Consider the following 144179-nt stretch of genomic DNA (forward strand, 5'->3'; position numbering starts at 1 on the left):
CAGGTATTAGATCCAGATAAACTTAAACCTATATCAAAATCCTATGACATGACACTCATATTTTTGTTGAGATATTCACATACCTTTTAGTTCTCTATTTTACTGATGGGGTAGCAGTGTTTTACATATTATTCTTAGTTTGGAAATACAGAACAAGTGAGACCAGTTTGGTATTATTCAACAAATTTTAACTTTAAATCAAATAAAAAACATTGCCACACTATCATTTATGGGTTACACTGTGGGTTCTTCAGATGTTGGTGTGGATTTTTTTGATAATGTTTTCAGGTATCTTATAAGAATTAATTAACCATTTACTATGGGCCAGGAGATTTAAATTAGGCTTTTTTTTTTCTTTTGTAATTGTACAATGATCTTATAGCAGAAATGCTACTGTTGAAGTATAAGGAGGAAAGATCTGGGGACAAGAAAATCCTCATGCACAGCTACATGTATCAGTTAAGCCTTTCCCAACAACAGGGATATTTAACATATGAGACCACTACTGCAGGTAGAAATTCTGTGAAATAAGGTGAAAATGAATTCACTGTCATTTATCAAAACGTTTCCATACACATTTTGTGAAATCTTAAAAAAATAAATTTTAATATTTGATGTTTTGAGGATAAGACACTTTGTCATTCCTAATCATCTAAATAAATAAATTTACTTGTGCCCAAATAAAAGCATTCTTCATTTTCCCTTTCCTTTTATATAATTTATAAGAAAAAGGAAATGTGAGAACTCTGAGATTAGTTATGAACTGATCTATTCTTAGAATACTTACTATTTATACTTCTGATAATTCCTTTATTAAGTTTGGATTAGAAGTTTGTCTACCCTAGGCTTTCCAGTATCTCTAATCCAAAGTTATGTTCAAGATTTCCAGGTACTAAAAACACAAATATAATTTATTATATTCCTCTCTTTTAGTTGCAAAATCAGCAAATCTATGAATTTCTACTTAAAGAACACAGTATAAAACCAACTGTCTAATGCTTGATTGTTTTCTATGATATTATCAATTAGTGGTTGAAATGCTTATAGTTGGATAACTACAAATGTAGGACAAATCAACTTACATGGTCAGATTCTTTTCAATGAGCTCTTACAAAATATCCTTTGTTATTGAATAAAAAAGATTGGACATAATCTGAGGAATTTCTGATTTTTGTATTCCAGGGAATGATGCTTGTCATTTAATTACAGTATTTTTTACCTTTAATTCAAAGTTTAGTTTTTGCCTTGTCAGGAAATGTTTCTGGTCATGTAAACACACCTAGTTCCTCACAAATTTCCCAACTGTTTCTAAAATACTTTACATTCCTTCTTACTTAGGGTATTGGTTGTTTTACTTATTTGGGTGGGACACTGATACAATAAAGTGGGTGGTTTGTTGGGGAATTCCAGTTCTAGTTATGAGACAGCTTTTGAATTATGAGATAGCTTATCTTTTGAATAAAGCTTTCTACCATAAAACAAAATAAAACCTAAAAATTAAAAAATGCAGTAATGAGCAGCAACTGAAGGATATATGATTCTTGAAACAATAGGTACTTTTGTGTGAAGGTATGATTCAGTCAGTTCATAGGAACATCAGAGAATAAAGCTCTAAAAAGAATACATGGACCTATTGGAATGAGGAATAAGAGGAGAAAGCTGATGTGTAGGGTGAAGTTTTGAAGGAGGAATCCCATGGTGGGAGACTCAAAGTCTGCATAGAAGTCATTTTCTACATCTGAAAATCTCCAAACTCCTCATATGTTCGGAGAGAAACTGCAAAGAACCTCCTTTATAATATAAAGGAGGTGGACAGCTAAAGTATAAGGCAGACAGAGTTTAGAATTCAAGTCCCAGATACTAAAATAGTATAATTTAAAATTAGGGTTTTCACATCCCCAAGGCAAATCATTCAATATCAGAGTAATCCAAGTCTATGTTCCAACCAGTAATGCTGAAGAAGCTGAAGTTGAACAGTTCTATGAAGACCTATAAGACCTCTTAGAATTAACACCCAAAAAAGATGTCCTTTTCATTATAGGGGACTGGAATGCAGAAGTAGGACATCAAGAAACACCTGGAGTAACAGACAAATTTGGTCTTGGAGCAAAGAATGAAGCAGGGCAAAGAGAAGAGAGAATGCACTGGTCAAAGCAAACACCCTCTTGCAAAAACATGAGAAGACTCTACACATGAACACACCAGATGACCAACACTGAAATCAGATTGATTTTATTTTTTGCAGCCAAAATGGAGAAGCTCTATACAGTCAGCAAAAACAAGACAGGGAGCTGACTGTGGCTCAGATCATGAACTCCTTACTGCCAAATTCAGACTTAAATTGAAGAAACTGGGGAAAACAACTTCACCATTCAGGTATGACCTAAATCAAATCCCTTATGATTATACAGTGGAAGTGAGAAATAGATGTAAGGGACTAGATCTGATAGACAGAGTGCCTGAAGAACTAAGGATGGAGTTTGTGACATTGTACACTAGACAGGAATCAAGACTATCTCAAAAAAAAAAGAAATGCAAAAAAGCAAAATGGCTGTCTGAGGAGGCCTTACAAATAGCTGTGAGACGAAGAGAAGTGAAAAGCCAAGGAGAAAAGGAAAGATATATCCATTTGAATGCAGAGTTCCAAGGTACAGCAAGGAGAGATATGAAAGCTTTCCTTAATATCATTGCAAAGAAATAGCGGAAAACAATAGAATGCGAAAGACTAGTGATCTCTTGAAGAAAATTAGAGATACCAAGGGAACTTTTCATGCAAAGATGGACTTAATAAAGGACAGAAACGGTATGGATGTGACAGAAGCAGAAGATATTAAGAAGAGGTGGCAAGAATATACAGAAGAATTGGGCAAAAAAGATCTTCACAACCCAGATATCCACAATGGTGTGGTCACTCGCCTAGAGCCAGACATTCTGGAATGTTCACTCAAGTGGTCATTAGGAAGCATCACTATGAAGAAAGCTAGTGGAGGTGATGGAATTCCAGTTGAGCTATTTCAAATCCCAAAAGATGATGCTGTGAAACTGCTGCACTCAATATGTCAGCAAATTTGGAAAACTCAGCAGTGGCCACAGGACTGGAAAAGGTCAGTTTTCATTCCAATCCCAAAGAAAGGCAATGCCATAGAACACTCAAGCTACCACACAATTGCACTCATCTCACACACTAGTAACGTAATGCTCAAAATTCTCCAAGCCAGGCTTCAGCAGTACGTGAACCATGAACTATCAGATGTTCAAGCTAGTTTTAGAAAAGGCAGAGGAACCAGAGATCAAATTGCCAACATCCGCTGGATCATCGATAAAGCAATAGAGTTTCAGAAAAACATCTATTTCTGCTTTATTGACTATGCCAAAGCCTTTGACTGTGTGGATCACAATAAACTGTGGAAAATTCTGAAAGAGATGAGAATACCAGACCACCCGACCTGACTCTTGAGAAACCTGTATTCAGGTCAGGAAGCAACAGTCAGAACTGGACATGTTACAACAGAAGGTTCCAAACAGTAAAAGGAGTATGTCAAGGCTGTATATTGTCACTCTGCTTATTTAACTTACATGCAGAGTACATCATGAAAAATGCCGGGCTGGAGGAAAGACAAGCTGGAATTAAGACTGCCAGGAGAAATATCAATAAATTCAGATATGCAGTTGACACCACCCTTATGGCAGAAAGTGAAGAAGAACTAAAGAGCCTCTTGATGAAAGTGAAAGAGGAGAGTGAAAAAGTTGGCTTAAAGCTTAACATTCAGAAAACTAAGATCATGGCATCTGGTTTCATTACTTCATGGCAAACAGATGGGGAAACAGTGGAAACCATCAGGGAATATTTTGGGGGGCTCCAAAATCACTGCAGATGGTGATTGCAGTCATGAAATTAAGATGCTTACTCCTTGGAATGAAAGTTATGACCAACCTAGACAGTATATTAAAAAGCAGAGACATTACTTTGCCACCAAAGGTCCATTTAGTCAAGGCTATGGTTTTCCCAGTAGTCATGTATGGATGTGAGAGTTGGACTATAAAGAAAGCTGAGTCCCGAAGAATTGATGCTTTTGAACTGTGTTGTTGGAGAAGACTCTTGAGAGTCCCTTGGACTGCAAGGAAATCCAACCAGTCCATCCTAAAGGAGATCAGTCCCGGGTGTTCATTGGAAGGACTGACGTTGAAGCTTAATCTCCAATATTTTGGCCACCTGATGCAAAGAGCTGACTCATTTGAAGACACTGATGTTGGGAAAGATTGAAGGCATGAGGAGAAGGGGATGACAGAGGATGAGATGGTTGGATGACATCATGGACTTAATGGACATGGGTTTGGGTAAACTCCAGGAGTTGGTGATGGACAGGGAGTCCTGGCGTGCTGCGGTTAATGGGGTTGCAAAGAGTCAGACACAATTGAGTAACTGAACTGAATAAAATATAGGAAGGTTGAATTGTTAAAATGAATAATTTTGGTAAGAAAGTAGAATAAAAAATAAGCTCGACATTCCTGAGTTACAAAACAGTATTTAAGACCACCATTTTATTGAGTCATTTTAATTAAATCTCAGATATTGCAAAAATAGGATTAAATAGATTAATATAATTGAAATTTAAGCACAAAGATTTAATAATAAAAAAACTTAGCAAAGATTGAAAGACACTTGGCATACTGTCAAAGTTTGTAATATGTGTAAAGAAAGAATATACAGAATAAAGCAAAACAGTTGCTTGAAAAGAGTACAAGAAAATTTTATAAAACTTATAGAAGAGGGAAATCCACAGGTTTCATAAATTCAATAAACTTTGAACAAATCAATCTCACACACACATCCCCATGATTAAACTGTAGTAAATGGTGTGTTAAATAAATTAATGATATGTAGTGTCAGAATAACATAATGTTTAGTATTATATATCTGAAGTAATTAATTATAGAAGTTGTAAAATTCATATGCATAGAAAGAAATACATTAATGCTTGGCACAAATAGAATGTGGTCCAATGTTTATAATACTAACATGGTGGCATTTACTATAATTATATACTTATATACAAAAAGTTTACTAAATATCTTTTTTGTTGTTGTTTTCAGTTGGAAATCTTTTATTAACTAATTTCTAAAGTTCAGCCAGAAGACGAATTTTATGGATGAGGTCAGCAAGTGACACATTCTGCCTTTATAGGTGCACCTGACCTAATTAGCAACAATTTTTTCCCCCAGCTGTGTTCTGCTCTTCACTTCCAAGAAAGGGAGAGCCCAATGCCATCACTTAGTTTAAATCTTGCCTGCAACAAGTGACTCCTACAAAAGTACCTGAAATATGGAGAGACACCATTAGATAAAGAGTAGAAAAAGGAGTCCAAGAAGGCAGAAACATGTGACCAACAAAAGCCTCAGAAAGACGCTGTGGAGGACCAGAGTGAGAACCTCTGGCAGGAAAACATGCCCCAATCTTTCTAAATCCCATATATATGCGTTAGTATACTGTAATGGTGTTTTTCTTTCTGGCTTACTTCACTCTGTATAATGGGCTCCAGTTTCATCCACCTCATTAGAACTGATTCAAATGTATTCTTTTTAATGACTGAGTAATATTCCATGATGTATAGGTACCACAGCTATCTTTTAAGTAATCAGAGAAGGTAGGTGGAAAAGACACCACCAGGAGTGTAGATTCTGGTATTCCTGTGAGAAGTTATCAACAAACCCAGATATGTGTATGACACTACTCTAATGGCAGAAAGCAAAAGGAAACTAAAGAAGCTCCTGATGGGGGTGAAGGAGGGGAGTGAAAAAGCTGGATTAAAACTAAATATTAAAAAAAAAAAAAAAAAAAAAAAAAAAAAAAAAAAAAAAAAACTAAAATCATGGCATCCAGCCTCATCATTTGACAGCAAATAGAAGGGGAAAAGATGGAAGTAGAGACAGATTTCCTCTTCTTGCGCTCTTAAAATCACTGCAGATGGTGACTGCAGCCTTGAAATTAGAAGACAATTGCTTCTTGGCAGGAAATCAATGACAAACCTAGACAGTGTATTAAAAAGCAAAGACATCACTTTGCCAACAAAGTGATATAGTCAAAATCATGGTCTTTCCAGTAGTCATGTACAGTTGTGAGAGCTGGACCATGAAGAAGGAGAGTGCTGAAGAATTGATGCTTTCAAACTGTAGTGCTGGAGAGGACTCTTGTGAGTCCCTTGGACAGTGAGGAAATCAAACCAGTCAATCTTAAAGGAGAGCAACCCTGAATATTCATTGGAAGGATTGATGCTGAGCTGAAGCTCCAACACTATGGCCACCTGAGGCAAAGAGCCAACTCAATGGAAAAGACCTTGATGCTATGAAAGTTTGAGGGCAGAAGAAGAGGATGAAAGAGGATGAGATGGTTGCATGGTGTCACTGATGCAATGGACATGAACTTGGGCTAACTATGGTAGATGATGAGGGACAGGGAATCCTGGCATGTTGCAGTCCATGGGATCACAAAGTGTTGGACACGACTTGGCAACTGAACAACAAAGATATATTCTTTTCATATTAACAATAATAGAATTGATGGCTGAGTTTTCAACAAAAATATGGAAGCCAAAAAAACCAGAGAAGTTCAAGAGGAAATTCTTTAAGTCTCAAGATTGTACTGTGGGTGTAATAAAATGATTAAATGCACAAAACTTAAAATAGAAATTAGAAAAAAAGCAGAATCACATTTTAATTTCCAAGCTTTTAAAACATGCAAACACTTTTATATTAAATAATTTCTTTTTCATAAATGAAAACACTCACAACAAAGTCACGTGGGGAAGATTTTTAAAAACAGATTATTTGGTCAATATCAATAAATGAAACTGCTAAAAACACCCACCGAAAGTAATAAAGAAAAAGGAGATATGTAAGATATTTCAAACATCACAAGATACGAAAGCTTTATGGCCATGAAGTTGGCCATCTAGATTTTAAACACCTGAAAAATAAAACACATCACAAATAACACAGTAAAGTATTTAAGGTGCCCTGAATCAGGTAAAGTAGTATTTGAATTTTTTAATTTTCTCCCCAAGAAAACATCCATTATTACACCTACTTTGTCAAAGCCTATCAAGATATTTTCCAAACCTTATTTTGGTATTCATACGCACCATTTGTCTATTAAAACAAAATAATTTTTTCACTCTATCTATCGCCATGATTTAATAAAGCTTACTAAAGAAAATCTTACTAAATATAAAGAAATGTAACTTTAAAATGCATATCATAGGAGATTTAGTCAATGAAAATTACCTTCCATGCAATTTGTGAGCACTATATAAAATGATTTGGCTTACCCACCAAGAAACCTGTATTCCAGTATTAGAATCCCACTGTCTAGTCATGTTACAGAGGAAAGATCATAACTTTTCTGGGTTTCAGCTCACTAACTTTTATAGTGTAGTGATTTGACTAAATGTATATATTTTCAAATGCTATTATGAATTCATGTTCTATTACATACAGATGGAAGGCAATGAAGTTAAAGTATTTATAAGATTATCATATTTATTACCCATTGATTGTCCACATTAAAATACATGCTTTATCAGATATACTGGGTATGTTTCACTATCTGCTCAAAATACTGTAAGTCTATTTTTAAGAAAAACATTACAGTTGGGAAGTGCATGAGCTCATGATGTTAATTTTGGTTGTTACATATCACACAAATTAAACAAGAGAATTTGTCTTGCTTATGGAATTAGTTCTGACTCATTATATCATGTTAAGTTTCTTCAAGAAACCTACCTAAGAGAGATACAAGCACTAAAGGCACAGTTGCATAAAATATTTGTTTCTATGAGCATCCCAATCAAATTTGAAATCTGGGATTAAGACATTAAAACAGAAATCACTTTGTAAAAATTATACCACTTAATCTAAATGCTTTCTACTTTGAAAACTACTCCAAACTTTCCCAAACTCAAAGAAGTTAGAATTATTACCAAAAAGATAGATGAAATATTACCTATGATGGTTCTCATATAGCAAGCATTTGCCTTCCTTTAGGAGCAATGTATCTAGTTTTAAGACAGAAATTGGTCAGTTGAACTGCTAGACAGTACCTTGAACTATGCACATCCCTTTTCCATCTCAGTTTTGTTGATGACATTCTGAATCATGTCACCAGTCTCTCTGTGGATTAGGAAAAAATATCCCACAAGACAGACTGAGTCCTGGCTGCAGTTGTTATGTATTCTCATACAACCCTCTCTAATATTTGTAGAGTAGTATCTACAGTGTAACACTGGCAACTCTTAGTTATATAGATAGGAAAGAACAGGACTCCCCAAATGTAGATGTGCAAATATAGAATGCATTCAAAGTTTTTGTATTTCAATAATCATTTGGGTATAAATTGAGCACAATATATCTCCTACTGTGAGATATAGTACTGAATAATGAGTAAAATAACAATTTTGTAGAAATACACAGAATTTTCACAGGATGCCTAACACAGACAAAAAATCATTATATGATTTACATGTATTTGTATTAAATGTCATACTTTTTGTAATTGTTTGTATTCAATATTCAATTGAATAGTCAATATTCAATTTTAAATGAAACATTTAAAAATCACTAATTCCATATTATGTTCACTTTCTTCAAATGATGGTTCATTTCTCATAAATTTTGAAATTTTTGAATCATTGATTCCACAAATAAGTTGGTAATTGGGAGAAGTAAATTTTAGGTTTAGTGTTAGGTGGATAAATGTCAAAATTTATATTTTAATAAATTTGTTAAGGCGTTTTTGTGACTTAACATGTGACCTAGCCTTGAGACCATTCCATGTGTGACTGAAGAGAATAGGTATCACTCCGTTGTTGGGTACAAAGTTCTGCTTTGCTTGTTAGGTGTACGTAGTGCTACTCACGTTTGCTTGGATGTTCTATTTATTATTGAACATAGGGGTATATCAATTTAGTCTTTTAGATTTGTTAATATGTGCTTTGTATATCTAGGTGATCTCCTATTGGGTGCATTTATTAATTAAAAATGATTTTTTAACTTCTTTAATTTCTTAAAATTTGCCTAGAAGTGTAGGAGATATGTTGTTCAACTAAAGATACTTGATATTTTTAGATAATTATGTTTCCACACACATCCCAATTAATTTCAAAATATATGCTTGAGACATGAAACATAAAGAAAATCCTTTTATACATAAAACGTTATTTTGCTTTCCTAGTTTTAAAATGATTCCCTTATTTTGCCCAATTTTGAAGAACTGTAAACTTAGCAACAGTAACAGGAAAACTTGTGAAGCATCCAAACACTTTGTAATTCAACTGGTTAGGATGAAACATTAAGTAGATTCAAGAAGTAAATGATTCTGATGAATCATGAGGCCAGAAATGTCTTATTTTATACAACACTGCTCCAAATTTTTTGGATTCCTGATGGTTCCCTTTTAGAAATGAACCTTGCTTTTTCAAAGTGTTTGTACTTACATATAATGAAATATATTTAACAGATATAATGAAAGAATATTTAAAAGGAAGTAAAAACAAGCTACTTCTAACACATTTAAAATTTTACCATCAGCATCTTTTGGCAATACCAACTTAGGTTATGGTAATGTGACATGGGAGAGATATTTTTAATGTCAACAATTCATTCCTATAGTAAACGGTAATAAGATGGACAACTTTTTATTTTCCTTTACCCCATCAGAATGACACTTCCTATTGAAGACTAATTGTGAACAAATGCTATAAATAATTCCCAAAACTCTAAATGACATTATATTCTTAAACTTCAAGTTTTCAAAAGTAAATAGACTGCTTATCTTTTGCATTTCATAGAATCATATCACAAACATATTGACAATAACTTGACAGGCAGAGCAAATTCTCAGGCTAATTGAATGAAAACATCATTATGTTTGTTATCATTACAACAGTCCTAGGTAAATATCTCTTTCTTTCTTCCATCTTCTTTTTCCCCCCCTCAACAACTATATTATTACTATATTCTAGCAATATTTCCATTAAAAATATTGAGAAAACACATAAGCAGCAAGTCTAGGAAATATCAAATCACAAATTTTAAAATATTTTCTTTCTTCTTTACCACCCTCTCCATGGATATTGTACTTCATTTATTAAGGACATACATCTTTTAACAACACATTTAAATTGTGTAATGGGATGTTTGGTTTAGTGCATAAATATACTCTCAAAAAACATGTCAATTAGAATGGTGGGAAATGGTGTTTCCCTAAGGCTACTGAAAACATGACTTTAAATAAAGTGTGACAATAGCTCAAACACTGAAAGCTCTCAAAAAATACACAATTTAAAAATGAATATGCCATAGAAAAATAGTGTTACTTAAATAGGGGTATTCCATTAGAAAGCAAAGGCTTAGGTATCAAGGTGAAGGACTAATTTCCCAGAGCAATATTTTTTTCCCCCCTCCAATGCAATTTCCAGATACAATCATACAGGTTTTAGTGTTAAGCTTTAAAGATCTTATTGGATAATAAAATTTAGCTGAAATATGTTCAGAAAACACTACTGAAGATTTCATATTCAAAGTAGGATTGATATGGTAACATGTGTAAAAGTGTGATCTGAGACAGAAACAATACTATTAGGAGATATATGTTGCCCAGTGAGGTGAGAGTAAGTACTGGGTGGCTTTTATATACAATTCACAGGTTTGTAAGGTTTCCAGCTGAACTGTGGTCAAGTAAAGCAAATTGATAAAAAGAAGAAGGAAGGTTTAAAGACAAAAAGAGTAAAACTATCTATATGCAAAATAATTTGTTAAGGGATACACAGAAAGATGTAAAATATGAAGTAAAAACAGTAACTTCAGGGGGAGGAGTAAAAATGCAAGGTTGTTAAAATGTATCTGAACTTAAGAGGTCAATATTCCAAAATAATTATATATGTATATGTATATTAATATATATATAGAGAGATCACTATATATAAACCTCATGGTAATAAAAAATAATACATGCACACAAAAAAGAGGAATTGGAACATAACATTAAAGATAGTGAAATAAGGGAAAAGAGCAAAGAAAAACAAAGGAACAAAAGTTACTATAAAAGCAATCCCAAAACAATTATCAAAATGATAATAAGTACATACCCATCAATAATTACTTTAGAAGTAAATGGACAAAGTGTTCCAATCAAAAAAACAGAGTGGCTGAATGATATAAAAATAAGACACATATATATGTGTGTGTGTGTGTGTGTGTGTGTGTGTGTGTGTGTATATATATATATATATATATTCTATACAATAGAGTCACTTCAGATCTAAAGACACCGAGAGGGTGAAAAAAGTGTATTTCATGCACATGGAAATGAAAATAAAGTCAGGGCAGCAATACTTATATCAAACAAAATAGACTTTAAAACAAAGAGTGTAACAAGATAATAAAAGATTTTACATAATGATAAAGGAATCAATCTAAGAATATATAACCATTATAAATATATATGCAACCAATATAGCAAGCAACTAAATACAGACATAAAGGGGAAAAAAATTGGCAGTAACCCAATAGTAGGAGAATTTAGCACCCCAATCCCCTTACATCAGTGGATAGATTATCCAGAAAAAACAAAAAACAAACAAAAATCAATAAGAAAACACTGGCCTTACATGACAAGTTAGACAAGATAAATTATATAAATCAGACAAAAAAAAATATATATATATATATAGAAAGACTATACTATTTTTCACTAGTGCACATCAACATTCTCCAGGATAGAACACATACAGGGCCACAAAACAAAGCTCAGTATGTTTAAAACAATTGAAATCAATCATCTATTCTGATCACAGAACTATGAGACTAGAAACCAACTACAACCTTTAAAAATACCTGCAAAAACCACAAACATTTGGAGACTAACTAATATGCTACTTAAATTGAAGAAATCAAAGAAGAAAAACACAAAACCTAGAGACAAAAATGAAAACAGGTGATGGAACAAGATGGCAGAGTAGGTAAACGTGGAGTACATCTCTCTCCATAGATACATCAGGAATGCACCTTCAGAAAAAGAAGTGCATGCAAAACACCAGTTGAGAGCATACACGAGTACCTGACCAGTGGAAAATAATATATAGATCCATGAAAAACTCGGTAGGATGAAGGAACTGGGGGAAAAACAGGAGCGTTAGTAGGACTGGACCTGCCCTTAGTGGGTGTGGGAACTGAAGCAGGGGTCCAAACCCCACATTGGGCAATTGTCTGAGTCAGAGGAGAAACATTTAAGGCTGAGAGTGAAACAGCTGATCTGTGGCAGCCTAAATGGAATGAGAATCAGACAGTCCTTGTTGCAGCCATACGTGTCCTGGACAGGAAGGCTGGTCCCTTGGAAGGCACAGTAGCTGGGAGCTGGAGTTTAGGAATTGTGGAGCAATTCCAGGGTGAGGGCTGCTGTTGACTGCAGAGAGACAGATTGAGGGGATGTGAGGGAGGAGATCATGGTGGGAAATGCCTGTGGAGGAAAGTTGGCCTGCCACGGAAGCAAGTCAATATTGCTGAGTCATGTGTAGGGGGTGGAGCCATCACCATATCCGTCTCCCTCCCTATCTGCCAGTATCTACAGTTGAACAATAGAGAGGCTGGCCCATCAAACACCTAATGCACTGAACTACAGAGTAGGACCCTACCTAGGGTGCCCCTTAAATGACTGATGCACCAGTCTACAGAGCAGGACCCCAGCCAGGGGCTCCCCCTCTATGTGCCTGACATGTTGAACAACAGAGAAGGACCCCAGGCAAGGGAGCCCTCTAAGTGCCTGAATGGGCGGAACTATGGATGACCCAAAACTTCCCACCAGCTGTACAAGCTGCAGATGAAATCCACACAATCAATCAACTAGGCTGGCCAAAGAGGCCTTCTGATTGCCAGCTACAAGAGGCTTGGAAAAAAGACGCTGATAGGGCCATAACTCCTGTGGCTGGGGCAGTCCATGTCCCTGCACACTTGATGCTGCCAGTGTCCCCATAAGCCAAGAAGTTGTGCCACCTTCACGCTCAATTCTCAACTCTCACTGGGTCAGAGCTGCCAAAAGGGAAGAAAAAAAAAAAAAAAAAAACAGCAACAACTTTTGCATCTATGCACACAGGGTTGCTTCGGTCATGTCCAACTCTTTGTGACCCCATAGACTGTGACCTGCCAGGCTTCTCTGTCAGGGACGGGGGTTCTCCAGGCAAGAATACTGGAGCATATTGGCAAATAATGTTTGCCATACCCTTCTAGAGCACTTTATTTTCTGCTACCCTAGCCACCAACTCCCTTGCGTGCCTGGCACTGTCAGAACCCCTGCAACCCAAGCAGCTGCACCACCTCCACACCTGGCCCTCACAGGCGTAAACCCAAGTCCTCGAGGGCAGCCTCAGGATCAAACCCCAGTGGATGACCCACATGTAGAGGTGGAAATAAAACCACAATTGAAACCGAGGCAGTGTTTCTATGAAAAAGACCCAAAACCTTCCCACCAGCTGTACAAACTGCAGATTAAATCCACACAATCAACTAGGCAGACTCTGTTGTCTACGGAATACAAAAAAGGTCATTGAAAGCTCCCACAAAAGAAAACGCACTAGTTCTGATAGCTGTGGTCATTGGAGGCAAGAACATATAGAAGTAGGACCAGATTAGAATTTGAGTTGCCCCCATAGCAGGTCCAGAGATCAACACAGTGTTGGAGGGCATCCTAGGGAAGTAAGGTGGACTGTGGCTCCCAGTGAGGGAAAGGACTCAGCACTGACTCAAGAAAAACATTTATTATTCTTATGTTTTGACTAGTTCTGTAGGTTCTTTTGGATTTTTCCCCTCACCCCCCATCCCCCTGTTGTAGTTGTTGATTTTATTGGCACTATGAAATCCAATTAAGCTTTTGAGGTTTTTTTCTTCTTCCCTCAGTCATTTTTTACTGTTGTTATAAACCTCTGCCTCAATGTTGGGCTTCTGAAGTTCTGTGGAGTTTTCCTTTTTTCCTTTTCTATTTTTTTAATTTTAATTTTTAATTTTTTAAACCTATTATTATTTTTTCTACATTTATTCCTTTGCTTGCTTTTCCTACTGTTCTTTTTCTCCTTGCAGTTAATCTTTAACATATATAAATCTTCTTTATTTACCTCTATTCAACATTGCATATCTATGCTTTCGTTCTTCCTTTCTCTTCTTTCCTCTCAACATATTTGCTAGTTTTATTTCCATTGCTTTATTCTCCAGTTGGCACCTTGCTCTAGTTTTGTTTTCCAGTTTGTGCTTTAGTCAGTTTTGTTCTGGTAGATATAATTTTTGGTTCCCTTTTTCCACTGGTCAATTTATTGTACATTACATTTGTTGGACTGTTTTGATTTTGCTTATGGGTGTGTATGTATATATTCAGTAACTTTTTATTGTTGTTATAAACATCTGCCTCTACTTTGGGCTTTTGCAGTTCTATGGAGATTTCCTCTTTTTTTTCTTCTTATTTCTTTCTTCTGTTTTTTCTTTTTTTTTCACTTTTTTATAATTTTAATTTTTAATTATTTAAATTTATTATATTTTTTCTACATTTCTTCCTTTGTTTCCCTTTCCTGATGTTCCTTCCCCTTGCAGTTAATCTTTAATGTATATAAATCTTCTTTATCTACCTCTCTTTAACTTAACTTAGCATATCTATTCTTTCTCTTTTTTCCTTCTTTCCTTCCCTCTCAACATATTTGTTAGTTTCATTGCTTTATTCCCTACTTGGTACCTTGCTTTAGTTTTGTGTTCCAGTTTGTGCTTTAGTTGGTTTTGTTCTTAACTGGTAAGTATAATTGTAGATTTCCTTGTTCACCGTGTCAACATATTGTACTTTATTTTTGTTGGACTATTTTGACATTGTTCATGAGTGTATATGTATATGTGTATATTCCATTATTTTAATTATTGTTTGTCTGATTTTTTAACTGCCATTTGTCTGGGGTTCATCTTTGGTTTCTCATTTTTGTATATTTGTTTTAATCTCACTTAATGCCATAACAGACCACTTGTGAAATCTTCTTACCTGACCAGAGATCAAGCCCTAAGCCTCTGTAGTCAGAGCACTGACTCAAAGACTCCAGACTACCAGAGAACTAACCCTAGGGAGTATCAAATAGTCAGAGCTCACACAAAAGAAACCACTTGAATACAAGACACAGCATCAACCAACCACCAGTAGCACCCTATGCAGGACACCTCATCTAAACAACAAACAAAAACAAAAATAGAAACAAGCAGACAGGATTATCACCTCACTCAGCCTTGCCCATCAGAAGAAAAACAAACAAAAGAAGCTCAGCACAAATCTCACCCTAGACAAAGCTTACCGAAACCACTGGAGCAACCTTCAGAGGGAAGAAACCAAAAGGAAGAATTCAACCTTCTTCAAGGAAAGAATTCAACTTTCCTGGAAGCGTGTGAAAAGGAGATGTCAAACACAATAAGTTAAAAAAAAAAAAAAATAACAAAAAGGCAGAGAAACACTACACAAATGAAGGAACAAACTAGAAAGACAGAAGTTCAAATAAATGAAGAGGAAATAGGCAAACTACTTGAAAAAGATTTCAGAACAATGATAGTAAAAATGATCAAAAGTCTTGAAAAGAAAATGGAGAAGATGCAAGAATCAATAAACAAAGACCTAGAAGAATTAAACAATAAACATATAGAGACAAACAATTACTGAAATTAAAAATACTCTAGAAGGAATCAATAGCAGAATAACTGAAGCATAAGAACAAATCAGTGAACTGGAAGATAAAATGGTGAACATAACTTCTGAAGAGCAGAATAAAGTAAAAAGAATGAAAATAATTGAGGACAGTCTCAGAGAACTCTGGGTCAATATCAAATGCACCAACATTAGAATTTTAGGGGTCCCAGAAGAAGAGTAAAGAAAGGGTATGAAAAATTTTTTGAAGAAATTATAGTTGAAAATTTCACCAAAATGGAAAAGGAAATAGTCAACCAAGTCCAAGAGTTACAAAGAGTTCCATACAGGATGAACCCAAGGAGAAACATGCCAAGACACAAACTAATCAAACTAGCAAAGATTAAACACAAAGAAAACATTAAAATCAGCAAGGGAGAAGCAACAAGTATCATAAAAGGAAACCCCATATGTTTAACAGTTGATCTTTCAGCAGAAAATCTGTAGACCAGAAGGGAAAGGCAGGATATATTTAAAGTACTGAAAAGGAAAAATCTACAACCAAGATTACTGTACCTGGCAAAGATCTCATTGAAAGTTGATGAAAAAATAAAAAGTTTTTCAGACAAGCAAAAGTTAAGAGAATTTAGTACCACCAAACCAGCTTTACAACAAATATATTTCTTAACTATATAAGTCCATTTAACCAGAGAAGGAAAAGATCTACAAAATCAACCCCAAACAATTAAGAAAATGGCAATAGGAACATATATATTAATAATTACTTTAAATGTAAATGGATTAAATGCTACAACCAGAAAGTACAGACTGGTTGAATGGATAAGAAAGACCAGACCCATATATATGCTGTCAAAAAGAAACACACTTCAGACCTAAAGTCATATAAAGATTGAAACTGAGAGGATGGAAAAATATGTCCCATGCAAACAGGAAGCAAAAGAAAGCTCGAGTAGGAACACTCATATCAGACAAAATAGACCTTAACAAAGAATATTACAAGAGATAAGGAAGGATATTACATAATGATCAAGGGATCAGTCCAAGAGGAAGACGTAACAATTGTGAATACCTATGCACCCAACATAGGAGCACCTCAATACATAAGACAAACACTAACAGACATAAAAGGAGACATTGACAGTAACACAATAATAGTAGGAGACTTTAATACCCCACTCACACCAATGGACAGATCATCAAAACAGAAAATTTATGAGGAAACACAAGTATTAAATGATATATTAGATGAGATGGATTTCATTGATATCTTCAGGACACTCCATTCAAATGCAGAAGAATACACGTTCTTCTCAAGTGGACATGGAACATTCACCAGGATAGATCACATCTTGGGTCAAAAATCAAACCTCAGTAAATTAAAAAAAAATAAAATCGTATCAAGCACTTTCTCTGACCACAATGCTGAGAGATTATATATCAATTATTAAAAAAAAAAAAAATAAAAAGTAAGAAACACAAACACATGGAGATAAAACAACACATTTCTAAATAGCCAAAAGGATAGTGAAGAAATCAAAAGGGAAATAAAAAAAATTTTTCTAAAAACAAATGACAATGAAAACTCAAAACATGGGATGCAGCAAAAGCAGTTGAAAGGGGGAAGTTTATAGTAATACAATCCTCCTTCAGGAAATAAGAAAAACATCAAATTGACAACCTAATTTTACACCTAAAAAAACTGGAAAAGGAACAAAAAAGCCCCAAGTTAATAGAATACAATAAATCATAAAGATCCAAACAGAAATAAATGAAAAAGAAATGAAAAACAATAGTAAAGATTAATAAAACTAAAAGCTGGTTCTTTGAGAAGATAAGCAAAACTGACAAACCTTTAGCCAGACTCATCAAGAAAAAAAATAAAAGAATCAAATGAACAAAATTAGAAATGAAACAGGAGAGGTTACAGCAGACAATGCATAAATACAATGGATTATAAGAGACTACTGTGAACACCTATATGGCAATAAAATAAATAACCTGGAAGAAATGGACAGATTCTTAGAAAAGTTCAATCTTCCAAGACTGAACCAGGAAGAAATAGAAGTTACGAACAACCCAATTACAAGCACTGCAATTGAAGCTGTGATCAAAAATCTCCCAAAAAATAAATGTCCAGGACCAGATAGCCTCACAGGAGAATTCTATCAAATTTTAGAAAAGAGTTAATGCCTATCCTTCTAAAAGTCTTTTAAAAGTGTGAAGGAAGAACACTTTCAAACTCATTCTACAAGCCACCATCATCCTGATATCAAATCCAGACAAAGACAACTCAAAAAAGGAAAACCACAGGCCAGTATCACTGATGAACATAGATGCAAAAATCCTCAACAAATTTTTAGCAAACAGAATTCAACAACACATCAAAAAGTTCATACACCATGATCAAGTTGGGTTTATACCAGGGATGGAAGGATTCTTCAATATATGAAAATCAATCAATGTGATACACCATATTAACAAATTGAATGATAAAAACCATATGATAATCTCAATAGATGCAGAAAAAGCCTTTGACAAAATTCAGCACCCATTTATGATTAAAACTCTTCAAAAATGGGCATAGAAGGAACCTACCTCAACATAGTGAAGGCCATTTATGATAAACCTGCAGCAAACATTATTCTCAATGGTGAAAAACTGAAAGGATTCCCCCTAAGATCAGGAACAAGACAAGGATGTTCAATTTCTACACTGTTATTCAACACAGTTCTGGAAGTCCTAGCTACAGCAATCAGAGAAGAAAAAGTAATACAAGGAATCCAGATCAGAAGAGACTTAAGGCTTTCACTGTTTGCAGATGACATAATACTGTATATAGAAAACCCTAAAGATAGTATCAGAAAATTACTAGAGCTAATCAGTGAATTTAGCAAAGTAGCAGGATACAAAAATCATTACACAGAAATCACTTACATTTCTATATGCTAACAATGAAAAATCAGAGAAATTAAGGAATCAATCACATTCACCACTGCAACAATAGGAATTAAATATCTAGGAATAAACTTACCTAAGTAGACAAAAGAACTGTACACAGAAATTTCTAAGACACTAATGAAAGAGATCAAAGACGACATAAACAGATGGAGAGAGATTCCATGGTCCTGGGTAGGAAGAATCAATATTTATTGTGAAAATGACTATACTACCAAATGCAATCTACAGATTCAATGCAATCTCTATCAAATTACCAATGGCTTTCATGGAACCAGAACAAAAAATTTCACAATTCATATGGAAACACAAAAGACCCCGAATAGCCAAAACAGTTTTGGGAAAGAAGAATGGAGCTGGAGGAATCAACCTTCCTGACTTCAGATTATCTACAAAGCTACAGTCATCAAGACAGTATGGTACTGGAACAAAAACAGATATATAGATCAATGAAATAAAATAGAAAGCCCAGAAATAAATCCATGCACCTATGGGTACCTCATTTTTTACAAAGGAGGCAAGAATATACAGTGCTATAAAGATAGCCTCTTCAATAAGTGGTGCTGGGAAACTGGAATGCTACATGTAAAAGAATGAAATTAGAACAGTTCCTAACACCATACACAAAGATAAACTCAAAATGGATTAAAGATGTAAATGTGAGACCAGAAACTATAAAACTCTTAGAGGAAAATATAGGCAGAACACTCGATGACATAAATCAAAACAAGATCCTCTATGACCCATCTCCTAGGATAACAGAAATAAAAACAAAAGTAAACAAGTGGGAGGGACCTGATCAAACTTAAAAGCTTTTGCACAGCAAAGGAAAACTATAAGCATGGTGAAAAGACAACTCTCAGAATTGGAGAAAATAATAGCAAATGAAACAACTGACAAAGGATTAATTTCCAAAATATACAAGCAGCTCATACAACTCAATACCAGAAAACAACCCAATCAAAAAGTGGGAAAAAGACCTAAACAGACATTTCTCCAAAGAAGACATACTGATGGCTAACAAACGTATGAAAAGATGGTCAACATCGCTCATTATTAGAGAAATGCAAATTAAAACCACAATGATATATCACCTCACACTAGTTAGAATGGCCATCATCAAAAAGTCTACAGACAAGAAATCCTGGAGAGGGTGTGGAGAAAAGGGAATTCTTTTGCACTGTTGGTGGAATGTAAATTGATACAGCCACTATGAAGACATTATGGAGATTCCTTAAAAAAAACTAGGAATAAAACCACCATATGACCCACCAATCCCACTCCTAGGCATATCCCCTGAGGAAACCAAAATTGAAAAAGACACATGTATCCCATTGCTCACTGTAGCACTATTGACAGTAGCTAGAACATGGAAGCAACCTAGATGTCTATCAACAGATGAATGGATAAAGTGGTGGTGGTACTTATACACAATGGAATACTACTCAGCCATAAAAAGGAACTCGTTTCAGTCAGTTCTAATGAGGTGGATGAATCTAGAACCAATTATACAGAGCGAAGTAAGTCAGAAAAATAAATATTGTATTCTAATGCATATATATGGAATATAGAAAAATGGTACCGCAGAATTTATATACAGGGCAACGGTGGAGAAACAAACATAGAGGTTAGACTTATGGACATAGGGAGAAGGGAGGAGAGGGTGAGATGTATGGAAAGAGTATCATGAAAACTTACATTACCATATGTAAAATAGATAACCAATGGGAATTTGCTGTATGGCTCAGGAAACTCAAAACAGGGGCTCTGTATCAACCTAGAGGGGTGGGATGAGGAGGGAGATGGGAGGGAGGTTCAAAATGGAGGGGGTATATGTATACCTATTCCTGATTCATGCTGAGCTTTGACAGAAAATAAAATTCTGTAAAGCAATTATCCTTCAAAATTAATTTAAAAAATGAAAACAAAATGATTAAAAAATACATGGACCAGCAGTTCTAACAGGGAAGTTTATAAAGATATGCCTACCTCAAGAAACAAACAAACAAACAAAAAAACAAAAAATATCACCCCAATACAAAACCTGACCTTATACCTAAAGTAATCAGAAAAAGTACAACAACATCACACCGAGTAGAAATAAAATAGACACTTAAAGTCATAGAGAGAAAAAACATCCAATTAACAGTTGATTCTACGTAAACACAAAATCACTAAACCTTTAGCCAGAATCAAGACAAAGAGACAATCAATAAATGGAGAGATGACAACTATACCATAAAAATATAAAGAGTCATAAATGATTACTATGAAAAATAAGTCAATAAAATGGATAACCTAAAAGAAAGAGATAAATCCCTAGAATATGCAATCTCCCAAGACTGAACCAAGGCAAAATAGAAAATAGAAATAACAATTGCCAACAAAGAAATTGAATCAGTAACAACAACAAAAAAAATCTCCCAAAGAAAAAAGTCCAAAACAAGACAGCTTCACAGGTTAATTCTACCAAACATTTAGAGAAGAATTAACATTTATTTTTTTCAAACTATTCCAAATATTGCAAAGGAAGGACCACTTTTGAACTCATTCTGCAAGGCAACATCACGCTGATTTCAAAGTCACCCAAAGAAAAATGTTACAGGCCAATATCACTGATGAACATAAGGGTAAAAGCCCTCAAAGAAGTATTGACATACCAAATTCAGCAATACATTAGATCATACATCATAATCAACTGGGATTTAGCCCAAGGATGCAAGAAAATGTATGTATGGAACATATTTCAACATAAAAAAGGTCATATATGACAAGCCCACAGCTAACATCATACTCAACAGTGAAAAATTGAAAGCATTTCCTCTAAGAGCAGGAACAAGAGTGCCATTCTCACTACCTATATTCAACATAATTTTGAAATCCTAGTCACAGCAATCAGAAGAAATAAAAGAGGTCCAAATTTGAAAGGGAGAAGTAAAATTTTCACTGTGCTGATAACATATCATTTAGAAAATCCTAAAGATGTTACCAGAAAACTACTAGAACTCATCAATAAATTTGGTAAAGTTGCAAGATACAAATCTAATACACTTAATTAATACATTTAATATAGAAATGTCTTATATTTCTATACATTAACAGCAAACCATCAAAAAGAAAATTTAAGAAAATAATTCCATTTAGAATTACATCAAAAAGAGTAAAATACTTAGGAATAAATCTAAGAGGGTAAAATACCTCTACTTCAAAACTGTAAGCCACTGATGCAAAAAACTGAAAAAGACACAGATGGAAAGATACTGTGTTCAAAGATTAGAATAATTTATATTGTTTAAAGACAGTACAGATTCAGTATAATCCTTATCAAAATACCAACAGTATTCTTCACAGAAGTAGAACTAATAATTCTAAAATGTATGTGGAAAAATGAAAGATTGCCACAAAATTTCTCAGGGGTGGGTGCGGGGGTGGGAGCAAAGCTGGAGATAACATACACATACATGCATGAGTGCATGCAATGGAATACTACTTATCTAAAAGAAAAAAAAAATTTCCAACAGCAAGGATGAACTGGGAAGGTACTATGCTTAATGAAATAATTCAAACAGAGAAACATAAATACTGTATATTTTTGTTTTTGTGTGAACTCCAAAAAATTTTTTAAAAAATGACTATGACAAAACAGAATCAGACTCACAGACAGATACAGAGAACAAACCAGTAGTTAAGAGAGGAAGAGGAGGAGAGGGAGGAGCAAGATAGAGAAAGGGAATCTAGGTTAGTAAGATTCAAGGATATAATGCAGTGCACAAGGAATATACTCAATATTTTATAATAACTTTAAATGGAGTATAATATGAAATATTAAAATCACTGTGCTGTATATTTTAAAACTAAAAAACATTGTAAATCAACTTTACTTCGGTTTAAAAGAAAATACAAAACTGAAACATACCTCATAAAAACATGTCAAGATCTGTATGCTAAACTTAAACAGAGTGATTGCTGAAATAGAAGACTTCTATTAGATTCAGAGACTCCTAACATACTGATAAAATACCCAGGAAAACAATTTTAAAATATCTGTCATTCCAAGAAACACAAAATCACAACTGGAATGAGAAAAGACAGCTGATATCAACGCCAAGAGAAATCAGATGGTGGAATTATACAACAAGGATTTTAAAACAGCAATGATAACAAAATTTAAACAAGAAACTGCTAATCTTCTGTAACAAATAAAAATAAATATCCAAAACAAGAATTTTAAGGATGAAAAGGAAATTATAAAACTGAAAAACACTTACACTTAAAAAAGAAAAATAATTGGGTCTAAGCATAGAGATGACATAATCAGTGGACCTGTCATCAGATCAATAAAATATACCCAACTGGAACATTAAAGAGTGGGTAAAATTTAAAAAATACATCCTCTACGATTTATAGGACAGTAAAAAACAGCATTCACACCATTAGAGTCTCAGAAGGTGAGTAAATACAAAGTTGCTGATATAATGACTGAGCTCAAATTTAGTGAAATTTATAAACCTACAGATTACAGGAACCAAGAAATACCACAAATAGGACAAACTGAAATAAATCCATACTGAGATACAGCAAAATTAAACTTCTGAAAACTAAATAAAAGTAATCTTGAAAACAGTCAAATAAGACATTACCTATAGGAGAACCCTAGTTCAGGTTACATTAAATTTCTCATTTGAAATCAGAGAGTAAGTGGCACAACACTTTTTAATCACTGAAAAGTAAGAAATAAGAACTGCCAATTTCATCTTTCAAGAATATTCTTCAGGAATGAAGGTGTCTAAATAAAGACCATCCAAATGAGAATGAGCAAAGCTATTTGTTCAGAGCTTGTTATATAGCAAGTGAGTCTGACAACATTGGTTACATTTGGCAGAGACTCCAAGAAATTAAAAACTTCATAATGGCAAAAAGAGAAGCCTTCAGGTAGTCCCTAATTGAAAACTGTTGACATGGGGAAACTAGAGGCAGGTTAACTAGTAGCAGGGGATCCTAAATGATTAGTTAGAAAAACACACTTGGTTTTTTCCACTTGGTCCTACATTGGAATCAGGGACAAAAAAAAGCTGTCAGTTATTGATCAAGTCTTGACTGGGGCTGTCTGCTACAGATGTTGTGGTATGGATTCCTAGACTCATCACTACATATTATCGGTAGAGTTCTATCTTAAAATACTGCATGCCTGTTGTCTAGATATTCAATCTCTCAAAGGAAAAACAAAGCCATTCTTAGATGAAGGAAATTAAAAAACCTACTGTTGAAGAAAGACTAAGGAAATTCTTCAGAAACAAAATGATAGAAGATGAACTCTCAAAGGATCAGAAAGAAAAAAACAATGGAAAGAGTATAAATATAAGTACATGTAATAGACATGTAGTAGACTATTTCCATCAGGTTTCTGAATATACTTATACAAATAAAATTCAAAATAACAACTGATATCAAAGCAAAGATATTTAAAAAGTGGCAAATATAAAGGAACCAAAACGGAAATAAAGTTTTTACCCTTCATTGGAAGTGGTAAATTTATAGCAGTAGACTGGCTCTGTGTGTATGTGTGTGTGTGTGTGTGTGTGTGTGTGTGTATCTTCATACTAGGAAAACTATATAAGCAATATAATTAAAACATACCACAAATTCATAATCATGAATCCTAGAAAATGTTTTATAATTCACAATAAAGGAGAATCAGAAACACAGGAAACAAATATGAAATGAATAATAAAATAATTGAGAAAATTAGTAAAAGTCATGAACCAATATTTCCCATAAATGAGTACACATGGCAAATATGTGAAAAAAAGGCTCAACATCAGTAGCCATCAGAGATATGAATGGCTATGTGACTTTTTAAGCACAATGAGGCAGCAGTTTACACCTATCAGAATGGCTAAAATAAAAACTAGTGACAATACTAAATGCTGGCAAGTACACAAGGAAACTGAATCACTCATACATTGCTGGTGGAAAGATAAAAATGGCACAGACATTTTAGAAGACAGTTAGGCAGTTTCTTCTAAAACCAGGCACATGATCAATCTAAGTCTAGCAATTTTGTCTTGAATATTATCTCAGATAAATGAAAACTCATTTTCATACAAAAACCTATACACAAATGTTCATAGACATTTTACTCAGAACAGCCACACACTGTCAACACTTTATACATTATTGAGTGAGTGAGTGGCTAAACAAGCTGTAGGACATCTGTATTATTCAGCAATAGAAAGGAACAAACTCCTGATGTGCTCAACAACTTGGATGGATTTCAAAGGAATTATGCTGAATGAAAAAAATCTCAAAATATTACATCCCAAATGATTTCATTTGTGACATTTTTGAAGTGACAAAATTATAGAGATTGAGAACAAGTTAGTGATTTCAAGATTTAGGAAGGATTGTGAATGGGAGGAAGGTGATTATAAAAAGGAAAGGAAGAGTCCCATTATTAAGATAGCGGAATGGTAGAGTCTGGCCTCCATTCCCCACACAGATATCAACAATTAGACAGCTAACCATGACCATAAAACAGTTCTTTGAGAATTTGGGAATCTGCTTAGGAAACTTCAGCAATGCTGTGGAACAAAAATCTTGAGAACCACCACCTAAAAATATGAAGAATACCTTATTTTCCTGCAGCATCTCATCACCCATGCCAGCATTACCCAATGCCAAGAAGAGACTCCTTAACTAGGCAAAGCTCCCCTCATCTTACGACTTTTAATTTAGCTACAAAACAGCAAAACTGAGACATAAGTGAGATGGCTAGGAGTAAGGAAGAAAAACAGGGATTACCAATATTAGCCAAACAATGGGAATGATCACAGTTCTCAGGCATCTACTCTGTAGACAACTCTCGAGTTTCTGTCACTGAAGACAGGCAAGAGTCATCACTGGCATCCCAGACTCCCTGCAGATTTCACCACTTATCACCCCACAGGTATTTGTGTATACTTCTGCCAGCAATCTAAGTCCCTCCCTGCTCCCTCCCAACTTCCTTACTAGAAACCAGGACCCATATAGGCAGCCATCCCATACCTCTGCATCTATGAGTATGAGATGCCAATCTAGACCACCACAGCTGATTGCGATCTATAGCTAGAATGAACCACTGAAAAAGGAAAAGATGAAATAAAGATGATTTCACACATATACAAGCTATAATACATCACTAGTAAGACTTCAGTACAAGAGAATTCAAAGGCCTAAGACTTCAGGTCTAAGTACTATAATACCAGATAAAAAAGCTACACAGATGGAAATGCAGAGCACCAGAAATGACAAGTATGTGTGTACATTTTCTCTATCTCTCTTCTTTAACCTATCTGAAGTTTAAATTATCTTCATGGTACAAGGTCATAAATTTGGAGTTAGAATGAAAAACCTGAATTAAAATTATGGCTCTACCACACACTAGCCATGTGATCTTTAGCAAGTCTCAAATATCGTTTTACCATCTAGAATTAAGGTGTCAATACTGTTCTGAAATTATCAGGTACACAGATGAGGAAATATATGTAGAAGCAGGTGGCATATTATCATATCAATAATAGTTAATCCTTAAATATAGCTATATTTTCTTTCTTAGTCCAAGATTTTGTCTTCATAGTCTTTCTCCCATATAACCATGTGATTACTGAGATGCTGAGTATTTTACTTAAACTCATTTCAATGTCATCCAACTTTCTAGTATTAAACTTTAGATTATTATCTTATTTCATGTAGTTTCAAATAAGATTTCTCTGAATTTATGGATTATATTTAGCAACAACAAATAAATTATTTTCTTGAAGCATCTCTGAAACATTTGTGTTGACTTGTGTGTTCATTCCTGTGCTATCACCATTTTAGGTCAACTAATTGATGCACTGAAAGACTAGGTATACTGCTAGATGTGGTAGTATATATAATAGAATATTACTCAGCCATAATAAAGAATGAAATAATGCCATTTATACCAATATGTCATTGTCATATTGCTAGAGATTGTCATACTGAGTGAAGTCAGACAGAGAAAGACCATATGATATTGTTTATATGTGGAATCAAAAAAAAAAAAAGAAAAAAGTATAAATGAACTTATCTACAGAACAGGCACAGAATCACAGATGTAGAAAACAAACTATGGTCACCAGAGGGTGAGGGAGAGGGATAAATTGGGAGATTAGGATTGACATACCACACACTACTATATATAAAATAGATAATAAATAAGGATCTACTATATAGCACAGGGAACTCTACCTAACATGCTGTAATGGCATTTCTGGGAAAAGAATCTTAAAAGTGTGAATAAATGCACAACTGATTCACTTTGCTATACACCTGAAACTAGGGGCTTCCCTAATAGCTCAGTTGGTAAAGAATCTGCCTGCAATGCAGGAGACCTCAGTTCGATTCCTGGGTCAGGAAGATCCCCTGGAGAAGGGAAAGGCTACCCACTCCAGTATTCTGGCCTGGAAAATTCCATGGATACAGTCCATGGGATCTCAAAGTATCGGACATGATTGAGCGACTTTCACTTCATACACCTGAAACTAACACAACATTGTATTAACATATCAACTATATTCTAATAATTTTTTAAAGTGCTAGTCTTACCATGAAAAAAATAAAATCATAAATAGAAGGATTATGATAATCTTATCTATCTGCATAGGTTACAAGGGACAGTTTGCTGTTACTGATGGCTATATCAGTCATTGCATTAAAGAATTTGAGTTAGGTAGAAAATACACCATCAAGATTATAGATTGTCCTTTGATGGCAGCGTTTTTGTTTGGGCCAAATTATGGTATAAACAAATGTCAATTTCACAATTCGGTTTACTGAACACTTAAAATTCAATTATATAAATATTAATTAATCAACTTTATGTTATGTACCATGATTAATATAAATTACCATGTAACTACATAAAGTATGTAAGTTTTCAGGCCTTAAGAAGCCCAATGTCTCAGGCTTGAAAGAAAGCAACCTTTTTTGCTTCCTCTAGCAAATATATTTCCATTTTAGATTCTATTAAATTTAATTTTCATTAAGTTATTTGAGTACTCATACCTTCCTTCTTCAACCTCCCTCAAACAAACAAAAAACAATGAAAGAGAATTGACTGGTACCATTAATAGTGAAAAGGAAAACATAGCTTCCAGTATTATATATTCATATAGGTCTCATAAGAATTAAATTATAATCAATGCTCTACTATTTATTGAAGCATTTCTATATCTGTCAAAACACACTGATATGAATTCAGAATTCAAGTAGTTAAACAAATTTAATTTGTGCTCAGTTTTACATTTTTTTTTTCCTGACAGCTTTTAACTACTCAGTTAATCAGCAAGAGTAGGTGAATACATAAATTAAACAAAAACCAAATAATATCATGATTTAATAGTATTCCTTTTTCTCAGTTGAGGTTATTGAAATTAAAATTCAAACTTTATCCAAATGAATAGTGAATTTCATAGCATTTTCAGATCCACTTTTAAGCTTCTGCCCAGCAGTAGCTAATGCATTTACTCTTTTACAAAAATCAGTAGGACAAGAGATGCAGATGTATTAAATTGTTTTTTAAAGAGAGCATTTTAACTCCGTATGTGAGTTAAAACTTAGCAAATGTTTTATCAGCATTATGCAAATAATTTAATAGTAAATAAGGTCATTCTTCAGGTCTGTATTATATTTCCATGTTTTTAAGAATTGTATTTATAGTCTTTTTATAACTCAGTAATGTCAAGATTGCTTTTCCTTTTGAATCGTATGGTTTTCCCCATGAATTTTAAATTAAATCTATATTTATATCTTATATAATCTCCTCTATAAGCAACACATAATTGCTAACAACAAATAAACAAGTATAATGTCAATAATGCAGAAAAACACAGTTCATATATTTAGTTCTTATGAGGCTGTAGTTCTGCGTAATATTTTAATTCACTGACATATAACAGAGCCTAAATATATGGAGATTTTGAAGACATGAATGGTAACCAAAATTCTCTCCAAATTTGTATAAATCTAATCATCCATTTATTAAAGAATTTTACAAACTACATTAAATAACATCCTATTAGATATATTCAGCAATATGCAAAGTTATAAAAATGGGAACAAAGGTTCTGCACAATCTCTTTATGGTGATATATCCAGATACGGTATGAAAATTCTCAACACATGCAGTGCTTTTTGATTTCTCACGATGACATTGATCTATACCGGTCTGAAAAGAAAGTTAAAATAATAACATCTTGAATGTTTTTGTTTTCCTTCTCATCTCAAAGATACAAGAAACTATTACTATGTCAAAATTATATTTGAAATATTGGACACAAAATACTCTAAATATTTTCCAAATGTATCAACTAAAGAGAATTTTAGATCAGTTGCAGTTAAGGATTTTATTTTTAAAAATTTAACCTACTCATGAATTAAGAACTTACATTAATGTTATAATCTATGGCAATTCTATAGTACATCTAATTTTTTACTTCTGAAAACCCTCACTAGAAACAGTATTATTATTTTCTACTTCTTGCTTTATGAGTTTAGAAGGCAAGCAAGATATGCACAGAAGTGTATTTGATTTTCACTTATGGTTTAGAAAACAGTAAGATGGTGAAATGTATTGATATAAGTCTCTAAGTACAATCAAATTTGATAATCAAATTCCTTTATGCTGACTTTAAATATAGCCTCATTTTTGTCTAAGAATCTTGTTTGTCCAAGGAATTAAGTACAGGAAAAAATACTAGTCATATATGAAAAAAGAAAGGAAAATATACTATGTGAAACATATGGAATATTTTGACCTTTAAGGTAGTTGACTAGAATCTAAATAATGAGTTTCAGCATGTGTCCTATTAGAGCATTAGTTCTTGAGATCTATGTCCTCATGTATATTTTGCGTACTCAGCAGAAAATTATATATTATACTGACACATAAACATTGACTTTCACATGAAATAGAAGAAATAGCTTACTGAAGTTTGTGTGTCTATGTGCATACGAATGCACATATGTGGTGTCTATACAAACACATACACACACATAAACATGGTATGTTTATTTCTGTCCTTCAAAATTTGTAGTGAAAACTGTGTCCTGAGAAAATTAAACAAGTCAGATTCCTCTTTGAACCATCTAGAATGGATTTACACATGTTCCTCATCTGAACAGTGATATAAGATTTGGAAAACTAAAATATCAGAGCATCTTTACCTACCAGCAATTACTAACATAAAAGTTAGAATGATACTAAAATATAGGCATTAGGTGTAACTACCTTCTTTCTTTAAAATAATACATATTTTGCATAGATGCATCATAAAAAGCTGAAGCCAATCATCCTGGAATAATATCTCTATGTATCATAAACTAAAAAGTTCCCTTTATCCTGGGTATGTCCTCTATAAATTACTTTTTATAATCCTAAGTGAAAGTAAAAGTCATTTATCAGTGTCCAACTCTTGCAACCCCTATACAGTCCATGGAATTTTCCAGGCTAGAATAATGGTGTGGGTAGCATTTCCCTTCTCCAGGGGATCTTAGCAACCCAGGGAACAAACCCAGATCTCCCGCATTGCAGGCAGATTCTTCACCAGCTGAGCCACAAGGGAAGCCCAAAAGAATACTGGAATGGGTAGTCTATCCCTTCTCCAGTGATTCTTCCCGACACAGGAGTGGAACCGCCGTCTCCTGCATTGCAGGTAGATCCTTACCAACTGAGCTACCAGGGAATTACATCAAATTTACATGGAGTTTGTTTTTTCTTCAAAAAAAAGCATTTCAATTGAATTTCAAAGGTCAGAATACAAATTCCATTTACATATACTTGTAAAAACATAGTGACATGTTAAAAACATTGTAAAATTGTACAGAACTAAATGCATGCATGCACAAGCACTCTCACACACACACAAGTAGTACTGGTGAAATCTGAATCAGGTGAGTGGGTTGTATTGCTGTCAATTTCCTAATTGTGATATTTACTACAGCTATGTATATCTTACAATTGAGAAATATTGGATAGCAAGTATAGCTGATCTCTCTATATTTTATACAACTGCAAGTTAAACTATAATTATCTCAAAATGAAAAGTTAAAAATCTGATCTATATATAAAATATATAAATATATATCACAATTAAAAGTTAAAAATTCTTTCTATAAGATATTATATATATGATGTGATACATAGAGTTCAAATAATGCCAAAAACCCTCTACATTGCCCATCAAACCTATCCTGTCCTCCTGGTAAACATATCCCTCCCTTAATTCTAAAAGTAGCTACATTAGGTTGTGAAATAAGAATCCATTCATTTGTTTTAAAGTATAATTTGAAGGAGCACCAACAGAGATTCTAGTTCTTTCTGAACTCCCTAACACCTGAATCCATTTGTTCTAAATATACTGGGAAAAGACTCAAAATGAGTTTGTCAGGGTTGTAGTCATACATAATTTTAAGAACATATATTTCAAGCAACAATACAATCCATTTGATACTAATATTAATTCTTTTTTTGTTGTTACCTTTCTTACCTATTCAGATTAAGATCTCCCAGACTCAGCCGCTGAAAGGCACTAGACTTATCCTCTATTTATATGATCATTTCACCTTTAAACTTATTCATGTTCTTTAAAATGAAACCTCATTTCCACCTGAGGTAAATATAGCATTTCTTATTTAATTTTTCTGTTCCTGACGCTCTCTGAACTCCAAATTATTAAGTGCCCACCCACATGATTCAAGAACAAAAATAGTATGCCCTCCTTGATTTGTTGCGATTCCAAGTCCTAGTCTGAGACCCTTTCTTTCTCAGAGTATCTCCCTTCTCCCTTTGGGAAGAGAGATAACCAGATCATGGCTTTACTGATCATATGTACACAGAAAATTCACTTACACTGACCTCCAGCACAGATCATCCTGCTGATATTCCAAACCCAAACAGCCAGTCATCCTGTCCCTCTTGGCTTAGCAGTTAGAAAGAACACTCTGATGCTCTGTGAGACACCTCGTCAAGGAGATACTGAGGCTCTGCCAAATACTTCATTAGATGTATTTATTTAGTTCCCAGGAAGCCTAGCGGCAAACAACCCTCAGCTGTCAGGCCTTTTAAGAACCGATTCATCTGAAACGAGTCAGCACTCCCAGGACCTTTCCCTCCACCCAGCGTAGCTCACATGAAATCACATGTATGAGGGCCTAGCACCCTCACCCTATATGGGGATAACTGTGGAAGTCTATCCAGCATCAGAGAAGTTAGCTGAGATTTTCTGCTGAGATTATATCCCATGGCAACTTTTCTCTTCACCCAGTACTGCTTCTTTATCTTCCAGAGATGGCTCTAAGCTCAGTGAAGCACAATCTGTGGCAATTGGCACCAGGTGTGGCCCAATTTCAGGAAAAAAAATAAAGCTGATTTCTGAAAACGTTTTTGACCAGAATGTGTGGGTTGATAGCCCTAGATGTGTGGGCTGATGGCCAAGAAATGAAGTAATTGACTTGTCCATAGCATGATGAAAGTGAAGGTCACTCAGTTGTGTCCAACTCTTTGCAATCCTAAGGACTATACAGTCCGTGGAATTCTCCAGATCAGAACACTGGAGTGGGTAGCCTTTCCCTTCTCCAGGGGATCTTTCCAACCCAGGGATTTAACCCAGGTCTCCCACATTGCAGATGGATCTTTTAGCTATTCTCAGGCTTCCTATCCAGAAATGGAACCAGGGTCTCCTGCATTGCAGGCAGATTCTTTACTAACTGAGCTATGAGGGAAGCCCATAATAAGATAGCATTGCAGCTTATTTTTCAGTTCTTGTTTAATATCTAACATCCCACACACTTTAAATTCTGGACTATGCTTCTCTCTTACATTGCAGTGCTTTGCACATTCTAGATTCTTATCTGTTGAATGAATTAAAATGTCTTTTGCCATTGCCCCCCCCCCCAAATCTCAATATTGATATCTGCTTAACATGAATTTGAGAGAGCATCTTGAAAAGGCAAAGTATGATGTAACAAACATCTCAGAGATGTATGAGGAAGATAAGATGGGGAAAATTTTGGCAGCCTTCTATGGCACAATTCCTTATGATAGGAGTATTTGGCAGTAGAAGAAAAGAGTTAGCTAATAGCTATTCAACCTCTTTCTAATTGGCTCTTTTGCCCATATCTCCTCCTAACTCCCAGTTGCTTACTTTATGGCCATTTGGGACCATCCCAAAATGTGGAATCTACATGTTAGCAAGTGTTTGAGAGTCAACCAATGGCAGAATTGTCATTAGTGTTTTGAGTAGCATAGTAGAAAAAGTCAAAGACATTTGAGTCAGATTAAAATTAGTTCAACCACTGGGTCTGCAATTTACTAAATGTGTACTGGGTGGTCTTAATTAAACTTCTTAACTTCTCTGAGACTTAGTATGTTATTATCTACTGACTTTCCATGCATAAAAAATACGCACATGCCAAACAACAGGAATGGAGTAAAAGTGTCCTATAGCTGTATACTGGGCTTCCCAGGTGGCCCTAGTGATAAAGAACCCGCCTGTCAATGCAGGAGACATAAGAGGCATGGGTTCCATTCCTGGAGGAGAACATGGCAATCCACTCCAATATTCTTGCTTGGAGAATCCTGTGGACAGAAGAACCTGGAGGGCTATAGTCCATAGGGTCGCAGAGTCAGACATGACTGAAGTGACTTAGCACAGTACACAACATATCTATATACAACGTGTATACACATATGTGTATACATACATACATACTCACACATATTCACTCCACATCTAAGACCAGTATTTCTTCTGCTACCTCTGAATCACTGTAAGACTTGATGAGTAAATTAATTTTTTAAATCACAACTGCCTTTTAACTGCTCATTTTTAACAGAGTGCTAACTGATGTGTCGCAGTGTACTATAATCTACCTTTGACTCTGTGCAAGTGTTTGATGTCTAGGATGTGTGAAATCCTTTTCTGAAGCATTATTTTTACTTGTAAAGTTTTGTACATGTCAATAGACTATAGTTGTGTTGTGTTCAACTTTGTATTGATATTTAACAGCTTCACTCTACATTATCTGTGTTATCACACATAAATAATAGAGGGTACTTTCATTTTATCTTTCTTTTAAAATTACCTTTTGGATTCTATTGAATATTTCACTATTCTAATACCACAGGTGCTGTACTATTTTCCCTCTGATATTGATATAAAAATTTGTAGTTCTCCTTTTTAAAAGTGAATTTCATTTGGGTAGGATGGCATATATTATTAAATTCTCTACAACATATACTTCAAATAGTTTTAAATATCAATATATCATGACCCTTTTAGGTAAATTTTTGGTAATGTGGCTTACCACAATAATATATATACAGATAATTTATTTAACATATTCAATACCTTAGACTATAGCCAATTAAAAAATTAGTTACTCCAGTATATGCTTTCATAAATTTTATTATGATCAGAAACAACTAGATTGAGGCACTTTTACCAGGCATATATGTCAATAGAAAATTAGTATTTTGTTAGATTATATTATGCAAGTATATGACATATCCAAACATATTAGAGGGTAGTAGGGATATAAACAGTTTTGGAATATTTAAAAATACCTCATGTTGGAGAGGTTATTGAGAAAAATCAGAATATATGAAATTCTGTTTTTATTAGCTAATAGTATCAAATAATTTCATCCTTATAGTCTCAGATTAGGCTCTGATAAAGTCATTAATGCCAAAGTAGTAATTTTCTTATAATACTTTTCAGACAAGTTAATATTAATAATTTTTCTTATATCTCTCATTTCTTTGCTAGCTAATCATTATAACTATTTAGTACCTTAACTCAATAAATCTTGAGTTTTTTAATACTGTCTTTGGGTTTAGGGCAAATCACATAGATTATATTATGTATAAAAAAGTGAACCTCAATATAGGAAGAAAAGGCACTTGTACCTTTTTCAATTTTATTTCAATTCACACTGTTCCAATTCTTAGATAGAAAAATCAGAAATTGGAAAGAAGTGAAGAATTGCTGGACAAATTTCTCATTCTATGTGATACATGAAATGAAAGACCTATCTTTAATGCTTTAACTTCTTTAGATTTGGAAGCATGGTTATCTCCAAGGCAAAGAGATAAACCACTATCTCTTTTCATAAACAGAATCTGTCATACTAACTATTTTTTAAAAACTTATTCTTCATTATCATATGTACATAATTGCTAGGGATTAGAATTAACAAAGTATAGTCTATTATAACAAAACACTGCAAATATGAGTTGTTACTAGAGATTCTACTGATAGAAGCAAGAGGAGCTTTACCTGAAAGAAGGAGAATTACCATTCAGCCACATTGTTCCCTCAGTCTAGTAGGCCATATTCAGTGTTTTGGCCCACCATTAAGCAGACATTTTTTTCATACAAATTTTGAGTTTCTTAAATGAAAGGTGTTAAGCAACTAGAGATGTATTATAAAATTGACTCCGTATCACTCAGAAATGTGGAAAACTTTAGAATCAGGTCAAAGTAGAAAGTCCCTCTCCAATTACAATTTAATAATTTAAAACTTTGACTTTGTACATACAATATTGTGGTGGGGGGAGTTTGAGGATAATAATTGGTCATAAATTGCACCTATTTCTAATCAAAATGAAAAAATATACTTAAATTAGCTATATTACCTTTAAAGCTAGGTCAGAGAATATTGTTTGAATCCAAAGAAAAAATACGTTTTCTATTATTTCTTCTTAATGCTCCCAGGATAGGCAGAAGAGTATTTTATAATTTCTTTCTGAAACTTTGCTAGTACTTACTGCATGGAAAAATAAGGGAAGAAAGAAAACTATCACTTGCAGAGACATTTCTCAGTCAGTATTGAAACATGGTTGAGGTGAGCAAGCTGGACCTTATCTTAGATTCAACAATTATGAATCAATCCTTCTGTGGCAAAGAGCAAGCCGTGAGAAGAGAAGGCTAGACTAGAGTTATCCTTCCAGTGCTATTCTATTCTTCCAATAGTATTCCAATATAATACTATATTATTCTTCCAATAATCCCTTCTTGAGAGAGGGTGCAATACCCCTCTTCTCTATAAAAATGAGAGGGAATAAATGCTTCCCACATAATCCATGTATATGTTTTTCCTTGCACATGTAGCTTTAAGGCTACTGAATTTATATTTGCATTTTTTAATCTATGATATTAGCTCTCCTTGAAAATCTTCTATTTTGAATCTCAGTGAATTTTTATGAGTTTCCAATGGGCAATGCACTAGAATTCAACTACACTGAGGTCTAAACGAAAAAAGTTTACGAATCCATTCCCTGGTAATCCATGGATAAGAGTCTGCTTTGCAGTGCAGGGGACACTGGTTTTGTCCCTAGTACAAGAGTTGGATGCGACAGCAGCAAAGCAGCGCGCACACACACACATACACAAAGACTTCAGGAAGAGTCCACATGCTGCAGAGTAACTAAGCCTGTGCACCACAACTACTGAACCTGAACTCTAAAGCCAGGGAGCCCCAGCTACTGAAGTCCATGTGCCTTAGAACCTGTGATCTGCAACCAGAGAAGCCATTGCAATAAGAAGCTCACGCACCACAATTGGAGAGTAGCCCCTGCTCGCCGAAACTAGAGAAGGCCTGGGTATAGAAACAAAGACCTAGCACAGCCAAAAAATAGCAAACTAAATGAATAAATAAAATGTTAAAAAGCTATTCATTTAAAAATGAAATCATGACCTATGTAGATCAGTTGCACAGTGGTTTCCTGTTCAAGGAGCATATTAATATTAATTCTGATATTTATTTCCCTTCCCACCCCTGAAGGAATGTGAAAGGCAGCAAGAACAAAGGCAGCAACAATCTCTTCTAACACCAAATCACTTTACAGTTTCTCATGCCACATGCCTTTGGTTCACAATTGTCATCTCTCCAACACATCTTCCCTACTTTTCCAAATTTGTTGTCATTACATGGTACCTTTTTTATCTATCATCTACTAGTAATTGGGTAATGAAAATACTTTTTTTTCTCAATTATTCTTGAGAGAATATGCCTAATTGTTGTCTTTTCCAATTTTTGATTTTACTCTCAAAAGTCTTTAGGTACCTTCTTGATTGGTGAAATTCTATCTCAAAGAAGAGAAAGGGAAAGTAAGTGAACACATAAACCCAGAATCTTCTTTTGTTGTTGTTAAGTCACTCAGTCATGTCTGACTCTGTGTGATCCCATGGACTACGGAATGCCAGGCTTCCCTATTCTTCACCATCTCCTGGAGCATGCTCAAACTCAGGTTCATTGAGTCAATGATGCCATCCAACCTCTGTCAGCCCCTTCTCCTCCTACCTTCAATCTTTTCCAGCATCTGGGTCTTTTCTAATGAGCCAGTTCTTCTCATTAGGTGACCAAAATATTGGAGCTTCAGTATCAGTCCTCCCAGTGAATATTCAGGATTGTTTTGCTTTGGAATTGACTGGTTTGATCTCCTTGCAATCCAATGTACTCTCAAAGCTTTGTCCAACACCACAGTTCAAAAGCTTTCTTCCAAGGAGCAAGCATCTTTTAATTTCATGGCTGTAGTCACCATCTACAGTGATTTTGGAACCTAAGAAAATAAAGTCTGTCACTGTTTCCATTGTTTCCCCATCTGTTTGCCATGAAGTGATGGGAACAGATACTATAATCTTCATTTTTTTTTTTAATGTTGAGTTTTAAGCCAACTTTTTCACTCTTCTTTTACCTTCATCAAGAGGCTCTTTAGTTCTTCTTTGCTTTCTGCCATAAAAGTAGTGTCATCTGCACATCTGAGGTTACTGATATTTCTCCCAGCTTAATTCCAGCTTGTGCTTCATCCAGTCTGGTATTTGGTATGATATACTCTGCATATAAATTAAATAAGCAGGGTGACAGTATACAGTCTTGACATACTCCTTTCCCAATTTGGAACCGGTCTGTTGTTCCATGTCCGCTTCTAACTTTTGTTTCTTGACCTGCATACAGGTTTCTCAGGAAGCAGATAAGGTGGTCTGGTATTCCCATCTCTTTAAGTTTTCCACGGTTTGTTATGATCCACACAGTCAAAGACTTTAGCATAGTCAACAAAGCAGAAATAGATGATTTTCTTGAATTTTCTTGCCTTTTCTATGATCCAATGGATGTTGGCAATTTGACCTCTGGTTCCTCTGACATTTCCAAATCGATCCTAAACATCTGGAAGTTCTCAGTTCATGTACCTTTGAAGCCTAACTTGGAGAATTTTAAGCATTACTTTGCTAGCATGTGAAATGAGTGCAATTGTGCACTAGTTTCAACATTCTTTGGCATTGCTCTTCTTGGGATTTAAATAAAAACTGACCTTTTCCAGTCTTGTGGCCACTGCTGAGTTTTCCAAATTTGCTGGCATATTGAGTGCAGCACTTTCACATTTCACATTGAGTGCATCATCTTTTAGGATTTGAAATAGCTCAGCTGGAATTCCATCACCTCCACTAGCTTTGTTCATAGTAATGCTTTCCAATGCCCACTTGAATTCGTTCTCCAAGATGTCTTGCTCTAGGTGAGTGGTCATACATTGTGGTTATTTCATTAAGTTCTTTCCTGTATAGTGCTTCTGTCTATTCTTGTCACCTCTTCTTAGTATCTTCTGCTTCTGTTAGGTCCATACCATTTCTGTCCTTTATTGAGCCCATCTTTGCATGAAATGTTCCCTTGATATCTCTAATTTTCTTGAAGAAATTTCTAGTCTTTCCCATTCTATTGTTTTCTTCTATTTCTTTGCATTGGTCACTTAGGAAGGTTTTCTTATCTCCTTGCTATTCTTTGGAACTCTCCATTCATATGGATATATCTTCCCCTTTTCTCCTTTGACTTTTGCGTCTCTTCTTTTCTCAGCTATTTGTAAGACTTCCTCAGACAACCATTTTGCCATTTTGCATTTCATATTCTGGGGATGATTTTGATCACTGCCTCTTGTACAATGTTACCAATCTCTGTCCATAGTTCTCAGGCACTTTGTCTATCAGATTTAATCCCTTTAATCTATTTGTCACTTCCACTGTATAATCATAAGGGATTTGATTTAGGTCATACCTGAGTAGCATAGTGGTTTTCCCTTCTTTCTTCAATTTAAGTATGAATTTTGCAATAAGGAGTTCATGACCTGATTCTGGGGCAGCTAGCTCCCGGTCTTGTTTTTGTTGACTGTATAGAGCTTCTCCATCTTCAGCTGCAAGGAATGTAATCAATCTGATTCCAGTATTGACCCTCCGGTGACGTCCACGTGTAGAGTTCTCTCTGTGTCGTTGAAGAGGCGTTTGCCGTGACCAGTGTGTCTCTTGGCAAAACTCTGTTAGCCTTTGCCCCGCTTCATTTGTACTCCAAGGCTGAACTTGCCAATTACTCCAGGTACCTTCTGACTTCCTACTTTTGCATTTTTTGCATTCCTGTCTCCTATGATGAAAAGTACATCCTTTTTTTTTTTTTTTTTTGGTGTTAGTTCTAAAAGGTCTTGTAGGGCTTCATAGAACCATTCAGCTTCTTCAGCATTAGTGGTTGGATTTCTGTAATGCTGATGGTTTGACTTGGAAACAAACAGAGATCACTCTGTTTTTGAGACTGTACCCAAGACATTTTGGACTCTTCTGTTGACTGTGAGGACTACTCCATTTCTTCTAAGGGATTCTTGCCCACAGTAGTAGACATAATGGTCATGTGAATTAAATTCACCCATTCCAGTCCATTTTAGTTCAGTGATTCCTAAAATGCCAATATTTACATTTTAGTGGGTAGGAATCTTCTTTAGTGTACAAGAAGAAAAGAGATCTGGGGTACACTCAAAAGTAACTATTAATATTTCTGTTTCATTACACAGGAAGTTGCATGAAACAATGTAAATGCAAACCGTATGGAAGCACATAGGAAAGGAATGTAATCTATACATGTTTGCTATATTATGATTCTGAACTAACAGATGAAGAAAAAATAGGAGTTAGTAAGGTGAGGTAGAGGGTAAAGGGCACTGCAGATAGAACTAATAGTATCTGCAAGAGGCTACATGTGAGGATATAGACTGCAAATTTATGTATTTATTTATTTATTTGTTTTGTAAAACTGGAGTTTGGTATGCAGAAAAAATGAGGTTAAAGAGCTTAGAAGATTCTTGACCTTAGTGGGCTTCCTCAATACTGTTACTGAGTTTAGACTTTATGTGGAAGACAATGGACTGACATCAAAGATTTTAAGTTCAGAGAGTTGCATGTGCAGATTTCCATTTTTAGGATGTTTATTCTGACTGTAGGGTAAATAACTGATTGAATAGAATTACCATGTGATATATGAAGTGAATGAGTGAGTGAGTAAAGTTGCTCAATCTTGTCCGACTCTTTGCAACCCCGTGGACCTACCTGGCTCCTCCGTCCATGGGATTCTTCAGGCAAGAATACTGGAGTGGGTTGCCATTTCCTTCTCCAGGGGATCTTCCTGACCCAGGGATCGAACCCAGGTCTCCTGCACTGCAGGCAGATGCTTTAACCTCTGAGCCATACTGGTAGGCTCTTCATCAAACCAATTTTCCCTTCTTTCTGGGAACACAAATGAACTATACTTCCCAGCTTGTGTGCAGTTAGATATGATCATATGACTAAAATCTGGCTAGTGAACTATGAATCTGTGCTATTTCCAGGTCTGAGTATAAAAGCTTTTCACATGCAGGAATTTATAATTCTTTTCTCCTTCTCCTAGATGAGTGTCAAAAGAGAGAGAGCTCCAAGAAGAAAGAGTCCGGGTCCTCAATTATTTTTTGGAGGGTTTCAGGAACATAACATCTTAGTTTTTATATGTGTGAAACCTTAACTTCTATCATGTTTGAGCCATATTAAATTGTGTTTCTTACAATAGCTAGCATTATCTTAACATATAATTTAAATTTACTACTTGATATAACAAATAACTAAAAATAAGATAATCAAGCTAGAGTCTAACTGAGGAGTTAAAGATTTTTCAGTCTTTGTATTGGAGTTAAACAGTCTCTCTGTGTTAAAACAACTGGATGTTACTTAGTGTATAATGATAGCTGTGATATAGTAACTATACACTATAGTTATATAAATATAACTATAGATATATAGTTTTATATAGATATAAAACTATACACTTTTTATAAACTAGTTATCAGAGATTTTTGTAGACCAATTTGGTGAGTTCAAGGAATTGTGCTTGTGTGAAATTCAGACATTTTCTTTTATGTTCTTCTGAATTATTTTTTGTTTTACACAGCTCTAGCATTAGTTTTTCTTAAACATGCACTATACTGTTTGAATTTCTTAGCTGTCAGCAAAAGGAGTGATTGGTTAACTGGATTGGGCCCCACTCCTGAGGAGAAACCAAAGGAGGATACACAGCAAAAAAAGTTCGGACAGGACCTGACCATTATTATCTGATGATAATACCATCAATGAGAATCTAATACACTATTTCCAACATTTTTTATAATCATTTTGCCTCACTTGCTTAAGAGAATCCTAGTAGGGGATCTGCTTAGGAAAGTCTAAATAATATTCCCATGCTCCAATACCCAGACATTGTAGAGAAAAGACCCACACCTTGTCTCCTTTTCTGCAGTTTTCCAAGATATATGATTTTTAATGAAATGGCGCATTCCTATAAAACAAAAACAAAATTGGACACAGGCAGCAATGATAAAATTAATAATTATTGAGAATAATATTAAGAATCATTAACGAGACAGTTAATTTATAAAATTAATAATTGTAATCACTTATATTAGCAATCTGTCAACCTACTGAATTGGAGACATATCTTCTCAGTCGTGTCTGTATTCCGGTAACCAAGGCTACTGGCAATACCTCTAAATCTCTTTACATGTATCACTATCCATGAAGGCTTTCGCTAGTCTTGTTAAGTCGCTAAGTCGTGTCCAACTCTTTTTTGCAACCCCAAGAAGTGAAGCCCTACCCGCCCTGGATTGTTGTTCAGCTGCTAAGTAGCCTCTGACTCTTTTGCGACCCCATGGACTGCAGCCCGCATACTCCTCTGTCCATAAGATTTCCCAGGCAAGAATACTGAAATGAATTGCCATTTGCTTCTCCAGGTGATCTTCCCACCCAGGGATCAAGCCTGTATTCTGCATCGGCAGGCAGATTCTTTAACGCTGAGCCTCCAGGAAAGTGCTACCCCTCCGGGGTTCCCCTCTCATAATTCGAGAAGCACCGGAATGAAGAGAGCCTTCAGATCAATGTTCTCACACCTACCATCAAGTCCGAGAACTCCCAAGAGCTCTGCCCAAACTTTCCACAGGGTTTCCACAAACATAGCCACTCCCAACAGAAACCTGTCGGTCCGCCTTGTCACGAATTCCAGAGCTGCGCGCACGTGGCACTTGGAACAGGTTGCCGAGGTTCTGCCAGACGCCGCTGAGCTTGTGGCGGAGGCTGTTCTTGACAGGCCCTGTTCTGCCGGGGCCGCGCCTCTTGAGCGCCCAGAACCACCAGCCCGAGCAACTGCAGCAGGCACCCGGTCTCACCCGGGTCCGCCGGACGCGCGCGCACCCATCCTGGAGCCGGGGAATGAGGGTCGGTGAGAAGGGGCCCCGGGGACGCGCCGGCTCGGGCCGGGCTCGCTTCAGCGCGCTCGGGGCCGCGCGCAGCCCCTCTGCGGAGCCGCCGCTGCTACGTTAGTTTAGCTAGCCTGTAACATCCCAGGGTTCTCTTAGGTACACTTGCAATTTAATTTTTTAAATTAAAATTTTAACCTCCAAGAATGTATTGGGTAGGTACAGATAAATGAGAAAAAAGCCACATTAAAAAAAAAAAAAAGCGGTATGTTGTATTTGAGAATTTACGAAGTTTTACTAAGCATAATGGCTTTGTGAAACTAATCACGACAAGGTGATACTTCATTTTTGAAAGTTACATATTTAATCAAGCAGACCAGTTTGAATGTAACCACACCTCTGTAATTTGACTTTTTCTGTTTTGATCTATGGCTCAATATTCCGTTTATGCATGACTATGAATTTCAATAAAGAGAAGTGTAGGTTTCAACTTGGAGGAACAATTTCTAAAACAGCAGTTGTGCTAGGTGATAGCAGTCTACTTCTTTTTGTTTCTAAATATATGTTTATCTGAAGTTGCTGCTGTTGCTTGAAATGTGCCATATATGCTGTAATTCGTTGCATTTTTCTTTTGTTTCTGTTGTTACGTTTCCTAAAAATAAACTTGACAACTTTAGGTGTCACTACTTATAAAGGCCCTGCTTTTACTTAAACATTTTTGTCATTCCTCTACTTAAAATAAGATGCTATCCTATGTTTGAAAGAATATTCTGTTGGGTTAGTATGCTGGGAAAATAACCTGATCATATTTGTAATTCTTATCTTTCTTATATCGTGTTTAGATACATGTGAACTAAATTATGCTGTTGTAATGAATAACCTTCCAGTTTCACTAGCTTAGACTAGAAGGGATTCATTTCTTATTTGTGCTACCTTTACATTTGTGCCTATCATTTCCTTAAAAGTACTCCCATAATCATTTTTCCCTAAAATATACTCTTTGAGAATTTTTCCTGTAAAGCCACAGGATTTTTCAATGTACTATGAAATTCATTTTTTTTTTAATCCTGGCTTTTGCACAAAATTTTAAATAGTTTCAAATAAACAGATCTTGGTTTAATAAAGATGACCATTTCTGTAGCAACTTCCAGAATATTTTCATTCTATCTCTAAGAATTTATGCCGCAATGCTTTTCTGTGAAGAAAACAGTTTGTTTGAAATTCATGAGAATTTCAGAATTTTTTTTAATATTATAATAGAGGCAACAACTCTCATAGAAAACCACTGATGGGCAACCTCAGTATAAATGTCAACATAGTTTCTCTTAGAACATTTCTTTTCTGATATAAAGAGAAAACTTTAAATATATCTTGCCCTTTGCTTATTTCTGTCAGCTCTTTATAACAGAAAACATTTTCTTTAATTTCACAATCACTTACAGATTTTATTAATGTTACAGCATAAAATATATTGGTGAAATTTGTTGACTAATCAGCCAAGATAAAGGACCTGTTGTTTTTCAGTTTAATATACAAAACATTTCCAGCATATGTGACATATTATTCACGCACTGATTCATTTTATTGTTTGAAAAAGGAAAGCTTTCAATTTATCACTCTGCACTGTTCCTAGTATTTCACTCTTCCTAATTTTACACACTAGTAAGTACGTTTTAATTCTTCATTATAGACCTATCACTCACCTCACTAGAATTGTCCTTGTCCTAGGATTAGAATTCTCCTCTTCCATCTCTTCAGTTTACTTCAGAAAATGTGCGAAATGGATTTTGTTTACTTTCCTGCTGTTTACATTTGAATGGTTAGATACTTCATAAAACATAAACTTCAATATCATATAAAATATAATACAAATGAAAAGTTAATGAAAAATTACAAAAAAACATAACAACATTACACTATAGCTTCTAACCTACCCATTCTATGCTTCACCATACCTGCAAAAAAGCATTGTTACAGGGAAGGAGCTGAGTTGCAATAGATAAACATTCCTTCTTTATAATAAAAGTTTCCTCCAGTTTTCTATTACACTAGTAGAGACTGCTTACTGAAGTGTGTCTCTCAGTTGGATATAAGAGGCTAGTGAAGGAGGCAATTTAGGAGGCAGCAGCTATGTTATAAGCCTACCATTTTTCCCTCTGTGAAATTCAGCACTTACCCATTATTTGTGGTCTCCCCTTTTTCATGTCAAAAATAAAAATAGATTCAAATACAAGAACATGGTCTGACTGCGCACAACCATATGAGTATGAAACATAAAATTTTAAGTAGGGCTGCGTAGTTACTATATTAGCATCATATAAGCACTTGAAGTCCAAATATCAGGTTTTTTTCATATCAGGATCACCCATGTCACCTAAGGACATCTAGAATCCTAACATTAGGCAGAACTCTCCTTGAAAAATCCTGTTTTAGAATAAATTAATAAATTGCAAGATGGAGTTTGATACTTTCCTGTTGCTTACATTTGTAAATGTCACAGGACTATGAGACATGTCTATTTCTAAAAGAAAGCTTTTTATCATGGTGCAAATGCATTTGATAATTATTGGTATAACTGACCATGCACAAGTCACAATTTTGGTTAAGCCAGAAACATCCAAATAGTTGCTTGGCTACTGTAGTTTCTGTAATATCACTTTTCTCTGAAGATTGATGCTACAAGTCAAGTTAAATAGATTTAGTGCCCATTAATTCTTCTACATAAGTTCTGAAGTGTTCTCTGACATCTTTTTCATTATTCAGATTTTACCTTCCATCTCGTATTTATCAGATTCTTTTCTTCAGTCATTTTGTATAGCTGTCAAGGAAAAAATGTGCCAGGCAGGTTAACAGGCAATGAAGTCTTCATTCTATATTATTACAAGAATGAAGAGAGATTAAACTCCAGCAGGAGAGTTTTCAAGCACTGAGTTGAGTTAGTAAAAAAATGTTCTGGAAGATTTTAGCAGGGAAATTTGTCAATGTGATTAGGCCACCTGCCTTTGCTAATTGGTGGTTACCAAAGTGAGGCTTCTATTGTCCCACAAATACTAAAAGATAGGGGCCATATATTTCTTTCTTAATTTTTCCCAACTTTGAGGTATAATCAAATAACAAATAAAAATTGTAAATGACTTAAGAGGATGAAGACATTTCAAAAGGATGGCTCCAAGTTATTTGAGAAAGACATTCCTGGGTTCTAAAACTAGCAAGGTGCTGAGAAAAGATGCAAATCTCCAAAAAGTAGAGAATTAATTTTTGATGGCAAGTTTTCTAAAGTAAGGACTCTTACCAAAAAAAAAAAAAAAGAAAAAGAAAGAAAAATATATGGAATCTAGAATAAGGAAGAAACCTGTCTATAGTTTAACCAATCTGAAGAGAATGTTAAGGCCATCTTAGTCATATTTGTCATACATAGTTCTCTTTTATACATGCTGAGATTTCAACAATCTAAGTGACCGTTACCTCCTTGATTTGATGTTTGTCAAAGGTTTTACAAATTGTAAGCTATTGTGTCTTCCCCATTTAAAATGTCCCATAATGTCTAGATCTCTTCTATTTTCTCTACATTTCTTAAACTGAAACATCTTCACTGAATTCTGGAGAATTCCTCTAAAGCTTGCAATTGTTTTTTCAGGTGTAGCCTATAGGAATCAATGCATCCAGTTACCTTGTCTTCTAGTCTCTGCCCTTGAAGGTAGAAGTTCATTGGCTATATTAAATGGCTTCCACATTATCATGTGTAATTCAATATTCTGACTCAAAAGTTTTTATAACTGCATAACACAGATAACTATCTTTCTGTTTTGCAACAAAAATATCCTTTATTGCTCATTGTCACTCTCCAAGCCAATTCTATAGATTGTAGACTGTGTTTGTTATGGCAGTGCAACAATTCTAATAATTAATCAGCTGAGATAGGGTAGGTTTTGTTGAGATAATAAACAACACCAACATCTTACTGACTTAAAGCAGAGTTTTCTTTCTTGGTTATACTACATGCTTTTTTGTGTCTTCTGGGTACTATGATACACATTTCCTTAATAGAGAAAGTACAGTACAAAAATAAAGTTCTGGACTGCCTCACACTGATAATTATAGTATCCAGGCTGAAAATTACATGTACCACTCTATACTCACAAACCATAGGCCAGAACAAATCTTGTAACGACATCCAAATATAAGGGAGCTGATGAAACAATTCTGCACTAGGTCCAGGAACAAGGAAGTAATAAAAATACCTGGAAAACAATATTTAGGATTACCGATATAACTATTTTTGCCTCCTGCCACTTTCTCTTCCCCAAATGAGTTAAATATGATAAATATATTTTTATCCAAATTTGTCATCCAACATTTCAAAAAACAATAAAATAGAAAAACTTCATTAATCCCAAAATCAGTATTACTTGAAAACTATAGCCATTATAACCTGATCTTTAGCAATCTAAAAAACAACCATTACAATAGACAACAGTTATTAAAACATTTGTGTGCTAGTTTCTCATATCGAAAACTGTAAATTAGTTTTAAATTACAGAGGTGTGGTGCTGGACCATAATGCACAATGAAATTGTTTTGTATAAAAGAAGTAAAGTTGAGTACAATGTATTAGTGCTACTGTTAACCCTGGAATATTAATGAAACTTCTGAATCTCAATGTAGAGGCATTTTCAATTAAGAGTGAACCTGTTAGTGAGATGGATTTAAGAGTCTTCTGCTTGCATTCTTAAAGCCATACCTGAAAAATGTGACTCTATATATCTGCCATCAGACTGAAAGCCAGAGGAGAATGGGCTTCTAAAATCAGATGCAAGTCTTAAAACATGATCTCCATCTTGCTAGCTCAGGATAAATTTTATGAGAGATTTTAGGGCTATGACAAGTCATATCTGTTATAGTTGACTCAGTGAAAGTTCCATAATTTTCATTTTTTGAGTTTGTGTATGAGACAATACAAGGTCTATTTTACTGTCCTTTAAAAAAAAAACATTAAAGATAACCTCAATAACTAAAGCGTGACTAAAATAAAATATAGGAATGCCTTTTCATCTCTTTAAAAAACTTTCATATGTATGTGGTTAGGTGATTCGATTTTAAATAGTCAGTATTCATTTAGTCAGAGAACATCTCATGATTGAGAATTATTGAGATTAATATAAAAATAAAAATAGAAGATCTGATTTTTTTTCAAGTTATATTTTTTTGTATGCAACTCTGCCTAACACAGTGCTAAGATGTTAACTTTCTAATATTTGACTTTTGAGGGGTTCAAATTCCTAGAAATATGCAAGATACATGCAATAGTTCTTATGTCATCCAACAAGACCCTTGTTAGATAATGCATGGTTTATTTTCTAAATTGACTAAAATTCAGTCTTCATCTCTGGTGTGCACTATGCTCAAGACAAAAAGAGGTTGTATCAGTTACACAGAAAAACAAGTTTACATCTCATGTGTGACTGAAAGTGTATCATCATTATACTAGTTAACGTGCTACACTTATCTAATATTTTCCAACAAGCAACATACTTCTACTCACTTCATTTTATTGCCATGGAAATTATGTAAGTTTCAGGAATGACTTCGTCGATATTAAAGAAACAGAAGCTCCAAGAAGTTAAAAGACTTTTGCAGATTTGGAAATCTTGTGTCACAAAATTAATTCCATTTGTCTGACTTTAGATTCAGAATTCTTTCAGTTATACACCATAAGCATATTACATTCATTAAGGCATCCACTTATAAGTGATTGGTTTGAGTTATGTGGTAAAACATTAATTCAAGGAATCCAATCCAGGGATTAGGAGGTTCAGAAATGCAAATATATTTGACTACATCAGCTATTTAAGTAACCGTTTTTCACCTGTTCATTATTAGCATGTAAGAATGACTAATACTTCTGGGCAACGATGGTGAAATAAATTATAATCATAAAATCACTTTCCCAAAACACATACACATCTTGCTATTGAAATTCTCAATATCAAAATAAATTCTTTTTTTTTTTTTTTTTTTCAAAAATTCAATGTGTAAAAGAAAACTCAGCTGTAATCAACCTGCATGCATGCCAGGAAGTAAACATTTTGTGTAAGCCCACAAAAAGAGCATGTACAGTGCACTGTAGTTACATATCAGCTTTTCTCCCAGTAGGCATCTATTTGTTGTTCATGCCATTTAAATACATTTTGTGCTATTATCTTCTTCTCCATCTTTTCCCTGAGGTTTAGTCTTTGATCGATTTCAGAGTGTGCTTCTGGTAGGCACTGAGAATAACATCAATCTGTACCCAGTGAAGACACTATCTTTAGGATCATTAATTTTTTTTTCATTTTTATTACAATGCATGATGATGTGCAAAGAGAAATCACAATTTGTATTTGATAATGTACAGGATTCTTGTATACTACAAACACAGTGACTAATGAGTTCATTAAGTGTTAAGTAATTGGATTATTGCTGTTTTAAACGTTTAATGTTATGCTGAAATAGGGCAACCTTTATCTTTAAATGTTCTGTTCTGTTAAGTTACCCCTTTTTTCATCTTTAGCTACAGAGCACACATTTGTTGGGGACTTTTTTGTCTGCAATAAATGTTTCAGAATTGCCATTTTCTTTATCTTCAACTCTGGGGTATATGAGACAGAAAGAAATACAAGGGAAATCACCACTTATTTTTCCTTGGATCCTGAGAACATTAACCTGTCTTCCCCTCCTCACCTTTCAGAGTTCAGAGTCTTCTATTTGTTTTATATAATGTCCAGGGATTTCAGTTGTACTTAGTAGGAAGCATTGAGAAAAATATGCTCTCTTCATCTCAGAATTGGCAATCCTATGGCAGCATTTTATTTTGTTCTTGTAGCATCAAACAGAAAACAATCTAAATGACAATTACAATCAGCAGTGGAATGGATAAAATATGATCTATTCATATTATATAAATATTCCATCTTAGTATAGTTTCAAATCAATAGTAAGGTGGAAGAGAATAAAATATGAGTTATACATTAACATGGGTCACTCAGGCAGATGTAATATTAAGGACTATTAAGGAAACTAGCCAAAATAAATGAATATTTAGTGGATGATTTTATATATATAAATTTATTGAAGCTAAAACTAAATATTTTATGGTAAAACTAAAAAAAAATTTCTTCCATTTAGGGAGATATAAAGATTGAAAAGTAGTAGCATGAATTAAGTTTTGGGGGTTTTAGAAATGTTCTATATCTTGAATGATTAGGTTGCTGTACAAATGTTCACTTTATAAAATTTTCACTAATATTTGTACACTCTACCATATGTATCTTATAGTTACATAGAGTTATAATAAAAAATTTCAAAAAAATCTACCAGACATTATACTTAATTTTCACTAATTGAATCTTTTCACCAAGAGACTTGAAACAAGAGAATGGAACCTGCCATTTATACTTCTACTAATAATTACAATGGACTTCCCTGGTGGCTCAGATGGTAAAGCGTCTGCCTACTATTTGGGAGACTCAGGTTCAATCCCTGGGTTGGGAAGATCTCCTGGAGAAGGAAATGGCAATCCACTCCAGGATTCTTGCCTGGAAAATCCCATGGATGGAGAAACCTGGTAGGCTACAGTCCATGGGGTTGCAAAGAGTTGGACATGACTGAGTAACTTCACTAATAATTACAATAGAGACTCTAGCCAATGTAAAACAAGAAAATAAAAGCAAGAGGGAAAATAAAAGATAAAATAAATGGAGAAAAGTAAATTAAAAGGTAACTACTAGAAGATATATTTGTTTTAAAAAAAATCAAAAAGAATATACACTCTAAAAATTAGTTCAAAAATAGAGAAATCACTTTTATACACTATTAACAAAATGTTAGAAATATTGAATAAGTGTTCAATATCCTAAAACTAGTAAGTATTACTTACAGAAATTAATAAAGACATTAGGGAAAAAATATACTATTGAATATCTCAATATTCATATATACAGCCAATAAAATTTAAATAAATCAAAGCATGAGACCTTTGGACATGAACTAGCTGATTTCTAAGTTTATACTGAGAAAAAGGTGAAGAATAGTCAAGCCAACCTTGAAAAAAATGAACAACTTTAATGACCTGTGCTTAGTTGCTCAGTTGTGTCTGAATCTTTGTGACCCCACGAACTGTAGCCCGTCTGGTTCCTCTGTGCATGGGGATACTCCAAGCAAGAATACTGGAGTGGGTTGTCATGCCCTCCTCCAGAGTATCTTCCCAACTCAGGGATCCAACCCAGTTTTCCCACATTGCAGGCAGATTCTTTACCATCTGAGCTACCAGGGAAGCCCATTAAATACCACATTCTATGCCAATTCAATGAGAAGTACATGCACAGACTAGCCCAATGGTTGGTTTAAAGAATAGGGATGAGAGACACGTGGAGCAGGAGCCCCTTTATCTGAGCCCAGCTAGGTCTGGTGACCTCTAGTCCTCGGGCACAAAAGTGAGAATAGACCAAGCATAGATTACCTGATTAGTAAACTGAGCCAACTATAAACTCATCTACAAGTACATGATTTAATATTAATATATGGCACATCAGTGAGATTTTATCATTGTTTGATACATAATCATATTGTGGCCTGTATATATATATATATGTATATATATATATATATATAGAGAGAGAGAGAGAGAGAGAGACCCATATACTTATATACATATATCTACAATAAAGAATAAAGTACTTTATTCCATAAAGATACTATATAGTTACATTCTTAGATTTAAAGTAAGCAGACCAAATATGAACTTGCTAATAAAGTCAGCAATTGTTAATGATTCATTTCCAAACATAAATTTAGAGCTTACAAAATGAGTTACAGAGTAGTCAGATCATCCAGTTCACACTTCAAGGCTGCCAACCACTTCCAACCTCCCAACTTGCTATTATTCCACTAAAATAAGTCTTAGCTCCTTAGTCTTGTATCCCAGGAGATCTAGAACATCTACAGCAGTAATATTCCTAATCTCATGCACAAATTATAAGACTTTGCCAGCAGCACTTGGAGATTATACAGTGACTAGGTCACATGGTCAAGTGTGAATGTTACTTTGAACTTAAATTTCCTTTCCTATCCTCTAGCTTTAAATCTCTGGATATCCCCATTGTTCTCCTTCATACCATGAGCAGAATCCCTTGAATTTAGAGCTAAGATGAGTACTTTTCTAAGATAAACTTCATTGTACAGTTGTAGCAGAACAGACTACAGAACAGTTCTGGAAGAACAGTCTGTTTCTCTAAGAAACAGACTCAAAGTGACGTCTCTAAGAGCATTATGTTGGCTAGACACAGAGCTAATGTTAATAATCACAATATTCTTATTCATAGCTGTAGGTCTTTTAGGATTCCCTAATACATTGATCTAATATCTTGGATTCCCTAATATTTGAAATAAGTCAACTCATTAGAAAAGACACTGATTCTGGGAAAGATTAAAGGCAGGAGAAGGGGACGACAGAAGACGAGATGGTTGGATGGTATCACCGACTCAACGGACATGAGTTTGAGCATGCTCTGGGAGTTGGTGAAGGCCAGAGAAGCCTGGTGTGCTGCAGTCCATGGGGTCACAAAGAGTCAGACATGACTGAGCGACTGAGCAATAACAATATCTTGGTCTACCGTAAACTACTCCTGACATTTATTCTGAATTCCTGGCCAGAAATTTGGAAACCAGTGCTGATATCTTTGATGCTTAGCGACAGACAAAGAAAAAAATTTTTAAGATCATTGCTAATTTAGCTAATCCATAAACATAAGTTCAAAAGTAGACTGTACCCAGGTATCAAATATAAATTTAAGAATATTAAATCTTACAGATCTTAACTAAATGCTAGACTCTCTAACAGTTTAATATACTTTACATTAATTCCTGTCAGGCAGCAAAGTGAGATTTCATTTAAGTTTCAAACACATTGTTCTTTACTATATGACTTAGCAATGTCATCAGTAATTTATAAAGAGAATTTGCTTTTTCTAGGATAAAGAACTGCACTTATATATTAAATCAAAACTGTAATGTTTTATGACAAGTGCTACATCTTATATATCGCTCTTTTAAAGTGGACTAAGCCCCCATACTTTTCAAAGGAGTATTCTCATTTTTTTCCTGATAAAGAAAAGCTGGGGATAAAAAGGTATTGAAAGCAAAGTTGAAATAAGTAAAGAACTAGAAACTGCAGAGCTCTTCTTTTTGAAGATGCTTACTTAAAAGGAAGGCCAAAAAAGCAGATGTATCAAAGATATTATGTTTTAAATGATTCTGTGGGGTATATAAAATGTTGTCACAAAGTAATTTTTTTAAGTTACACTGAGAAAATATATATTAATACTTAGGTATTACATTGCACTTTAAAATTGACAGTGCTTTACAAAAATTAATAAATTTTATTGCATCTCTCTGAGGTAACTGAGTGTTATTAAACCCTATAGGTCAGAAATGCATTAGCTCTTGTGATAATAGCTATTGCCTTATTAACATGGACACCACAGGCCTGGTACCAAATTCCTTATTCATGCAAAATGTTTAATGATTTTAATGAGTGTTTTCTGTGAATCCAGATCCAAATTCTGCCCCATGTGTTCACTTCTTTGGAAAACGTTGGAATTCAGTATTGCTTTACTATTAACTGTGTATCATACAGCATATGCGAGTCAACCACAGCAGTACAGGGCAATTTAGGCTGATACTGCAATTACATTTAGACTTTATCATTTGGGTCAAGCAAATGAATTATGTACAAATAAGCCCAGTCCCTTATGAGGGCTGGTTCTGTCTAACAAAGAATAAAGGCAAAGAAAGTCACTTTTTGAACATGTGTTTTTGATGGCTACAATTCAGTGAGTACACCAGTGGTGTGTGTTCAAAATTAGAAAACACTCTCCTGTTATAGCTGGATGAGAGCTTTATTTCAGTTAGAACTACCACTGGGGAAATCTTGGGTATTTTCAAAGGAGTATACTTAAGCCATCTTCCTTACTAAATTCAAATACAGAACAACTGAATTTAGAAACTCTGCAATAATAATCATGAGAAATGCAACAATGATAATCTGAATAACAATACAGGATGTTTTATATATATGTATATATTAAATTTTGCACACTTTTTGTTGTTACACATTATCTAATTGCTATGCTGAACCGTCAAGCAGAAGGTGTAGAAATTGTTTACAGCATCAATCTTTAAAGTACAGTTCAAGTCTAATGTCAGGGAAGTAAAACAAACCAACAAAATAAACACACACACATATGCAGAGGAAAAAGCATAAGTGCTTTAAAACTGGGACCATGACCTCAAACCCTAACTTCATCATTTATAAATTGTATGCAGGCCAGGGAAACTCTTTCAAACTCAGTGTCTTTATCTGGAAAATATGGATGAAAAAAGCTATTTCTATTATTCTGTGTACTTTATAATGAAAAGAAAAGGTATATAAATTAATTTCAATTAAAGTATTCTTAGGTTGGACTTCCCTGGTGGCTCTGCAATAATCTGCCTGAAATGCAGGAGCTGCAGGAGCCGCGGGTTCAGATCCCTGGGTCAAGAAGATCCCTCAAGGAGGGATGGCCACCCACTCCAGCATTCTTGACTGGAGAAGCCCACGGACGGGGGAGCCTGGCAGTTTATAGCCCACAGGGTGGCAGAGAGTCGGACATGATTGAAGCGACTTAGCACAGCTCAGCCCAGCATTCTTAGGTTAACTTTTTTAAAGATAAAAACTCACAGAATATTTAACTTTCAGATCAGCAACAAGATATAGAATTTTTTTTAATTTAATCAATACAAAATATGAGATGAAATGAAAGAGAAGTACATATACCAAAGAGCTTTCCAGGTATGTCTAGTGGAAAAGAAGCTGCCTGCTGATGTAGGAGATGCAAGAAACACGGGTTCGATTCCTGTGTCAGGAAGATACTCTGGAGGAGGGCACGGCCACCCACTCCAGTATTCTTGCCTGGAGAATCCCATAGACAGAGGAGCCTGACAGGCTATAGTCCATGGTGTTGCAAAGAGTCAGACACGACTCAAGCGACTTAGCAGGCATGCACAAATAACAAAATTATGGCAGAGACAACACAAAAGAGAATGACACAAATATTCCAAATATATAAATATACATTTAAATATTGAAATATTTAAAAATAAATATAAGTTGACCAATTTGATTAACTTGGATAAAAAAGTCATCTATATGCCACTTATGAGACACACTGTGATGGTTACTTTTGTCAACATGGCTGGACTACAGGGTACTCATATATTTCATAATATTATCCTAAGTGTTTCTGTTAGGGATCTGTTTTGGATGAGAGATATAGCATCTAAACTGGTGAACTGATTAAAGAAAATTACCCTGCTTAATATGGGATTGCCTAGCCTTCATAATTGTGTGAGTCAGTTGCTTAGAATTGAACAGCTAGGTAGACAGATACATACATACATACATACATAAACATCCTGCTGAACCAATTTTTCAGGACACACATGCAGACATAAGAATTTGAGAGTGTATATATATGGAAAATACATAAAATCAAAAGAAGCTATTAATATTTAACAATAATTTATTTAATAATAATATTTATAATAATAATAATTAATAGTTTTATTATCCATTATTATTAATCTTATTAAAATTAAGTTAATGGTTAATATGTAAGTTAGTCAGATTAACTTTATGGCAAAAATTTTTATTCAAGTTAGAGAAAATCAAATATCCAGTGAAATTCTAATCTGTATAAAGCTTATATTATCAACTCAAATTATATGAAGCAAAAGTGACATATTAACAAAAGCTATTGACAAAGCAATAATATAATTGAATAATTTAACACTCATTTCTCTTTATAATAATAGACTTCAAACATAAAGTATTGCTAATGGTATATAAAATGTAAATAGTCTAATTAATGATTATAACCAAATTAACATGTACAGTCTTCTCCTTCAACAATTAGGTAGAAAACTCATACTTGCTTTTCTCAAGTACTGCTGCTGGTGCTGTCACGTCAGTCGTGTCAGATTCTGTGCGACCCCATAGACGGCAGCCCACCAGGCTCCCCCGTCCCTGGGATTCTCCAGGCAAGAACGCTGGAGTGGGCTGCCATTTCCTTCTCCAATGCATGAAAGTGAAAAGTGAAAGTGAAGTCGCTCAGTCATGTCCGACTCTTCGCGACTCCATGGACTGCAGCCCACCAGGCTCCTCCGTCCATGGAATTTTCTAGGCAAGAACACTGGAGGGGGTTGCCATTGCCTTCTCTGTTCTCAAGTACACACAACGTTACAAAAATTTACCACATTACAGGCAGTAAAGCAAACAAGAACGCATTTCCAACAATGGATAACATATAGGATACTCTATCAGGTAAATAGCAAAATTTTTGAAAAATTATTTAATGAACACAGCCAGAAAACTGGAAGCTAGGAACATATGGGTCAAAGAACCAACACAACATTGTAGAGCAATTTTCCTCCAATTAGAAAATGAATTTTAAAAAAAGAACATGTGGGCCAAAGAAAAAGTAACAGATGTTAGAGAATTATCTGAACTTTAAAATAAGTTTAATACATCATAATATTTGTGGGACACAGGTAAAACAATATATGTAAAACAATATATTAAGAAAATATATATCCCAAAATGCTTATATTAGAAAAGAAGCAAAATTAAGCACTTATGTGTTATTTTATTCAACATAAATTCACAATTTAAATAACTGTCCTGTATTTAGGAGAATATTTCTGACTGTAGGACACTATATAAACATATTTAAAAATATTTACAACCAGTGAATCACATCATTGAGAAAGTAACCTCTCAGCTGGTCAGGATGATAGTATAGACATTTGTGATCTTAGTATAAGAACTTTTGGGGGGTTCCCTTGTGGCTCAGCTGGTAAAGAATCTGTCTACAATGTGAGAGACCTGGGCTCGATCCCAGGGTGGGAAGGTCCCCTGGAGAAGGGAAAGGCTACCCACTCCAGTATTCTAGCCTAAAGAATTCCTTGGACTGTATAGTCCATGGGGTCAAAAAGAGTCAGACATGACTGACTTTCACTTTCACTACACTGAAGGAAAATGACTGAACTAAGAACTTACACCAATGTTTGATTTCATAATTTTGCCCAGCCCTTTTTAAGAAAAGAGACTTCCTGTATAGGTTTTTCATGGAAGGGATTTTTATACCTGTACTATGCAACTTGAACTTTGTTTCATTTGCTTCTGAAGAAAGAAAGACCATTCTTGAGTGATAACAGCAGCCTTGGGAAGGAGGACTCAAACTATTGAGCCATGGCTAGGACAAACAGTGCATTATTTTCTGAATGCCATCCATATCAAATGCTAAAGCCTTTAGGAACATGCATAGAATGAGTTCCAAGAAAAGATGATTTATGTGAGAATTAAACACACAAAGGAAATTTTTAAAAAATGGAACATGTCAGAAATTGGAAAAATATATATAATTTCAAAGCTCTGCCTCATTATAATATAGGACATATATTTTGGTTTTTACATGTACTCGTGGAATTTCTCTTTTCAGCCTTTGCACATTTATGACCACATTGCTCAAATAGTAATGCAAACAAAAAATATTTGAGATGTATTCATTAAATAATACATATCTAAGGGAATAGAGCTAAACACTACATTAAAATAAATCTGTTGCATTTTCTGTTAGTGTTTTACTTTTATGAGGTATTTTCAACTAACTTTTCCAATGCACATTAAGAACATCCTGGGCTTGCACTATTAAAATAGCCAAGGCATGGAAACAATCAAAATGTTCATTGACAGATGAATGGATAAATTCTTCTCAAGTGATAACAGCAGCCCTGGGAAGGAGGAATCAAACTATTGAGCCATGGCTAGGATAAACAATGCGCGCGCGTGTGCGCGCGCACACACACACACACACACACACACACACACTGGAATACTACTCAATCATAAAATGAATGTGTGCATGCATAGCTTCTCAGCAGTGTCTGACTCTTTGTGACCCCATGGACTGTAGCCCTCAAGGCTCCTCTGCCTATGAGATTCTCCAGGCAAGAATACTGGAGTGGGTTGCCATGCCCTCCTCCAGGGGATCCTCTCAACTCAGGAACTGAACCCAGGTCTCCTGCATTACAGGCAGATTCTTTACTGTCTGAGCCACCAGGCAAGCCCATAAAAAGAATATAGCAGTGCCAATTGCAGCAACATGGATGGACCTGGGGTTTGTCATTCTAAGCGAAGTTAGAAAGAGAGAGACAAATACCATGTTAAACTTACATATGAAATCTAAAATATCATACAAATGAACTTATCTACAAGACAGAAACAGACTCACAGACCTAGAAAACAAATATATCATTGCCAAAGGGGAAAGGGGGGATAAATTCGGAGTTTGGGATTAGCAGATACAAGCTACTTATATATAAAATAGACAAATGAGGTCCTACTGTGTAACATATGGAACTATATTCAATATCCTATAATGCTCATAATAACTGAATCACTTTGCTGTACACCAGAATCTAACAATTTATAAATCAACTATACCCGAATAAAAAAGAACACACTATGTTTCATTTGATTTATTTATGGTATCAGCCATTTTATAGTTAATATTGTTGTCGTTTGGTCACTAAGTCATGCCCAACTCTTTTGTGACCCCGTGGCCCGTAGCCCGCCAGGCTCCTCTGACTGTGGGATTTCCCAGGCAAGAATACTGGAGCAGGTTGACATTTCCTTCTGCAGGAGATCTTCCCAACCCAGGGATTGAACCCGGGTCTCCTGCTTTGACAGTGGATTCTTTACCACTGAGCCACCAGGGAAACTCTTTATAGTTAATACTTATGGTATTAGCCCATTATAACACCTCACATAAAATCCTTAAAATATTTCTACACCTCCATAGTTTTCTATTGCTGCCATAACAAGTTGTCACAAACTTAGAGGCTTAAAAAAATACCCATCTAGTATCTCAGTTTTTGTGGGCTATAACTGCTAGCACAGTGGGACTCAGCTGTTTCCTTTGCTCTCTCACAAGACCAAAATCAAGAGTTTGTTGGCTACATTCCTTTCTTTAAGATCTAGAGAAGAATATGCTTCCAATTAGTTCACATTGTTGGCAACAGTTCCTTAAGTCAAAGACAGATCCTCATTTCCTTTCTAGCTATCAGCTAGCAACTGACTGTGTCCAGAGGAGTCCCCAGTCCATGCCTGCAGCCCTGTCCATCTCAGAACAAGCAACAACATTTGGAACCCACCTCCTTGACCTTCCTGCCTACTGCATCTCACCAGACTTCTGCTTCACTTCACTGATTTCCTTCTTTCCCGGATGCTTTCAAGGGCTCATCAGATTAGACTGGGCCTACCTGAATAATCCAGGCCACTCTGCTTATTGTAAGGTCCTTACCTTTTATTATGCTTGTAAATTTCCTTTGCCGTATAAAGCATTATACTCATAGCTTCCTTGAATCAAGCCATGGGCATTTCTGGCAGTTTATTAAGTCATCTATTTTTAAGTAACCAAATCTACAAACATCTTTAAGCTATTTACTTGAAGATTAATGAAAGACTTTGAGGTATCTAGGTTATTTTTGTTGTTTTCCTGAGACAAAAATCCTATAAAATAATAGATATCATATCACTACTAAATTTGTTTAGCAAAATGTTATAGGCAAATCCAAGCATGTACAAAACTATACTAATTTCTTGGTCATTCATTACATGGATGATATTATGAGTTGACACTCAGTATTGTTTCTCAGAGAAGAAATATGAGAAAGATGTGCTATTCCTGTTTTCTGCTTAGTCAGAAATTCCAAACACATGAAAGTTATAAATTCACACATTATCTTGCCCCAAGGCCTGCAAATTTTGATCTTTAGCTATACTACTTACAGACACTAACTTAAAGTAAGTTATTTATCAATTTGCCTGTATTCAAATTCTTAGTACCTGGTTGCTTTGTAGGTAATTCCAGTAAAGCTAGCTTCTGTAACTAAAATAAAAAATCTTGCAATTCATATAGAACAGAGCTAAACAAAATTTCAAAATAGTGTACAAAAGATCATATATTTTAATATCAATAATAAAATTCTTTAGTGAAATAATAATCAGATAATAAATGTTATTTTGATGGTATGTAATAAATAGAATGTATGGATGTGAGTGTTGGACTGTGAAGAAAGCTTAGCACTGAAGAATTGATGCTTTTGAACTGTGGTGTTGGAGAAGACTCTTGAGAGTCCCTTGGACTTCAAGGAGATCCAACTAGTCCATCCTAAAGTAGATCAGTCCTGGGTGTTCATTGGAAGGACTGATGCTGAAGCTGAAACTCCAATACTTTGGCCACCTCATGCAAAAAGTTGACTCATTTGAAAAAACCCTGATGCTGGGAGGGATTGGGGGCAGGAGGAGAAGGGCACAACAGAGGATGAGATGGCTGTATGGCATCACCGACTCGATGGGCATGAGTTTGAGTAAACTCCGGGAGTTGGAGATGGACAGGGAGACCTGGCGTGCTGAGTTTCATGGGGTCACAGAGTCGGACATGACTGAGCAACTGAACTGGACTGAATAAATAGAAAGAACAATGGAGACTTTGCTTTGCTGTTTTATTTGTTGTTTCATTATTACTCCTTATGGAAGTAAGTAAACTGAGACAGTCTAAGAGAAACAGCCCGTACATTATGACTGAGGAAAAGATTAAGTTCACATTAATGGAAAGCTGGAATACACAGAACCACTGACAAGTAAAAAAAATCAATAACAAGGGACCATTTCTGAGAGAATGTAAAATTTATCACAGATTAAAAATATTTTGCTTTAGTCATCTAAATTCTCAGAATTTTGAGTAAGTTGAGCCCCAAGGGAAATCCTGAAGGTTTTAAGCTTTAACATTTATCACCGTGACAGCCCTTAAGTGGGTTTCCAGTGTGGAATTTGCAATACTCTTTTCCTAATCAGTTTCACCCACTGGCCAAAATGGAGTTTGCTACACTACAGTCTATTTCAGTCACTGGCCAGTAAGAAAAATAATATTAAAGCTTATCTAAGAAGAAAGAAAATAATGATTCCCCAAACATTTTGATTTTCTTAATGGGAAAAATTTCAAATTTTTTACCTTAGAACATTAGAGGACCAAAAGTACCACATTTAAATTTATCTGATTATGTATCAAGACTAATAAATAATAAGTATGATATTGCTTTGTATGATATATTTATCTTAATACTATGACAAATGCATAAGTTTTCTTTTTACATTTTAAAAAAATGTTTTTATTTTTATTTGGAGGATAATAATCACAGTGTTGTGTTGGTTTCTGCCATACATCAACATGAATCAACCATAGGGTGTACACATAGAGTATACACAAGTTCCCTCCTTGTTGAACTTTCCTCCCACCTCCGACCCCATCCAACCCCTCTAGGTTGTCACAGAGCACAAGGCTGAGCTCCCTGTGCTATCCAGGAACTTTCCATTAGCTATCTGCTTTACACATGGTAATGTACACATTTCAATGCTACTCTCTCAATTCATCCCACCCTCTCTGACCCCTGAGACCTTTGTTAGAGAACCAGGTGGCGCTAGTGGTAAAGAACGTGCCTGCCAATGCAGGAGATGTAAGAGACATGAGTTTGATCCCTGGGTCAGGAAGGTCTTCTGGAGTAGGAAATGGCAATCTGTTCCAATATTCTTGCCTGGGAAGTTCCATGGACAGAGAAGCCTGATGGGCTATAGTCCATGGGGCCACAAAGAGTCAGGCACGATTGAGCAGTTGCATTTTCTCTCCTTCCCTTGCTATGTCCATAAATCTGTTCTGTATGTCTGAGTCTATTCCTGCCCTGCAAATAGGTTCATCAATACCATTTTTCCAGATTCCATATACATGCATTAATATATCATGTTTTTCTCTTTCTGACTTTCTTCACTCTAGGCTCTAGGTTTACCCACCTTACTGGAACTGACTCAAGTTCATTCATCTTTATGGCTGAGTAATATTCTACTATGGACATGTACCACAACTTCTTTATCCATTCATCTGTTGATGGGCATCTAGGTTGCTTCCATGTCCTGGCTACTGTAAACAGCGCTGCAATGAACATTGGATATGGTGTCTTTTTCAGTTATGGTTTTCGGTATATGCCCAGCAGTGGGATTGCTGGCTCATATGTTAGTTGTATTCCTCGTTTTTAAAGAAATCTCCATACTTTCCCCACAGTGGCTGTATCAATTTATGTGCCCACCAACAGTGCTTAAGAGGGTTCACTTTTCTCCATAACTTCTTCAGCATGTATGTTTTTTGTAGTTTTTGATGATGGCCATTTTGACCATGTGATGTAATACCTCATTGCAGTCTTCATTTGCATAGAAGTGCATATAATTTCTTAAGTATATCATTTCTATTATAACATTGAAACCTTAGTTCAAGCCATGAGGGAATTAATGAAGAAATATAGGGAGCAAATGCTTCCCTAAACCAGACTAAGTTATTCCATTATATAATTCAGTTGCTGCTGCCCTCTAATCCCAATTACTAATCAACGTATTGTGTTATGACTAAGGTTTAAATGAAGATTTATTTGTATCTATTTAAGGGAAACTTTTCAAAATAATAGCAACAATCAATACAAAAGTTCATTTTTATGTAGTTTAAATACGTCATTATTTTTTTAATCTCTTAAAGAAAGGATGCCCTGTTAAAGATTAGATTTTATTTTTTAAACAAGTTTTTGTTAGAAGATCAAATTAAATTTTCTCTTAAAAACAGAAATGGAAAGTACTTCCCTGGTGGTCATGTAGTTAAGAATCTGCCTTCCAGTGCAGGGGATACATGTTTGATCCCTGATGGGGGAACTAAGATCCCACATGCTACAGAGCTACTACTGAGCCTATGCTCTCTACAGCCTTTATGCCACAGCTAGACAGAAACCTTTGTGCCACACCAGAAAATACTGCATGCCACAACTAGGACCCAATGCATCCAAATAAGTAAGTAAATAAATATATAATTTTAATAGGAGGTAGGAAATCTAATTGTTTTTAATATTTAGTTTATCTTAGAATGATCATCTTGGAGTGACAGGTTTAAAAATTTCTTTGGAAAGCTATTGATGTTGAAATTAACTCAGGCTGTTCTATGTAAAGATTATATAATCAAATGTCTTGTTTTAAGGAGGATGAAGCAAACCAAGCTAAATTGACCAGCCAAGGAAATACACACACACACACACACACACACAAGAAAACCAAAGAACAAAAATAAGCAAAGAGATTACAAATCTCATGCTACAATATTATTTGATGGCGAGGAGAAAGAGAGTGTAATACTGGTATATCAGTACCAGTGCCTAAGAAGGCCTTGTTCTACATTCTGGGCTCAGATTTCATCTCAACAGGTAGTTCACAGATTAAAAAAAGGGAAAGAGATGATCTCTAAAAAAAAAAAAAAAAAAAAGTTGAGTTAAATATTAATGAAAGTGAGACTTAGACTGAGCAAGATATGGGGAAGAAAGTTGTCCCCTAGAGAACCTTAATAATAAGTTTCTATTTCAACTTATATGGGAGAGGAACTATACTTCCACTTTCAACCACTTTGATACCAACATCTCAACATAAGCAACAAATCTTCCTGTAGTCTGAGTCTTCAGTTAAGAGAAAACCAAAACAGAGCCAAATACTGAGAATTCCTTTAGAGCCTGTTGGAAAGAGTCAATAATCACATCTTCCATTTGTATGTTTTTCTCAATCCTCATCATTCATAGATCCCTAATTTGCAATTTCACCTACTTGCTAAAATTTATTCGTAAGGTTCAAATTAATACTTACAGGCAGTTTTGCAATCATTCATGGATATGCACAGAGTGGCAAAAAATTAAAGGTCCCTAGTTTGTGTGTTTCAGCTGAGGACAAACAAAAGCCTTCTTGTTTCAGTTTTCATGATCTAAGCAAGTGTCCTTTTCATGGTCTATTTAGTGCTATGTTCCCCACATTTTTGGGCTTTAGGTTGGTGATTTTGCTCTTGAAAATACGCCCTCCCCACTGTGCTGAGGTGCTGGTTAGTGTCCTAGCTGTAAGTCAGAATGAATCAACAACGTATGTTAAATTACCTTTAACAGAAACACATATAAAATGAGGTTGTGCATTGATCAGTTGACAAAAAGGTTATGACCAGAGTTCACAGGAACCTAGTCCTTCATTCTCTTAAGATCAATAGTTTAGTATTTGCTAATTCAGTATATAAGGCAACTTAATAGAATATAACTACTGCAGACAAGATTTGATTGTGTGTGTATGTGTGTTCATGTATGTATTTAGATAGATAGCTAGCTAGATAAGATAGATACCGGGTTTTGTAATTACTTGAGGCATAATTTTCATAGAGGTAAATCATCTGATTGTAAATATTTAGTTCAGTAAGTTTTGACAGCTGTATACTATTTGTCCATTATACAAAAACTAAACATAGAGGATCCTCCTGTGTTTCTTTTCGGTAAATTTTTTGAGAGATAGGTCTGTCATTGAAGATTACTTTTGCCAATTCTAGGACTTCAAAAATGAAAACATACATTCTGTATTTTTCTATATCTGGTTTGTTTTACAAATCGTGATTTCTATGATTCATCTATGTTATTGCATGTATAAATAGTTCAGTCCTTTTTAATGAGTGGAAGTCTATTATATTACTGTTCCACAATATCTTTATCCATTGTCCTATTAATGACTTCTAGTTTTGTACCCAATTATTTACTATTTTAGCTTGCCATTCTTGTAGACTAATTGTGTTGCATAATTTTCATGGATCTATTACTCAATTTATGTCTTCTTTTGTGAAGTGTCAATTCAAATATTTTTGCACATATTTTATTTTTGCTACTGATTCTTAATTCTTTATATACTAATATATTCTCTAAGAAATACTTGTGTTGTGAATTTCTTGCCCCAAGTTGTTACACGCAACATCATTTTTTTGGGTGGGTCTTTTGATAAGAAATTGCCAATATTCATTAAGTTAAGTTTAGCAATTTTTTATGGTCAATTTCTTCCATGTTCCAAATAATAAATCTTTTTTCTACTTCAAAAGTCTTAAGACAATTCATATTTCCTTTTACAAACTTTATGACGTTGCCTGTTATGATTAGGGCCACAATACATATTCAGTTCATTCTTGTGTGTGGAGTGAGTGATGAGTAATTTTTTTCCCATTGGCTATCCATTTTTAAACATCATAAATTAAAAAAATAAAATAAAACTTTGTTTTCTCTATTGAACTGAACTATCTCTTTTAAAAATATCAGTAGATTATCTATTTCTAGCCTTTCTTCTGTTCCATTGATCTGATTGCTTATGCTCTGTTTTCCAGAAAGATTCATTATATAATTAACAACTGTTTTAATTGATACATTAATCTATGCCACATGCATGGGATAAGTTTCAAATAAAAAAAATTTGGATGTGGTATCAATTGTGTCCTCTTTGAGACACCTATAAGACATATAATCTAGTGGTGATACTTTCACTTCTTTCTCAAATATTATGTTTGTTATTTCATATCTTTGCCCTCATACACTGGTTAGGACTTCAGTACAACGTTGTATAGAAAGGATTATAGTGGTCACCTTTGTGTTATTTGCAATCTTAAGAGAAATTGTTCAGTATTCCCCTACTACATATGAAGTTATCTGAGAACTTTTAAAAATAGATGCCCTTTATAAAATTGATAAAATGCCATTCTATTCCACAATTGCTAAGATACTTTATCTTAAGTAGATGTTAAAATTGGTTAAATACATTTTGACAATTATTATAATTGTAAAATTTCAGATTCTACTTTATGAATGACTTTTTACCATTTATTCTTTGTGTTATTTATAATTGCTCTAGAGATTATACCATGTAACAGTTACTTTTCACAGCTTATATTCAAATAATAATATATTACTTTACACAAAAGCAAGAATCTTATGGTAGATACTATATAACTGCTATATGTCTGCAATGACACTACTTCATAGTAAGTGCACATTTTGAGATTCTAGGGGTGATGACTTTAAGATGTGAATTTGGTGTGTGTGTGCATAGTCACTTCAGTTATGTCTGATTCTTTGTGACCCTATGGACTGTAGCCTGCCATGCTTCTCCATCCATGAGATTCTCCAGGCAAGAATACTGGAGTGAGTTGCCATGCCCTCCTCCAGGGGATCTTTCTGACCCAGGGATCGAACCTGAGTTTCTTATGTCTCCTGCATTGGCAGGTGGGTTGTCTACAACTAGTGCCACCCAGGAAGCCCAAAACTTTAAGACATGACACTCTGCTTTCCTGCCACACACCTGCCCTTCAGAGAAATGATACAATACACTCATTGCAGTCCTGCAGAGATTTGGAGGACTGCATTTCTTTCAGGACTCTTGTTCTGTCCCCATCTTTGGTCAGGTCATTGCCTTTTAATTGGAGGATCATTTCTTTAACTACTGGGGAGATATTCCTAAGATAAGGATACCTCACTTATCCTTCTCCAGCATCTAATGGGCAGCTGCCTTGCACTCAAAAGAGCTCTCTGTCTTCAGTTTAAGGGGGATAGTCATGAACTTGGAGTGATATCTTGTCCGGTTCCCATGCCTTCCCCATGCCTGTCCACCAAAGATGTTGCCTTTCACTTGATTAGAATCTTGTCAGTCACTTGGGTATGGCAACAAGATACAGTGTTTTTTTATTTTTTTTTTTAATCATTTTGACACTCTACTAGAAACAGAATCAGTCATGGGTATCTCTTGTCTCTTAGGAAGGGCATGCCACTTTCTGGAATTCAGTTCACTTAGGTTTTTTTGCCTTTTTTTTTTTTTTTCATCTTAACCTCCGATTGTCATAAAGCTGATTTTTTTTTGCTCATATATCTTGTTATTAGGTTGGTAAAAACATTCTGTTGTGATTTTTACATTCTAATTAGTATGGAGTCCCTCCATCATGTCTTTCTTGACAAGTCTCACATAGAAAATGTGAGGTGGCATTAAATAACTCCAGTGATGCCATTCCCATCATAGTCTATGTAAATACTGTCCCCTGGAGCCCTAGGGTTCTCAAAATACATGGCTAACATAGTATCTCAGTATTAACAGGTCTGAATCAAGAAAGCCTGAGTCAGTTCATAGTGACTATGAACTTAGAGAGAATTGAAGCAATTTATTTGAATGATTCAAGCCTTGGGTATTCTCACTGGGAACTTTTCTTCCGTGAGTGAAGAAATAAAAAGTACATTAATCTGATGGGCTCTAGTGTATTTTCTCGGGAGAAGTTGACATGGTTTAACATGGAGTGATGAGAAGTCCACCACCTAATACTTAGCTTTGAAGTGAGCAATGCATTCCTAATATCCCAAGGCAATTATGGTAGTTGACAACTTTACCTCAACATTCAAAGAATCAAAAACCAAACTTTGTGTACAATAACTAGCTTTCCTTAGTTTGACAGAGATAAAGTAAAATGGATATGAATCCTATTTTAAGTTTATTTTAAAAAATATTTTTCTGTAGGGTATATTAGATGGTGGTTTAAAGACTTGAAAAAGAGTAATTTGAAATTCTATACTTCTATGCTTTTCAATACTTTAAGATCCAAACACTTTACTTTTTAAGTTGGACCAGGATATATTATTTGAACTGTCAAACTTTATGTAAGAATACCCTAGGTTTATAACTAATTTAGAAAATTTAAAGAAAATTAAATCATGTAACTCTTGTATTTTAACTTTAATAGCCAATGAAATTATTTTTGTATTTTTAAAAGCCAGAAGAGTCCATTTTTAGTAGATCTACAAGCAGATTTATGAAATCAAATGCAAACTATTGTTCTAATATCTGAATACTATAGGAAGAAAACAATATAACTTCATATTTTCACATTTTTAAATATGCAGGAAACAAACACATATAGATATACACATACATACATAAAAACACACAAAGACCTAGTACCAGAATTTATGGCCAGTTAATTAAAACTGAAAATAAGACAAAGGACATAAGCTAAAGTGATGATCTATTTAAACTGCATTAATTGTTATGAATTATTTTCCAGTAACATTGTCATTATTTTTGATACTTTGGGTTCAGCTAAATGAATTTACTTGTATTCTAAAGATTCTGTATTTTGGTAGAGATGATTCATTAATAACAGTGAAATAAACAATATATATTACATAGAGAAATCAAACTCACAATATTTAAAGTACACAAAGTTTTCTGTTGTTTTTGAATGGGATATGGTTTACCACTTTCTTTCTTTGCATGGAGCTGAACTCTTATTTTTTCTGGCTTTCATATCTTAAAAAATTATTAATTAATACATAACAAAGTATTCTCATGTTGGCATTCCACACCAACTGAGTATTATTACAAATAATTGATAAATTTGTAGGATATTACACTCTATAGCACACCAATCAGTATGTGAAACTGTGCTATAATTCAATCAACAGAAAACAGCACTTAAATTTTTATATTCTATCTTTACTTTTAAGCATAAATAAAATATATTACATCTCAAATTTTTGAAGTAATGTAAATCACCTTAAAACATGCCATAAGCATTACTATGGGATAGTCAGTTTCTAAATTGTTTTCCAGGGGAATATAGAAGTTTCTGTTTATTTTATGATGTGAATATATATATTAATATTGATCTGAATCTACTTTCAGGAGTACACCAAGTCTCTAGTTTCCTGAAGTATCATCAATGTATTACTCCTATCTATGATGTCTGTGATTTTTATACATTGTAATGTGCATTCTTTTTACAAGCGATGGAGAATAAATCCTTATACTGCTTGCATTTAAATTCTAAGTAATCCATTTGTTCACTCTATTCAAGTTTAATATACTTTCTTGAACACTCGAGTTTTGATTATGCAAACAACAAAATGCAATAAAGAAAATTTGACTGGGATGTATCCCTTTTTAAAAAAAATGCATAGATTTAATTCATTTTCAAAAGAAAATTAAATTATTCTTTTATTTAACTTCATCATATGTGTGTTGAGAGCTACTGTGTGTATGTGTGAAAGTTACTCAGTTGTGTCTGACTCTGCAACGTCATGGACTGTATGGAATTCTCCAGGCCAGAATACTGGAGTGGGTAGCCTTTCCCTTCTCCAGGGGAATCTTCCCAATCCGGGGATTGAACCTAGGTCTCCGGCATTGCAAGTGGGATTCTTTACCAGCTGAGCCACAAGGGAAGCCCTTTCAATACATATTCCAATAGGTTATTCAGTGAAAGTTTAACTGAAGCTAGCATAATTATATCAAAGCTTCTGTGTACTTTGTTTCCTCCTTTTCTGTAGCCCAAAGGTCAGAATTATTTTAATTAATTTGCAGTCATTGGCATCAGCTAAGAGCTATACAGTAAGACTTAAGAGTGCCTAAGGACCATTGACTGATAAAATTGTGACTAAAATTCATTTTCCAGAGAGGTCAAAACACTTCAAAACCTACTCTAGCAGAGGCTGTCTCTTATTTTCTTTCAGAAAATAAGTAAAATCTGTCCATTCATTTTTCATTTTTTTGTTGTTGCTACATTCTCTTGCAAATGTCCATGTTTGTTTTCATATTTGAGGTTTCTTATCTAATTTTGTGACATCCTTCTTCAATATAATGCAAAGGTTTTCCATAACACCTTCTTTTCCAACAACTAAGAATTCATTTACCTCCACAATTGGTTTTTATGTCTTATTATACACCTGGAAGTAGAAAATATTCTAAATGTAATAATGTACTTGGAATTTCATAAGACTGTGATGAATATCTTTGGCTTTGGTAACAATTCTTTAAATTTCATCCTAAGAAATTTATTTTCTAAATAATATGTTTTTTCTTAGAAACTGCAAATATTTTGTGATTGGAAGTATTTTAATTGGAAAGTATTGGAAAGTAATTGGGAAGTATTTTAATTGGATTGGAAGTAGTTGACCTGCTAATAGTAATGCAAATATTTTTAGACCTTTAAGCACAAAGTTGAATTTACTATTTTTAACACATAGTTTTGAAACTATCAAAATTAGAGAAATAAATTATGCTATAAATAGAAAATCATGGAAAACTCAAAATTGAGTAGCAAAGAGTTAACATGTCATAAGTCTATGTTATACATTGATAAGTCTATTCCAAACATACTACTTAGTTTGTATTCACTAATCTGTTAAGTGGGCTTCAGTTAATTCTTACATGAATAAACCAAGCCAAGCACCCTGTTTAAAACTTCAGAGACAAAGGTAGTAAAGTGATGCTACAATATTAATGTACCCTAATTTAAGCCTCTCAAAAATCCTGTTAGGTGTGTGTGCATTATTTTGTATTAATATGCTGTGACTGCTGTAACAAACTACCACAACCTGGGTGCATAAACAACAGACACACACACACACACACACACACACACACACACACACACACACACACACACACACACATATATATAAATTTTTTTTCTTTTTTTTGCTTCACAGTTCTAGAAGCTAGCAATCTGAAATCAAGGTGTCAGCAGGATGAATTATTTCTGGGCACTGTAAGTAATTCTTGGTTCTGTGTCTCTCCCAAGGTTTCTGGTAGGTTTTCTGAGCTTAATGAGGAGTTCTTAGGGCATCTGTGTTTGCTAATTGGCTTTACACAAAGGGAAAGTGAACATTCTCGTATATTCATGACCCAGGTTAGGTTGACAGCTTGGAGAAGAGGTGGCCAGAGAAGTCAGCCTCCTATTCTTCTAGAGACTTGGAGATATGTGTGCTAATTTCCATAGCGCTTACATTTCAAAGGGATGGTTCCCAGGTCCTTGAGAAAAACCCCTCTGGATTGTAAAATTAGCAGGAGACTTTTTAAAGATTTTTACATCTCAAAAGGTAGAGGAAGGATTTAAACTTGTGAGTTTTCCACAGTAAATGCTCTAAAGAAAGAGAGATCTGGGCCTTAAGGCAGAAAGCTGGCTGCCAAAATTTAATCAACCAGAGAGGCTGTCTTGGCCTTCTGTTTGGTATGATTAGTAACCTCCAAGATAAAACTAAGTTCCTTGAAGGAAATAGTTTATCTGTCTTGTACAATATTTCAATCAGTAGATATAGGACAGTATCTGGCTAAAGAAAAAAAAAAAAAGGAACACTGTTGGAAGGATGAAAGGAATGTATTTAATAATGCTTTCCTGGAATAAGCTTTCAGTTCATATTCACAAATGGAATTGTCTAGAGTAAGAGAGCAGACATGATTCTTGTTTATTTGAATTTCTCTGATTTCAGTACTACTGAGGTTCTACTATATCTCCATGAGGTCTTTTCTGCAATGAGGCTTACTTACTGCCAAAGACTTAACCTTTGCATTTAAACAGAGGGATTTAAGTACTCTTTCTAAATCGATCCTCTTTGTTATGCATTACAGAGTATTTTACACTAAATCATTGCCTGGGGGCATTTTCTTATTTGTTTCATTCTGTTTGCTGAATATCACAACTAATGTCTATAAATTAAGCATTTCATGCTCTTTATGATCATTGTTTTGCTCACTTTGCATTCTTGGTATGCAGTTAAGAAAGAAGTCTTTTTCTATTTCGTTGAGGTCTAAACTTGAAAATGTATTTTCTCACTTGAAAGAAAACACACAGTCAAAATTTGCCATTTTGGCACCCAGATATGCTCCCAGCAGTGTTTTCTCTATGGTCACTTAGGATTTTTTTCTCTCCTATGAAGTGACTGTGATACTATATGTATGATTTACAAAATACCATGTTCTTTAAAAAAACTTCCAAATAAATTAAATCAGTTATTTTTGGTCATTTTTCCCCCCTTCAGTAATTGTGCCATGTTATTCAACTTAACTTCTTTCCCTCTTCCACCCATCACATTCCCCACACAGGGACAGACAAGGCCCAAGCAATGAGTGCCAAATATCTGTCTAGGAATAAAATTTGCAAGACAGGAAATAAGAATTTAATTTTCCTGATTGACAGGAGTATCTGTTGGCTGCTTTCTTTAAATTTTTGTTTTGCATCCTTTTGATCTCAATATTCGGTTAACATTTGAAACCAAGTCTTAGTATTACTCTCTTTGTTATACTGTCAGACATATGGTTTCAGTATGTATAATTAGGGGAGATGTTTTTGAGGAGTGGGAAAGCAATGATTCTGTTTTGGTAAAACAGCAGTTATGGGCCAACTACAAAAAGAGAAAAAGAAGATAGCTGCTTACAATTCCAATCTCTGCTGTTCACCCAAGCAGACCGAAGTATCCGCTGGCTGTTAAAGCAACCACTAGCTCTATCACTTTGAGTCACCAAGTGGGAATCATCCTTTAAAAAAAATAGGAAATAAGAAAAATTGCTTTGAGGGCTTGGAAAGGAGAAATAACATAAGAATCAGCTGCTATATATATATATCTGCTATATATATATATATATATATATATATATATAAAGAAATCTACAATAAAATTTACTTTTAAGGAGACCTTAGGTGGTCATGATGCTTTTTGAAATTCACTTTGTATTTCTTAAAAGAAAATATAACAGTAAAATTGTTAGGGGAAGCACACTGACTGAAACCGCCCACCCTGGCCAGGCACCATAGTAACCATTTGCATGAGTTGTTTTATGACAGGAGATCCTGATAAGGAATACGGAACTAATAAGCCACCACCAGCCGGAAGAGTTCAGGAAAGATTGAAAGGAGACACTACCTGTCCGTCCACTTCCCAGAATCCCTCTTGCTAGCATCCACCTTGGCTGAGCGATGCGTGCGCCACCAGGAAAGACTCTGAACTAAAATGATTGGCCAAAGACTACCCGGAAACGAATCCCATCACCATAAAACCCAAGACTGCGAGCCACGCGGCAGAGCAGTTCTCCTGGGTTCCCTTACCCTCCTGCTCTCCACCCGGGTGCCCTTTCCCAATAAAATCTCTTGCTTTGTCAACATGTGTCTCCTCGGACAATTCATTTCCGAGTGTTAGACAAGAGCCCAGTTTCGGGCCCTGGAAGGGGTCCCCCTTCCTGCAACAAATGGCGACCACGAAGGGACATCTTCTTCGCTGAGACTGACATCCTGACCACTCGGGGTACTCAGGGGCCAGCTTGCCTGCCAATGGACCAGACCCAGCGGCCGCGACTGGGACCCTTTTGTCCCTGGTCTCCTCCTGACGCGGACAACTGGCCAGAGTGCCCCGACCGGTAAGGAACAAGAGATTTTATTGACCTCCCTCCCCTTCCCTCTCTCTTTCCTCTCCTTAGCCCTTCCTATCCTTCCCGTTTTTCTAGTCCCCCGGTCCTGGACGCAGGAATCTGGTCGAAGGGCCTCAGCCTGAGCTGTGGATTGGAGACTGATCACCTCCTCTTGGCAGAGAACTCGAATTCTGGTCTTGTTTCTGGTAGGGCCGAGTTCCAGTCCTCCCTTCTCTGGAAGCCCAGGGAAAAGTCCCGTAACGCCTGGGTGTCTGCAGGTGGCAGGAGACGTCTGTAAGGCCACCCCTTTTGCCCCCCTTTCCCGCCTCCTCCTCCTCCTTCTTTCAACCTGGCTTCCTTTCCTCCTTTTGAAATCTTTAAAGACATCTCAAGTTCTGTGTCTCTATAGAAGGTTTTCTGAGAGACTGCATTCTTGTATTTAAGGGAGTGTCTGATGAGGACTGCCAGGTTTATATGTGTGCGTTTTAACTCTGTTCTGTGTCGTGATTTGTGACGGCCGTTTTGCTTTGTCTAGCCACCATTTAGACCTGCCGCCATTTTGTTAAAACTTGATTTTCTTTCCCTGTGCCTTGAGACCAGGGCTCTCAGGAACACTTATCTAGACCATCTCTAACTCCTGAGACTGAGAGAAAAAAGAAAAAGCCTTTTAAAATGTTATTTAAATTTTATATTGTAATATCTAATTCATGACCAAACTTAGAAAATGAAGCTAGATCTTGCAGTGTGTCTGTCTAAATATGTCTTGGTATGTTTTTGTCTCTGGGTAATATTTTTTAGGTTAATTTGTAAATGAGCTCTATTTAATTGGCTTAAAAAAAAAAAGGTAAGCGCTTACAAATCAAATAATTCTAAATTAAACAATAAATTCCAGGTTCAGGTGAACTGGGAAATATTCAGTATTAAATATCTGATATTAATGTTTGTTTGTTGACCTATCTAATATAGACATGTCTTAGAGTAATTAACATCAAGAAAAAGATTAAACCTAGGTTTAATATAAGTTAAATATTATATCTGTTACAAGTTTGTCAACAAGGAAATTACCTCGAGTGAAGAAACTTCTAAAAAATGTAAATGAGATATGAGTTTGTATTCTTTAAGAATATCTGTCTACAATAGTCTCCCCAGATTGGCGTAACTTAAATTTCTAAGGGTTGTGCTAAACTAAGTATTAGAAGTCTATTAAATAATTAGGTCATTTCCAAATGAAATAAGATTTTAAAACATTTACTACTAAACACTGACTTCCTTTTACAGAAAAACTAAAGAGATTTGGGACCATAAATGAATAATGTTTGATGCCATCCTAAAATGTTTTAAGAAAGCAAGGGTTTTAGAATTTATCACTGGTATTTATGTTCATCAATCTATAAAATGCTAATATAAAAGTTAGCTCTTGGTTGCTAAAGGAAAGCAGGAAGAGTGATTTCAGTAAAAAAGTATGAAAAAAATACTAAAAAGAGTTATGCATAATCAGGATTTTCTAAAATTGGATTACAATTAGTTAGATAAGTAGATTTTGTTAGGAATGACATGGGTGTAAGAAAACTGCTTAGAGCCAATTAGGTCCAAGATGGCAGAGCTGACTTTCACTAGACCTTGAGCCTTGGTATTTACGCCCATTGTGACATATCAACAAGTTAAATGATACAGCCATCAACATTGACTAAATCTGACCAAATGTTCTAAACGCTTTTAATTGATCTTTTCGATAAAAATTCCTAAATCGAATTCTTTTAAAGTTCCTTTGACCTCTAGCTAACTTTGGGGTGCTTCAGAGGGCCCCTGAAACATCCCAAAGAGAGATATTAAACTGTGTTTATTTGGTTGGTTAAATTACATGAAAAAGATTATCGAATGAGCAAAAAAATCTGCTCATGTTATAATGTATGGTAAAATTACTAATACAGATATCCTAAAAATTATATGGAGTTCTTAACATTTTGATATGTCTTGGTGTTCTAATGAGAAACCTGATGACTTCACAAAAGTTAACAAAGGACTGAATGAACCAGCGAATATGCTTATAATTTTTATGGTTTCTATCTGAAAAATTACAGGTTTAAATCTTGTGTTTTCCGGGAGTAAGGAAAACATTCCTCTCAAACTAATTATAAAAATAATTTGGTAAAATTACGTTATAAACAAAACAATTATATTTTCTCTCTATCTGACTCCTCCAGAAATTTGAAACTCTTAAGTTTCCAGTAAGTTTATCAAATGAGCTAAAAAGGTTATCTCACTAACAGGTACAAAAATCTCAAGGAATTTTTGAGACCTTAAAAAGAAAAGAGTTCACCTAGATTTGTTATTCAAAATCTGTGATAAGCCTTTGGTGTGAGTTTCCCAGCCCTGTTTTATATTAAAAGTTCAGTCTGAGATTCTATAGGTGTTTCAGCAAAATAAAAAGTCTATAATCAATTATGGTTATATAAATCATCAGACCAAAATTAGTGAGAACAGACCTATTTTGCAAACAAAATAGCCTTAATTTGGTTATATTTGATAAAAATGAGGGTAACTTTGGAAAAAAAAAATATTTCAAAAAATGTTAAATCCCAGTTTGTTCATGGAGGTCTGCATGTAGTAAGACTCATTTCTTAGATAGTCCTTTGCTGTTATGTGATATTAATGCAAAATTTAATTAAATTCTTAAAGAACACCCTAAGTTTGTTTCTGAAGCTTACCTCAATAATCTATCTTTGGATGAAAATTGGATGCCTCATGACCTGCAACCAGGACTGGAAAAAGACATAATTTAAGGGACTGTCTCCAACGTAGATGGAAGGACTTTTTATCAGGTACTCTTAACTAACTCTTGCACAATGAAACTGAAGAAAATTAACTCTTAGATTAATTCCCACTTCCAAAGGCCCCTACACTGGATTAATCTATAGAGAAGACAGCTGACCTGATCTCACCTTAAAATGATGTTCAAACAAGAGAAACTACAGTACACCAGGATGAGAAGACAACAACATCAGAGGTAGACAGCTTGTCCAAGATGCTGGACCTGATTCATATGATCATTTATAATGTTTTCTTGACTTCTTAGACTTTTGCATATAAATCAAATGCTTTTCTATCACAGGCCTGATACTATGCTAGTTTTAAAAATCAATCCGATTGTTGGGTTTGTGACCAATTATCTGTGTCTAGCTCCGGGTTACCTTGATAAATTTCTCTACTACAAGACTCTAACTGATTGGCCCTGAGGAAATTTACTTAAAAAAATTATAGTCATATTCAGGTTACTATGATACTACCAGACGGGATCCCTTCACTGGGCCAATTAATAATGCCTACTCTGACTCTGGCCATAAATTTGAGCCTTTTTCTATTCCTCAAGCTCAATCAGAGCAACACAAGAAGTTTTAGCAAAAGAAAAAAGTCTCCCACAATTATGAGATAGATTTATGTAGATAACACTAAGCTATGGTAATTTAGGTTTAAAGTCTCTGTGTTAAAAACAATTAAATCATACTAAAGATAACCAGTCTAGTAACACTAAAAAACTGGGCTGTGTGCCTTATAGATGGTGGTGCCAATGTATAATTTCCCTGAAAGATAAAGATTCGTACAGAGTAGACTAAGTCAGACGACCTGGGATATACTGGGCTACATCTAATAGAAGCTCTTAAGTCTTACTCGTGACTTTACTAATACTGCTGGCTATGTTCTTTGTATTTCACCTGTTTTACAAAATTGCTGTTTCTTACACTGCCAAATGTGTGACTGAGGCCTCTGATAAAATAATATATAGTTCCTTATGAAATCGATGATGATGACAGTGTAACTCTAGATATGAGAAAAAGCAACAAGAGGGAATGTTTTCCTGGACCAGAGGCTAGTAAGACAGGTGGTCCAGAAAATTTTAGATACTGTTTTATGGCCTAATCCAGTAACAGCACATTGAGAGGCTGGTCGACAAAATCTTTGCCAAACCTGAGAATGGACATTCTGAGCACCATGGGATAAAATGGTCATAAAATGCCCCCCTCAAAGTCATTGTCAAGTTTGTGAGCAAAAAGGGGCTTTGCCAACTGAAGATTGACACTTGCCATCTACATCTACAGTGATTATATCATGGCCACTGCAACTGCTGACTTTCAACGGCCCTGAAAGGAGTTCAGGGTAAAGATCAGGAATGAGGCGCTCCGTGCTCTGGGAAAAACTGGCAGAACAGGCCTTCAGATAGTTAGATCTTTTCAAGAGATTTTATGAGTCCCAATTCTTGCATCTTCTCATACCTAGAGAAACACTGACATCATTAATGGTGCCATCTGCTTTGGCTATTAAAAAAAAAATTTTTAAATTAAAAGTCAAAATAGAGTACTCAGCTATGGTTCAGACATCCTGAAAAATAACCAGGTGTTACTATGGGTGTAATTTCAGATTAGACATTGTATTGCTAAACACTGGAGTTTTCTGAGTCGTGTCAGGCTTAGATGCTACCATTCTCAAAAGTGTCTGCTGGAAGCTAGTAACTTCTACCTTACTTTTTATAAAACTAGGCAACTGGCCACCTGGCTACAAGTCTCCCTGAAGTGCCAGGTCCAGACTGGATTTCAGGCCTATTCTCCTAAAAGAAAAAAATTTACTTTGTCTATTAAAACTCCAGTTATCCCTTCTCCAGCTACTACTAACTGGGTATGTTACAACAAAATGGCAGACCAAGAGATTGAGATTTTAATCATACAAGGCTCAAATCTAGGACTTGGAACTCAGGAATACTTCCAATTCAGTGTCTCTTCTCCAAGCTGAGGCGGTCCTGTGCCCCATTTTGACAAAAAGTTATCACAGTCATAGTTGCCCTGTTCCCTAAATAAAACTAAACAGGACTCCGCGGGGTGGCGACTCTGGAGTACAGATCTACTGAACTGTAAAATATAGGCTTTATTCAGCCTCCTTGACCTTCCCTGAGTTCCAAAGGGTAGATTCAAACAATTACCAATCAGAGAAGAAAAAAAAAAATACAGAAACAGAGGGGAAACAATCAAACGGTGGTACAGCCTTGAGACGGGTCCTGGTTCCGACTCAAAAAAAATATATGCATAACAATGTCTTTTGAGTTCTTCTACAGAACTAGAGCCCCCACCCAGGTGAAAGATGGTAACTTCAGACTAAACATAAGATTCTTAGAACACAGCTCTGTTGCTTGACCACCCGCCAATCATCCCAGCGGTGCCTCCTGTTTCTGGGGACCAGTGATGACCATCCTGTTAGGTCTCCTGTTTGGCCCCTGTCTATTTTACCTCTGAGAGGCACTGACAGTTTCAAACTCAGTCACTGTTATTACAAGAGTGAAAGCTGGTTTCAGATATAAAACACCCCAACTTAGATCAGGTAGAGAGAGACTTCCACTCTACTAGGCAGGCCTACGCCCAGGCACAGCAGGAAGAAGTTACAGAAGAAAGAGACCTTCGCCCCAATTCCCAAGAAGCATCTTGAGTGTGAAGTCTCTCAGGGGGGAGTTGTTAGGGGAAGCACACTGACTGAAACCGCCCACCCTGGCCAGGCACCATAGTAACCATTTGCATGAGTTGTTTTATGACAGGAGATCCTGATAAGGAATACGGAACTAATAAGCCACCACCAGCCGGAAGAGTTCAGGAAAGATTGAAAGGAGACACTACCTGTCCGTCCACTTCCCAGAATCCCTCTTGCTAGCATCCACCTTGGCTGAGCGATGCGTGCGCCACCAGGAAAGACTCTGAACTAAAATGATTGGCCAAAGACTACCCGGAAACGAATCCCATCACCATAAAACCCAAGACTGCGAGCCACGCGGCAGAGCAGTTCTCCTGGGTTCCCTTACCCTCCTGCTCTCCACCCGGGTGCCCTTTCCCAATAAAATCTCTTGCTTTGTCAACATGTGTCTCCTCGGACAATTCATTTCCGAGTGTTAGACAAGAGCCCAGTTTCGGGCCCTGGAAGGGGTCCCCCTTCAAGTGAAATATTTATAAAATACCCAATTAATGTCTACATGGTAAATATATAGAACTTAAATGGAATAATGTATAAAATAATAAAAGCTCTAATAAATACAATGGTTTCTCTCTCTTTTTCTGTCTCTCTCCACATGAGTTCTAGCAAATCTCTTGCTATGCATTTTCATTTCTAATATTATTCATTACCTTTCCTAGATTGGCTTTTCTAACCCTAAAAGGCAAATTTCCAACAGACCTTGACATATTTTCACTTTCATTTAAGAGGGATAAATGCTCCAGCATACACACTGATGGAAATTAATTTCATCTAAAAGCTGTTAGGCTAGTTATCTGGAAATGTAAATATTCCTACTGTAAATTTTATTGCCAAAGGTTTTCTGTTACTAGTGGGATCTCTGACTAGATTGTAAGAAAGCAGCAAAGTCCTAACTAAAAAACAAAAACAAAAACAAAAAAACAGGAATCTGCTTTTTTATCAAATTATCCATGAGCATTAACAGAAAAATCTATCCATCTTCCACAAAGGTTTCCTTTGTAGCTTTCTACTAACATCAAGTGATAGAACAATGATCACATTTGGTGAGTAAGATTAAGCCCTAGAATGAGGTCTATGAATGATGATGAGTATTGTGCATCCAGCAGGGAATTCACAACTGTAAAATTAAGCTTCAAGCAGCTTTTTGGTCCCACAGAAAAACAAAACAAAAGCTACAGGCTTTAGTAGGTGAACTTTCATTACTGTCCATCAGTTCAGTTCAGTTTCTCAGTTGTGTCCGACTCTTTGTAACCCCATCGACTACAGCACTGATTCCATATGACCTATATATTTTGAACTGTAGTCTATATCATGATATGTAACACTAACCTTTTTCTTTTCCTGTCTATTTATTGACATATAAGCTATATAAAACAAAATATACATTTCCCTCTGTATCTTGATGAGTTTGGGCAAATATAAACACTTACATAGCCACCCCCTCAATCATTTTAGGTATGTCCATAGGTTATGCTCAGAGGTTAGGTATGCTCAGAGGTTAAAGCATCTGCCTCCAATGCGGGAGACCTGGGTTCGATCCCTGGGTTGGGAAGATCCCCTGGAGAAGGAAATGGCAACCCACTCCAGTACTCTTGCCTGGAGAATGCTATGTCGGAGGAGCCTGGTAGGCTACAGTCCACGGGGTTGCAAAGAGTTGGACACGACTGAGCGACTCCCCCCCCCCCAAAAAAAAACTTCAAAAGTTTCAACCCCACCGGAAAAACACAAATCTGTGTTGTGCCATTATTTATTTGCTTTCCTTCTTTTTAGACCTTTATGTAAAGAAAAGCATGCAATAAAAGCTCTTTCATTCCTGGATTCTTATACCAAGCACGGTATTTTGGGGAATCGTCAAAAATAATTCTATGAAATAAATAATGTGCATTTTTATTCCTACCTCATATTTTATCATATTAATACACCAAGATATGTTTATTCACTTACCTGATGTGAACATTTGCACTCTTTTCAATTTGGATTAATATGGATAAAGCTGTTATGAATATTTGCATATGCATTGTAAAGTGAATGTACATTTTCATTATCTTTGTAAATGTTAATATTTAAGAATAAAATCAATGGGTCAGATAGCAAATGTAAGTTTAACTTTATAAAACACCATAAAGTTATTTCCAAAGTGGAAACCAGCAGAACAGGAGAGTAACAGTTGCTTCACACCCACTCAAATACCTAGAATTGTCAGACATTTAAGAAACGTTAGCCATTTGTGGCTATGGACAGTGTCTAGTGGTAGTTCACTATATTTGCATTTCCTTGTGACTAATGATACTCAGCACCCTTTCATGTGGTTATTTGACTTTTAAAATATTTTCATTGTGAAGTGCCTGCTATAATCTTTTTGAAATTTTAAAGACTGGATTGTTTACCACCTTATTCTGGATTTGTATGACTTCTTTAGGTATTCTGAATATAAATTTTCTCATATATATATGTATATAGTAAATATAATTTCATACTCAGTGGCTTTCCATTTGATTATATTTTTAAAGATAACAAATAAATTTTAATTGTTTAAGCAGTCTCAAACTTACAGCAATATTGCAAGTAGAATTTTAAAATATTTTATTTTATTTAGAGCAATTCGCTGACTTAATGTACCACTACAACTGAACCTGTTTGTGTTTATTTCCTAAAATAAGAACACACTCCTAAATAACCAAAATAGGACCATCAAAATAAGGATAGAATATCATACACTACTACTACTAATATATATAATATATATATATATAATCTTGTCAGGTAGGTAGAATAGGAAAAAGGATTCCAAAATGGTGGTGGCTAAAAGACAAAGAAAGGAAAACCTCATGAAAATGGAAAAAAATAAAATCCAAGGATCAGAGTGAGAACCTCAGGTGAAACAAATAGCCCTCCTGGCTAGTCCAATTTACATAGGGCAGGCTCGGGGGGAGGAGAAAAAACATAAAAAGAAGAGCCAAAATTGAGCTGCTCACCTCTTTTGGATTGGTCTGTCCTCACTCCTCAAGGATGTATTTTCCTTTGCTTGCCAAATAAAACTGAGCTGTAACCCTGCTCAGAGAAGGCAATGGCACCCCACTCCAGTACTCTTGCCTGGAAAATCCCATGGACGGAGGAGCCTGTAGGCTGGAGTCCATGGGGTCGGGAAGAGTCAGACACAACTGAGCGACTTCACTTTCACTTTTCACTTTCATCCATTGGAGAAGGAAATGGCAACCCACTCCAGTGTTCTTGCCTGGAGAATCCCAGGGATGGCGGAGCCTGGTGGGCTGCCATCTATGGGGTCGCACAGAGTCGGACACGACTGAAGCGACTTAGCAGCAGCAGCAGTAGTAACCGTGCTATAACACTGGTCCACAGTTTCAAATTCCTGTTGCAGCGAGATAGAACCAAGGAGATTATACACTCCCCCCAACAATCCTAAGACCCCCTTCAAGTTTTTTCAGGTATTCTCCACAGTTCTTTACAGTAAAATAATCCAGAGAAGAGTCATCACAGCATTCAATTGTCTTTTACACCTAATCTACTTCCATCTGGACACATTCCTCAGACTTTACTTGACTTTTATGACTTTTAATATTTTTTGAAGCTTAAATGCCAGTGATTTATAGAATACCAATTTTTAAATATCTTCCCAATTAGATCCAGGTTTTTCATGAATCTTTGAATGAGGCATAGAAGAGTAACCCTGTGTTCTTCTAATTGCATCCTATCAAGTGGCATATGATTCCAGTTAGTCCTAATACAGAAAGCATTCACACCAATCGCTTGATTAAGGTAGTGTCTGCTAGGATTCTCCATTGCAAAGCTCCTCTTTTACTCTTTGTAAGCAATATGTATTTTGGGAGAGAGCTATTTGAAAAATCAGCTCCCTGGTGGTAAGGAACCCACCTGCCAAAGCAGAAGATGTGGGTTCAGTCCCTGGGTCAGGAAGACCACCTGGAGAAGGAAATCACAACCCACTCCAGTATTCTTGCCTAGGCAATCCCATGACACAGGAGCCTGGGGGCTACAGTCTATGGGATTGTAAAAGAGTCAGAAACAACTTAGTGAGTAAACAATAGCATCTGAAAATTATGTGTATATTCCATACCTCATCAATCTTTCAATTTATTGATTGATTGAGTTATATAAATATGGGGATTTCCCTGATGGTTCAGTGGTAAAGTACATGCCTGTCAATATAGGAGACACAGGTTCAATCCCTGAGTCTAGAAGATCCCCTGGAGAAGAAAATGGCAACACACTCCAGTATTCTTTCCTGGGAAATTCCATGGACAGAGGAGCCTGGGGGCTATAGTCCATGGGATGATGAAACAGTCAGACATGAATTACCAACTGAAAAACACCAATGTAAATATGGACTAATTATTTTCTACTTTATTTACTGGGTAATAATATCATACAGTATTTCTTCTGATCCTGAAATTATCTGTTTTTTTGCTGTAAGAATCTCCTTGTAAAGACTGTGTCTGTGTGATTTCGACATAGTCCAATCATTTTTTAAATACATCCTTGCTTCTAACACAACACAATGGCCTAAACCCTCTCCAAAGTTCCTGAACCAGTTTAGAGACTCGCCAAGAGTGTTTGAGAATTCTGGTTGTTCCACATCCTCACCAACATTTGATAATGTCATTCCTTTGAATTTTAACCATACTAAAACTTCTTGGGAGGTTGCTTCAAGTTTGTTTTTTTTTTTTTAAAGGATCTTGTTGTTGTTGTTCCTTTTAATGTTATCCCATAGGTTTTATTTCTCCTTCAATTTTTCCTTTAATTATGTTCATGCTTTCTTTAAATTCTTGAGCATATTGTTAATAGCTATTTTAAATTCATATGTACAATGTTATTATTTCTGTCATTCTGTCTCTGTTTCTGTTGACTAATTTATCTCCTGGCTATGAGACATAATTACTATCTACCTATCTAGTAATATTTGACTGGATGATGATCATTAGACACTGTATATTTTTTTAGTATCTGGATTGTGTTACTTACCTTTAAAGAGTCATGGCATTTTCTACAACAGGCATTTAAATTACTTATGGATCATCTTGATTCTTCTCTTTTATGCTATGCTAAGGCAGGGCTAGAGTATTATTCACCCAAACACTAAATACTAATAAATGACCCTTTTGTCATCCCCACTGAATATGTGAGGTGTTCAATACAGTCTCTCAACTTTGGCTGGTTGGAAATTGAACTCTCTCAGTTCTGTGTAAACACTGAGAATGAGAAAAACTTGGTTTATTCTTAGCCACTGCACCTTGCCAGACTTATGAAACTGCACTGAGTATGTACAGCTTGATATTGAGCAAACGACACAAAGTAACTTATACAGACTTCAGGAGGTATTTTCCTGTGTAGCTTCCTCTGTTCTTCTATACTGCCCTGTGAATTTCAGATCCCTTAACTTCCTTTAACTTCTACTTAAGTGTCTCTAACTCAAAAACCCATCCCCTCTGCTTGGGTTCACCTCTCAGCATCATAATCTAGAAAGTACCTCCAGAGAGAAAACCAAGGAAATTATAGAACTTACCCAGAACTCTCCAGATCAAAGTTCTTTGCTGTCTGTTGTTCATAGTCTAAAATCCATTGTTTCATATATATTTACTAGTTTTCTAGCTTTTGACTGAGGAGAGCAATTCCAGTAACAGAAGCTCTGCCATAGCTATAAGAGAAAAACAACAGTATTTTTTTTAAGTAAGAAAGTTCTAAATAATTCATTTTATATAAATAATTATGCACAAATAATAAATGAATGAAACATACAGTCCTGATTTGATTCAACTCTTTATCTGCATAAAAATACATAACATTTTGTCCTTTTTTAAATCACTGTTGAATTTCATTTGTCAGTTTGACTCCAATTATAATTTTGATAACAAAATTTTATACTTGTTTACTTATCTAGTATATGAAGTACTATTGTTAGTTAAAACTTTGCTACAAATAACAGATACCAAGGTTTCCAGCTTAAAACAAGAGAGAAACCTTATTATAAATAAAAATATGTCTCACAGAACAGAACAGCAATTAATTCTGTCAGATCTCAAGTATGAGCTGAGTACAGTCCCAGAAGTTGCCTGTCTCATTTTCAGCTTAGTTTTATTTTTCTCATATTGGCTTTCTATATATTGCTAGTTCATGTAGCATTATGAGTCCAGAGATGATCAATTTCAGATTTCTGGAGAATCGGCCCTGATTGGCCCTTCTCAAGGTTGGAGGCTTGTACTAAATCAAAACCCTAAGTCTAAATATGTTGGGTCATATCTGTAAGCTGGGTTGCTTCCATTATAATCACATGTATATTTGGAATGTTTGTGTAAGAGAATGTTCTGGAAACTGTAGAACAAAACAATAGGCACCAAATTTACAGGGTGGACTGGAATGTTAAGAAAGCTTTATGGCAATGGCAAAATTTGTTACCTGTCACATGTTCTGGTTTTGATTGTGCTTTTTTAGTATTTTATTTACAAATTTTAATTAGTAAATTCAAATGTTTACAGAATGATGACACTGAGGCTAAGGCAATAAGTAATTCCCGAAGAGACCATTTAGCATTAGTTTATTCTTTGGATATACCAGAGAATACTGTCTGAAAGTCATCACATGAATGCATGCTCTGAGATTTCAGAGACACATGGATATAGATGATAGAGCTCAAAAGCATTGCCTTTGCTAGGTAAAATATATATGTATAACTGCCGGGAGCCAACACACAGGACCCCACCCTTGAAAGGCCATAGGGGAGAAAAACCTTCCGAACAAGGGCGAATCAGGTTATCAGGGGTTTTTTTGAAAAGGCCAGCTCACGAGATCCCACCCATGACAAGGTCATGAGGAGAAAGCCTGATAGGCAAGGCAGATCAGGTTTTCAGGGATTTCGGAAAGCTGCCCCCGGCTCTCACCTTAAAGATGATATCTGTCTTTCTGATGCCTGCCTCAATGGACTACTCCCTAATTTCTCTGACACAGGCAGGAAGGCCTTCCCCGATCTCTTCCCAAATAAGAATCAATTTAGAATTTTAAACAATAAGTTTCCCAGGTGGTGGTATTTTATGAAATTATTTAGGGTGAAAGGAGTGTTTTAATTCAAACTCCTTTGCTGGTAGTTTTGTTAGCCAAATGCATTTATGCACTTGGTACTAATATACATGATTGCTTATAATATCCTAATCATAAAACAGCATAAAGAACCTGATCACCTAAAGTCTTTAGTAGGCACAGAGCCCTTCGGGGGTGAGGAAGCCCTATGAGAGAACATAAAAATATTATTCTAAAAGTGGTTATAGTTAAAGATTTAGAAAAATAAGAGTTTAAATTTGTTAATTTTAACCAGGAATGCTAAACAGGGGCTGCCTCACTGGAGCTGCAGAGTCTTTGTGTGGTAAACCTTTTAGATAAATTTAACTGATAACTTCTCCAAAAACGACTGACCTTTGTGTTCATTAAAGAATAGATTACGGAAAACAGCTTTGCATTCACCTAGGTCAGAAAATGTCAATAGGCCCCAAGGCCAGAAGATAATGTACAAGACCCTCATAAACAAAGAAGTATGCAGAAAACACCCTGGTTTCCTGAAGGACAAGCTGACGTAATGTTAAACTATCTTCCCCTTAGAAATGTACTAACTTAGGATATAAAAGCTATGGTAAAAAATAAAGCATTGCCAGACTCTTCCAGACCCTCTGCACCCCCGTCTGGTCATTCTCTCTCTCTCTCTCTTTCTCTCTCTCCCTCGCAGACTTGGCCCTATCAAGGCTAGTCTCACGTCTCTCTCTCTCGCCGACGCCGTTCATCCTGAGGGTACCCCCTGGATCCTGCCGAGGCTGGACCCCGGCATATAACCAATGAGTGATTTTTGTCTTCTTAAATACAGATATTGACTGAATCTGGGTTCCTGCTCTTAAAAATACAATCTTCCTACAACCTCCTCTTACCTCCACCATTCAACTAAGACATGCATGTTTAAACATCATATTGCCTATTAGTATCAATAGGTTTTTTTCATGCTTCTATTCTGATAGTTTCTACAACTGAGCTGCTTATGGAATGTTAAATGAGAGAGTAATTTTAACAGTTTAAAAATCTTTCTTCTGTTAAACATTATTACTATTTAGAATTCTGAACCATTAGAAGTTGGGATCAGTATCAAATGTTCCAAAGTAGATTATATGTTTATTTTCAAGGTAGAAATGTGAGTCACGTAAAGTAAAAGCAGTTTTGAGTAAAGAACTGAGGTAGATACTGACGCTGATTTGCTATGTCTGAATGTGTCCTGATGTTTATGTGAAATACTGGATGCAAACACTTCCTCGTCAAGTTGCAGATGAGAGGAACACCTTTGAGTACCACAAGATTTTTTTTTTCATTAGCTTTAAATAGATGAATGAGAGACTAATTTTCTCAAACTTCTATTTTAAATATGCAGGACTATTTGGTTCTCTAAATTTCTAAGCAAGAAGATAGAAATGACCACTGGAAATTCCTTATGGGCATAAGATGAACAAAGGACAGAGCTTTTAACCACAGAGAGGAATTTTATGGTATAACAGAAATACTCTCCTCACTACAAAGTCTGATAAAGTAAAGAAGTATTTGATTTTCAGCTTAATAAATAGCATCTGTTGGCTCCTCATCTGAAAAATATGCTGTTATCTAATTTATAATGTCAGAACCATCCTAGAAATAGTCCCAAATATTCTATTTTATGTTGATTTCTACAATGTAACATTTTATATGATGAAATCATATATGTATATAGCCTTATACTAATTGCATTATATATATTTATTTGTTTATATAGTCATCTATATGTATATATACATACACACACACACACACACACATATGAAAGTGAAAGTGTTAGTTGCTCAGTCGTGTCCAACTCTTTGCAACTCCATGGATTGTGCATGCTAGACCTCCCTGTCCCTCACCATCTCCCAAAGTTTGCCCGAGTTTATTCCATTGCATTGATGATGCCATCCAGCCGTCTCATCCTCTGGTGCCCTCTTCTTCTGCCTTTAATCTTTCCCAGCATCAGGGACTTTTCCAATGTGTCAGCTGTTCACATCAGATGACCAAAATACTGGAGCTTCAGCTTCAGTGTCAGTCCTTCCAACAAGCATTCAGGGTTGATTTCCCTTAAGATTGACTCATTTAATCTTCTTGCTCTCCAAGGGATTTTCAGGAGTCTTCTCCAGCACCACAATTCAAAGGTATCAATTTTTTGGTGTTCTGCCTTCTTCACGATCCAGCTTTCACAACCATACGTGACCTCTGGGAAGACCATAGCCTTGACTATATGGATCTTTGTCAGCAGAATAATGTCTCTGCTTTCCAACACACTCTCTAAGTTTATTATAGCTTTCCTGCCAAGAAGCAATCATCTTCTGATATCAAGGATAAGTCACCAACTGCAGTGTTTTTAGAGCCCAAGAAGAGAAAATCTGTCACTATTTCCACCTTTTCCCCTTCTATTGCCATGAAGTAACGGTGCCAGATGCCATGATCTTAACTTTTTTTAATATTTAGTTTTAAACTGGTTCTTTCTCCTCTTAACACTCAAGAGGCTCTTTAGTTCCTCTTTGCTTTCTGCCGTTAGATTGGTATCATCAGCATAACTGAGGTTTTGAAGTTTTCCCCACCTATCTTGACTCTTGGCTTGTAACTAATCCAGCCTGGCATTTCTCATGAAGTGCTTAGCATATAGATTAAACAAACAAGTTGACAGCAGGTAGGCTGTCCTACTCCTTTCTCAATCTTGAATCAATCAGTTGTTCCATAAAGAGCTCTAACTGTTACATCTCAACCTGCATACAGATTTCTCTGGAGACAGGTAATATGGTCTGGTATTCCCATCTCTTTAAGAACTTTCCAGTTTGTTATGATTCACACAGTCAAAGGCTTTGGCGTAGTTGATGAAACAGAGGAAGATGTTTTCTTGGAATTCCCTTGCTTTCTCAATGATCCAGTGAATGTCGGCAATTTGATCTCTGGTTCCACTTCCTTTTCTAAATCCAGCTTGAACATCTGGAAGTTCTTGGTTTGCATAATGCTGAAAACTAGCATGCAAGATTTTAAGCATGACCTTATTAGCATGGGAGATGAGTGCAACTGTCCAATGGCTTGAATATTCTTTAGTACTACCTTTCTTGGGAATTGGGATGAGGATTGACCTTTTCCGTCCCGTGGCCACTGCTGGGTCTTCCCAGTTTGCTGACATATTGAACGTAACACCTTGATGGCATCATCCTTTAGGGTTTTGAATAGTTCTACTGGAATTCCACTGAACTTCTCCGGTGACTCTGATGGTAAAGCTTCTGCCTATAATGTGAGAAACCCGGGTTCAATCCCTGGGTTGGGAATATCTCCTGGAGAAGGAGATGGCAATCCACTCCAGTATTCTTGCCTGGAAAATCCCAGGTTCCTGGACAGAGGAACCTGGTAGGCTACAGTCCATGGGGTCGCAAAGAGTCAGACACGACTGGGTGGCTTCACTTTCACTGGAATTCCATTGCATCCATTAGCTTTATTAACAGCAGTGCTTCCTAAGGCCCACTTGACTTCTCTCTCCAGAAAGTCTGGCTCTGGGTGACTGACCACACCCTTGTAGTAACCTGGTACATGAATATCTTTTTTGTACAGTTTTTCCATGTATTCTTTCCTATCTTCTTGATCTCTTCAGCATCTACTAGGTCTCTACAATTCTGTCCTTTATTTTGCCCATCTTTGGACAAAATATTCCCTTGATCTCTCCAATTTTCTTGAACAGATCTCTAATCTTTCCCTTTCTGTTGCTTTCTTCAGTTTTATGCACTGTTCATCGAAGAAGGCCTTCTTGTCTCTCTGTGCTGTTCTTAGGAACTCTGCATTTAGTTGTATATAAATTACAAGCTTTCTTTCTTTTACAAGAAAAACACAACAAACATTCTGAAATGTAGCTCAGCCTTCTAGGTTTCCAATCACCCTTTAAGTACAGTTTTTGCTTCAGGGAGATTGTTGAATATATATTGGAAAACAATAAGTTTTCCAATGTATTTCTGCACTAACACACTTCTAAATCTTTGTATAGCTTGTATTTCATGTTGAAACAAATTTAAATATTACATTATCATTCTAGTCCAAAGCCACATAGTACTTTACTTAGAAAATATTAAGGATTCAATATTTACTAATCTGACATTTATAGCCCTTGGATTGCACAAATTACTTATTTTAGTATTCTATATCTCTTACATTTTACTTCTTGACATGTTAATACAAGAAACAACACAGTCATTGATGATTGTTACAACAAAAGAATGTAGTTCATTCTACCTTTTTAAAAATTATATAAATTTCTAATGTAACAAATCTTTGTAAAAAAATTAGAGTTCTTTGACATGATATTTAAACATTAAGCAATTAGTTTGACTTTTTTTTATTGGAGTGCAATTGCTTTATAATATTGTATTAGTTTCTGCTGAACAATGAAGTGGATCAGCTATATGTATCCCCTCCCATGTGAACCTTCTTCCCACCCTCATTCTACCCATCAAGGTTATCTACAAAGAAATAAGCTGAGTCCCCTGTGCGATATGGTAGGTTCCCACTAGCTATCTATTTTACACACAGTAGTGTATATATGTCAATCCTATTCTCCCAATTTGTCTTACTTTCTCTCTCACCTGCCCCTGCATCCACATGTCCAATCTCTATGTCTCTGTCTGAATTCCTGCCCTGCAAACAGGCTTATCTGTAAAATGTTTCTAGATTCCATACATATATATTAATATGCAATATTTATTTATCTCTTTCTGACTTACTTCACTCTGACAGACTCTAAATCCATCCACATCACTACAAATTAGTTTCATTTCTTTTTATGGCTGAGTAATATTCAATTACTATATATTCAATATATTTATATACACACCACATCTTCTTTATCCATTCATCTGCCAATGAACAAGTTTGTTTCCATGTCCTGGCTATTATAAAAGGTGGTGCAATGAACATTGGGGTACATGTTCATTTTTGATTTATTGTTTTCTCAGGATACATATCCTCTAGTGGAATTACTAGGTCATGTGATAGTTTTTTTTTTTTTTTAAGCTTTTCAAGGAACTTTGATACTGTCCTCCATAGCAGTTGAATCAATTTACATTCCCACCAACAGTGCAAGAGTGTTCCCTTTTCTCCACACTCTCTCCAGCATTTATTGTTTGTAGATTTTTTGATGGTAGCCATTCTTACCAGTGTAAGGTGATAACTGGTAGCTTTGATTTGCATTCCTCTAATAATAAGTGACTTGGAGTAACTTTTCTTGTGCTTTTTTAGCTACATTCTATTGAGGAGAAACTGGCATGTGTGATTGCATATTGAAAATTGTTGGTAACCATATTTATTTGTGGAACAACCTCAAACATTGAACATAAATATATGGTAAATATAGAAAAAAAGGAATCAGGAAGAACATGGAATTACATTACTATTAAACCTATGCAATGCTATTTGAATAATTTCTAAATGGTTTTTTAGCACTTGATACTGTCACTCTGACCCTGTAAACAAATAAAAGCTAAAATGATTAACTAATCCTTTACAAAATTTTAACTACAGATGATTTGTTCCTTCTGACTTTGTGTTTAGTGAAAAGAGTTGCACATATGCTAGATAATTCTGGGTGTCAAAAAAGTCAAAATTCATATCATTTCCACTTGCTCAAATATTCCCACAAATAAATTAACTCCATTTGTTCCTCAGGCTCACAGATAAGCTACAGTGTTCATAATGGAGTTTGAATGCATATTCAAGTAATAAAATGTTGGTCTGAGTGAACTTTAAGAGCAAATTAATACAAAGTTAATTATCATTTTAGTGTTAATTACTACTGTACTTGCAGAACCTGAATTCATCTAAAGAGTAATGTTTTCTTCTTATTGCAGTATTTTATTCCTCAACTATCAACCTTTTGAATCTTGACATATTTAATGTTTATGGTGTCATCAAAGAAAGTAAAATTTATGTCACTTTTCTGTCTTAAGGAGAGCAGATGTATTATTAAAACACAACTGTTTTCACCCACTGTGACTCACTTCTTCTAAAGATTCACATTTCCACACACTGTTGACCACCCTCAATCTGTAATTTGAAGTAGGAGATCAACGTGGATGCAATAACAAGCAAAGGGGATAAATTCACTGCTAACTGACACAGAAAATTTTCCACCCTCAGCATTGGCTACGTAATATAGTAGCTTGGAGGGCAACGGATGTGGAGAAAAGTGAGAGCAATAGCTGGATTTCATTCAGTGAGATGGAAGAGCCTGTCAAAGACACCAACAACTAATCAGCCACCGACACTGATTGATGCTTTTGCCTGAATTCAAATCTATCATGGTGACCAAGTAATGTCTACCATTTACCCAGTGGATGAATAAACTGGAGCTAATATATAGCTTCTAAGCAAATAGATCATTAATTTTGCTTAATATGTGGGGGTTAAATCTTAAATCTTCTTCCAAGAGCAACCTTTCCCTTAAGAGAGAGAGTGAAAGCAAGTTATGGTTGACTAGGCAATAATGATATTTTTTACAAGGAACAAATTTACTGTGTTAGATTTTATTTCAGCTTGCACTTTGCAATTGTCACTTGCTATTAAAACTACAGGGAACTTATTAACATGTTAATTAAAATGGCTGACAAAGATAAGAATTGATGTACTGAAGGAGGCAGGGAATTGCTTTTTCTTACATTCCTTCCTGGGGTGAAAATTATTTCTCCTTCTGACTTTATGCTTTCTTTCTTTTTCATGAGATGATTTTTTAAAAACTTGTAGTCATTGAGTTAATTGCATTTCATTATTACTTGGCTTCTAATTAATTGCAGGGCACACCATAGAATGACTTTTTAATAGCTTATAAGCCCAACATTTTTCACCAATCAGTATGAAAGATAGATGGTTTGGAACATGCATTGTGCTAGTTTGAGATATAATTATAATTAAAAGACATACTAAGGTCATAGTAAATACAATCTGACAAATTATTAGAGAAGAGGAGGCACAACTGCAATAGTGTCATGGAACAGCTCAGAATTTACTAATCATCAAACTTTTGGGGTTTCAGAGTTAAAAAAAGTATTTATTCCAAAAGTATATATTTAGAAATCTCTGCAGAAAGAATGTTTTTAAGTGATACAAGGAAAACTCAAGTGAATTCATATTATGTCAATAACAAATGCAATTTCTAAAGTTACTTTTAGTCATATATCTGCAATTATAAAAGGTATTACATAATTTACGATATTCAAAATTCATGTGGTATATTTTGTAAATGATTTATATAGGGCAACTCTAATATATCTTTTACTACATAGCACAGATAAGCTAATCTTTGTGAAATACTTAAGGAAACATTAAAAACTTACAAGAAATAGTAGGAAGATCAGTGTCTTTAGTAAACACATAGTAATAAAAATTGCAATTTCTTTAGGCCATGTTCTTTTTACACAAGGGATTAAATCCTTCTACCTTGACACACTCCACATTTTATCCAAGAAATTTTAAAAAATGAATAAACTAAATGTATTTGAGTGTTCGTGATCCCACATTAGCCTATTATCTAAGTGATTAATACACAGAGTCCAAAAAAATTGTGAAAAGACATGGAAACAAGATAACCAACTGTAAGAAAAATAATCACCTGCACTATTCAATGGCAAATAATCTGAGCTTTATTAATAGATAATTCTGCTTATTAATCCTGTCTTTGTATTTTGCAATACACCATACCAAAGCAACTTTGGACTTACTGATCCTTTTAATAATGAACATGGAATTAAAACCAGATTTTTCATTTATAAACCTAGAGGTAAACATATGGTTGAAAACTATATGTGGGAGAGTATGGAAACTAACCCAACCAGTAATTAAAATAGTAAACTAATTCACATGTTAGGCAGAATGTATTTCTCATAAAGAACAGTGTGAAATATAGCAGAATTTGTTATCCTGATAAAATATTTTATTATAACTAAATATGTGGATGTAAATTATTCCATGACTAAAAATATATTTTAAGCAATTTAAAGAAAGTCATAAAAAAGAAAAAAAAGCAATTGACATTTCTTGATCTTGTCAGTACACTTCAGGAATCTATCTTCAGAAATGAAAGTGAACCATACACACACACACACACACACACACACACACAGTTTTGTGGCATAATTAATAATAGACTGATTTTGGCAGAAAGCATACATTAAATATTCAAGATTAGGAAAATCATTAATAAAAGTATAAAAATTCCCAACTATAGAACATTCTACACTGATTCAATTGGGTATATAATATCTTACAATGTTAATTTAAAAAGTAAAAAATATATATATGTTTTATACTAATTTTATATGTGTATATTTATACATTGCACACTGGTTTCTTTTCTACACACATGCAAATACTTGAAATATTTAAAAAATATATAGGAAATATACTCTTTGAATTCTCAGTAATATAATTTAGTAATGAAATTGATTCAGACATTTTGTATGAATCTCTAGCTGTCTCATTAATTTGATATTTAAACTCAATATCTGGACAATACAGTATACCTCAATATTTGAACTTACTATCCAAATTTGCATTACTTGACCTCAAGATACAAGAGATTTGGATAATAGGACATATTTGTATATATAAATATTAAAAATTGTCTTTGGATGGTATAAATGGGCCATTTTTCCTTCTTTTCATATTCTGCATTTGTCAGTCTTGACAATGCATATTTATTTTACTTTATTGATGTTGAAAATAATGTATTTGACAGACAGAAAGAGAAAAATGTTTTCATAATATCCTAACTCTTAGCAACATAATTCAATATATTTTCAGCCCCTTCACGCCCTCTAACATTTATTTTCCCACCTCTGTAAATCCTAATTGATTGTGTTTGTAGTTTACCTGTGACTACATCATGCTTTAACTCTTCTTGATTTTTGTATAAGGTTTAGTATAGTGGTGTGCTGCAGATGGACTATACAAAAGATTTTAGAGACCAATGTGCTAAAAGGCACCAAATCTGATAAGTGTTCTGAAAATTCTTATGAATAATGCCAGTACTTGGCCTTATCATCTGAAGAATCACAGGAAAGTCCTGTATAGTCTTCAAGCCTTTGATTCTAGTAGGAAGTTATTTCATAAAAGAAGCATGAATGAACTAATGCTGAGATCCTTCATTTAGAAAATATACAACTAAAAACACCTCTGTTGATAAGAATGAATCTCTGATACATTTTCTCATTTCCATCCTTTAGGAGATGTGGTAGCCAAAAAACAAAACAAAACAAAACAAACATTATTTTGAAGAAGAACATTTTCCACTTAAAATTGGCAAGCCAGCACTAGAGGAAAAACTGATGAGCCATATTTATTTAATTATGAGCTACTCCATCTTTGGAACATAGAGAAAAATCAGTACTGTAAACTGAACAATGAAAAACAACCATGAAAATAAATGATGTACTTAACTTAGTAAGTAGATAAATTAATGAATGCATGTAGACAAATGCAAAATGGAATGTAAATTTAATTTAAATCCAAAGATAAAATTACTACCTAAAGGAAATGTTCAATAATATTGAGTGCAGTTGAAAACATCAGCAATATTTGCTTTGCTCCTCTATAGTCAAAACAAGGGAGAAAAGAAAAGACCTACTATATTCCTGAGAAAATAAACCAGGAACTCAAGAAAAGCACACTTCTCTGGATACCAATCTAGTTGGGAATTATTGAGTCATTAATGATAGGAAGGTGATGAGAATTTATGCTTCGGAGAACATATAGAGCAGTAATTGTCTTAGACAGAATTTGTGATATTATTCTATCCTTGATCCCTAATAGGCAAACATTTTACTACATAAAGGAGATGAAAACCATATGAAAATTTACATCTTTTATATGCTTTTCATGGTAATTGAAATATTATAGTTTATTTGCCTTTATTTAGCATATGTTAAAATATTTTATATTTGAGAGTCACCCACTTGATTTTGAATTACATCTTTAACAATTAATGCCTTCATGATACTAGGTAAATAATAATGTTTTATATATGTTCATTGGTAGGGGTATTAATAACTTCTACCAATAAGTTTTCTTGTCAAGACATATTAAGATATTACCGGTAAAGTTCTTGAAACAGTATCTGAAACAGTTTAAGTTTTCAACAAGTAATAGGTTAACATAATAATGAACATGATGATTTTTAATTATTTAGTTTACTAATCATTCTAAATTATAATTTAATTATAGTTATATTTTTAAATATTTCAAATAATAATTTATATAGTCATTTTTTTAATTAATTATTTAATTATCACATAGCTTTGTATTGCTCAGAGAGACACTCAAGTTAATATCAGGAAGAGATAAGACTCAATGGCATTTTGTTCCATTCTGGAATTACTTTAAATGACTTTATTTTTATTTTTTTTTCATTTATTTTTATTAGTTGGAGGCTAATTACTTCACAACATTGCAGTGGGTTTTGTCATACATTGACATGAATCAGCCATGGAGTTATATGTAAAATTATTTAAAAGGGCAACAAACATTCATTCAATAAACGTTTATTGAATACGTACTTTGTGTTAGCAAACGGATTATGGGAGTTGAAGAGAATCGATAAAAATTCACTTCTAGAGTGCCAAGAAGAGATAAATTGAATCCAGTAGCATATATATATATATATATGATAATAGCAGCATGCATGCATGCTCCGTCATGTCACGTCATGTCTGACTCTCTGCAACCCCCTGGGCTGTAGCTCACCAGGCTCCTCTATCCATGGAATTTTCCAGGCAAGAATACTATAGTGGGCTGCCATTTCCTCCTCCAGGAGATCTTTCCAAACTTGGGATTGAACCCACATCTCCTGTGTCTCCGGCTTTGGCAGGCAGATTCTTTACCACGGAGCCACCTGGGAAGCTATATATGTATAGGCTTGTTACTAGCACCCTGCAGGTGAGGCTTTGCTAAATCATATAGAGCCTTTCTGGCACAATGTGATGCTGGTTATCAGCAAGAACCCACAGGAGTAGATTTACATATTGCGCCAAGAGGCAATGGTGGAAGCAATCCACTGTTACAGCTACCAAGGATTGCTATGCTTGACTCGCTGCTCATACAGGATATCTTCCCCTGCCACTGCCACGCCTCCTCCTTAATCTTTACTCCAGTAGTTCTTGTCCAATCCACTTTCTCCTCTCCTCCTCTGCACAGTCCATTATTAAGTATTTTGTACTGGAACCTATTACTAATGTTTTCCTGATAGAAAGACTCCAGCCTCTTGACTGGGGACATATTCTTGGAAATGGCTGGAAAAGGAGTTGCTCATTAAAAGTTTCATCTCCAGATTCTAGCCCAGCACAATATCTGCACACCCACTATTCCCACTTTCAAAGGGAAAAAACAAGATCTGAGTGAAGTAGGTACTTCACTCAGTCTGACCTCTCAATGCAGATTCAGCTTTTCTTTTAACTTTGCTTGTATAAGATCTTCTTCTCTTGTATTTACCTCTCATTTTCTGGCACAGTGCTCAGAAAATGCCATATATTTAACATATTCTGCATGAATACATGCATATTTGAACCAGCATGATAAACTGTGACACTTAAACTCTGCTGATCTCAATTTCTGTTTAGCAGTGAATGGAACAAGACTGAAAGAGGAGGGAATGGAGAGATGAATGTGGCACTTGAATCATTCTGGCTCTAAAGAGCCTTAACAAAGGTTGTTAACCTTTATTCCTGCCTATTAAAATTATCTTTGCCAAATGATTATTTTAGAAGCCTTGTGGCAGGTGTATTGCTTCTAGCAGGGAAACCCACCATTCCACAGCTGGCTTTGCGACTTGTACCATAGATTAAATTGCTTGGTGAGAGGGGAAATCAATTGCTATTTTTACAAAAACCTCACAAAATGTGTGCAATCTACAATCTAATCAAAACCTAAAAGCCCCTTGTAGATTAGTTTTATTGGCTCACTTTATACTGCAGAACTGATGACATTTCTCACACAACCTGTACTCTTATTTCTTCCAACTACAGCACTGACTTTTCTGATAGTTACCAGGAGGAAATGAGTCCTAGTGCAGTTGTTCATCTCCAGAGTATTATTTTATCCTTTTTGCTTTTATTTTTAATGCAGTCAAATTATTTTTTTCCTATACAAACTATTCCATTTCTATTTATGTGGCCATTTACTTCAATTTATCTCAGTGGATAGGAACAGCAAGCCACCTGTCATCAAGGATAATTGCCCTACCATTCTGGAAGTACTTAAAATTACTTAAAAGGACACCAAGCATTCATTCAATAAACGCTTATGAATACGTACTCTGTGTTAGCAAATGGATTATGGGAGTTGACGAGAATGGATACAAAATCACTTCTGGAGTTCCAAAAAGAGACAGATTCAATACAGTAGCATTTCTCTCTCTCTCTCTCTCTATATATATATACATATATATATATAGGCTTCCCAGTGGCTTCCTGGTAAAGAATCCACTTGCCAACACAGGAAACGCAGGAGCTCGGGTTCAGTTCCTGGGTAGGGAAGATCCTCTGGAGTAGAAAATGGCAAATCACTCCAGCATTATTGCCTGGAAAATTCCATGGACAGAGGAGCCTGGTGGGGTGCTGTCAATGGTGTCACAAAGAGTGGGACACAACTGAGCATGCATGTGCACACACACACACGTTTATATCTAAAGGTTCAGAAAGAGCTGAAGCATAAACAATAAATCACTGAAGTAGTAATTAGTAAGTTTATTTTGCACACACTAAAAACTTAGTTTGTAAACCAGTAGCACTCAAACCAAAATATGTAATGAGGCTCAGGGGTACACTGCTATAAAGCAGCTTGTATAATGAGAAAGCAGTTACTGTTTATTCTTGCCAGTGACTGATTATACTACTAGAATTTTCAGTGGTTACCTCATGTTAACCTTGGGAAACAGTTCAAAATTTGCTTGATTTCAAGAGGCATAAGCTAGAAATGACCCAGGTCAAGTTAGTCTTGCAAAATAACTAAATTGAGCTTTCTTTGTGTGACTAAACTGGCTTTGTCTGCTCAGGGAATTTTCAAGGCTGACATGTTTGTCTTTTATTTTAAACAGTATAATATCCCACATCTACCATATAATATCCCACAGTTACCATATAATGTTAAATATATTATATTAATATATTAAGTACAATATAAATGAAAATACTTATATTTATAAAATAAATATAATTTATTTATAAAATAAAATATATATTATATATTTATAAAATATAATTTATTTATAAAATATATGATATAAATAATATAGTCATATATTTATAATTTATATAAACATAGATATATAATAAATATAAACTAATTTAATATATATGTTATATATTTAATATATACATGTAATGTATATAAATAATATAATACAAATAATATATAATATAAATATAAAATACATATAAATAAACATTAAATATATATACACATTATATATAATGCATTGACTTGCTAATGAATTATTTAATATTTAATGCCAGCTCACAAAATAAGGACTAACTGCTTATCCTCCCACACACTTGTGAAAACACACACTATGATAGCCCAATTATTTACATAAGCTTGCTCCATATTCTTCAATGACATGTTTAATAATAAATGGGTTATATTCCTACCACATGAAATTTTAGAAGTGAGAGAATTTGCTTTTGTGTTTAATGTAAACATGTTTTGAGTTTTAAGACCTTTTAAATCAGCCTCCCTTTAGATCCAGACAGCATTCAGAGTGTTGGCATGTCCATTACTGACCAGTGCCAGATTTAATTTAGATACTTTTGAAGTTGAGAGAATGGGAACTCCCTGCTTCTGCATTTCAATGTCAGCACTTTGAATCCAACTGATTGAATTATAAATGACTGAAGAAAGTACAAGCATTGCAAACATCTACTTGAAATGTAAATATCTTTCTTTGAAATGCCGTGTTTTCATGACAGAAATAAACTTCAAACAAAGTTTTATGCATGGACTGCAATGGAAGAATATTTTAGACACTAACAAGTCTTGATATGACTGATGTAATTATTACTTCCAAATCACAAAATTATATTGGTAACCAAGAAAAAGTAACTGAAACATGGGAACAGGAAGACTCTAGAGACAGATGGGTTCTGTACAACAGTTAAAAAACCTGAGAGGACTTGTTCTAGTCTAACACCTTCCTGCTGAGTTAGAGCATTGTGAGATTCTAGAACCTAAGTCTTCAGTGTTTCTTTTTTTTCCTAAAATATTCATTATGTTTGGTTGTGCTGAGTCTTCATTGCTGCATGAGCTTTTGTCTAGTTGCTGGGAGCAGGGACTACTCTCTACTCTACACGCTGACTTTTCACCGTGGTGGCTTGTTGTGACGCACCAGCTCTAGGGTGCACAGGCTCAGCTGCTCCATGGCATGTGGGGTCCTCCCGTGCCAGGTTTAGAACCTATGTCTCCTGCACTGGCAGGTGGATTCTTCACCACCCTTCCCCATTTCTTAATCATTTAATACTTAACTTTCTCTAGCAGGAAAACTTTGTCCTTTTCCCTGAGCAAACCTGTCTAGTTCTTGTGATATAAGGGCAAAAGCTATATCAAAATTTTGATTTTGAGTGCATAAAAGAGTCCTAAATATTACCTTGACTTTTTAGTAACTTAGGAATCCATAAAAACAGACACAGTTTGTTTTGATTGGGTCCCTTACTATAGCTTTACCTCACAGGTTTCCTCTCTGTTACCTCCCAGTCACCCAGCATGCTGTTAATATGTTCTTGTTAATCGTGAAAAATGAATCACGTTAATGATTATTGACATTAACTGATAGCCCACTGCACTACATCACTCTTTCCCCCTATCTTTGGAACAACCTTGATAGATTTACATTATGGGGTCGATTTTTAAAACTTGAATTGTAAGTTTCAGGGAAATTAATGTTTCATAGTCATCCAAGTAAAAATAAATAAACGAAAAAACCATCAATTAACTCAATCTTTCTGCCTCTGGAATCTTATTCCTTACCAAAAGATACTTATTTATGTTTTTATTTAGATAACTTTTATAAAATGATTGATACTTGGCTTAGTCTGTGCCATGCTTTAGAAAAACAATGGTGAGCAAAAAAGGTCCTAAGCACCTTTAGCGTTAAAAAGAATTTATTACCTTTCCCATTGGTATTTTTATTTCATATGATATCTTAATGTAGAATTCTAACCCAGTATAAAGTAAAATTCTAATCCAGTGGTTGCATTTGTAAGATGCAAAAATTTAACCTCTATATAACAGAACAGAAATGTCTGACACTTTCTGGGTTGCTATTTCTTGGATCTAAATTCAAATCCAAAGATAAATGTTTACTTTGCCATTGTTTAATATCATTCTCACTAAATTTGTTCAATAAGTGACAAAAGTGGATCAACCTCTTGAAATGTAAGAAGCATAATTTTTCCAATATACCAGAGACTCTTCAACTGAAAAATAATCAGGTTCTTATAATCTTTTGAAGAGTTATTTATTATGGTTTATTTCTTTATCTTTTAGCCAATTAGCATATTTATACAACATAAAGCTTTAGTAAAACGTACTAAAAACCTGAATGTTAATCCTGCCTCTGATAATTTCTTTACAAATCAAAAAACTCATGTATTTCTCATAATGTTTAGTGCCTAATGACATAAATGTAGTCATTAGCATAAACCCATTTATTATGAATATTTAATCTAATTATCCTAAAGTAATGAAAATAGCATGTCATCTTGTATGATTTTTCATGTGTTTGGATGCATAAATGAAATCTTACCATAAAGTATTCTCTGGATTTGAAACAAAACAGGGCCTTGTAGGACTCTTCTGGATACACCAACCTATCTGTGTCCTGAGTTACTTATTTGTGGGAAAAAGGCTGAAGCCTCCTAGACCTTCCCTGAGTTCCTAAGGGCACATGCAAAGTTATTGATTAGGGAAGAGAGGAAATGCAGAAACAAGGAGAAGTAGTCAAGAAAGAATAGTGCAGCAATAAAGCTGGATTCACCCAAAGGGATATACCTAACAATATATCTTTGCACTTCTCCGCAGGAGCTAAGGCCACTACTCAAGTGGAGGATGGTTATTATTCACTCAGTAAAGTCCCACACTTAGCAACACCATGGACCAGAACACGCCACACTTCCCTGTCTTTCACTGTCTCTCAGAGTTTGATCAAACTCATGTCCATTGAGTCAATGATGCCATCCAACCATCTCATTCTCTGTCACTCACTTCTCCTCTTGTCCTCAGTCTTTCCCAGCATCAGGGTCTTTTCCAATGAGTCAGCTCTTTGAATCAGGTGGCCAAAGTATTGAAGCCCCAGTATCAGTCCTTCCAATGAATATTCAGGGTTGATTTCCTTTAGCATTCACTGGTTTGATCTCCTTGCAGGTCAAGGGACTCTTAAGAGTCTTTACCAGCCCCGTGGCTCAAAAGCGTCAGTTCTTCAGTGCTCAGCCATCTTTATGATCCAACTCTCACAACCATACATGACTACTGAAAAAATCATAGCTTTGACTCCAAGGACCTTTGTAGGTAAAATTATGTCTCTGCTTTTTAACATGCTGTTTAATTTTGTCATAACATTCCTTCCAAGAAGCAAGTATCATTTAATTTTGTGGCTGCAGTCACTATACACACTAATTTTGGAGCCCAAGAAAATAAAGTTTGTCACTATTTCCACTTTTTTTCCCATCTATTTGCCATGAAGTTATCATGATGCCATATCTTAGTTTTTTGAATGTTGAGTCTTAAGCCAGCCTATTTACTCTCCTCTTTCACCTTCATCAAGAGGCTCTTTAGTTCCTCTTAGCTTTCCATCATTAGATAGTGTCATATGCATATCTAAGATTATTGATATTTTCTCCAGAGACCTTGATTCCAGCTTGTGCTTCATCTAGACCAGCATTTTATATGATGTACTCTGCAGAGAATTTAGATAAGCAGGGTGACAATACTGCCCTGATGAACTCTTTTCTCAATTTTGGACCAGTCCATTGTTCCATGTCTGGATCTAACTGCTCCTTCTGGACCTGCATAAACTTTCTCAGAAGGCAGGTATGGGGGTCTAATATTCCCATCTCTTGAAGAATTTACCATAGTTTGTTGTGATCCACATTGTCAAAGGCTTTAGCATAGTCAATGAAGAAGCAGTAGATGTTTTTCTGTAATTCCTTTGCTTTTTCTATGATCCAAAAAATGTTGGCAATTGCTCTCTGGTTCCTCTGCTGTTTCTGAATCCAGCTTGTATATCTGGAATGTCTTGGTTTACATACTGTTGAAGCCTGGCTTGAAGGATTTTGAGCATTACCTTGCTAGCATCTAAAATGAGTGCAATTATGTGGTAGTTTGAACATTTATTGGCATTGCCCTTGTTTGGGATTGGAATGAAAGTTGACCTTTTCTAGTCCTGTGGCCACTGCTGAGTTTTCCAAATTTGCTGACATATTGAGTACAGAACTTTAACAGCATCATCTTTTAGGAATCAAAATAGCTCAGCTGGAATTCCATCACCTCCACTAGCTTTGCTTGTAGTGAAGCTTCCTAAGGCCCACCCATCTTCACTTCAGGCTATCTAGCTCTAGGTGAGTGATCACACCATAGTGGTTATCTGGGTCATTCTGACCATTTTTTTGTACAGTTCTGTGCATTCTTGCCCTCTTAATCTTTTCTGCTTCTGTTACATCCATACTGCTTCTTTCCTTTATTGTGCTCATCTTTGCATGAGATGTTCCCTTGGTATCTCTAAATTTCTTGAAGAGATCTCTAATCTTTCCCATTCTGTTGTTTTCCTCTGGTTCTTTGCATCATTCACTGAAGAAGGTTTTCTTAACTCTCCTTTCTCTTCTTTGGAACTCTGCATTCAGAAGGGTGTATCCTTCCCTTTCTCCTTTGTCTTTTGCTTCTCTTTTTTTCTAGACTATTTGTAAGGCCTCCTTGGACAACCACTTTGCCTTGTTGAATTTCTTTTTCTTGGGGATGGTTTTGGTCACTGACTCCTCTACAATGTTACAAACCTCTGTCCATAGTTCTCAGGCACTCAGTCTATCAGCTCTAATCCCTTGAATCTATTTGATAGTTCCACTGTATAATCATAAGGGATTTGATTTATTTAGGTCATACCTGAACGGTCTGGTGGTTTTCCCTAGTTTCTTCAATTTAAGTCTGAATTTGGCAATAAGTCACTCATTTCTGAGTCATAGGTCTTATTCTTGGTCTTGTTTTTGCTGACTATATAGAACTTCTCCACCACTGGCTTCAAAGAATATAACCAATCTGATTCCGGTATTGACCATCTGGCAATGTCCATGTTTAAAGGCATCTCCTATGTAGTTTGAAGAGGGTGTTTGCTATGACCAGTGTGTTATCTTGGCAAAACTCTGTTAACTTTTGTCCTGTTTCATTTTGTGCTCCAAGGCCAAACTTCCTGTTACTCCAGGTATCTCTTGACATCCTACTTTTGCATTCCACTCCCCTATGATGAAAAGGACATCGTTTTTGGTGTTAGTTCTAGAAGATCTTGTAGATCTTTATAGAATCTTTCTACTTCCTGTTCTTCAGCATTAGTGTTTGTGGTATTGACTTGGACCACTATGATGTTGAATGATTTGCCTTGGAAACAAACCAAGATCATTCTCTCATTTCTGAGAGTACACCGAAGTACTGCATTTCGGACTCTTGTTGATGATGAGGGTTACTCCATTCCTTCTAACAGATTCTTGGCCAGAGTAGTAGATACAATGGTCATCTGAATTAAATTGTCTATGCCCATTCATTCTAGTTCACTGATTTCTAAAATGTCAGTGTTCTCTCTTGCCGTCTTCTGTTTAACACATTCGAGTTACCTTGATTCGTGGACCTAATATTCCAGGTTCCTGTGCAATATTTTTTTTTACAGCATCAGACTTTACTTGCACCACCAGAGTCATCCACAACTGGGTGTCATTTCCACTTCGACTCGTCTCTTCATGCCTTCTGGAGCTGTTTTTCTGCTCTTTTCCTATAGCATATTGGACACCTGCCTACCTGGGGGTTTCAGCTTTCAGTGTCATATCTTTTGGCCTTTTCATTCTGTTCATGGAATTCTTAAGGCAAGAATGCTGAAGTGGTTTCTCATTCCCTTTTCCAGCGGACCATGTTTTGTCAGAACTCTCCATCATGACCCATCCATCTTGGGTGGCCCTACATGGCATAGGTCATAGCTTCATTGAGTTACACAAGGATGCGATAAATGTGACTACAAAGAGGATGGTAACTTCAGACTAAGTACAAGATTTCAAGAACAGCGCCTTCTTATCTCACGGCCAACCAATCAGAAGAGACACACATCCTGCAGACCTCACCCCAGATTTTGCCTTTCCTACATGAATTTTGCATTTGGGCTTCCCTGGTGGCTCTGCAGTAAAGATCCCCTGCCAATGCAGGAGATGCAAATGTGATCCCTGGGTCAGGAAGATCCCCTGGAGGAGTAAATGGCAACCCACTCCAGTATTCTTATCTGAGAAATTCCCTGGACAGAGGAGCCTGATGGGAGACAGTCCATAGAGTCATAAAGAGTCAGACACTACTAAGCAATTTTTTTTTTTTTTGCATTTGGCAACAGATTTAGAGTCATGGCAATCTCTCTTAACAGAATTATAATATTTGCTGAATCTTAATGATATTTGTTCTCATTTAACCATTGGGAATTTACAGGTGTAACAAATATTGAGGGACAATGCGATCATAAATGTCTGTCTGTTTATGTGTGTGTTTGTGTGTCTGTGTGTGGGGGGAAGAATATCTAAAGTGTGGGTACTTCAGATAATACCATGTGGATATATACAATACGCATGTTAACTTGTGAAAAATGGAATGATTCATGAAGATAAATTATGATATTGCATATTATCTATAACCCCACAAATTATACTTGTTCAGGAGTGTCAATTAAAAAGATGTACATTGTGAAAGCTGTGAATTAAGTTTTACTTGCTGCAAAGTGAGTACTGCAGCCCAGGAAACAGCACCTCAGATAGCTCTGACCCTGCTCCAAAGAAGCAGTGGAGAAGGTCAATATATAAGATTTTATGAAGGGGGAGTTTGGTGCAATCAAGCATTCATTTTACAAAAGGTTTTCTGCTAGTCATAAGGAGGTGATGTCACCATGAAGGGATTCACTGCTTTTCTAAATATGAGGAGAGGCAAGGATTGGAATCATGAAGTCAGTTCCTAAAAATATTTATCTAAAGACCTGTTCCACCAGTTTTACTGGAACACAGAGTACCTCATTCTCCACCCTGAATTCCCTTTAGAGAGTGTTGAAGGTAAGCAGCTGCAACAGCACAGACAGATGGCAAATCCCCTTGCTGTTGTTTTTCAGTTCCTGGCAAATGCAAATACTCTTGGCAAGTGCCAATTTGTTATTGACAGGCAAATGCCAATTTGTAGCTGATAGGAACAAAAGAAGGTTAGAGATTAAAAAAAATAAATTAATATCTCCCACAAACACATGAAAATATAGAAGAACCCAGATTTTTTCCTTCCTGTATAGGGAAGCAAGTTTGGAAAACTCAGCAATGGACACAGGACTGGAAAAGGTCAGTTTTCCTTCCAATCCCACAGAAAGACAATGGCAACGAATATTCAAACTACTGTACAATTGCACTCATGCTAGCAAGATAATACTCAAAATCCTTCAAGCTAGGCTTCAACAGTACCAGAATTTCCAGATGCACAAGTTAGATTTAGAAAAGGCAGAGGAACCAGAGATCAAATTGAAAACACATGCAGGATCACAGGAAAAGTAAGGGAATTCCAGAAAAACATCTACGTCTTCTTCTTTGACTGCACTAAAGCCTTTGACTGTGTGGATCACAACAAACTGTGGAAAATTCTTCAAGAGATGGGGATACCAGACCACCTTACCTGCCTCCTGAGAAACCTACATGCAAGTCAGAAAGCAACAGTTAAAACTGGACATGGAACAGTGAACTGTTTCAAAATTGGGAAAGAAGTATGTAAAGGGTATAAGTTGTCACCTTGTTTATTTAACTTCTCTGCAGAGTACATTATGTGAAATGATCTGGATGAAGCACAAGCTGGAATGAAGATTTCTGGGAGAAATATCAACAATTTCAGATATGCAAATGATACCACCCTATTGGCAGAAGCTACGATGAACCAAAGAGCCTTTTGGTGAAGGTGAAAGAGGAGAGTTGAAAAGACTGGCTTAAAACTCAACATTCAAAAAACTAAGATCATGGCATCATGTCCTCTAACTTCATGAGAGACACATAGATGGGGAAAAATGGAAACAGTGGCAGATTTTTTTTTTCTTGGTCTCTAAAATCATAGGACAGTGACTTTAGCCATGAATTAAAAGACACTTGTTCCTTGTTGAAAAGCTATGACAAACCTAGAAAGCATATTAAAAAGCAGAGACATTACTTTGCCAACAAAGATTCATCTAGTCAAAGCTATGGTTTTTCCAGTAGTCATGTATGGATATGAGAGTTGGAACATAAAGATGGCTGAGCACCAAAGAACTGATGCTTTCAAACTGTGGTGCTAGAGAAAACTACTGAGAGTCCCTTGGATAGCAAGGAGATCAAACCAGTCAATCCTAAAGGAAATCAACCCTGAATACATTGAATACATGAATATATTGGAAGACTGATGCTGAGACTTCAACACTTTGGCCACCTGATTCAAAGAGCTGACTCATTGGAAAAGACCCTGATGCTGGGAAAGATTGAAGGCAGGGGGAGAACGGGGTGACAGAGAATGAGATGGTTTGATGGCATCACTGAACCAATGGCATGAGTTTGAGTAAACTCCAGGAGATAGGGCCTCCCCTGGTGCCTCAATGATAGAGAACCTGCCTGTCAATGCAGGAGACATAAGAAGCGTGAGTTTGATCCGTGGGTCATGAAGATCCCCTGGAGGAAAGCATGGCAACACACTCCAGCATTCTTGCCTAGAGAATCCCATGGACAGAGGCGCCTGAGGGCTACCCCTTATGACCATGGGGTCATAGGAGTTGAATATGACTGAAGTGACTTAGTACTCATGAACTGGGAGATAATAAAGACAGGGAAGCCTATGGTGCTGTAGTCCATGGGGTTGCAAAGAATCAGACAGGGACATGAATTAGTAACTGAACAACAACAACAAAATAGGGAAAATATGGATCTTTCCTACTATATTTATTTTTTCCTGTGTCTATCTTTTATTACTCATATGAAACACTTCACTTAGGCAATTTGGGCAACCAAATATGAAGGAGTCCCCCACAACAACACAAGCGTAAACACTTCTCAAACACTTCTCAGCTCAATGTTCTACAATTCAATTCAGTTCTAACATGCTTCGAATTCCACAGGTTAAAGATTTAGCCTAAAACAATACTGCCTTCATAGCCAACTCCATTTTCTGATGCTAATTGCAAGACCAGTGCTTTTGATGACTGGCTACAAACTAAGGGTCCTAATAAGCCCCTCCAACTCAGAATGCCAATCCCTGGTCCAAGCTGTTATCTGTACTTCTGATCTACTGGTTCTTAATGAGAGGTTACCCCTCCATGATTTCAGTTAATTTGCCAGAACAGCTCACAGAACTCAGAGAACCCCTTTATTTATTTGATTACTAGCTATGATAAAAAGATATAACTCAAAATGAACCAGGTAGAAGAGAAACATAGGACAAAATATGGGGAAAGTGCATGAAGTACCTCTGCCCTCTGCAAGGGTGCCACTCTTTCTGCATCTTCACATATTCACCAACCCAGAATCTCTCTGAACTTAGTCATTTGGGTTTTTACAGAGACTTCACTACACAGACATGGCTAATTAAATCCTTGGCCAGTAGTACTTGATTCAACCTCAAGTACTTCTCCTGTCCCTGGAGGTGGGGTGGGATAGGCTGGGACTTAAGGCTCCAGCCCTGTAATCACTGGTCAGTTCTCCTGGTAACCAGCCCCCCTCCTCAGGTGGGTCCTAAAGTGTAAATTTTACTGATTTATCATAGCCAGATTTTAGTAAACTGCTCTTGTCATTCAGAATACAGATATTTCATATACACATGGTATATATATATAAATGGATACATTTAAAACAATAGAAACTTAAAAAAATTGCAAAGACAGAATATTATTCTTAAATCAATTTATTGGTCTTCTTAACATAATAACATAAGCAGCTCCCAATATGCAGACAGCAGCCTAGCAAATGCCCTAAGGATGTGACAGGTTAGGGTAGCCTTTTACTGGGTTTGAAACCAATCAGGACCCTGTAGGGCTCCTGGGCACAGAAACCTTTCAAATAGTCACTAATCACAGAAGGGAAAGGATACAAAGACAAGGGAGGAACTGTCAAGAAACGATAGTGCACCTTGGGATAGGATCCTGGTTCTCCTCCATGGGATACACATAACAATATCTCTGAGCTCTTTTATACCCAGGTGGCATGGTGATAAAGAATCCACCTGCCAATGGAGGAGATGTGAGTTTGATCCCTGGATCAGGAAGATCCCCTGGAGTAGGAAATCGTTACCCACTCCAGTATTCTTGCCTGGAGAATGGCATGGAAAGAGGAGCCTGGAGGGTTACGGTTCATGGGGATGCAAAGAATCACATATGACTGAACTGCAGCAACAGCAGCAGCATAGAACTAAAACCCCCAACAAATGGAAGATGCTAGCATTCTTCATTCCAGAGAAGACCACAGTATGAAAATGGGGAGAAGCTCATCAGGAGACCACCTGAGACCAGATTAAAGGAGTGCAGGCCTTGCACACACTCTGATTCCAGCACCCTTGTGCTTGAATCATTGTTATAAAACTCACCAGATCCTTCCTGGTGGTAATACACCATTTTCGAGGAGCATGAGCCCTTTGTGTCCCCCTTTGCCTGGCAAAGCAATGAAACTACTCTTTTCTCTATTTTACTCTGTCTCTGAGGTCGGGTTTTGTACCTGTGCACAGAGTTTCCCACATTAGATTGAGAAAAATGTTTTCATTCTAGACAGCAAGTGATTTCATTCTAGACAGCAAGTGATTTCATTCTAGACAGCAAAGACACAGAATCTCCTCTTTAACGGTGTTGGCAAATATCAGTGTGGTTCTCTCTGCTCTGCACTTAACCTCATCAAGAGAGGCCTCACAAATAATAGGCTGTGGGACAGGAGAGCGTCCCCACAGGGTCTTCACACACTCAGTTATATTCCAGCTTATATGAACTGACCAGGGAATTTAACTAACATTTGCAAAATCTTTTTGTATTAAAAGAACCAGGGGGGAAATATTTTCTTAATTACTAATAATAAGTTATCAATTAAGTCTGAAAACAATATGAAAACTTGGAAGCATTAATAGATGTAAGAAACAGGTCAAATTAAACTTATGTCATGAGGAGTCTTTAAAAGAAGAAAGTAAAGATGTGTTTGAGGTTTCCCAATAAATAACATAGTTATATTCTGAGGGTTAAGTGCCACTGTAATTGAATGTTCTGTTCTATTTATTTTAATTAATATTTTTACTTTATTAACAGAAGATCAGATTTAGGTAGCTGATCATGAACACTTTGTTGTTCAGTCCTAAGTCATGCCCAGCTTTTTGTGACCCCAGGGATTGCAGCTTGCCAGGATTTGCTGTCCTTCACTATTCCCTGGAGTTAGCTCAAACTCATGTCCACTGAGTCACTGATGTCATTCAACCAGATCATGGATATACCTGAGTCATTTATGTTTGAGAAACACCAAAAGTTTTAACCTGATGCCTCCTCTAAATATAAAAATTAACCAAGAGATCTTTTTGAAAAACAACTTAATATCTGTCAACTGGGGTTTTAAAACATCAAATATAGAATTTAACTCATATTCATTTCTTGATTTTTATCAATCTTACTAATAAATGATATGACCATATTTTCTTAACAGAACACAACTCAAAGGCTACTTTCATCTGTCCATTTTTCCTTCGTTTCTGTTTTCCTTCCTCTCGCCTTCCCTTCCTTTGCTTTCTCCCTCCCATCTTCCTTCCTTTCTTCCTTCTTCAAGATTTTAATACATCTATGGATAAGTTAAGAGGTGACATGAATATTATAGTATGTGAACATGGTATGATCAAGCATCTATTTAATTATTTTTAAATTGCAGGTTTATTTATAGATATTTAATTATTTTCTCTATTATGTATTCTAATGTATATCTAATGTTTATTTCATTGCATTTTTGAGAATATAAATAAATACAAGAGATTTTTGTATCAATTGTGCTGATACATCTGTATCCAGGTAAGTTTGCTTAATTAACTTGCAAGGCATTATCGTTTATTTTTAGATTTCTTTAAATTTCTCCTTAATTACATAATCTTTTTCTTTAATAGATGTAGGGCAATTCATATTGCATATTCCTTATTGTGTAATTTTTCATGGTTTATTTTTCAAGATATATGTTCACTTCTTCCTAGCTGCTGCATATATTGGCATAAAAATCATCATAGTTTCCTCATCTTATTTCTTTAAAGTCTATAGAATCACTAGTGACTTCCCTGATTTCATTCCAGATACCATTTGCTTATTTAAATATCTCTATTAAAAATATGCCTTGTATCATATTCCTATATTATTAATCAACCATGTAAAAGAAGGACATTCTGACACATTCTACACCATGGGTGAAATATTGAAGGCATTATGCTAAGTGAAATAAGCCAGTTAATAAAGGCAAATATAATAGGATTATACATGTCTTTGAATCCTACCTCTGCCATGTTCCAGTTCAAGGATTCTTTGTGACCCCATGGACTATACAGTCCATGGAATTCTCCAGGCCAGAATACTGCAGTGGGTAGCCTTTCCCTTCTCCAGGGGATCTTCTGAATCCAGGGATTGAACCCAGGTCTCCCGCATTGTAGGTGGAGCTGCAATGTTCTTAGTTCTTTATGAACTAAGCTATCAGGGAAGCCCCAGTCCAAGGATATTGAGTAATTATTAAATATAAATAAAACCCATGGCTTTAATTTCCTCTTCTATGAAATAAGTGCTGGTTAGTTACAGTGATAATGTTTTTTGAGCCTCTAATAGAGTGTTAGGTCATATGCATACATAGTAAATAATAGTTCAACTAGTAGCAATGACAACATTACCTATGTAAAATTTGTAAAGAACTATGATTAAATAGTATGATTAGGAAATAAACAAGATTTAACTAATATTTATTCAAAGTAAATTTAGTTCAATAGCTTAATTAGCTCATAGTTAAACTGAAAATGAAATATATAAGCTTTATGTGCAGTCACTGTCTTTCATTTGATATGTAACTCACTGTATATATTAACTTCATGGTATTCCAATGCTACTGAATTAATACTGAAAACCAGACCAGTAAAGTAATTCTCTTCATGGATCACCAGAGAACAAAGGAATATAACTGCTATCACAGAAACTGTAATTGGTTTTAGGGAAGCACAAGGGCTTAGAAGTCAAGCATTGTTATAAATCCCAGCTGTGGACAATAATTTCATGTGCAACATTGGAAACTTTATTTATTTTATCTTAGCTTCCTCTCTCCTTTTGAGAAGTGAGGAAATCCTAGCAACCATATCATGAGTTGCTGTGAGATAAAGTGTGGACGGTAATCCACCAGGCTCCTCTGTTCATGGAATTCTCCAGGCAAGAATACTGGAGTAGGTAACCATTCCCTTCCTCCAGAGGATCGTCCCAATTCAGGGATAGAACTTGGGTCTCCTGTACTGCAGGCAGATTCTTTACTCTCTGAACCTACATAGAAGCTCAAGATAAAATATGCATACCACAAACATTAGGTAAGCCCCTGATCATCGTTGTCATTTTTATATTACCATCATCATCCACATTAGTTTTGAACAATGAAATATTTCCTACCATATTAGTCAGTAAACAAAAATGTCACAGTCATCAATGAATGCAGCCCTCCACTGTGAGCTGATCTGCCTTAAGGGCACTCAGGAAGGAGAAGAATTCCTACAATCTAGCAGCCATCAGACTGCAGACATTCCTTAAGGTGAGCCCCAAGGGAATTCAGGATGTGAAAAACACAGGGTACTGGCTCTGGGTAACTGAGATTCATATGAAAGAAATGACTTCAGTGAGTTGACTATTGCATCTTCCCATACATAGAAAAGCACTGAATTCCTCAACTTGGGATATCTGGTTTTCTTTAATTAACAATAATTTTTTGATGTTCAGATTATGTGTTGCACAACTTCTATATAACATGGATCCTTCTGTCACCTCCTCACATGAGTTCTCTCAGGGTTACTTGAGATGCTGCCTCTCAGCCTTAAGTCCTAAACATTTCCACCAAGTAAAATATAACTCTTAACCTTTAGGTTGCATACAGTTTTTTTGTTTTTGTTTTTAAGTTGACAGTGTCATTAACAATATTCAAGCATGGATTTGTGACTATTTTCAGATTAATGTAAAAACAAAAACAAAATTGGCAAGGTATGATTTTGAAATATATCTTTTTTAAAAAATATGAGTTTCAGGATTAACACAATCTAATTTATATATAAAATGCATTGGATCATTTAACTGAAATAGCTGAGGGAAAAATAGTTTAGATAAAGTCCCAAGACTGTTTAAAAACTAATTTTTTCCATTCTCAACAGAATGTGTTGATAAACAATGGGTACATTATGATATTCATTTGGTTGTAAGCAATCATTGCATTAATAAGGTTTTACTGGTTTAATTAACTTTTTATTTTAGCAAACCTGCAAGTACACTTGGGGACTCAAGTCCCCAAGCAAATATTACAGATCATTAAATTTTCATTTCTTTACATTTCTTCCAACCGCTTTAAACAATTATGAATTGAACCTTGTAGATTTTTTAGGGCCATGAATCTTTAAAATCCATACAGATTATTTCCTCATCTCTGTGTTAGCATACATTTTATTTTGATTTCAGAAATTGCTTATTCTGAATGTATTTAGATGCTCTCAATCATTGAAAACATTGGGAACAAAATCAATTTCTGGGACAATAGTATCCTCTTGAATACAAATAGAAATTAAGCTTAATTGAGTGCCTACTGCATGCCCTATCAATGTGCTACATGTTGGAGATTTATACTTTTATACTTTGTACTCAACATTAGTGTTTTCAATTGGTTTTGAACTGAGTTTCAAATAAGTGAATAAATATGGTAACTTAGCATGCAACTTTTGCATTGCTTAGTTTGAAATTTCGACATAGTATTGAATAAAGTTTTTCTTCTGTTTTGACCACTAGCTCATTTCAATCATATATATTTTAATATAAATAGTATAACAGAATTAGTTTAGAAACTCAAAGCATAGTATATGGTTAGTAAGGTAAACGGGCCTTTTAACAGTAAAAAGTCACTGCTGGCAACTCTGCTCTGTTTTATCAAGAAATAAATGCTCTTGTTTTATCAAGAAAAATAAAATCAAATATGTGGACACTATGACTGCTTCTGTGCTTATTTTGAGCTTTAGACATTTACTCCAAACCTTAGTCAAATAATGATTTCTTGAGCTTCTTTTTTGAGGATGCTGAATGGATCCTTCTATTATTAAGTACCTACATCAGGTTCTTTGACCTTGGTTAACTTCTGTGTTTCTCTTTCTGTCTAATCCAAGCCCCCTAGGGCTCACTCTCCTTCCTTTCCCCTTTATTACTGTTACTTTCAACTCTGTATCAACTCATGCTCTTCCAACCAGGACCAACTGTGATATAGGAATCTTTCTTGTAGCCCTTTTTGATTTCTTCTGCCAATGAACAAATGTAACTTGAATGTCATTTATCTGCCCTCCCAGTGATATCATGATCATATCTCTCTTCCTTTTCCAAATTAAATTAAAATCACAGGGAATAATTAAATTTCATATAGATAAGAGGTTTAATATTACATCCTTCAGATCACATTCTGCTCTAAATATTTTAAACAAGTGTCGGGGGAGTGTGTAATTTCCTTGGTTCTGTCTCATCACAACAAAAAATTGAAGCGATGGACCAGCATTGCAGCCCTTGGACAGACCAATGTTACAGCTCCATGTTACAACTCAGTTTTATTTAGAAAATAAAGGAAAATACATCCTTGAGGGGTGAGGGGATGCTGACCCAAAAGACTTGAAGAGAAGAGAGAGAGGGAGAGACCCCCAACCCTTTGGCTCCTCTTTTTATATGTTTTTTTCTCCTCCCCCTAGGCCTGCCCTGTGTAAATTGGGCTAGCCAGGAGAGCTGTTTGTCTTACCTGAGGCCCTCACTCCAGTCCTCGGACCTTCCTTTGTTCTATTTTCGCGGATTTTCCCCTTCCTTGTCTTTTATCCACCGCCATTCTGGACTCCTTTTTCCTATTCTAACTACCTAACACAAGCAAGCAAAACATGAAAAACTACAGCAAAGTCCATCAAAATCTAAAGACTTACATAGTTCACAGAGGTCTTTCCTCGGGACTTCTAGTTCCAATTTTGCAACAGCCTGGATTCCTGCCATTCTCCTGGGCCAGTGTTCACTTTGCTCTGTGCGGCCACACTGTGCCATATGGAGAGCTGCTCAAGTATTTCTTGCCCTGAGATTTCACCATGGCAACCAGCCTAAGTCGAGTTAGGACCCTTGTCCTTAATATTAAACTACGAATCAAGAGGCCTTACTTTTACCTCTTGAAACCCAAACAGCTAATTCTACTGCTTATCCTAGGCAATGGGTTTAATGTTGGAAATCCTACATTATGAAATCTCTTTGTAAATATAGGTATTCTTCATTTCTATAATAACTCTGTATGAGAAGTTGTCTTATAGACTTTTTGGAGAAGGAAGGGAAGGGGATGGTACATGTTTATTATTTAGTAAAATATTCTGTTGTATAAAATATAGACCAGTTTTAAATACAATAAAAAGAAATACAATATTTTTAAAAATGGAACTTATTCCTAAACAGGAAAAAAGCATCTTCAAATATAGAAATAATAGTTTGAAGTGTATCATTATTGAAATAAAGAAAGTTTAGTGTTTCAGTGAATAGGATTTGATGTTGAGAAAACATATATTTTAGCTGCTGTTTTACTATATCATCAAATCAAGGTGACTAAACCTCTTTTGTACTTTGTTCCCTAATCCATAAAATTGACATTACTTAATTTATCAAGATAACACATTGGTCATAACAAACCCTCTTCCAAAACACAAGAGAAAACTCTACACATGGACATCACCATATAGTCAATATGGAAATCAGATTGATTACATACTTTGCAGCTGATGATGATGAGGTCTATATAGTCAGCAAAAACAAGACCTGGAGCTGCCTGGGGTTCAGATCGTGAACTGTTTATTGCAAAATTCAGATTTAAATTGAAGAAACTAGGGAAAACCACTAGACCATGCAGATGTAATGTAAATCAAATCCCTTATGATTACACACTGGAGGTGACAAATAGATTGAAGGGATTAGATCTGGTAGACAGAGTGCCTGAAGAACTATGGATGGAGGTTCGTAACATCATACAGGAAGTGGTGACCAAAATCATCCCTGAGAAAGAGAAATGCAAGAAGGCAAAGTAGTTGTCTGAGGAGGCCTTATAAATAGCTGAGAAGAGAAAAGAAGTGAAAGGCAGAGGAGAAAGAGAAAGATGTACCCAACTGAATGAAAAGTTCCAGAGAATAACAAGGAGTTGTAAGAAAGCCTTTTTAAATGAACAGTGTAAAGAAATAGAGGAAAACAATAGAATTGAAAAGATTAGTGATCTCTTTTGAGAAAATTAGAGATACCAATGGAATATTTCATGCAAAAACAGGCACAATAAAGGACAGAAATGGCAAGAACCTAACAGAAGCAGAAGAGATTAAGAAGAGGTGGCAAGAATGCACAGAACCATACAAAATAGGTCTTAATGACCCGGATAACCATGATGATGTGATCACTCACCTAAAGTCAGACATCCTGGAGTATGAAGTCAAGGCAGACATACAAAGCATTACTATGAACAAAACTAGTGGAGATGATGGAATTCCAGCTGAGCTATTTCAAATTCTAAAAGATGATGCTGCACTCAATATGCCAGCAAATTTGGAAATCTCAGCAGTGGCCACAGGACTGGAGAAAATCAGATTTCATTCCAATCCCAAAGAAAGGCAATGCCAAAGAATGTTCAAACTATTGCATAATTGCACTCAGTTAACATGCTAGCAAGGTATTGCTCAAAATCCTTTAAGCTAGGCTTCAGCAGTATGTAAACTGAAAACCTTCAGAGGTACAAACTGGATTTTAAAAAGGCAGAGGAACCAGAGAGCAAATTGCCAACATTTTTTGGATTGTAGAAAAAGTAAGAGAATTCCAGAAAAAACATCTACTTATTCATTGACTATGCAAAAGCCTTTGATGGAATGGATCACAACAAACTGTGAAAAAGTTTTAAAGAGATGGGAATATCAGACTACCTTACCTGCCTCCTGAGACACCTGTATGCAGGTCCAGAAGAAAAAGTTAGAACCAGACATAGAACAACAGAGTGGTTCAAAATTGCAAAAGGAGTATGTCAAGGCTGTATACTATCACCTCCTTATTTAGCTTATATGCAGAGTACATCATATCCCATGATTTTTGGTGTCAGCTATGGGTTCATGATCTCTGAAGGAAAGAATTCACTGCAGGACAAAAGGAATGCAGTTGCTAAGGTCTTTATAGCAGTGTAACAGACTTGTTTAAAGTCAGAAAATAACAGAGACAGCTTATGGCACAGAAACCAGAAGGAGGCAGAAAGGGACTCACCTAGGACTTTAAGACATCTCATTATATACCTTTTGCCGTGTTACTAAAAATAGCTTTTGCATATAATTGGACAGTTAACATTAGGTCAGTTCTTTTAGATCTTGTAATGAAGGTTTGTCTCCTGATAACATCAAGGAGCCTATTATTTTGGATTCTTTGTTATCATTTAACCAGATTCCTAGTCTCCCTTCTGTTGTAGGTAACTGACCATAAATTCCAAATAGCCATAAATTCCAAGACATGGGTGATGACGTGACTGGGCCCAATGGACTGTCTATCAATTTGCCTAAAGAATGATATCAATTGTGGGAAATGCTAGGCTGGATGAATAAAACGCTAAAATCAAAATTGCCAACAGAAATAGGATATGTAGATAAGTTAAGCTGCTCAGTCATGTCCAACTCTTTGTGACCCCACGGAATGTAACAGGCTTGGCTCCTCGGTCCATGGAATTTTCCAGGCAAATTTTCCAGGAGTCGGTTGCCATTTCCTTCTCCAGGAGATCTTTCTGACCCAGGGATAGAACTTGGGTCTCCCGCACTGTAAGCAGACGCTTTACTATCTGAGCCACAGGCATTTATGGGTATACAGATAATACCATTCTAATGGTACAAAGTGAAGGGAATCTAAAAAGCCTCTTGATGAGGGTGAAAGAGGAAAGTGGAAAAAACTGGCTTCAAATTCAACATTCAAAAAATTAAGATTATGGTATCTGGCCCCATCACTTAATGGCAAATAGAAGGGGAAAAATTGGAAACAGTGGCAGATTTTATTTTCTTGGGCTCCAAAATCACTGCAGACAGTGACTGCAGCCATGAAATACAAAGCCGCTTGTTCCTTGGAAGAAAAGCTGTGACAAACCTAGACAGCATATTAAAAAGCAGAGACATCACTTTGCTGACAAAGGGTCATCTAGTCAAAGCTCTGGTTTTCCCAGTAGTCAAGTATAGATGTGAGAGTTGGACCATAAATAAGGCTAAGCCCCTAAGAATTGATGCTTTTGAATTTTGGTGCTGGAAAAGACTCTTGAGAGTCCTTTGAACAGCAAGGGATCAAACTTGTTTATCCTAAAGGAAATCAACCCTGAATATTCATTGGAAGGACTGATGCTGAAGCTGAAGCTCCACTACTTTGGCCACCTGATGTGAAGAACTGACTCACTGGAAAAGATCCTCATGCTGAGAAAGATTGAGGGCATGAGGAGAGGTGGTGATGGAGGATTAGATGGTTGGACAGACTCTCTGAGTCAATGGATATGCGTTTAAGCAAACTCAGGGAGATAGTGAAGAACAGTGAAGCCTGGCATACTGCAGTTCATTGGGTCGGAAAGAGTCAGACATGACTTAGGAACTGAAAACAACAGCAAGCCTTATCTGGTAATGTAGATCTTTCTCTAAAGCTGAGTTTGGTGTGTTCCAGGGAAAGCTAGTGATATAAGAATATACATCAGTACCTTGGACAAATCGGGCAGATTTCACCCCACACCTGAAGATCACATTTGGTAACAATATACTGGACCAGTGTTTAATAATAATCTTAGATGTTATGTTTATCATTATGCAGAAATATAGATTATCATGCTATTTAACACAGCTTGAAATTGCTATATGCCTTAGAATTGTCTGTATTTCTTTAAATCTTCAGAATTCACTTATTTTTCTTGTTTATGCATCTTTTCTTACAGAGCTATACATATTTTTAAACTAGTAAATTAATTCTTCCTAGAAAACTTATTGCATTACAAAGAAGACTAAACCAATGAAAGCAGACTTATTGAGAAAAGCTAAAAGATGATTTAAAAAAAAATGGAAAAACTAGTGACTATGAACTTCCTCATACACTGAAATATTTTTCACTAATTTATTCTAAAAAGAAAATATTTTATTACAAGAATTTAAATTTCATATAATACACACTGAATAAATACAGTGAGCACTAGAAAGGAAATATTACTTTCTATACAACCAATAATTAACTTCTGGCTATTAACTAGTGGTGACAAAGTAATATGAGGGTGTTCATATTACAAACTATGACCATTGTCTAGATTTAACACCATATGCCAATACTTTTACTGAGTAAACAAAGGGATACCATCGAAATTTTATATACACTTAGGATTATAGATGTTGATGATCAGTTCTCTGATAATTTACAGGGGCAACGCTGATACAGGTAGGCATAGAAAAGAACTGAGGTCAAACTTCTGGAACTGATCATGAGAAATAATGGGATGTAAAGTCAAAAGCAGAATTAAAGATCACATGCTAGCAAGGTGACAGGAAGACAGAATTGCAAGTTCAGCCGTGTTACTGCAAAATGTCCTACTTTAAAAGTCCATGGCTGGGTGTTATGAGTTCCACTACTCTTAAATGAGCGGAAGGAAGAACACTGTGTCATCATGTTACAGAGCTCCTGACATAGTTTTTAATACATCATCATTCCTCCTCTATGGATTCACTTACAAGATTAAAAAATAATTATAATCCTGATTTCATACCTTATAATAATGCTCTGTTAATTTTATCCCTTTGTTTAGAATATGGAAGTACTGTAATACAGTTATTTGTTTTGTTTTGCTTTTTCAAATGCTGTCTTGACCCAGTATTGACACTGTGGCTAGACAGATTAGTTCCCTTTCTTGAGCAGCAGAATATACGCACACTCCAGGTGTTATAGTAGGCAGATAGCTAGCTGGCTCAGCAGTAAAAAAAAATCTGCCTGCCAATGCAGGAGACTCAAGAGATGTGAGTTCAATCCCTGGGTGGGGAAGATCCCCTGGAAGAGCAAATTGGCAACCCAACCTAGTATCCTTGCCTGGACAATTCCATGAACGAAGAAGCCTGGTAGTCTATAATTCATGGGGCTGCAAAAGAGTTAGACATGACTGAGTAGGCAGAAACACGAGCTAGGTATGAGCAGAGAAATAAAGATGGGGCCAAGTGGCAGGAAAACATATATCTTGTAAATAGCAGGAACAGACAAAGAAGAATAGGAACCTTCAGACTGACAGGAAACCATACCTTGTGGGTGATAAGTGCCCTGAAAGCAGACAAAGAAAGGTGTGGGAAAAGTAGGACTCTGCTGTGTTTAAATGTAATTTGTTGCTCATTATGCCTTCATAACAATAAAATTAGCCTAACAGAAAAGAAGTACCCACCATGAACCGGTACCATTACTCTCCCAATAAAAGCTAAATAAGGACAAAAATCTCTCCTCACCTCAGGAAAATGGGATTAAAATGAGGGAATTCAATCACAAATTCCTCCTCCTCCAGTAAGTATTCTGCCCCTTCATTTGCATGCCCCTCATAACAGGCTTGCGAAAGAAACCCAGGGGAGCAGCTTCTCACCTGTATACCCTATCTCCCTCTGAGGGCATATTCTTGGTTAAATAAATGCTTGCTTTATTTCCTTAACCTCCTTGCTTTGTCTTGGATGTCTTTGACAATGAAGAAAGAACTTCAGTTCACCAGGAACACAACCACTTTGGTTATAAGGGTTTTTATACTCTAGGCCAATTGCCCCAGAGCCATGTACTGAACAACTAAAGGCAGTTTCTATCTTCCTCCTCCAGAAATTATTCAAATTAGTCCATCCACAGGAAGCCCACAAAACCCAGCTAACCCCAGCCTACTTGTCATACACAGACTGTCCTGTACAGTTGCCCCCTGATGTTAGCCTATCTCTGAGCGCTTCCCGGGGATAGGGAAGCGTATGCCTGCAATGCAGGAGACACGGGTTTGATCCCTGGGGAAATGAATGGCTACCCTCTCCAGTATTCTTGCCTGGAGAATTCCATAGACAGAGGAGTCTGGTGGGCTACAGTCCATGCAATCGCAAAGAGTTGGACTTGGCCGAGTGACTATCAGTATCCCTGGGTGCAATCCACTGTGTGTCCCTGCTTGTGTGTGTGTGGGTGATTAGTGGCTAAGTCATGTCTGACACTGTGCAACCTCAGGAACTGTACCTGGTCAGGCTTCTCTGTCCATGGGATTTTTCAGGCAAGAATACTGGAGAGGGTTGCTGTTTTCCTATTCCAGGGGATCTTCTCCACCCAAGGATTGAACCTGTGTCTCTTGTGTCTCCTGAATTGACAGGCGGATATTTTACCACGGCCCCACCCGGAAAGCCCTGTGGCCCTGCTTGTCAGCTTTCTTTCCTTTGAAACTGTAAGTTTCAAAAGGTTCTGTCTTTCATCTACTTAGTGCCCCTGTCCTATCTCACTATCAAAAGAATCTTTACATCTTAAAAAATATGTATCACCCAATGTCTGCTTGTGGAATCAATTTACAGCTGATTAAGGAAGGACCGATGTTGAAGCTGAAACTCCAATATTTTGGCCACCTAATGCTAAGAGCTGACTAATTTGAAAAGACTGTGATGTTGGGAAAGATTGAGGGCAAGAGGAGAAGGGGATGACAGAGGATGAGATGGTTAGATGGCATCATCAACTCAATGGACATGAGTTTGGGTAAACTCCGGGAGTTGGTGATGGACAGGGAGGCCTGGCGTGCTGCGGTTCATGGGGTCGCAAAGAGTCGGACTCGACTGAGTGACTGAACTGAACTGAATTGAACTGAAGCACCTACTTGTGATTTTCAATCCAAGAGGCAAGTAGAACTCAAATTCCTGGGAGTATCAGGTACAACTACAGGGAATGTAGCCTCTGACAAGGAAGCATGGGATATCAGTGCTCATTTTTCCATGGGCAATGAGTTGGAAAAACCTTACCCTCTTACCATACAATCACTGCAGACATCACTACCCAAGACTGAAGGTTAGAAAGATTGACCAGTGCCTTAGGGTGTGCACAATTTAACAAGAGCTTTCCATTGTGGAATCCTACTGCTGCTTATAGTGGCTCTCGTGGAGTTCACTTTTCTGCATATCTTCATGTGTGCGTGCCTTGTGTGTGTTCATGCTTGCAAGTGTGCTAAGTTGCTTCAGTTGTGTCTGACTCTTTGAGACCCCTGGCCTGTAGCCCATCAGGCTCCTCTGTCCATGGGATTCTCCAGGCATGAATACTGGTGTGGGTTGCCATTTCCTCCTCCAGGGGATCTTCCTGAACCAGGAACTGAACATGCCTCTCTTATGTCTCCTGCATTGACAGGCAGGTTCTTTACCATTAGCACCATGTGAGAAGGCCACAAATCTGCATATACATTTTTAAAGACTTCAAAATATTGTATTCAGTGTTTTCAAGAGGTAGATTTTGTTTTCTTTTGGTTTTGCTCCTTTTCAATCGAAAAGGTTTTTCAGGATATTTCATTCATCTTATTGAGATAACTCATATCTGCTAACATAACTAATAATTTTACAATGCAAGAAGAATGGGATGGGCCAAGTATTCTATAATACACTGATCAAATCTTATTTTAAGATCATTGCCAAAATTGTATTGTGGTCCAATTACAATCTAAGATTAGACTTTCTTAAGGAATTAGCTATATTTAGCAATATGAAATAGTAAACTTCAATGGGACATGGAGGCCTATCTAAATTTTTGATATGGTGATTTTAAAAGGTGGTACTTGTCCTGCTTCTGTGTTTCTACATCTTTTCTAAATGGCATGCCACTTGAACCATTAATAGAACCAAAGTTTCCAACATACAACATTTTTTATAACATGTAATGATACAGAAACTTTGTAAAGCATATAGAGAATGTATTACACTTGAGAAACATTACTTAAAATTACCTTTCACTTATAAGTCATTTGTCTCTGGGTATATTATACAAATATTTCTCTCAGTGTGTGTTTCTCTTTTTTTTTTAGTTTTGCTTTCAACATAAACCAATCTACTTTTGGTTCTACTAATGACCTTTATTTTGCTATAGGAACCCTGAAACAGACTCTCTTTACTAGATACAAATAAAAATGCAAAAGGAAAAATGTATTTACACAAGAAGTTTTGAATTGTTTCCATAACAATACTGGTAATAAATTGTCCTATATGTAACACTGTATTTGTAGTACACACATAAAATGTCTTGGTTACAAAACTCAATAAAGTGCTTGATTCCCTGCCAGCTGGCATCTGTTCCTAAGAAAACCCATTTTATCGTGCTGTTGTCTACACACAATCATTTTTTAATGCACCCTAAAGCCCACTTTTATAACAAGTTTCGTTTCTGAGGTTATTTCATTGGTGCTATATGCACTGGAAGTAATAAAAGAAAATTAGTGATGTAGACACAGAATGAAAAAACAAAATTCATTTTGTTTATAAATTGTGCCCTGTTTGGTTGAGATAGATATTTATGCATGCTTTGTTGGATTCAGGTGTGAAGAGAACACATAATAGAGGCAAAACACCTTTCCACTTTTTATGTATTATTCAGTCTTTCTGAATTCAATCTTTTGAACACTTTCCCTGACCTCAGGTGTGACATCAATTGTTTTATGATACTTAAAAAAATAGAAGTGCACTTATCTGTGTGTTTGCAAGGATGATATTCTTGAACAAGTACAGATGTCTGGGATTTCATAAGAGTGAACTCCTATTACTTTGTAATGTTGTAAACAAATATGAATGTAGCCTCTTTTCTTTCTTATCCATGAGTAATATGATTGCTAAATGGTCACTGGGTCATGATGCAAACCCTCTGCCAGAATTCACTTTTAGTGATTTGCTAATTTATTTTAAAACTGAATGAAACTGAAATTTCTTTACTTCATAGATAATTTCAACATTTAAATGATCGTGATGTGCAATCTTTTATTTCCAATATTAAAAAAATAAACACACATACACAACCCCCAGATATATAAACAAGCATGCTTTATAGGATGTAGTAAAAATGAAACTATATTTTTAATTCCAGTTGCCCCTTAACATTTTTTTGATGCATTTCTTCTTTCTCTTGTCCCTAGATGAAAATTCTTATAGCCCTCATAATTTTTATTCTCATTGTTAGGTAATTTAAAAGCTCTGTAATCCTTTAAGTTAGAGAACATAGTTTAACATTTAAACAATTATAAACGTCCAGGCTCATAATCACTTCATTTTTTTTCAAACAAAAACTTTTCTTCCCTCTCCTTTCAAATAACTTCTGTAGTCAGGAAGCATGATACCCTGAAGCATGAAAGAGGACTTTATTGACTTTTTCTTCTTTAACACCAGATCTTTCTCCATCCCTACTAAGGATAGGACTGGGGCAAGAGTTTAGTCTGATCAGAATCACTCTACGGCTACTGGTTTTGTAGTCTCTGACCTGGCACACATTTAAAAACTGACTCATTCGCTCAATAATTACTTTTGATGTTTCTTCTACTTTTGTTTTTGAATTACACCCCCTATAACTAGGGCTTTTTACCAGTTGTATCTACGATGACACTGTATTCATCCCCTCTCCCACTGGTTCCTTACTCCTGCTGAATGCAGGGATCCAAAGATAACATTTCTTGTGTGCTAAGTTGCTTCAGTCATGTCTAACTCTTTGTGACCCATGGACGGTAGCCCTTCAGGCTCCTCTGTCCATGCGATTCTCCAGGCAAGAATACTGAAGTGGGTTGACATTTCCTCCTCAGGGGATCTTCCCAACCCAGGGATTCAACCCAGGACTTGAACCCATGTCTCCTGCAGCTCCTGCACTGTAGGTGGATTCTTTACTTTTCTCTCAAGCCAGTTTTATTCCTTCAAGTGGTCCTCTTCTGTAGGATGAAACACTGCTGCTTCAGTGAGCTGTGCTCATTCTTGACTATATATGCCTCATAAGAATCACCAATATATCCATTATTCTAAGAATATCCATTGTCAGATTTATCTGTGATTTGCTTACCTACATAACAATATTTGGATTTTTTAGGCTGAATACACAAATTCCTTTTTCTTTCCATAACTGCAATGATTTTGTTGAAGTTCCATTTCCAATGCCAAAGTAAGGACAGGTAACTATTCCTGATTTCTTGGTAGTTATCTGTACTTTCTCCTTCAAATATTCACTCTCTTGACCATTTTACATCCTCCACATACTTGGTTGAAGAACACATTAACTTCTTCAAAGTCAACTATTTTGAAGTACCTTCTTGGTGAATGATTAGAATATAACTATATTAATCATCATCTTCTAACTGTGATAGGAGTAGCTGCCTTCTAATATGGATTTATGTAACATAAGAATTAGGAATAGAGTGTGTATAGTAAGAGCTTCTTACATTGTGCTGTATTAAATGTGAAAACGACTTTCAGATTTCTTGTCTTATTTAGGCTGGCAAATCAAGATCAGGTTGCTAGAACATAAGAAACATTAAAAAAGCATGTGCTCCAAATAATTGGTGATGAATATAGCCCAAAATTACTTCTGATTCCTATTTGCTGAATGGTTGAAATGATTCATAGTTAAATACTTTCTGTTCTGAAAGTATGTGGTCAATCACTTTCTCTACAGCAGTTATCTTTCAGACACTCTTCAGTGCTTATTCATTCTCTAATCTGTATAGATCTACAGAGTAAGATCTGTCAAATATTGCTTTGTACAATATTTATTTTTTCAATAATGTAAGTATTAGATATGGTTTCAAAATGCATTATACCCCTTGGAGATCATGACAGCCTTTGAGGGAGTATCTTCTTATGAACATCAAAATTATGTAACATTTGAAATCTCTCCTCTTGTTGGGGAAGACCATTAGTTAATTGTGCATATAGGGTGTGTGCATTGATTGCTGGTAATTTTATTTAATGAAACTGTGCTCTGACACATCCTAGAACTTACAGTTATAGATGGTATAAGGATTGCTTGTAGGAAACCCATACATATGTTAAACAAACTTTTATCTCCACTATTGTATTGTTTTCATAATAGTTCTTTCATGAAGTTTCACAGGGAACTATTTCTTTTTTTGGAAACAAAAGTTTTAAAAATTTTAAGTTTTAAAACTAACTGTTATATTGACTAATCCATATTGTTTTGTTTGGATTTATGAATATTGTAGATAATGCAACTTGTCAGGCTTCCTTATCTGCAGTGTATTCTAGAATATAATTTTGAGAATTTGGGGATCACAGATAGCATGTATGTAAAATATAAAGACAATTTTTTTTCTACCTCAACTCACTTTGTGTCTCCTGCATTGACAGGTATATATATATATATTTTACCACTGGGCCACTTGGGAGGCCCATTGTTCCATAAACGTGGTGTAAAATGAGAAATTATTAAGTTCCATATTATTACTGGAGCCAAATCCAAGAAACTCTAACTGTCTATAGTATTTTTTTCTCCAGAGATACAGTTACAGATGAATTTCTGCAAACTTTTTGTTTTGACTATGCCACATTTATCTCCCATAAGTTGATGAAGTAATGGTTCCAAAACAACAACAAAATTAATACATTTTTATAGAGTCAAGAGACCTGCAGCTTATCTGCACCGAAACTCGATCTAGTTGGAGTCTTCCACTTAGAAAAATGCAGTGGGTGTAATAATGGATTTTTGATCTCTGACCATATCTGAATAGACTTCTTATGTTTGGAGAATTTTGTGAGGAAGCATGTGGGGCAGAGAATCTGTCCTTTTGAGGGAACTATCTGATACATTCATCTGTGTAAGAACAACATCCAGTGTTTAGATTGTGTAGGATTTGTGCCCTTCGCCAAGTGTGTCCTGTGTAGGTAACTTGAACACTTTTTTTGTATGCATTAGTCTGTTTCTGTCTCTGCTCCCTACTGCATTTTCTGTGAGTTTCACAATAATTTTAAATTAAAATATTTACCGTGGATATTGTTGCCACAAATTAAAATCCTGGTTGACACAGTTGGTGCTAACTAACCTGAGTCTCTCTTTTGTATAATTAAAAATATGATACAGAAACAGAAGTCAGAAGAATGAGAAGCAAGGGTGGAAAATTGGTGGAGCAGAGAGACAGAGCAGAACCACTGAAGAGAAGCAGAGAGGATACCAGCTTCTGAAGTACAACCAAGATGGTGGAGCCACAGGAGCGTCTGCAGCGTACCAGAGCTGCTCTTTGTCAAATCCTCTTAGGCAAGCAGCCATCCACTCCACTATTTCATCTGACCATTGGTTTCCATCATTTGGGTACTTCTGCCTCCTCGCATCCAGGAATATCCCTTTAGAAATCCCCCTTACCAGAATACAAGTTTTATGAAGTTCCATGAGACCAGAGACCAAAACTGTATCTAGTTGTTTTTTTTTTTTTTCTTTTTTTCTGTACTGCATATCCAATTTGTGGCCAGTATGTGGCTCATGGTAGACAACAAATATTTTTTGAAATATGTGATAATTAATAAAAGAATTCACCTTAAAATATAACCAACAACAAATGACATTTACAAAAAGTAGACTACAAATAGGTCCAATCTCATTTTGTACTAGGTACGTGCGTGCGCACACACACACACACACACACACACACACACACACACACACACAATTACCCATCTCATGTTCTTTTCATATCCACAATCTGAAATGATAAAAGTATTTCTGATAGCTGGCTAGGGAACATCAGACACATTTAGTTATTCAGATTAGCAAACTTCCCTCCTGAAAGAGCTATCTTTCCCTCTCTTCTTCTTTTTTTATTTTTATAAAATTGAAAGTCTTTCTAAAGAAATGTGCACATCATTAAAACACCTATTAGCACCTGGTATTGTTTATCATTTCAATTTTCCATCTCCTGCTGCATTAGCTCTAGATTCTGAGACAATGCTTTTTTGGTATCTGCCTATGGAACTTTCCTTCCACTGTCTTCAACAGATCTCTTTTCCCTATGAAGTTTTCTTTCCTTAATAACACCCTGTAAGTACTTAATGTGGCATTATGATTTGTTACAAAGTTACCCTGAACAATGCTTGACCTGCTTTAAAGTGACAGACTAAATTCTCTACATTAGCCTGCACCACATTTTTAATGCACCAATAAAACAGAATTACTTCAAAGTAAACACTTCTTTTTCAGTGTCTTTATAGCAGTAAGCAAAATATGAATATCAGAGTACATTTTGAAGGAACAAATATATCTAAGAACCAAATTGTACATCACAGAAATCTACTACCTTACATAATATTTTGCAGAGAAAAAGAAACACATTTGCTCTCATACCAGGGGATGATTTACAGATTTCAAATTATCTAAAATCATTAGAAATAACATAATTTGGTTTTGGTGAAGACTATACATGTTTTTTAAATCTCTTTTTAAAGGAGTGCAAGTTCTTCACAGTATAGTATAGTCTATCTAAAATTTTCAAACCAAAAATATCTCTACATTATTTCAAATCAAAAAAGTTCTAAGAGAGCTAACTCCACAAACTACTGGATTTCCTGTATCATTGCTCACTTTTAAATTAAATTCTCAGGGCAACTGCTGTTGATGGCAGATGGGGATGTTTATTCTTTTGAATTTATAATACTGTTTCTTATTCTCCTTAATGTCATTCCTTACAAACCTAATCCATGTAATCCAGTACATGCACTAAATTTAGGTGGATGATACATTTTAACTGAAACTTAAGGAAATGATGAGCTCTAACTAAATATTTTAAAATTTAGTTAAATCTTCAGCCTCATTTGTGATTTACGTGTTCAAATATTGAAATATTATCTACTGCCTCATCATCATTTCTGTTATCATATTCCTTTTTCTAGACCCCATGACTATTTTTTACAACTTAGGAATTTTGATTCTTTTCTTTGTAATTGCTATCTCTCTGACAAAAACCCAGGTTTGATCATCTGTCCATTGATACATTTTAAAATATTTCATTAATGCCACTCCATTTCAGGTTTATATTTACTTTTAGAACTTTTCCTTTGTAGTAAATTAATTTTTTTTCCTGAAGATGAATGAATCATTGTTGTCAGGAATAAAGTTCTTTTGATTAAATCATTACCTTGAAAATGACCTGTTTCAAGAACTCAGCAGATGTGCCTTGGATGCTCTTTCAGATTGCCTTAACCTTTCTGCTCTCACAGGAGTAGTTATTCAATAGTCTACTTATTTTCTCTGAAATGAATGACCCTCTCCATCCATACAACATCCATTAATTCTACAAACATGGACTGAGTTCCTATGTTCAACCATTCTAGCTAGATGGATAAGTTGTGTGCCACACTTTACTACAATTATTTGTGTGCATATTTATTTTTTGCATGATTGTGAATGCTGTGAGTCAAGGAGCCATGTTTTTCTTTTTATATACAGTTCCAAAGACATATTACATAAAGGTCATTTGGAAGAATGGCTTAATATATAATTAATTTTCACAGAATAAGAGTGATATTTAGCACATTACACTAGATATACTCAGAAATCTCTATTCAAAGCCACATGTCCTATAGAAAAAGAAAATGTGAAGAAAGAAACAAGTATATATGGGGTTAGGTTACATATAAGGCAAAATAGTGAAGATAAAGTGACTAACAAACCACCTATTGTAATAATTTTTCCTTTCACAATATATACTATCAATCAGTGTATGGTTCATTTTTCTCTGTTCCTAGATTATTACCTATGATATGCTTTTTAGTCTGTGTACAAGTTTGCACAAGTTTGTATTTCCCCTTAAATCTTTTATCAAAACCTCGAAATTAATAATATATGCTGCATAACTCAGGGCTTCGCAGATAGCACTAGTAGTAAAAACCTGCCTCCAATGCAGGAGATGTGAGAGATGTGGGTTCAGTCCCTGGGTTCAGAAGATCCCCTGGAGAAGGGCATGGCAACCCACTCCAGTATTCTTGCCTGGAATATCCCATGCACCGAGGATCCTGGCAGGCTATAGTCTATAGGGTTGTAAAGAGTTGGACATAACTGACTAGACGCAACATGCACACAAATGCAGCATAACTCAGATACACAATTTCAACAGGCTCAGTTAGTATGGGAGAGTACAGAATTTACCACAGATTCCGCACATCCCTTTATTTATTCACAGCTCTACTATCACTTTCCCATCTGTCCCATCAAGAAGTAAAGTCTAATTTTTCACCCTTTCTAAGTGGGCTTCACCATCTGCCTTGCTATCATCCAAAGGTACATTAGCAAATGAGACCCAAGTAGAGGTTAGAAAATGTTTGTGCATTGGGTCTTGCTTTTCTACTACTATTTGGAATCCTGTGTTTGCTCATGTAAAGAAAAGTCTAGGATTGCTTATTGGAGAATGAAAAACCACATGGAACAGACACAGGCTCTCCTTTCTGAACTCTTCTAGGCCAAGCAGTCTGCCTGCAGCTATGTATAAGCAAGACCCTCTTGAATCATCAACCACATAGCAGCCGAGGAATAAGAAATATCTATACATTGCAGAATTAAGGGAAATAAAATAGCTTTAAGCAAATAGTTTTCTTAATTTTACTCATTTTCCTCAAGAAATCTAATAAATTCAATTGGTAAGTGGACAATCCAAGAATTAAGCAAAATAGTACAATTGAAATTAATCAGTCTTATTTTACTCCTGGTTCACTTATGATATTGGAAGATACTATAGCATTCTCCAATGGCATCAGGTTTTGTACTAGATGTTAAATATTATTGTGAAGTTCATTCTAAAAGAGAAATAGACATTTTATGCAGAGTATTGCTGGTAACAAGATCTTTGATGAAGAATGATATTAGTCTTTTCACGTCTTTGAGAGTTTGGTCTTAACTTTTTAAAAGCTTTTTTAAAAATGATAGCCTAGATAAGTGTTGAAGAATGTTTATTTTTCTCAGTTACCAAAACTTTTGCTTGCTATTGCACTTAAATATTATTCTAATTAAATGGAAATTCAAAATAAATATAGTAATGGTAAAGGCACTTAAATTTTTGCTACACAGTAACCAAGTCCTGTGCTAATTGATTTATAAATCTGGCTAATTTAATTGTTACAGAAGCTATTAACTTCAAAATTTACACATAAAGATTATGATTAAGTAATTTATCAAATGTCATGCCATCATTAAGAGGTATAGCTAGGATTTGAATGTTGCCTGTTTATTTTAAAATTTGTGCTTTCAAATGTAATGATATGTCCTGGATTCTGTTTACAGTAAACTTGTTATTAAGTGAATTCTAAAGTAATAAACATATCTTTCTCCCTTTTCTGAATATACAGAAAATATATATATTTTTTCCCTTTGGTCAGACATGTTTTAGGGACTGTATCATAGTATATCACAGGGCTACATGTAGTCTAAGACTTGTCTGTGATGACTCAAATGTCCTCAAATGTCCTTTTTTGGGGAAGTTTTCAAAGATGATGCACTTAAAAGTCATATGCATGCCTAACAAAAATTTCCCACACAAGGGACAATCTTGGTGCCCATTACTCTTATTTGACATCCTTTGTCTGGATTTCACTCATTACTATTTGGGGCTTCCCAGGTAGTTCAGTGGTAAAGAATCCACCTGCCAATGTAAGAAATGCAGGTTCAGTCTCTGGGTTGAGAAGAGCCACTGGAGAAGGAAATGGCAACCCACTCCAGTATCCTTGCCTGGAGAATCCCATGGACAGAGGAGGTCCATGGGATCACAAAAGAATTGGACACAACTTAGCAATTAAACAACAACAACAACATCCATTGCTATTTATGTTGATAACAATAGTGTTTAATATGTAGGAAATATATCAGTGTTATACTATTTTCATTACTGTTGGGAAATTAACTGGAAAAGAAAACTAAAATATAGCTTAGAGACTTGCCCAAGGTTACTCATAAGTAAATATTAGAGCTGAAACTTAAACCAATCTCTGTGACCAAATACATTTTCTTCTGATTCTTTCTAGGAAAAAAAAAAAAGTCAGTTTAACAAACAGTGGTTGATGCATGTTGATTGTGGGATGGCTTATAGAGTTATCAAGTCATATTTTGAAGCTTAATTCTTCTATTTATTTTCTGTGTTTATTAGTTGTTATGTGTTATGTTAAACTCTTTGAATCTCTTGATTATATTTTCTTAGAAAATAAGATTTTAACTACCTATCTTGCAGGCTTAAAAAATGTATGTAGAGCAACATAACATTCTGACACAACAGAGCCTTGTTAATGGCAATTGTTACTATCAATAAACCATATTTGACAAATATGCTTTCTTTGAACTTCTGAAAAATAAATAAGAGAGAATTCATCATTGAAAACAGTGACAAACTTTATTTTCTTGGGCTCCAAAATCACTGCAGATGGTGACTGCAGCTACAAAATTAAAAGATGCTTGCTCCTTGGAATAAAAGCTATGATAAATCTAAACATATTAAAAAGCAGAGACATTACTTTGCCAACAAAGGTTCATATAATCAAAGCTATGGTTTTTCCAGTAGTCACATATGGATATGAGAGTTGGACCATAAAGAAGGCTGAACACTGAAGAATTGGTGCTTTTGAGCTGTGACATTGGAGAAGACTCTTGAGAGTCCCTTAGACTACAAGATCAAACCAGTCAATCCTGAAGGAAATCAATCCTGAATATTCATTAGAATGACTGAAGCTGAAGCTGAAGCTCCAATACTTTAACCACCTGATGTAAAGAGCCAACTCATTAGAAAAGACCCTGATGCTATGAGAGATTGAAGGCAGGAAGAGAAGAGGATGTGACAGAGGATAAGATGATTGGATGGCATCCCTGATTCAATGGATATAAGTTTGAACGAGCTCTGGGAGATGGTGAAGGACAGGGAAGCCTGGCATGCTGGAGTCCATGAGGTCACAAAGAGTCAGAAATGGCTGAGTGACTCAACAACAACAACAACAAATCTATCATTCTTTACTATAAAGAGCTGTTTTTCTTCTTGTTTAGTTGTTCAATCCTGTCCAACTCTTTGTCACCTCATGGACTCCAGCACCCCAGGCTTCCCTGTCTTCACAGTTTGTTGTGATCTACAGTTCGTTTTTGCATAGTCAATAGGGCAGAAGTAGATGTTTTTCTTGAATTTTCTTGCTTTTTCTATGATCCAACAGATGTTGGCAATTTGATCTCTGATTCCTCTGCCTTTTCTAAATCCAGCTTGTACATCTGAAGTTCTTGGTTCACAAACCTTTGAAGCCTAGCTTGAAGTATTTTGAGCATTACTTTACTAGTGTGTGAAAGGAGTGCATTGTGTGGTACAAAATGTGGCATTGTCTTTCTTTGGGATTGGAATGAAAACACACCTTTTCCAGGCATGTGGCCTCTGGTGAGTTTTCCAAATTTGTTGGTACATTGAGTGAAGCACTTTAGGATCAGGATTTGAAATAACTCAGTTGGAATTCCATCACCTCCTCTAACTTTGTTCATAGTGATACTTCCTAAGTTCCCCTTGACTTTGAAACTCCAGGATATCTGGCTCTAGGTGAGTGAGCACACCATCATGGTTATCTGGGTCATTAAGATCTTTTTTGTATAGTTCTGTATATTCTTGTCACCTCTTCTTAATATCTTCTGCTTCTCTTAGGTCCACAGTGTTTCTGTCCTTAACTGTGCCTATCTTTGTGTGAAGTGTTCCCTTGGTATTTCTAATTTTCTTGAAGAGATCTCTAGTCTTTCCCATTCTATTGTTTTCCTCTCTTTCTTTGCTTTATGGAAAAACCATAAAGAAGAGAAGAAAGAATTATTCCTGGAAATTTGTTTGCTCCTAGTATTAAATATTTTGGACACCTGATGTGAAGAGCCAACTCACTGGAATGACAAGGAAACCTGGCATGCTGCAGTCATGGGGTTACAAAGGGTCAGACATGATTGAATGATGAACAAAAACAGTGTCTTGAGAACACAAGATCTTGTATTTGTAGTGGAAACCTTTCATGGATCATATACAAGTTGAGAAGAGTTTATTCTTCAAGTTTAAAATTAACTGTCTTACAATGTTCAGGAGGCATGGTGATGCTCTTAAAGCTTATAGATTAAAATCCATTTTATATTCAGTAGAAATATAGGCACTATGATCCAAATTAATTAAGTAGTGTTCATTACTGTCTTAGATTGAATGATAAGAATAGCAGTTAAAATATAATATCTACTCTTAACCCTAATAGAGTGTTTAAATCTAATAATTTGTCTATCAGCCTACAAAATACACACTCCAGTATTCTTGCCTGGAAAATCCCATGCACAGAGGAGCCTGACAAAATACCCCTCAAAACTTTTACATACATTATCATAACATCAAAAGTTCCACTCTTTGTATTAACATAATTTTACCTGAATGACTGACTGACTTTTGGAATCACATGGATTGAATTTCAAGCAAATCATTCATTGGTTGAGAATTAGATCTTATTGAAGTAGCTTTTAAAGTCCAGCATTAAATATTCTACTTCTCTCACTAACTTTACAGACAAGGGAATTCACTCATGTACATCTTGCAAATATGAAATTATTTGTACCAGGTCGCACAGTATAAAAAGGGCACAGTTAGGATGCACATGTGCTCAGTCTTGTCTGACTCTTTGTGACCCCATGGACTGTAGCCCACCAGGCTCCTCTGGCTATGGAACTTTCCAGTCAAGAATGCTGGAGTGGGTTGATGTTTTCATCTCCATGGGATCTTCCTGGCCAAGGGATTAAACCTGTATTTCCTGTGTCTCCTGTATTGGCAGGTGGATTCTTTACCACTGAGCCATGTGGGAAGCCTATAGTTAGGATAAGAAAGTGTAAACTATCTTATATTTCAGAATTGACCAAGTTGTTAAAAGTTGTTATGAGAATATTAAATTCTATTGGAAGTTGCTAGAATTCTAAATTAAGAATCCTGTTTTTAAAATGTCAAAAATGTAATATATATATATATATACACATATATATGTATATATATATTGAATGGGTTGTCTTGGAAATGAACAGTGATCATTCTATCATTTTTGATTGCAGCCAAGTACTGCATTTCAGACTCTTTTGTTGACTATGATGGCCACTCCATTTCTTCTAAGGGATACCTGCCCACAGTAGTAGATATAATTATTTGAGTTAGATTTACCCATTTCAGTCCATCTTAGTTAACTGATTCCTAGAATGTCGATGTTCACTCTTGCCATCTCCTGTTCGACCACTTCCAATTTGCCTTGATTCATGGACCTAACATTCCAGGTTCCTACGCAATATTGCTCTTAACAGCATCGGACCTTGCTTCTATTACCAGTCACATCCACAACTGGGTGTTGTTTTTGCTTTGGCTCCATCCCTTCATTCTTTCTGGAGTTATTTCTCCACTGATCTCCAATAGTGTGCTGGGCACCTACCGACCTGGGAAGTTCATCTTTCAGTCTCCTATCTTTTTGCCTTTTCATACTGTTCATGGGGTTCTCAAGGCAAGAATACCGAAGTGGTTTGCCATTCCCTTCTCCAGTGGACCATATTCTATCAGACCTCTCCACCATGATCTGTCCATCTTTGATGGATGAACATGGCATGGCTTAGCTTCATTGAGTTAGACAAGCTGTGGTCCATGTGATCAGATTGGCTAGTAGTCTGTGACTGTGGTTTCAGTTTGTCTGCCATCTGATGCCCTCTCTCAAACCTACCATCTTACTTGAGTTTCTTTTACCCTTGCATGTGGGGTATCTCTTCACGACTGCTCCTTATCTTGGACATGGGGTACCTCCTCTCGGCCGCTGCCCCTGAGCTTGGGTGTGGAGTAGCTCCTCTTGGCCGCTGCCCCTGACCTTGGACGTGGGGTAGCTCCTCACATTCTCACATTTAGAACTAACACCTCACGTAAGACATTAGGGTAATTCCACACGTAGCTCCTTGCATTTAGAACTAGCACCCAAAAAAGATGTCCTTTTCATTATAGGGGACTGGAATCCAAAAGTAGAAAGTAAAGAAATAAACGGAGTAACAGGCAAATCTTGCCTTGGAGTACAGAATGAAGGAGGGCAAAGGCTAACAGAGTTTTGCCAAGAGAACACACTGGTCATAGCAAATACCCTCTTTCAACAACACAAGAGAAGACTCTACACATGGAAATCACCAGATGGTCAGCATCAAAATCAGATTGATTAGATTCTTTTCAGCCAAAGATGAAGAAGCTCTATACAGTCAGCAAAAACAAGACTGGGAGCTGACTGTGGCTCAGATCATGAACTCCTTATTTCCAAATTCAGACTGAAATTGAAGAAAGTGGGGAAAATCACTAGACAATTCAGGTAAGACCTAAATCAAATTCCAAATGAGTATACAGTAAAAGTGAGAAATAGACTTAAGGGACTAGATCTGATAGAGAAAGTGCCTGATGAACTATGGGTAGAGGTTCATGACATTGTACAAGAGACAGGGATTAAGACCATCCTCAAAGGGAAAATTCAGAAAAGCAAAATGGGTGTCTGAGGAGGACTTAAAATAGCTGTGAAAAGAAGATAAGCAAAAAGCAAAGGAGAAAAGAAAAGATATATCCATTTGAAAGCAGAGTTCCAAAGAAGAGCAAGGAGAGATAAGGAAGCCTTCCTCAGCAATCAATGCAAAGAAATAGAGGAAAACAATAGAATAGGGAAGACTAGAGATCTCTTCAAGAAAATTAGAGATACCAAGGGAACATTTTGTGCAAAGATGGGCTCAGTAAAGGACAGAAGTGGTATGGACCTAACAGAAGCAGATGGTATAAGAAGAGGTAGCAAGAATACACAGAAGAACTATACAAAACAGATTGTCACGACCCAGATAATCATGATGGTGTGATCACTCACCTAGAGCCAGACATCCTGGAATGTAAAGTCAAGTGGGCCTCAGGAAGTATCACTGTGAACAAAGCTAATGGAGGTGATGGAATTCCAGTTAAGCTATTTCAAATCATAAAAGATGATGCTGTGAAAGTGCTGCACTCAATATGTCAGCAAATTTGGAAAACTCAGCATTGGCCACAGGACTGGAAAAAGTCAGTTTTCATTCTAATCCCAAAGAAAGGCAATCCCAAAGAATGCTCAAACTACTGCACAATTGCATTAATCTCACATGCTAGTAAAGTGATGCTCAAAATTCTTCAAGCCTATTAAAAAGCAGAGATGTTACTTTGCCAGAAAAGGCCTGTCTAGTCAAGGCTATGGTTTTTCCAGTGGTCATGTACAGATGTGAGAGTTGGACTATAAAGAAAGCTGAACTTTCTCACAACGGGTTTGCAGCCAGGACACAGGTGTCATGAAAACCACCATTAAACCTAAGCCAAAATGGGAAAGGAGAAGACCCACATTAATATCATTGTCATTGGGCACGTAGATTCAGAGAAGTCTAACACAACTGGTCATCTGATCTACAAATGTGGCAGGATCGACAAGAGAATAATTGAAACATTCGAGAAGGAGGCTGCTGAGATGGGTAAAGGCTCCTTCAAATATGCCTGGGTCTTGGACAAACTGAAAGCTGAACGTGAGCGTGGTATCACCATTGATATCTCCCAGGGGAAATTTGAGACCAGCAAGTATTATGTTACCAGCATTGATGGCCCAGGCCACAAAGACTTCATAAAAAACATGATTACAGGCACATCCAAGGCTGACTGTGCTGTCCTGATTGGTGCTGCTGGTGTTGGTGAATTTGAAGCCAGTATCTCCAAGAACGGGTAGACCCATGAGCATGCCCTTCTGGCTTACACTCTGGGTGTGAAACAACTAAATGTTGGAGTTAACAAAATGGAGTCCACTGAGCCACCCTATAGCCAGAGAGATACGAGGAAATTGTTAAGGAAGTCAGCACCTACATTAAGAAAATTGGCTACAACCCCGACACAGTAACATTTGTGCCAATTTCTGGCTGGAATGGTGACAACATGCTGGAGCCAATTGCTAACATGCCATGGTTCAAGGGATGGAAAGTCACCCGTAAGGACGACAATGCCAGTGGAACCACTCTGCTTGAAGCTCTGGACTGCACCCTGCCACCAACTCACCCAACTGACAAACCCTTGAATTTGCCTCTCCAGGATGTCTATAAAATTCGTGGTATTGGTACTGTCCCTGTGGGTCGTGTGGAGACTGGTGTTCTCAAACCTGGCATGGTGGTCACCTTTCCTCCAGTCAATGTAACAGCTGAAGTGAAGTCTATAGAAATGCACCACGAAGCATTGAGGGAAGCCCTTCCTGGGGACAGTGTGGTCTTCAATGTCAAGAATGTGTCTGTCAAAGATGTCCATCGTGGCAATGTGGCTGGTGACAGCAAAAATGATCCACCCATGGAAGCTGCTGGCTTCACAGCTCAGGTGATTTTGAACCATCCGGGTCAAATCAGTGCTGGATATGCTCCTCTGCTGGATTGTCACACAGCTCACATTGCTTGCAAGTTTGCTGAGCTGAAGGAGAAGATTGACTGTCGTTCTGGGAAAAAGCTGGAAGGTGGCCCTAAATTCTTGAAATCTGGTGATGTTGCCATCGTTGATGTGGTTCCTGGCAAGCCCATGTGTGTCAAGAGCTTCTCTGATTATCCTCCCCTGGGCCATTTTGCTGTGCGTGACATGAGACAGACAGTCACTGTGGGTGTCATCAAAGCAGTGGACAAGAAGGCAGCGGGAGCTGGCAAGGTCACCAAGTCTGCCCAGAAAGCTCAGAAGGCTAAATGAATATTATCCCCAATACCTGCCACCCCAGTCTTAATCAGTGGTGGAAGAACGGTCTCAGAACTGTTCATCTCAATCGGCCATTTAGTGTATATAATAGTAAAGACTGGTTAATGATAACAATGCATCGTAAAACCTTCAGAAGGAAAGGAGAATGTTTTTGTGGGGCATATGTTTTGTGTGTGGCAGTTTAAGTTATTAGTTTTTAAAATCAGTACTTTTTAATGAAAACAACTTGACCAAAAATCTGTCCCAGAATTTAAGACCCATTAAGAAAAGTTTAATGAAGAAAAAAAAAAAAAGAAAGAAAGCTGAATGCCAAAGAATTGATACTTTTGAACTGTGGTGTTGGAGAAGACTCTTGAGAGTCCCTTAGACTGCAAGGAGATCCAACCAGTCCATCCTAGAGGAAATCGGTCCTGGATGTTCATTTGAAGGACTGATGTTGAAGCTGAAACTGCAATATTTTGGCCACCTGTTGCGAAGAGCTGACTCATTTGAAAAGACCCTAATGTTGGGAAAGATTGAAGGCAGGAGGAGAAGGGGATGACAAAGGATGAAATGGTTGGATAGCATCACCAACTCAACGGACATGAGTTTCGGTAAACTCCAGGAGTTGGTGATGGATAAGGAGGCCTGACATGCTGCAGTTCATGGGGTCACAAATAGTCAGACACGACTGAGCGACTGATATATAAATATAAATATATATATATATATATATATATATATATATATATATATATATATATATACACACACATACAGTGACTGCTTTGATAATAAGATCACTCTTAACTGTATCAAATACCTAATCTTTGTTTCTATTGACTACTAATGATTCTGTTTTTCTTTTATATTATTTCACTGCTATAAATTATGTTTTAAAATTAATTTTAGAATTCATTTACTTTTCCACTATCTATTTTGTTACCAGTTACATCAGGATTCCAAGACATTTCAATGTTGTTTTTTCCACTCAGTGTGTTTTAGTTTCATAAAGAACTCAGTTACAGTATGTTGGGGTTCTATGATTTGCATTCCTCTTTCCAGTTTGGCAACTCTTTTCTAGAATAGTTGCCCCTTATTCTTAGTTCCTGTTTCCATTAGTAAATGTGCTGCCACTCTTGGCATTGTTACTGCTTATAGGATTGGGCCCATCTCATTTTCAGGGCATGTATAATCAATGATACCCTGCAATCAGACATTGTCATTTTTCATGAGAAAAAGGAAGACATAATCCTGGTGTTCTGATGTGAGGAACACAAGAATGATTATCCTCTGTGGGTTATCTTCCTTTGGGGAGTTTTCAAAGTAGTGTTGCTTATGTCTCAATATCCAACAGGGGTTTTATTTTATTATGATGCTTCCCTCATATTTTGTTCATAATGCAATAAATCTCCTAGAAGAAAACTCAGCTAAAAGGAAAAGCTCAAACAAGCTTAGACCAGTTATCTTGGATGCAGAGCATAGGAATAATTATGGAAAAAACATGACATATATTATTCTATAGACCACCTGTCTAATCCTTCTGGGAGCTGAGTCTGAGTTCAAGCAATGTAATGACAGGTCAGGGATGAAAGCTAGGGGTATCCTTTGTTGCATATGTATCCTCTTGCTAGTTTTTATTTCTTTTTAAAAGAATATAATTTAGATTAGTAGAATAAACACTGTGGGTTAAGTACAACTGTATATGAATACACACACACATGCACAGTGTACAAGGAATTATTTTAAGTCATGAATTTTAAAAAGGACTCCCTCAGAGAGATGAGAACAGATTTATAACCAGCTGGTGGCAGGTTATATTTGGCATATGGAACCTAGATTTAGTTATCACCCTCAAAGTCCATGAATACCATTCTAATAACACTATTGTGCATGTAAGACAAATGGCTGGGAATTCCTTTAACCAATACCCAGGTGATGAGACAAGGTCAAATGTCATCACAATGCCCTGAAGTTGCTAAGGTTTGAGTCCCTAACTAGCTTCTCTGGGGCAGCCAGGGCTGTCAGTGCTGCAGGGGAAGCCTATGGTATTTTGAAAGATGTGAAAACAGCAAGGTGTTTTTCTGTATTTTTGTATGCTAGTATAGACATATGGTTTTGTTAAATGAAATAGGTAAAAGATGTTAAGTCCTGAGAGCCAGACCACCGGGGTACAATGAGGTAGTTGTCCTCTCTTAGAAAAGAGGTATTGATACATCCTCTGTGCCTTCATTCTTAAAGGAACCTCTTGTTCTTAGATGAAGATAAAGAGTCAGCTGAATAGATAAGAGTTCTTCTGAGTCAAGATTCTTTACCACATCAACTCAGGTTCCCTATCTCCCACCTCAGTAGCACTTATCATCAAGAAAATAGATTTCTTCTCTAGCTGGTAGGGAATTCCATTATTTTATATTGTCCTCTCTGACAAATCGTTACCCTACGCACTCTGTCTTCTGCTTATCTCTCAGAAAGATTCCCCTCATTGATTCTTTCTGAATTCTTGCTTAACCTATAGCTGACTGGGTCAGAGATCAATTTCTGATCCAACCCAAGCCAATAACATTATGTCTTATAAATTTGAATTTGGGATACAGAAAATTCCATTTATTTCTAAATAATAAAATCTGAGATTTACATTAAAAGTGAGACCAAAATGGCTATACTGGGTGTTTGTTTAAGTTCAACAGAGAATGAACTGCTTCAATTCCTCCTGAGCACTTGATGTATATAGAAGCATGATAGTCCTCTTTTAGTTTTGAAACAAACCCTTTTTATTTTATCTACAAGGCTATATACTGTCACCCTGCTTATTTAAATTACATGCAGAGTGTATCATGCAAAATGCCAGGCTGGATGAAGCACAAGCTGGAATCAAGATTGTCAGGAGAAATATAAATAAACTCAGATATGCAGATGACACCACCCTTATGGAAGAAAGTGAAGAAGAACTAAAAAGCCTCTTAATGAAGGTGAAACAGGAGAGTATAAAAAGCTGGCTTCAAACTCAACATTCAAAAAACTAAGATCATGACATCTGGTCCCATCCCTTCATGGCAAATTGATGGGGAAACAATGGAAACAGTGACAGACTTTATTTTCTTGGGCTCCAAAACCACTGCAGATGGTAACTGCAGTCATGAAATTAAAATTCATTGCTCCTTGGAAGAAAAGCTATGACAAATCTAGACAGCATATCAAAAAGCAGAGACATTACTTTGCCAACAAAGGCCCATCTAGTCAAACCTATGATTTTTACAGGAGGCATGTATAGATATGAGAGTAAGACCATAAAGAAAGGATTTATGGAAGGAATGATGCTTTTGAACTGTGGTGTTGGAGGATATTCTTGAGAGTCCCTTGGATTGCAAGGAGATCCAACCAGTCGATCATAAAGGATATGAGTCCTGAATATTTATTGGAAGGACTGATGCTGAAGCTGAAGCTCCAATACTTTGGCCACCTAATGTGAAGAACTGACTTACTGGGAAAGACCCTGATGCCAGGAAATATTGAAGGCAGGAGGAGAAGGGGATGACAGAGGATGAAATGGTTGGATGGCATCACTGACTCGATGGCCATGAGTTTGAGCAGGCTCCGGGAGTTGGTAATGGACAGTGAAGTGTAGCATGCTGCAGTCCATGGGGTCAAAGAGTTAGACATGACTGAGCGACTGAACTGAACTGAACTGAACTGAACCTTACCTCAGGTGGGTTTTTTTTCTTGCAATCAAATATTTGCTAAATACTTGGGGAGAAAGGATCTATTTAGGGAATCTGCATATTCAAATTGACCAGTTGAAACAAGCCCTCTCTTACAACAAAGATTCTGCTGTTAGTTATTTCAAAGTGGACTTGTTTTACTACAAATGTGAAGACAGAGTTGTATCCTGGCCCCAGGACATCAATAAGAATTGTAGTATGAGGGGAAGCAGATGCTTTTAAACTTTATTCCATTTTGACCATTATACGTGGAGTCAAGTTTATTTATGTTTTATAATTTTTCTGTACAATTTATCTTTTAAAAGTGCATTTGAATCCAAACAGTATTTTCTCATCATTACAGATTTTTAATATTTGAACACTAGGATTTCATTGTTGACTAAGATATGTTATATAAAAGCCTCATGTCATTTCCCATATGTGCCTGATTTATAGATGTACCTCCCCCTTGGGCTTCCCTGGTAGCTCAGACAATTCAGGATACTCAGGTTTGATCTGTGGGTCAGGAAGATCACCTGGAGAAGGGTATGGCAACCCACTCCAGTATTCTTGCCTGGAGAATTCCAAGGACAGAGGAGCCTAGTGGGCTATGGTTCATGGGATTGCAAAGAGTTGGACACAACTGAGTGACTAACACTTTCACATTTTAGTCCAGGTCTGGTTAATTCACTATAATTTGGGGTTTTTTAGGTGACACTAGTGGTAAAGAACCTGCCTGCCAATGTAGGAGATGTAAGAGAGGTGGGTTCAATCCCTGGGATAAGAAGATTCCCTGGAGGAGGGCATGGCAACCCACTCCAGTATTCTTACCTGGAAAATCCCATGGACAGAGGAGCCTGGCAAGGTACACTCCATGGGGTTGCACCAAGTTGGATACAACTGAAGTGAATTAGCATGCACACAAGAAACAGTGGCCTCTTATTTTGATCCCCTCTCACTCATAGTTCTGTCACCAGGAGGGTTCTTTGGATTTGTTCTGTTTTTGTTTTTGTTTTCAGCTAGCTGCATAGTTCAGTGAAACAAAAGATTCATATTCTACCTATTTTCAATCATTTGAAATAAAACATTTTTTTATATAGAAAATACATATGAAATTCTGTTAACAACTGCCCCAGCTAGGAAAGACAAAAACTTCCCTGAAAAGAGTCTTGTGTAAATAAAGCTGGGACCATATTCTTGCAAAGCAAAGTTCAAATATTAACTACTAATTTCTAATTCATTAAGAATTAGAAATTTTATTGCCAAAAACTCTGCATATACTAAAAGAAGTTTTTCAAAAACATTTTTAAAAGAAAATGAAAACTGTCTTTGTGCACAATTCAAAAGAATGGCTCTTCCAAATACTCTAATAATTTTCATTTCATTGCACTTCTTTTGAGAGAAAAGAACACAGTGACAACCGTTTTTTTAATTGTTAAGAAAGGGTTCTTTAACTTTTTTTGTCATAAAATTAACTATTTCAAGAGGAAGTAAGAGGATGTGAACTTCACCTTCACTGACCAAAAAAAAAAAAAAAAAAAAAAACTACAGGAGGAACAACCCTCAGTGAAAAGTAATTGGAAACTAGCAACAGAACTCCTGCATAACAAAGCTTTAAGAAAGGTAAACACATAGTCAAGTAGGAAAGAGTGAAAAGCAACTGAGTTGGGACCTCTGCTTGTGAGAGGGAATGCAAAGGAAAAGGGAGATCTCAGGGGTGGGCTCCCAACCTGGGGAGTGAGCACACAGCCACCAACTAGGCATTCTAGTCCTGGGGGCTGATGTAGAGGAGACAAGCCCCCATGGATGCTTGTAGGACCATAGGGACAGACAGAAAGGCTAGAGAAGCTTACACTTGTGAGGAGCATCCCAGTGCTGGATTGACCCTGAGGCAGGGAAGAGAGAGGTCTGCCCTAAACATCCCCCATGATCACCTCATGCCATGTCTTACCTTAAGCCGAGCTAGCACCCTGATCTGCTCACTCAACTCACAGCACAACACTGGAACTGGGGTAGCCAAGACAGGGGAAAAGGCTTAACTTTGGGATAGTGGGGCCACATGGTCCCAGGATGGAGCCAGAAGTGGTGGGTGGCCATTGCTGCCACTTACTCAAGTGGTGCCACAGAAGCAGCCCAGATTTCTGGTGGCAGCTGCTCTGCCTCAGTTCGCCCCTCAACACATGTAGAAAGATCACAGGAGTCCCACAGT

The 144179-nt window shown here is 35.9% G+C and overlaps 1 long non-coding RNA gene and 1 pseudogene across 1 annotated transcript; one reads left to right on the forward strand and one right to left on the reverse strand.

Annotated features, from left to right (window-relative positions):
* Positions 1–27963: 27963 nt before the first annotated feature.
* LOC136148675 (uncharacterized) lies at positions 27964–114591 on the reverse strand. The gene is made up of 3 exons (XR_010659548.1): positions 114484–114591; positions 83516–83647; positions 27964–28892 (listed from the first exon to the last, which is right to left on the reverse strand). It is a non-coding gene; the product is annotated as an uncharacterized lncRNA (long non-coding RNA).
* Positions 114592–136898: 22307 nt separating this feature from the next.
* LOC136148534 (elongation factor 1-alpha 1 pseudogene) lies at positions 136899–138539 on the forward strand (annotated as a pseudogene).
* Positions 138540–144179: the final 5640 nt, after the last annotated feature.

Source organism: Muntiacus reevesi, chromosome 17, assembly GCF_963930625.1.
Source record: "Muntiacus reevesi chromosome 17, mMunRee1.1, whole genome shotgun sequence".
Taxonomy (NCBI): Eukaryota; Metazoa; Chordata; class Mammalia; order Artiodactyla; family Cervidae; genus Muntiacus; species Muntiacus reevesi.